This window comes from Stomoxys calcitrans, chromosome 4 (genome assembly GCF_963082655.1).
Source record: "Stomoxys calcitrans chromosome 4, idStoCalc2.1, whole genome shotgun sequence".
Classification (NCBI taxonomy): domain Eukaryota; kingdom Metazoa; phylum Arthropoda; class Insecta; order Diptera; family Muscidae; genus Stomoxys; species Stomoxys calcitrans.
In genome coordinates, this window is record NC_081555.1 from 53,979,066 (window position 1) to 54,110,957 (window position 131,892).

General features: G+C 38.5%; 2 protein-coding genes across 2 annotated transcripts; one reads left to right on the top strand and one right to left on the bottom strand.

The window, feature by feature from the left end:
- Positions 1 to 68,425: 68,425 nt before the first annotated feature.
- Positions 68,426 to 69,071, bottom strand: LOC106092833 (HIG1 domain family member 2A, mitochondrial). Its single transcript, XM_013259761.2, has 2 exons — positions 68,846 to 69,071; positions 68,426 to 68,764 (listed from the first exon to the last, which is right to left on the bottom strand). Exons 1-2 carry the CDS (start codon positions 68,991 to 68,993, stop codon positions 68,598 to 68,600), a joined length of 315 nt encoding a protein of 104 aa, XP_013115215.1. The 5' UTR covers positions 68,994 to 69,071; the 3' UTR covers positions 68,426 to 68,597.
- Positions 69,072 to 73,261: 4,190 nt separating this feature from the next.
- On the top strand, positions 73,262 to 106,404 carry LOC106092834 (mucin-2). The gene is made up of 6 exons (XM_013259762.2): positions 73,262 to 73,969; positions 95,698 to 97,783; positions 97,842 to 99,207; positions 99,277 to 99,764; positions 105,122 to 105,287; positions 105,795 to 106,404. Exons 2-6 carry the CDS (start codon positions 95,735 to 95,737, stop codon positions 106,040 to 106,042), a joined length of 4,317 nt encoding a protein of 1,438 aa, XP_013115216.2. The 5' UTR covers positions 73,262 to 73,969; positions 95,698 to 95,734; the 3' UTR covers positions 106,043 to 106,404.
- The last annotated feature ends 25,488 nt before the right edge of the window (positions 106,405 to 131,892 follow it).

The following is a 131,892-nucleotide window of genomic DNA, read 5'->3' on the forward strand; positions in this document are numbered from 1 at the left end:
GCTGCCATATAGACCGATATCTAGGTTTTAGGTTTTGGGGCCATAAAAGACGCAATTATTATCCGATGTCGCTGAAATTTGAGACAGTGAGTTTGGTTAGGTTCTTCGACGTCCTTCTTAAATTTTGCCCAGATCGGTCCAGATTTGAATATAGCTGCCATATAGACCGATCTCTGGATTTAATGTTTAGGGCAGTGCTTAGTGTTAGGCTCTTCGACATATTTATGCAACTTGGCCCAAATCGGTCCAGATTTGGATATAGCTGCCATGTAGACCGATATCTCGATTTAAAGTCTTGGCCCCATAAAAGGCGCATTTATAATCCGATTTCACTGAAATTTGACACAGTGACTTATGTTCGGCTTTTCGACATCCGTGTCGTATATAGTTCAGATCGGTATGAGGTATATGAGTATAAGGTATGAAATTTTCACCGAATTTTGATGAAAGGTGGTTTACATATATAACCGAGGTGGTGGGTATCCAAAGTTCGGCCCGGCCGAACTTAACGTCTTTTTACTTGTTGTTAGAAATTTTTGGCATTAGTGCAAGTTGAGAGATAATAAAAATCGTCGCCTCTCATTTGCCACCCTTTACCCACTAAGACATGACGAAGAATATTCAATTACTCATTTATTCCCTGAAGCAAAAAAAAATCATCCAGATAAAAAGACAAATACATCAACTTGTGATCCGGAAGTGTCACAAAATTCTAATCAGAAGTGCGACTGAAATTTTTCTAACAAGGATGCTACTCTAATAATCCCCCTGACACCAAGAGTGGTCCCATAGAATGTATTGCACATTTTAATTCAAGGTCATATGTATACAATAAGCGAAACCTTTATATATTTGTAATCTGCAATGCATAAAATGGATGTCTGAAAATTTTACGGACGCAATGAACCCATTTCGTTCTTATTTAGAGATCTATTATTATACAGGCGGACGATCCCGGCGTGAACATCAGAAAAATTTCCAGGTGTGGTTATCCCCTTACTAATGCTGGCTGCATGTGTGAGGTATCCTGCCATGTTAAAACTTCTCTACCAAGGGGAAGGCGGACCCTCCCCATACCCCAATCTTCAAAAACGCCAGATCTGGGAGATGGGTGCAACGATTTAAGCGAATTTTTGTATTCCATCTTAGGTTAGGTTAGGTTTAAGTGGCAGTCTGCCATCAGACTCACATAGACGTTTTCGTCCATTGTGAATCCGTAGGAACAGAAGAAGGAAAATGCCTTCTAGTTCCTACCGTTGAACCATCCAGATCGCTTTAAAAAGCCCAACAACTTGCGAATTTTCACATCCGCTAAATCAGACAGGTTCTCAAAGAAATGAGAATCTAAAGTGGAATTCCTTCTAACTGCTAGTTCGGGACACACACACAGAGAAGGTCCCTTCTTCTTCGATGTCCTCACAGCTTCTGCAAGTCGTTGCTGTCAACCTTCAGTCTGCCAGCATGTTTTCCGATTAGACAGTGACCTGTCATGACGAACGCAATGACTGCGACATCTGTTCTAGCCAATGACACCAAAGCGCCCACTTTGTGACCATCTATCATTCTTTGTCCTTCGGGCCTGATCCTGAATCTCGTTGAGAGATCTGAGACATTCGAGGGTGGTTTTTGTGTTCAGCAATACGTTGTCTAGGGTTTTAATGGCTGCCTGGCTATCTGAGAAGATATTTATGCCAATCGTTGTAATGACATTATATCTTAGCCATTTCACCACATCCATAACTGCAAGGATCTCCGCTTGATACACACTCCAGTGGTCAGGTAAGCTTTTCGATATGATCAGTTCTAGATCTTTAGAGTACACTCCAACTATGTAACTTCTGTTACCAGGGATATCGTAGTTCCAATTGGTTCTATCAGGAATAGTTGTATAGTAATTTTTATCAAAAAGCGGTTCAAGTAGCGTGTAATTCACACTGCCTGGAACATCGGATATTGTATCAAGGATAACACAGTGTCCATAGTCGCCACATGACCAATGAGAAAGCTTCCTTAACCTCACGGCAGTGGTAGCTGAAATTTGTCTAGCCAGAATGTCCAGAGGCATAAGATGTAGCATTAAATTCAGTACATCAGATGGTGTCATCCTCAGTGCGGATGTGCACACACCCACCTTACCAAACACGAAGTTGGTATAATATATTGGGGTCATATAACTTGGGAGAGCCCCATCCCAAAACCCACCTTAACGGATATGTTTACCGATTGGGACAACATGGGTATCAAATGAAAGGAATTTAAGATAAGAGTACGAACTTGGCATAAAAATATCAAGCTAAGTGTCGGTGATCCCCGACCCCGAAAAACACCACCCAACAGGACACTTTTACCGCTTTGGGCAATATGAGTATCAAATGAAAGTAGAGTACAACTCTGACATAAAAATTTATTCCTTGGCGTCTAAAGGGCCCCACCCCACAAAAACCCCGTCATGACATATTTACCGATAGGGACTCAAATCGAAATTATTTTGAAGTTAAATACGAATATGGTTTTAAAAATTAGGTCCAAGTATAGTACGAATATGGGAGTATAGTACGAATATGGTGCCAATAATTGGATTCAAATACCTAGGGCGTATTTCCAAAAATGTCGCCCAAAATAAAAAGTGAACCGATCGGGCCAATATAGAACTCCAATGAAGGGTATTCGGGAGTAGAGTATGAATATGATATTAAACATTGTATTCAAGTATCTAAGCAGCCGTCCCAAGCCCTAACCCGCCCAAAAGTACCGACCAAAATCAAAGGGGACAATATGGGACTCAAATGAAAGGTATTTTTGAGTATAAAATCAATATGATGTCAAAAATTTAATCCAAGTAGTTAGCCCAAAGCCAAAAACCGCACCAAAAATGACTCCCCAATACCAAAAATGGGTCAGGTCCTGCCATTCAGCAACACATGTAGATCGTTTCAATAAAGGGCTCAAATAAATTGTCCTTTGGGTCTTAGCGTCGGGGACACCGACTCTCTTCTAAAAAAAACGAAACCAAAGTGTTATGTAGGACAACCGAGAATATATTGTAGTCAAATGAAAGGAAGAGTCAGAGTGCAATCTATCGTAGCCAAAAGAAAAGGAATCAAAAATAATATATGAAGGCCGGTCAGGATAGAATAGGACAACAATAAAAGGTTTTTGGTAGTAGACTACACTTTTTACCCTCAAATTGGGATAGACACAGGAGGACCTGTGGATCTTTAAAAATGTTTTATCCCAAGTGGTAATCTAGAAAAATTAATTTGAATGCATAGCCAATACAAAACAAGTAATAAGGCACTAAGTTCGACCGGGCCGAACTTTGGATACCCAACAATCCGATGAAAATTGGATAACTTATGCACCCAAATTCGGCACGAACATTGAGTGGTCTACTAAATAAAGGGTGATTTTTTTGAGGTTAGGATTTTCATGCATTAGTATTTGACAGATCACGTGGGATTTCAGACATGGTGTCAAAGAGAAAGATGCTCAGTATGCTTTGACATTTCATCATGAATAGACTTACTAACGAGCAACGCTTGCAAATCATTGAATTTTATTACCAAAATCAGTGTTCGGTTCGAAATGTGTTCATTCACCGTAACGTTGCGTCCAACAGCATCTTTGAAAAAATACGGTCCAATGATTCCACCAGCGTACAAACCACACCAAACAGTGCATTTTTCGGGATGCATGGGCAGTTCTTGAACGGCTTCTGGTTGCTCTTCACTCCAAATGCGGCAATTTTGCTTATTTACGTAGCCATTCAACCAGAAATGAGCCTCATCGCTGAACAAAATTTGTCAAAATTTGAACACATTTCGAACCGAACACTGATTTTGGTAATAAAATTCAATGATTTGCAAGCGTTGCTCGTTAGTAAGTCTATCCATGATGAAATGTCAAAGCATACTGAGCATCTTTCTCTTTGACACCATGTCTGAAATCCCACGTGATCTGTCAAATACTAATGCATGAAAATCCTAACCTCAAAAAAATCACCCTTTATAAGTTACTGTTCAATTTTGTATTTCAAATATCAACAAAATCGGGTAATAAATAGAACTTGTATGAGCTTCAGACCCTTAAACGGCATATCGGTCTATATGAAAGCTATATCTAAATACAGTCCGATCTGAACCATATTTGTGACGGATGTCAGGAGACCTTTAAACTACCCGCTGTTTCAAATTTCAGCGAAATCGGGCAATAAATAAAGCTTTTATGGGTTTCAGACCCTTTATCGGCAGATCGGTCTATATGACAGCTATATCTAAATATAGTCCAATCTGATCCATATTTGAATCTGGCTAAAACTACTCACCGTTTGAAACTTAAGCGAAATCGGTTAAAAAATAAAGCTTTCGTGGGCTTCAGACCCTTTATCGGGAGATCAGTCTATATGGCTGCCATATCTAAATATAGTCCGATTTAATCCATATTGAAGTCAAATGTCGGGAGGCCTAAAACTACTCATTGTTTCAAATTTCAACGAAATCGGATAAAAAGCAAAGCTTTTATGGGCTTCAGACCCTTTATCGGCAGATCGGTCTATATGACGGCTATATCTAAATATAGTCCAATCTGAACCACATTTGGGTCCTATGTTGGGAGACCTAAAACTACTAACCGTTTCAAACTTAATCGAAATCGGGTAATAAATAAAGCTTTTATGGGCTTCAGACCCTTTATCGGCAGATCGGTCTATATGGCAGCTATATATGAATATAGTCCGATCTGAACCATATTTAGGTCAGATGTTAGGAGGCCTTAAACTACTCATTGTTTCAAATTTCAGCGATATCGGATAAAAAATAAAGCAATTATGGGCATTAGACCCTTTATCGGCAGATCGGTCTATATAGCAGATATATCCAAATATGGTCCAATTTGGCCCGTTTAAGGACTTAACCAGCGTGCATTAAAAACATGTATCTGTGCCAAACTTCACCCCAATATCTCAATTTTTGAAGGCTGTAGACTGATTACAGCAGACGGATGGATAGACACACGGTCATCGTTAAATCGTCTTCGAATTTTACGACGATCCGAAATATATATACTTTGTAGGGTGGGAAATTGATGTTTCGATATGTTGCAAACGGAATGACCAAATAAATATGCCCCCTATAAAAATTATATAAAAATTAGCTGGTGTGGATCTGAACGAGATGCGTAGCCCGGAATATCTTGATCGCCACCTTCAAAATGCTTGACATTATGGGGCTCAAACAAAATCGTGCTCCACCACGATGCTGATATTATTTAAGGGTCCGCCCCCTAATTATCTCCCCTCAAACCGGCCATGTTAGCCTACTATGGCAATAAGAGGCTGTATAAGAAAAACAAATTTGATATCCAATTTTGAGGCCAAGTTTTTGGGGTTGTCTCACCCCATAAACCCCCCTAAACCAATGGTAATTGGGGCTCAAATAAAAGGAATATGAGAGTAGAGCTGATATTTTTCCGGGCTAAATACGTGGGTAGTGCCCCACCCTACGTACCCCTCAAACTGCATATATTTGCGAACTATGGCAAAAAGGGGCTCTAATCCTGGTATCTGTTTTACGGCTAGCGTTTCAGGGACGCCTCACCTCACACTTATATACCGACTATAGCAATATGCAGCTTAAATGTGGATTTTGGAAGTAGACTATGAATTGGATATCCACTTTCGGGGCAAAGGTTTGGCTACTCCAATACACCACCAAAACCGAGAGAAAAACCCTCCCCTTACCATTTTTTCAAAAATGCCAGATCTCGGAGATAGGTGGGGCAATTTAAGCAAAATTTAGTTTGTTTATAATAACTCAAAAACAGTAACTGTCCTTATTTAGGGTGAGATATGTAGTAGAGCCGCGCCACCTCCAAAGCCCGCCAAATAGAGATATTAACCATATGGGGCTCAAATGAAAAGTATTTGAGACTAGAGCCGAATCTAATATATGACGGTCCACCTCACTCCCACAAATACCCCCATACAGGACATATTTACCGACCATAGCAATATAAGGTTCAAATGAAAGGTATTTGGAAGAGTGCCAATTTGATATCCACATTGGGGTGAAATATCTTAAAGGTCGTACCAGCACCCCTAAACAGGACTTGTTTCCTCACCGTGCAAGTATAGTGCTCAGGTCAAATAAGAGAGTGAAATAAGGCGCAGCGGAGCGGGCCCTGTCAATCTAGTCTATATATTTAAAAGAGTTGCGTGACTGACTGATTGCTGACTGACTGATCATCGCTCAGCCCAAACGACTAGAGCTATTGTAGAATCATGAAATTTTCACGAATGTTGGTCTTGAGTCATAGGCATCGGTTAAGGCTGGATTTGGTGATATTCGCACGTTTAGGAACTAAAAAGTACGAAATGGTATATATTTGCCCATCGCCAACGGAATAGGCTAGAATTATGTTCTTGGGCTCAAATTAAAAAGCTACTCGAAAAATTAAGGTTTGGAAAATCGTACCAGAAGAGGAAGATATAGTACGTTTAGTACCTCTTTTTGTACTATTAGGTACTTTCTATATAAATCGAACTATTTTTAATAAGTACATTTAGGTACTAAAAAAGTACCAAGAAGGTATGAAATGGATGCTTTTTGTACAGGGCGGATGGATAGAGCTAGAATTTTGAAGTTTGACTTAAAAGACATCTGGTGAAATCTGATGAAGGTGGAAAAAATGGAAAAAGTAGTACTGGTAACGGGGGAAACCTACGTTTAGTACCACAATTGGTACCATTTGGTACTTTCTTTACAGATGGAGCTACAGTTCTGAAATTTGATATGTAGCTACAACCAAGAATAAATGATGGATGAGTAAATGTTCTATACAAAACTCGTACATTTTGGTACCATTTGGTACTTTCTCTTCAGATGGAGCTATAGGTCTGAAATTTGGAACGTAGGTACAACTAAGAAATATATGATGGGTGGCTAAGTGATATTCATAATTGAAACATTTTCGTCCCCAATTTGCCGTAATTTGGTATTTTCTACAGATGGAGCTAGAGGTCTGAAATTGGCATTTCGATACAACTTGGAAATTTATGATGGGCGATTCAGTGATCTATTCAAATTTCGTTCATTTTGGTTCCAATACTGGTACCATTTGGTACTCTCTGGCAGATGGAGCCCATGTCCATGTTGGTACAAAGATAGGCACCATTTGGTACTTTCTTTATAGATGGGGCTACTGGTCTGAAATTTAACATGTATGTACAACTAGGAAAAATATGATGGGTGAATAAAATTTAAATATTTTGATACCAAAATTGGTACCATTTGGTTCCACCTTGACAATAAATATTGGGCTGTTAGAAGTTTTTTTTTTTTTAATTCATCCATATAGGTACTAAAACACACAAAGTTGTACTTTCTTTACAGAGTGATCTTAAGCTCTCAACATTGGGATACGGATACACTTTGACTATAAGTTTTGGGCGACCAGAAGATTTGTTTTCAAAATCGTACAAAATGGTACTTTCTTTGCGAATTGAGCTAAATCGCTCAAAAATTTTTTATTTCTTTTCCGATGTATTGTTATTCTTTGTACTATTTGGTATTTTTTTTACAGAAAGGAACATATTTCAGATTTTTTCGCGTAATTATTACAAAACTTAATAATATTATAAACTGAGTGACTACCTTGGTTTTTGGAATTCCTATACTAAAAAGGGGTATTAAAAACAGGGGTAGCGAAGCAGACTACCGGGATACTAGTAATTGTGTATCATACATGGAAATAAATCAAAATACGCTATGAAAGAGTTTGAATTACTAACTGAGATCTGCTTATATTCGGTAAAAAATTTGGTTTTGCAATATAAAATTAATTTAAAATTAACAAGTAAAAGCGTGCTAAGTTTGGCCGGCTCGAACTAGGAAATGTAACTTATATAGGCCTTAAAGCTTGAATCAAGAGATCGGTATATGTGCGTGTCAGCTTTATTCAAATATAGACCGATCTGAATCATATTGAACACGAAATCTTTTTCAGCGAAATCAAGTAAAAAACATGATTTTACTGTGCCAAGAACTCAAATTGGGAAATCGATATTATATGGCAGCTATATTCAAACACAGCTCGATCTTGACCATACTCAGTACGAATGTCGGATGTCGAGGGCCTAACACTACTCCCTATACCAAATTTCGGTGACATCGAACAATAAATGCGCCTTTTATGGGCTCAAGACCTCAAATCAAGAGATCGGTCTGTATGGCAGCAATATCAAAATCTTGACCCATTTAGGCCAAATTAAACAAGGATGACGAGAGGCCTAACATAACTCACTGTCCCCAGTTTCAGCGAAATTAAACAATAAATTCGCCTTTTATGGGCCTAAAACATTAAATCGAGAGATCGCTCTTTATGGCAGCTATATCCAAATCTTAACCGATCTGGGACAAATTATAAGGATTTCGAGGGGCCTAACATAGCTCATTGCCAAAAATTTCAACGAAAACGGACAAAAAATGCGTCTTTTATGGTCCCAAGACCTTAAATCCAGAGATCGGGCTATATGGTAGCTATATCTAAATCTCTTCCGATCTGAACCATATGGGACAAGGATGTGGAGAGGTCTCGCATAACTCACTGTCCCAAATTTTAAATATAATCCGATATATCAAGATATCCTCCGATATGTGTAACGTACAAAAGCAAACCTAGAAAAATATTCCTAAATAAAATTCCCACAAGGGTATCTGTTCAGCCAAATCCGAGACTGGAAACTTTCGTAACGCAGATTGTGTCCAAGGTGTAAAAACCAAACGAATACTAAAAAAGTACCAAGAAGGTATGAAATGGATGCTTTTTGTACAGGGCGGATGGATAGAGCTTGAATTTTGAAGTTTGACTTAAAAGACATCTGGTGAAATCTGATGAAGGTGGAAAAAATGGAAAAAGTAGTACTGGTAACGGGGGAAACCTACGTTTAGTACCACAATTGGTACCATTTGGTACTTTCTTTACAGATGGAGCTACAGTTCTGAAATTTGATATGTAGCTACAACCAAGAAATAAATGATGGATGAGTAAATGTTCTATACAAAACTCGTACATTTTGGTACCATTTGGTACTTTCTCTTCAGATGGAGCTATAGGTCTGAAATTTGGAACGTAGGTACAACTAAGAAATATATGATGGGTGGCTAAGTGATATTCATAATTGAAACATTTTCGTCCCCAATTTGCCGTAATTTGGTATTTTCTACAGATGGAGCTAGAGGTCTGAAATTGGCATTTCGATACAACTTGGAAACTTATGATGGGCGATTCAGTGATCTATTCAAATTTCGTTCATTTTGGTTCCAATACTGGTACCATTTGGTACTCTCTGGCAGATGGAGCCCATGTCCATGTTGGTACAAAGATAGGCACCATTTGGTACTTTCTTTATAGATGGGGCTACTGGTCTGAAATTTAACATGTATGTACAACTAGGAAAAATATGATGGGTGAATAAAATTTAAATATTTTGATACCAAAATTGGTACCATTTGGTTCCACCTTGACAATAAATATTGGGCTGTTAGAAGTTTTTTTTTTTTAATTCATCCATATAGGTACTAAAACACACAAAGTTGTACTTTCTTTACAGAGTGATCTTAAGCTCTCAACATTGGGATACGGATACACTTTGACTATAAGTTTTGGGCGACCAGAAGATTTGTTTTCAAAATCGTACAAAATGGTACTTTCTTTGCGAATTGAGCTAAATCGCTCAAAAATTTTTTATTTCTTTTCCGATGTATTGTTATTCTTTGTACTATTTGGTATTTTTTTTACAGAAAGGAACATATTTCAGATTTTTTCGCGTAATTATTACAAAACTTAATAATATTATAAACTGAGTGACTACCTTGGTTTTTGGAATTCCTATACTAAAAAGGGGTATTAAAAACAGGGGTAGCGAAGCAGACTACCGGGATACTAGTAATTGTGTATCATACATGGAAATAAATCAAAATACGCTATGAAAGAGTTTGAATTACTAACTGAGATCTGCTTATATTCGGTAAAAAATTTGGTTTTGCAATATAAAATTTAAACTAATTTAAAATTAACAAGTAAAAGCGTGCTAAGTTTGGCCGGCTCGAACTAGGAAATGTAACTTATATAGGCCTTAAAGCTTGAATCAAGAGATCGGTATATGTGCGTGTCAGCTTTATTCAAATATAGACCGATCTGAATCATATTGAACACGAAATCTTTTTCAGCGAAATCAAGTAAAAAACATGATTTTACTGTGCCAAGAACTCAAATTGGGAAATCGATATTATATGGCAGCTATATTCAAACACAGCTCGATCTTGACCATACTCAGTACGAATGTCGGATGTCGAGGGCCTAACACTACTCCCTATACCAAATTTCGGTGACATCGAACAATAAATGCGCCTTTTATGGGCTCAAGACCTCAAATCAAGAGATCGGTCTGTATGGCAGCAATATCAAAATCTTGACCCATTTAAGCCAAATTAAACAAGGATGACGAGAGGCCTAACATAACTCACTGTCCCCAGTTTCAGCGAAATTAAACAATAAATTCGCCTTTTATGGGCCTAAAACATTAAATCGAGAGATCGCTCTTTATGGCAGCTATATCCAAATCTTAACCGATCTGGGACAAATTATAAGGATTTCGAGGGGCCTAACATAGCTCATTGCCAAAAATTTCAACGAAAACGGACAAAAAATGCGTCTTTTATGGTCCCAAGACCTTAAATCCAGAGATCGGGCTATATGGTAGCTATATCTAAATCTCTTCCGATCTGAATCATATGGGACAAGGATGTGGAGAGGTCTCGCATAACTCACTGTCCCAAATTTTAAATATAATCCGATATATCAAGATATCCTCCGATATGTGTAACGTACAAAAGCAAACCTAGAAAAATATTCCTAAATAAAATTCCCACAAGGGTATCTGTTCAGCCAAATCCGAGACTGGAAACTTTCGTAACGCAGATTGTGTCCAAGGTGTAAAAACCAAACGAAATTGAATGCGACCTTCAAAGAGAAAAGGGAGCCTTTAATTTGCTAGCTCGTAGTCGGGCGGGGGGGTTCGGTTCTCCGAGATCACAAAAGGAACAATCATTAACATATATAAAAATTGTATAGACTCCCGAGTCACACGAAAAAATTAACCAACAAGGTAAACTACTACTCTGAAACTATCATTAAATGGACCATGTCTAACCATACTAAAAATCAACAATTGCCCAAAATGGTTAGAAACGATGAAAACTAACACGCAAAAGTATCGACCATGAAATAATCATCAGTCATGTAGGTTCTCCAGATGTTAGCGGAGCCTACTGCCTCTTTACCCTATCCCTACCATGATCTTATAGGCAAATGAAATTTTATAAGATCCCAAACACTGTGCCTCTACATTTCCCTACCCCACATACGAAAGAAATAACAAAAGACTTAAGCCATCATGCAATTACATTTCAAATCGCTCATTTATTTCATGGATACTTTAATCATGGAAATACTTAAGTATAGATACAATTGCTCATCTAAATGAACATGCTCGTTCCGACCTCATACCGGTCGTATAGTAACACTAAAGAAATACGAAACTGATTTCAATTGCTTCGAATATTCAAACAACAACAAAAAATAGGTTTGAGATAATCCCAGAAAAGGGTTTTAATCGAACATTGGTTTAATTTAAATTTTTATCGAAACAGAAACAAAATCATAGCATTGTTAAACCAAAAAAAAAGAGATGATTCTTTTTGAAATTGGGAATCTAAACCGAATGTACTTATACGTAGGAAATGCTAAGTAGAGTTGAATGTATAAATGCCTTAACGTGCTAGTAAATTCATTTTTCTTTTCTTATTTCTTAAAAATGATTTTATGCTACTTAATGATTAAACTTGGGGGTTGTTTTTCTTCGTTTAAGTTTTGTCTTTTAGCGTTTTACTATTAGCCTATGGTTTTAAATTGTTAATAAAAAATAAATAAAAAGCTACATTTGCAAAGATTTCAAGTTTTGTTCCCCATTGAATTCAATTGATATTTAAGCAAAATATTTTGTGTATATTTCATCGATAAAATTTGTTTAAAATAACATGGTTACCACTTACCGGACTCCAGAAGGCATATGTTGAACTCCGAGGCCTCGTTGTGCAGAATACTTTCTGTTGTCGATGGTTTTGTCAAAGTAGATTTTGTTTTATCGCTTTCTTGAGCGACAGATTGTTTTGCGTTGGGTGAATATCAGCTTTTGCTCTGTGAAAAATACCAAAAGACTTTGCTCGCTATGAGGTTAAGTTGAAAACTTTGCGATAATTCCTCCTAACGAGAAGAAAATTAATTAATTCCGAAAAATAATTAAATCTAAAGGTACTATTAATAAAATCTTTTGCTGATAGACTTGGGCCTCTTCCTATACCGCTCCCAGAACCGATTGATGTAGTCTCCTGTAGGTCTCTTAGAGCTCCGCAAAAAGTAAATGAGGTTAGATGGAAAGGTGACGTAACCAGGTTATGAACTGCATCCATATAACCTATCTCAGCGAAATTTCGAGGAAATATTGCAGAAAAAAAAAATTCCTCTAGCGTTATGGAGGTCCTGTCAACGTTCTGGTCGCGATGATGGTGAATCGTACTAGACACCCACGAAACTTGCTCCACAACGCTTTTTGCCGTCTCCGTAGGGAACGAAACCCTTCCCCTAAAAGGTAACAAGGCTTTGTTCTCTAGCAGGCCTCTCGTAAATGGAAGGAGTGTTAGCAGCTACTCCCTTTCTCCACAAATGTCAAAATATATCCTTTTAATAAAGGACTGGAAAAAAAATTGGGGAACCAGCCACAATGTGCCCTGCAAAATTTTGAAACTATTTTCACTTCGATCTCAGAAAAAAAAAACATTATCACAAAAAAAAAAACTTACAAGGTGGTTGATCAATATGATAAGAAAACAATTAATTCGATCCGAAAATCACTAGTTATTTGAAATAATATTTTACTTAGGCCTTTGGCTTAATTATTTCTTCTTCAAAGAAAAAACCACTAAACTTCATCTGGCACTGTTATCAAACGTCGGAAAATGATATGTTGTGTATTGGTTCAAAGATCAAAATCAAAAGAATAATCCTAAGCCATGCTGCCCTTGATGAAGCCTAAATGTGATGGAAGATGGACTTCCAATATTTACACACCACTAACGAAAATAATGCAAAAACGAGTTAACAAAAAAAAAATTCGTCTAATGATCATTAACTTCCATTAATTCAAGGCCACATAAAAATTAGATAATAAGAATATAAACAAGTAAAAGCGTGCTAAGTTCGGCCGGGCCGAATCTTATATACTCTCCACCATGGATCGCATTTGTCAAGTTCTTTTCCCGGCATCTCTTCTTAGGCAAAAAAGTATATAAGAAAAGAGTTACTCTGCTATTAAAACGATATCAAGATATGGTCCGGTTCGGACCACAATTAAATTATTATTGGAGGCCTGTGTAAAATTTCAGCCAATTCGTTTAAGAATTGCGCCCATTGGGGCTCACGAAGTAAAATAGAGAGAACGATTTATATGGGATCTGTATCGGGCTATAGACCGATTCAGACCATAATAAACACGTTTGTTGATGGTCATGAGAGGATCCATCGTACAAAATTTCAGGCATATCGGATAATAATTGCGACCTCTAGGGGTCAAGAAGTCAAGATCCCAGATCGGTTTATATGGCAGCTATATCAGGTTATGAACCGATTTGAACCTTATTTGACCCAGTTGTTGAAAGTAAAAATAAAATACGTCATGCAAAAATTCAGCCAAATCGGATAGGAATTGCGCCCTCTAGAAGCTCAAGAAATCAAATCCCCAGATCTGTTTACATGACAGCTATATCAGTTTATGAACCGATTTGAACCATACTTGGCACAGTTGTTGGATATCATAACGAAATACTTCGTGCAAAAATTCATTCAAATCGGATAAGAATTGTGCCCTCTAGAGGGTCAAGAAGTCAAGACCCAAGATCGGTTTATATGGCAGCTATATCAGGTTATGGACCGATTTGAACCATACTTGGCACAGTTGTTGGGTATCATAACAAAACACGTCGTGCGAAATTCCATTCCAATCGGCTAAGAATTGCGCACTCTAGAGGCTCAAGAAATAAAGACCCAAGATCGGTTTATATGGTAGCTATATCAGGTTATGGACCGATTTGAACCATACTTGGCACTGTTGTTGGATATAATAAGAAAACACGTGGTGCAAAATTTCATTCCAATCGGATAAGAATTGCGCACTCTAGAGGCTCAAGAAGTCAAGACCCAAGATCGGTTTATATGGCAGCTATATCAGGTTATGAACCGATTTCAACCATACTTGGCACAGTTGTTGGATATCATAACAAAACACGTTGTGCAAAATTTCATTCTGATCGGATAAGAATTGCGCACGCTAGAGGCTCAAGAAGTCAAGACCCAAGATCGGTTTATATGGCAGCTATATCAAAACATGGACCGATATGGCCCATTTACAATACCAACCGACCTACACTAATAGGAAGTATTTGTGCAAAATTTCAAGCGGCTAGCTTTACTCCTTCGGAAGTTAGCGTGCTTTCGACAGACAGACGGACGGACGGACGGACGGACGGACGGACGGACGGACGGACGGACGGACGGACGGACAGACGGACGGACATGGCTAGATCGACATAAAATTTCACGACGATCAAGAATATATATACTTTATGGGGTCTCAGACGAATATTTCGAGTAGTTACAAACAGAATGACGAAATTAGTATACCCCCCATCTTATGGTGGAGGGTATAAAAATGAATTTAAATGAAAGAAAAACAAAAAAAAAAACTTAAATATTAAAATAAACATTTCTCCCACGCCGGGGCTTGAACCATCATCCTCTGTCATACTAGTCTGACACACTCCCACTGAGCTATGCCACACTTGCTTAAACCTCAACGAAACGAATACTTATAACACATCCCTGTAATACCCTCCAACATGGGGAAATAAGCAAATAGATGCAATCGTTGTTTTAAGTCAAGTCTAGCTTGTCGCAATCCAGACTCAGATAAAATGTTCAAGAGATAGTAAGATAGTTCAGGAGTAAGAAAGATAAATTGTTTCAAAAGAGAAAAAAGAAAGAAAAAAAAAAATACAAAACCCTCTCAGACGCGTTGGACTGAGGGGAGTATAACGCGGTGTATGTATGTTTTACGCCCAATTTGGTCAGGAAAGCATTGAACTCGTTTGCTTTAAATTGCGACCCATTGTCGCTAACCAAATATTCCGGCACACCATACACATGAAAAATATGTCCCAACAGAAAGTCTTGGATAACATTTGATGTGAACTTCTTTAAAGGACACAACCAATGAAATTTGGTCAAATGGTCCAAGACGATGAAAAGGACGGACGATGTTACCCTTCTTAGACCGAGGGTATGGACCCAAAATGTCCACGTAAAGTCGCTGGAACGGTCTGACAGTAACCACCGCCTTACCCATTTCGGGTCTAAGGATCCTGTTGGGAGGTTTGGTAGTCTTACAGACACCGCACTCTCTGACAAAATCTCTAACATCCGTCAGTAACCCGGGCCAGAAAAAATGACGTCTAATCAAATCGACCGTTTTCGTCATCCCTCCATGGGCCGTCACGGGAGAACTATGGGCCCTTGTAATTAAAGATTGCCGAAGCCCCCTGGGTATCCATAGCTTCCACGCCTGTTGCTCCTGTGTAGAATTCCCAGTATAGTGGTCCGTGCGGATATATACATACCTGCCGACTATCCTCAGGTCAGGGTATTTGGACGAATTCTCTCGAATTCGTGTTTTCAAATCCAGGTAATCTGGAGCATCGAAAGACGGCGAATCCAAATCGACCTCTGGTCCATCAAGGTCTACTGCGTCGACCTCCTCACAAGGCACCCTAGACAAGGCATCCGGAACCACATGGTCCCTTCCCTTACGGTGGCTAATTGTGAACCGGTAGGGCTGAAGCTTAAAGACCCATCGGGCCAGCCTACCGGTTAAATCCGGCTGCTTCATTAGCCACTGTAGCGAGGAATGGTCCGTAATGACCTCGAAGTCCTGGAGTTCCAAATAGCATATAAATCGCTTGATGGCCTCAATCGCAGCTAAACATTCCCTCTCCGTCACGCTATAATTGCGTTGGGAAGTGTTTAGCTTTTCTGACATAAATGCTATTGGACGCTCTTGGCCTTCATCGTCAAACTGAGTCAATACCGCACTAATGCCATAGTCAGAGGCGTCGCAATGTAAATAAAATTTCTTGTCGAAGTCGGGGTTGGCAAGAATGGGATCAGTGGTAAGACGCCTCTTAACCTCCTCGAAGGCGGTATTAGCATCCTCAGTCCACTGAAACTTTCTCTTGCTTGACAAGGTTTCAGTGATGGGGAAAGTAAGAGAGGAAAACCCGTCAACAAAGCGCCTGTACCAGCCAGCCAACCCTAGGAATCCTCTCACTTGCCTGATGGTCTTCGGCACAGGCCACTTCAAAATAGCATCAACCTTCTCCGGGTCAGTCTGGATACCTCCATGTCCTATAATGTAGCCAAGGTATCTAACCTGCGTAACACAAAACTGACTTTTATCCACGTTGAGGGTGAGGTTGGCCCTCCGAAACTCCTCAGCTATCCGGACCAAGATTGAAAGATGAGTCGAGAAATCCTCCGAAATAATCACCAGGTCGTCGAGGTACCCGAACACGCAATACTTAAGGTCTGGCGGTATAAGCTGATCCATGAGGCGGCACATAGTCTGTGGTGCATTGCACAGACCAAAAGGCATTACGACGAACTGGTACAACGGTCGGCCTGGTACAGTAAAAGCGGTAAGCGCCTTCGATTTCTCGCTGAGGCTGACCTGCCAATAGGCATCTTTCAAATCAAGTTTCGTGATCAGGTTGGCCTTAGGTAACCGTGCGAATATGCCCTCGATGCTCGGAAGAGGGTACGCATCTTTTTTAGTCACTTGGTTAACTCTCCTAGCGTCAAGGCAAAGCCGAACTTTGTTTGGCTTTACGACCAGCCGCATAGGGGAGCTCCAAGGTGACGATGAGGGCTCAATAACGCCTAAGGTCAACATGCGATCAATCTCGCCGTACATCAATTTCTCGACAGCTGGGGAGACCGGATAATATCTTTGTTTTATAGGTACGGAGTCCCCAACATCGATTTCGTGTTGGATAAGCCTAGTTCGACCTAAACCCTGTCTAGAGAAATTCGGAAAAAGCCCCTTGATCGCCTCTAACTGGACCCGCTGACTGGCTGTCAAGGGATATTGAAAACTATCCCCGTCGAAAACGTTCGAAGCCTCCCTCGAAGACGGAGAAGTATCAATCATAGACACCTCCAAACTGGAAAGGTCCACCGGGATATCGGAAGGGTCCTTTACAAGGGCCGACTGAAAAATATCCATTGCCAGACCAAATGCCTTCCAAAAGTCCAGACCAAGAATAAGCCTCTGCGTAATTGATGGTACGATCAGAATTCTAAGAGGCCTCACCTCATTGCGAAAGGAAACATCCACATTCAGAAAACCTAAGGTCTTCAACGTTGTGCCATCGGCAGTCCTGACGCAGGATTTATGGGGTAAAAATTGAGAATATTTCGAAAATTCCGTGTTAGCGAAGCTAGATCCAATACAGGATATATTCGCGCCAGTATCTAGTAGACCGAACTCCTGAAAATCCAAAAACTTCACAATGGCATAAAATCTCCTGTCACTATTGTTCTGTACAATAGCTGATATGACATACCTCGCCGTCAGTCTACGCCGTCTATAAAATAATCTGAGTCGCATAGTCGACCGTTTTGGACGCTTCGAGGGGCAAAACCGCACCGAATCGACCGAAAAAATTTGGTTACGTCTGGTAATATAGTCCAGATATCTCTCATGATATGGACGGATCGGGTATAATACCCTTGGAACTTCATTGTCGTCTACTACTCGTCTTAAAATTGTGATTGGTGAAGACTTAGGAGTCGTCATGCCATGGCAGAGATCGTGACTCATTGCGTTGAATCCCGTGGGGGATTCTGTCCTATCAAGTTTTTTGAAACATTCCCTTTCTTCGAGAGACAGCGACTGCATTGGGGCTTGTAAACATTCTTCATCCCGCAGCCATAACAGAAAATGGTTCGGGCTTGGACACAGTCGTCCCAATAGTGACGAATCTGGTCACAATTCCAGCACTTCACCATTGTGGAATTCTGACGGACTGCAGCAATGCAATCATCGGAGACGGAAGCCGTCTCAATCTCCTCAGAAGTCCCAATTTCCGCTATGTTGCGACGAGTACCAACATTAGGAACGCTCGAAGACTTAAGACCAGCATTTCTGCGATAACATTCATCTGGGAAAAGTTTCTCTCGTTTCTGTACAAGGTTGCGTAAATGAGCCACTGTAAATACAGGCACGTACAGCAACTCATGCCGAATTTCGGGTCTGAGATTTCTGACCAAAATCTCTACTAACTCCTCCTCTGTCATAGGCTGTTCGAGCCTATCCAATAAAGAGCAAACCGAATCATAGAAAACCTCAAACGTCTCACCAGCCTTCATCTTCCTGTTTCTAACCTCTTCCTTTATATCAAAACTCGAACGCATGTCCCGATATTGACATTTGAGTGCCGCACAAAAGGAATTCCATTCAATGGAATCAACCTGCTTATGGAATCTCCAGTACCACTCTCGAGCTTTTCCCGAGAGAAGGACAGGCAGATTTTTGCATATAATATGGAAGTCATTGTTGAAGTGCTCCTCCGTAAGAGACCTAATACGATATAAAAATTCGTCAACGGACAGCCCGGAACTGGACCCATCAAATTTGACGTTCCAATTCTGAATCACAGCAGTCAACCGTTCAGGTCTAATCGATCCGAATGGATCGGAGTGGCTGTTATCGTGGACGCCACCTCGGCCGCTATTGCTCTCAGATGGACCCTGATTGGAAGGGAAACGCCGAGAGTCAGAATGACGCTCAGAATGCAATGTCCCTATCACGGAATCCCTGGTCGGTGTAGTATTCTGATTCAGGTTCATATTTCGCAGAATTCTAGCTATACTTCTCTCAATCATGCTATCTATCCTCTCATAGTCAATCGCAGCAGTAACCGGAGGGTTGTTCCTTGGAAAAGATATTTCGTCCGCAGTCGGAGCTCGACCCGGTGGACTGTTAAGGTCACCCATCGGTGAATTAGGTCCGTCAACATCCAAAAGATCACCGTCGATAGATCGCTGAGCAGCCCCACTCTCATTCTGCCCATCCTCCGGAAATAACCTTTTACCGAAACTCCTGGTCACCGGCCGATGTGCCAAAGCTCCTCTACCCCTACCACGTTGGTTCTGACGAGATCTTTTACTCCCTTGCGTCTGAGTAGATATCTCCTTAGACGCACTAATCAGCGCAGAATATTTCCTCAGGTCCGATAGACCGCAAGGTAACCTACAATGTGGGCATTCCGCTGTCGTGGACAGCGCGGTCTCTATACAAGACCTATGAAAGACATGACCGCAGGTCAAAATTATATAGCACTCCTGATTCACAAAACTCAAGGACGAATCGCATACCGTACATTTATCAATGTCCGAGTTAGCAGGTAAAGACTGAGCCCCCGGCTGTGGTGGAGGCGTGCGATGAGTCATACTGTATCGTACCGATATCACAAAAAAAAAAATAAAACAAATAATTAGTAGTGTATAAATGTCTTTCCAGACGTGAAAATGGAAAGCTATTACTATTCGAATCTATAAAAATAAAAATATATGTATTTCTCTTCTCAATGTGGGTCTAACAGGGAAATGTAGAAAAACTGATTATATTCCATGGTCAATATGGGAAACAAATGTGGCTATGGATACGATTTCAACTACGGATGATACATTTGGGATGCCCACTAGCATTCTTCCTCCATCAAATACCGAATTTCAAGGATTTTAATATGCACACCTTGCCAAATTAAAATAATTCCGTTGACATCCAGGATGCTTATTCCTAAGCAAGACCAAACTATCACACCGTCGTAAAAAAAAAAGTATTTAATGAAATTTCGAAAATTCTTGTGGCATTAGCCTACCACCCAGAAAAGGTTATAAACTCAACTTTCGGTCGTGTTCTCGAAACAATCAAAAATCCGATAATCCAGAAAGTGTTCACAACTATTCTTAAGCATGTACTCCACTACTACAAGATTTTCTCAATTCCACAGAAATGAACTCTATAACTAATAAAAAAAAATCAAGTCAAAAAGATCTGAGGCGAAAAATTCTCAAAAATGAGCCTTTCCCATTATTTATGTAACGTACAAAAGCAAACCTAGAAAAATATTCCTAAATAAAATTCCCACAAGGGTATCTGTTCAGCCAAATCCGAGACTGGAAACTTTCGTAACGCAGATTGTGTCCAAGGTGTAAAAACCAAACGAAATTGAATGCGACCTTCATAGAGAAAAGGGAGCCTTTAATTTGCTAGCTCGTAGTCGGGCGGGGGGGTTCGGTTCTCCGAGATCACAAAAGGAACAATCATTAACATATATAAAAATTGTATAGACTCCCGAGTCACACGAAAAAATTAACCAACAAGGTAAACTACTACTCTGAAACTATCATTAAATGGACCATGTCTAACCATACTAAAAATCAACAATTGCCCAAAATGGTTAGAAACGATGAAAACTAACACGCAAAAGTATCGACCATGAAATAATCATCAGTCATGTAGGTTCTCCAGATGTTAGCGGAGCCTACTGCCTCTTTACCCTATCCCTACCATGATCTTATAGGCAAATGAAATTTTATAAGATCCCAAACACTGTGCCTCTACATTTCCCTACCCCACATACGAAAGAAATAACAAAAGACTTAAGCCATCATGCAATTACATTTCAAATCGCTCATTTATTTCATGGATACTTTAATCATGGAAATACTTAAGTATAGATACAATTGCTCATCTAAATGAAAATGCTCGTTCCGACCTCATACCGGTCGTATAGTAACACTAAAGAAATACGAAACTGATTTCAATTGCTTCGAATATTCAAACAACAACAAAAAATAGGTTTGAGATAATCCCAGAAAAGGGTTTTAATCGAACATTGGTTTAATTTAAATTTTTATCGAAACAGAAACAAAATCATAGCATTGTTAAACCAAAAAAAAAAAGAGATGATTCTTTTTGAAATTGGGAATCTAAACCGAATGTACTTATACGTAGGAAATGCTAAGTAGAGTTGAATGTATAAATGCCTTAACGTGCTAGTAAATTCATTTTTCTTTTCTTATTTCTTAAAAATGATTTTATGCTATTTAATGATTAAACTTGGGGGTTGTTTTTCTTCGTTTAAGTTTTGTCTTTTAGCGTTTTACTATTAGCCTATGGTTTTAAATTGTTAATAAAAAATAAATAAAAAGCTACATTTGCAAAGATTTCAAGTTTTGTTCCCCATTGAATTCAATTGATATTTAAGCAAAATATTTTGTGTATATTTCATAGATAAAATTTGTTTAAAATAACATGGACTCCGAGGCCTCGTTGTGCAGAATACTTTCTGTTGTCGATGGTTTTGTCAAAGTAGATTTTGTTTTATCGCTTTCTTGAGCGACAGATTGTTTTGCGTTGGGTGAATATCAGCTTTTGCTCTGTGAAAAATACCAAAAGACTTTGCTCGCTATGAGGTTAAGTTGAAAACTTTGCGATAATTCCTCCTAACGAGAAGAAAATTAATTAATTCCGAAAAATAATTAAATCTAAAGGTACTATTAATAAAATCTTTTGCTGATAGACTTGGGCCTCTTCCTATACCGCTCCCAGAACCGATTGATGTAGTCTCCTGTAGGTCTCTTAGAGCTCCGCAAAAAGTAAATGAGGTTAGATGGAAAGGTGACGTAACCAGGTTATGAACTGCATCCATATAACCTATCTCAGCGAAATTTCGAGGAAATATTGCAGAAAAAAAAAAAATTCCTCTAGCGTTATGGAGGTCCTGTCAACGTTCTGGTCGCGATGATGGTGAATCGTACTAGACACCCACGAAACTTGCTCCACAACGCTTTTTGCCGTCTCCGTAGGGAACGAAACCCTTCCCCTAAAAGGTAACAAGGCTTTGTTCTCTAGCAGGCCTCTCGTAAATGGAAGGAGTGTTAGCAGCTACTCCCTTTCTCCACAAATGTCAAAATATATCCTTTTAATAAAGGACTGGAAAAAAAATTGGGGAACCAGCCACAATGTGCCCTGCAAAATTTTGAAACTATTTTCACTTCGATCTCAGAAAAAAAAAAAACATTATCACAAAAAAAAAACTTACAAGGTGGTTGATCAATATGATAAGAAAACAATTAATTCGATCCGAAAATCACTAGTTATTTGAAATAATATTTTACTTAGGCCTTTGGCTTTATTATTTCTTCTTCAAAGAAAAAACCCCTAAACTTCATCTGGCACTGTTATCAAACGTCGGAAAATGATATGTTGTGTATTGGTTCAAAGATCAAAATCAAAAGAATAATCCTAAGCCATGCTGCCCTTGATGAAGCCTAAATGTGATGGAAGATGGACTTCCAATATTTACACACCACTAACGAAAATAATGCAAAAACGAGTTAACAAAAAAAAAATTCGTCTAATGATCATTAACTTCCATTAATTCAAGGCCACATAAAAATTAGATAATAAGAATATAAAAAATGAATTTAAATGAAAGAATAACAAAAAAAAAACTTAAATATTAAAATAAACATTTCTCCCACGCCGGGGCTTGAACCATCATCCTCTGTCATACTAGTCTGACACACTCCCACTGAGCTATGCCACACTTGCATAGAAAAAAAAAATACAAAATCAAACCTGCGTCCCAGCAAACATCGTATATATCAGCGACAGGGAAAAGCAATCATGTCCCTGGAGATGGCCCTCACATATGTCAAGATATAGTCTGATATAGCCCATCTTCGAAATTAACCTACCTATAGACAACAAAAAGAATCTGTGCAAAGCTTCAGCTCAATATCTCTACTTTTAATGACTGTGGCGTTATTTTAACAGACAGACGGACGGACATGGCCAGATCGTCTTAGATTACTTTCCACTATTCCGATACAAACTAATCATCAACGGTAAGAAAACAGAAAGTATTTAAGTATTTTGGTCGGAATCGGTTGAGATTTAGATATTGTTTCCATATATATGTATATATATATATATATATATATATAATGAATTCGATCCGATATATATATATATATATATATATATATATATATATATATATATATATATATATATATATATATATATATATATATATATATATATATATATATATATATATATATATATATATATATATATATATATATATATATATATATATGTATATATATATATATATATATATATATAGATATATATATATATATATATATATATATATATATATATATATATATATATATATATATTGGGTTGCCCAAAAAGTTATTGCAGATTTTTCGGTCGGCCATATGAAGTTGATGATGACCAAATCAAAGCATTAATCGAATTGGATCGTCATGTAACTGAGCGTGAGATAGGAGAGAAGTTAAATATACCAAAATCAACCGTTCATTATCACATAAAAAGTCTTGGACTGGTGAAAAAGCTTAATATTTGGGTACCACATGAAAGAAATTCATTTAACAAACCGAATCAACGCTTGTGATATGCACCTTAAACGCAATGAATTCGATCCGTTTTTGAAACGAATCATAACTGGAGATGAAAAATGGATTGTTTACAACAACGTTAGTCGAAAACGATCATGGTCCAAGCATGGTGAACCAGCTCAAACCACTTCAAAGGCTGATATCCACCAAAAGAAGGTTATGCTGTCTGTTTGGTGGGATTGGAAGGGTGTGGTATATTTTGAGATGCTTCCAAGGAACCCAACGATTAATTCGGATGTTTACTGTCAACAATTGGAGAAATTGAATACAGCCATTAAGGAGAAGCGACCAGAATTGGTCAATCATAAAGGTGTCATATTCCACCAGGACAACGCTAGACCGAACACATCTTTGGTCACTCGCCAAAAACTGAGTGAGTTGGCTGGGAACTTTTGATGCATCATCCACCATATAGCACTGACCTTGCACCATCAGGCCACCATTTATTTCGATCTTTGCAGAACTCCTTAAATGGTAACACTTTCGGCAATGATGAGGCTATAAAATCGCACTTGGTTCAGTTTTTTGCAGATAAAGGCCAGAAGTTCCATGAGCGTGTAATACTAAATTTGCCAGGAAGATAGAACAAAATGGCAATTATATATTTGATTAAAGTTCATTCTAAATTTTATTAAAAATGCATTTACTTTCTTTTAAAAGATCCGCAATTACTTTTTGAGCAACCCAATATATATACATGTTCGTTCAATTTGAAGTAACATTGCAATAATGTGATCATTTGTTTGCCGGATCGAAATTTGGCAGCAACGTTTTTCATGACTCTCGACATTACTGGTGAGTTTAATAGAAATCGGTTCAGATTTAGGTTTACTTTCCATACATATTTTGACTGTTTTTCTCTTCTTGGGCCACTGCAAGCACATTTATTCACCAATCTTCCCACAATTTTGCAAAAGACTTTTCTCGACGACTACCACAATATCTTGAGTTTGGTCGAAATAGGTTAAGATTTAGATATAGCTCCCATATAAAGGGTGATTTTTTTGAGGTTAGGATTTTCATGCATTAGTATTTGACAGATCACGTGGGATTTCAGACATGGTGTCAAAGAGAAAGATGCTCAGTATGCTTTGACGTTTCATTATTACCAAAATCAGTGTTCGGTTCGAAATGTGTTCAAATTTTGACAAATTTTGTTCAGCGATGAGGCTCATTTCTGGTTGAATGGCTACGTAAATAAGCAAAATTGCCGCATTTGGAGTGAAGAGCAACCAGAAGCCGTTCAAGAACTGCCTATGCATCCCGAAAAATGCACTGTTTGGTGTGGTTTGTACGCTGGTGGAATCATTGGACCGTATTTTTTCAAAGATGCTGTTGGACGCAACTTTACGGTGAATGAACACATTTCGAACCGAACACTGATTTTGGTAATAAAATTCAATGATTTGCAAGCGTTGCTCGTTAGTAAGTCTATTCATGATGAAATGTCAAAGCATACTGAGCATCTTTCTCTTTGACACCATGTCTGAAATCCCACGTGATCTGTCAAATACTAATGCATGAAAATCTTAACCTCAAAAAAATCACCCTTTACATGTTTATCCGACTTTGAATTATTTCCAACAATGTGGTCATTTGCCAACCGATTGCCACGAAACAGCGTTTTAAATAGCCGTAAAGTGGAAGTTATTGGTGAGTATAAAACGAATATGGTATTACATTTTGTGTCAAGGTGTTTGGGCCGTCATTTCCCAAAAACCCATTCTAAACAGGCATACAGACCTATCATTACAATATGGGATTCAAATGAAAGGTATTTGATAGTAGAGCACGAAACTGATATTTTTTTCAGAAGGCCGCCCCACGGTAAGTATGTCCGGTTTGGGGGACAGACCCTATCCTTTGCCCCATAAGCCCCCCTTCACCCCAAAGGGAAAGGTATTTGAAAGTAAAACACGAATTTTGTATCCGCTTCTGGGGCCTAATGCCTGGGTGTTCGCCCCCTTCCGATATCAACAAATTACACAGCCTATTGCTTCTTTCAGGCCAACCTACACAATCTGTGGAAATTTCAGATTTTGTAGGTTTGTATATTAGGTTCGCACTCTACTTAAAATATATAACATTTTATCCCCACATTGTCACGATTGATCAGTTAACATATTTGGGGTGGTTATAGGGGTTAGAGCGCCACCCAGATACTTGGACACAAATATTAGTTTCATATTCCTTATCTACTCTTAAATGCCGTTCATTTGAACCCCATATAGTCCTGGTCGGCTAATATTACGATTTCAGGACTGGTTTAGGGGGTTGGGGTGGCCCCCATTTCTTGGACGTTATCTACTCCCGACTACCTTTCATTTGAGTCCCACATTGGCATTATCGGTAATAAGTCTATTTGGGACTGTTTTAGGTTTGGATGATTTTTCGAAAGAGGTCGGCCCCCTAACTTGGGGTCGGCCAACCTAACGGTCTACGCAACCAATTGACCAGTTCCGAACGTGAAATAAAATGTTCATCGAACTCGCCTCTAAATAAGTCCACTGTTACGCGAGCTGTGTGTCACCGTCTTGTTTAAACCCATGTCATGCAAGTCAAACTCTTGCATTTTGGAAAAAAAAGTTGGATATCATTCCGGGGTAGCGCTCACCATTAACAGTTACGTTACGATTCGCATAATCTTTGAAGAAGTACTGACCAATGATGCCAGCAGCCCATTAACCGCAACAAACTGTGACTTTTTCTGGATGCATTGGAAGCTCTTGCAATGCTTCTGGACAATTCTTCTTTATTACATACCCATTGAGTAGCTGAACACAATTTGAACATCGTACATTTTTTCCAAGTATTTTTATGCCCACCACCGAAGGATGGGGGTATATTAATTTCGTCATTCTGTTTGTAACACCTCGAAATATGCAAGGTCTTGACTTCTTGAGCCTCTAGAGGGCGCAATTCTCGTACGATTTGACTGAAATTTTGCACGTGGTGTATGGTATAACTTCCAATAACTGTGCTAAGTATGATTCAAATCGGTTCATAATCTGGTATAGCTATCATATAAGCCGATCTTGGATCTTGACTTCTTGAGTCTCTAGAAGGCGCAATTCTCATCCAATTTGGCTGAAATTTTACGCGAGGAGTTTTGTTATGACTTCCAATAACTGTGCTAAGGATGGCGCAAATCGGTGCATAACCTGATATAGCTGCCATATAAACCGATCTGGGATCTTGATTTCTTCAGCCTCTAGAGTGTGCAATTCTCATCCGATTTGGCAGAAATTTTGTACAACGGCTTCTCTTATAACCTTCATCATAAGTGATCAATATAGTCCGAATCGATCAATAGCTTGATAAAGCTTCCATATAAACCTATCTCCGATTTTGCTCCTTGAGCCCCTACAAGGCGCAATTCTTATCCGAATGAACTGAAATATTACCCTTTGACTTCTAATATGGTCTTCAATATTCAATTTACTTATGGTCCGAATCGGACTAAAATTTGATATATGTCCAAAAGCATAACAATTATTTTCCATTATTCTTTGTTTGCCTAAAGAGAGATACCGCGCATAGAACTCGACAAATGCGATCCATATTAGAGGGTAATATGGATTCGGCCCGGCCGAACTTATCACGCTATTACTTGTTTTTTTTTTTACTCACATTTCGATAAAGCCGCCTATAGATAAATTTCTTTATTAGTTTTTTTGGGCTCACGATGGGTTTATTTCCAGAGGGTTTATCCATTATATTTCCAGAGATCCAAACCAACCCCCTAGTTTAGTGTCAATATATGGCGAGACCATCAGAAACAAGTAAAAGCGTGCTAAGTTCGTCCGGGCCGAATCTTATATACCCTCCACCATGGAGCGCATTTGTCAGTTCTTTTCCCGGCATCTCTTCTTAGGCAAAAAATGATATAAGAAAAGATTTGCTCTGCTATTAGAGCGATATCAAGATATGATCCGGTTTAGACCACAATAAAATTATATGTTGGGGCCTCAAAAAGTAAAATATATGGGAGCTGTATCAGGCTATAGACCGATTCTGACCCTAATAAACACGTATGTTGATGGTCATGAGAGGATCCGTCGTACAAAATTTCAAGCAAATCGGATAAGAATTGCCCTCTCTAGAGGCCCAAGAAGTCAAGACCCAAGATCGGTTTTTATGGCAGCTACATCAGGTTATGGACCGATGTGAATTATACTTGGCACAGTTATTGGATATCATAGCAAAACACGTCGTGCAAAATTTCATCCCAATCGGATAAGAAATGCGCACTCTAGAGGCTCAAGAAGTCAAGACCCAAGATCGGTTTATATGGCAGCTATATCAGGTTATGGACCGATGTGAACCATACTTGGCACAGTTATTGGATATCATAACAAAACACGTCGTGCAAAATTTCAGTCCAATCGGATAAAAATTGCGCACTCTAGAGGCTCAAGAAGTCAAGACTCAAGATCGGTTTATATGGCAGCTATATCAGGTTATGAACCGATATGAACCGTACTTAGCGCAGTTGTTGGTAGTGATACTAAAACACTATGTGCAAAATTTCAGTAAAATCGGATAAGAATTGCGCACTCTAGAGGCTCAAGAAGTCAAGACCCAAGATCGGTTTATATAGCAGCTATATCAGGTTATGGACCGATGTGAACCATACTTGGCACTGTTATTGGATATCATAGCAAAACACGTCGTGCAAAATTTCATCCCAATCAGATGAGAATTGCGCACTCTAGAGGCTCAAGAAGTCAAGACCCAAGATCGGTTTATATGGCAGCTATATCAAAATATGGACCAATATGGCCCATTTACAATACCAACCGACCTACACTAATAAGAAGTATTTGTGCAAAATTTCAAGCGGCTAGCTTTACTCCTTCGGAAGTTAGCGTGCTTTCGACAGACAGACGGACGGACGGACGGACAGACGGACGGACATGGCTAGATCGACATAAAATGTCGCGACGATCAAGAATATATATACTTTATGGTCTCAGACGAATATTTCGAGTAGTTACAAACAGAATGACGAAACTAGTATACCCCCCATCCTATGGTGGAGGGTATACAAATTTTCAGCGGTGGTTTTCCCCTACTAATGCTGGCAACATTTGTGAGGTACTATGCCATGTAAAACTTCTCTCCAAAGAGGTGTCGCACTGCGGCACGCCGTTCGGACTCGGCTATTAAAAGGAGGTCCCTTATCATTGAGCATAAAACTTAAATCGGACTGCATTCATTGATATGTGAGAAGTTTGCCCCTGTTCCTTAGTGGAATGTTCATGGGCAAAATTTGCAATTTGCAATATGGTTCTTAAGTCTTCGGAACATATAATAAAAAATGGTTATTCTCAGAAAAGTACCAAATGACTCGCAGGGATACCTTGGTACTTTTAATAATTAAAAAGTATCAAAAAAACACCAAAGTAGAAAAATGATCATCCGTGGTACGTCCTTAGTCTACGCCCGAATTATTTGGGAACCAACGGCTCCAAAACAGCTTTCAAAATTTCATTTTGGGAGTTAACGAATTGCTCATTTGAAAAATGTTTCTTGTCAAAAAACCGATGTCGCAAATTCTCCATGTTAGTGAAAAAACAAAAAATCCCTTGCACTTTCAAATCTTATTTTTTTTTTGGTTTGATGGAAGATCGTTAGCCTTTTGAAGGTTGTAAGGCGTTACCTTGAACTCATTTTAGAATATAAGTTGCATCCATTCATGGAGTATTTTCAAATCCTTAGCAATTTGATTGCCACTAAGTCGAGGATTTTATTGAGTTCGAGCCTTCGCTCTCCGAACCATTTCAGGTGTTTTGGCAATTTCTTAACTATCACCAGGCGTTTGGGTACGCTGTCACTATCATTTTATTGATTTATCAGTCAAATATAACGCTATTGCGCTTGAACTCCATCATGAATAACTTTCTTTTTGAATAAACTCAGAAGCAAATGCTTTCAGTGGCTTGTAAACAATATAATGAGATGACAAGTTTTGCCCATAAACATTCCACTAAGGAACAGGGGCAAACTTCTCATATATCAATGATTGCATTCCGATTCAAGTTTAAGCTCAATGATAAGGGGCCTCCTTTTTATACCCTCCACCATAAGATGGGGGGTATACTAATTTCGTCATTCTGTTTGTAACTACTCGAAATATTCGTCTGAGACCCCATAAAGTATATATATTCTTGATCGTCGCGACATTTTATGTCGATCTAGCCATGTCCGTCCGTCTGTCCGTCCGTCTGTCTGTCGAAAGCACGCTAACTTCCGAAGGAGTAAAGCTAGCCGCTTGAAATTTTGCACCAATACTTCTTATTAGTGTAGGTCGGTTGGTATTGTAAATGCCATATCGGTCCATGCTTTGATATAGCTGCCATATAAACCGATCTTGGGTCTTGACTTCTTGAGCCTCTAGAGTGCGCAATTCTTATCCAATTGGAATGAAATTTTGCACAACGTGTTTTCTTATGATATCCAACAACTGTGCCAAGTATGGTTCAAATCGGTCCATAACCTGATATAGCTGCCATATAAACCGATCTTGGGTCTTGACTTCTTGAGCCTCTAGCGTGCGCAATTCTTATCAGATCAGAATGAAATTTTGCATGACGTGTTTTGTTATGGTATCCAACAATTGTGGCAAGTATGGTTCAAATCGGTTCATAACCTGATATAGCTGCCATATAAACCGATCTTGGGTCTTCACTTCTTGAGCCTCTAGAGGGCGCAATTCTTATCCGATTGGAATGGAATTTCGCACGACGTGTTTTGTTATGATACCCAACAATTGTGCTTCTAGAGGGCGCAATTCCTATCCGATTTGGCTGAATTTTTGCATGACGTGTTTTATTTTTACTTTCAACAACTGTGTCAAATAAGGTTCAAATCGGTTCATAACCTGAAATAGCTGCCATATAAACCGATCTGGGATATTGACTTCTTGACCCCTAGAGGTCGCAATTATTATCCGATATGCCAGAAATTTTGTACGATGGATCCTCTCATGACCATCAACAAACGTGTTTATTATGTCTGAATCGGTCTATAGCCCGAGCCCGATATACAGATCCCATATTAATCGTTCTCTCTATTTTACTTCGTGAGCCCCAATGGGCGCAATTCTTATACGAATTGACTGAAATTTTACACAGGTCTCCAACATATAATTTAATTGTGGTCCGAACCGGACCATATCTTGATATCGTTTTAATAGCAGAGCAACTCTTTTTCTTATATCCTTTTTTGCCTAAGAAGAGATACCGGGAAAAGAACTCGACAAATGCGATCCATGGTGGAGGGTATATAAGATTTGGCCCGGCCGAACTTAGCACGCTTTTACTTGTTATAACTGAGTCCGAACGACGTGCCGCAATGCGACACCTCTTTGGAGAGAAGTTTTATATGGCATAGTACATCACAAATGTTGCCAGCATTAGGAGGGGAAAACTACCACTGAAAATATCTACGAACCCAGGCGTTCAGCGTTATAGGCGGACATGCTAACCTCTGCGCTACGGTGTTGGACAGATACGGTAGTGTGAATTCGGTAACACTTAGTGTCAGCTTGCATGCACTCCGCCAAAGGGTAAAATTTTTGGCTAAGACTCCTTTAAGAGTATGTCTATATTATTAAGAACCCGGTTTGGCAAAGATAGTACATGACGATTTCTGTTATGGCTCCTTAAATATACGTAGAAGAGAATGATTCAAATCGTCGGTTGTAATCGCTCTAAACCATTGTATAAACCGATCCCACGATTTGACATCTTGGTCACATTATGGCCGCAATTCAACTGTTATTTGGCTAAAATCTCTGCATATAAATAAATCGACGTGGAAATAACTTAGACAGGCGAACCATGGTTGGGGTATACACGTTTCGGACCAGTCCAATTTAACGCGCTTATAATCGTTTTCATTTTTTGCGCAACAATTTATTCGGTCTTGAAATAATTCATACAATAGGATGTTTGTCCGACTGCCAACTGTTATCATCTTCTTCTAATTTAGCTTCCCAATACCAAAATGTGCGTCTAGTTGTTGTTTCGATTTTCAAAAAAAAAAAACCCTTCAAATATGCGTCCCTACTTCCATTCACTCCTTCATTTTCCCCGAGACATTTCCCATCACTTGAGCGTGTTAGCGGCCGAAAGAACGAAACACAAAGTTAATAGCATACATGTAAATATTTCAATATTTAAATGCGTTAATATCCCTTTTGTGTATTGTTCGAGCTGTTTTATTTGCACACTTTGTTCGTTTGTTTAGATTTTTGCTAACACATCTCTCACTCAGCAAACTTTAAAACTCTTGCGGCTGTATAAATGATAGGGAAACACCCGGTTTTTTGGACAAACAAAAACATTGACGTTAACCACGTTGACCTTCGTTTTCACACAATATTGGATTAGCAACTTTTCAACTTTGCCCGTGTTCTCGGGCCATTCTGGAGAGTAGCAACAGAAAAAAAGGGAGTCATAACACTTACATACTGGACAAATGCCAACAAAAAAAAACTTCTGAATCAATTATCGAAAAAAGCCCCCCATGGATGTGGCATTAGGCAATAGTCAACACTATCTCGATATCAGACTAAAAATGCAAAATCCATAATAAAATAAATTGTGTTTACCCTTTAAAATGGACGGAAATTTACTCCTGCCTAATCTGATTTATTGCCATTGAATGGTGTGCTATATGTCCTTTGCCAGTGTAAGTTGGTTAATTTTCTAAAATGGAATGAAAATAAATACGAATATAAATTCATTTCTGCCAAATATTCCAACCCATTCGATTTATTGGATATGTAATACAATTTTAGAATCTCTAAGTTAGTGCAATTAGGTGGGTTTCACTTTACACAGCCATTAATAATCGCATTTTCTGTCAACTTTGTATTTTGTGAATCAATAAAATGCATTGCTAGGGAAACGTCATAGAAATCAATTCGCCCAAAAAAAAACAAATTCAATTATATGTTCGATTCATGGCTGGGTTCGATTCATGGATGGATTCGAAGAAAACCATGAAATGGCCTGAAAGCGATGGCAAAATGGGGCATATCAATTTATTTAGAATATATCTTTCATACACCCGGGGAAATTTATTAGTAAGAACAGCAAAAATCGTTGTTCTTACAGAAAGTTTGCTGAAAATAGTACAGCAGTTATTTTTTGCAAAAAGAGCAAACATTATGTTGTTTTTTAAATGGTGAAAAGTAAAAAATTTCAAAGAAATGTATATTCCATCCTTTCTTTAAATTAAGCTAGCATATACCGTAAAATTTTTTGCAAATTTCTACAATTTGCTAATTAATAAAGAAATTTAAATATCATCCGACCACATGGCTACTGCTATTACATTTATGCTTTTAAACAAAAAACAAGTAAAAAGGCGTTAAGTTCTTTGGATACCCACCACCTCGGGTATATATGTAAACCACCTTTCGTCAAAATCCGGTGAAAATTGCATACCTTATGTCCCATAGTAGTTATATCGCAATATGTTCCCATTTGGACCAAATACTAATAAGTACAAATCTTTGTTTAATTGTATATAACAAAATATTGGTCTTTTTAGTAGCTATATCTAAAAATAAACCGATCTGAACCATATACAGCATGGATGTCGAAAGCCTAACCTAAGTCACTGTGTCAAATTTCAGTTAAATCGGATTATAAATACGCCTTTTTCGGGGCCAAGACTTCAAATCGAGATATCGGTCTATATGGCAGCTATATGAAAATCTTGATCTATCTAGACCAAATTGCAGAAATATGTGGAGGGGCTTAACTTAACTCTCTGTCCCAACATCGGACAATAAATGCGCCTTCTATGGGCCCAATACGTTAAATTAAGAGATCGGTTTATATGGCAGCTATATCCAAATCTGGTCCGATCTGAGTAAAATTGAAGAAGGAAGAAAGAAGAAGAAGGGCCTAACACAACTCACTGTCCCAAATTTCGGCGACATCGGACAATAAATGGGCTTTTTTCGACCCCAAAACCTAAAACCGAGAGATCGGTCTATATGGCAGCTATATCCAAATCTGGAACGATCTGTGCCATATTGCAGAAGTATGTCAAGGGGCTTAACTTAACTCACTGTCCCAAATTTCGGCGACATCGGACAATAAATGCGCCTTTTATGGGCCCAAAACCTTAAATGGAGGGATCGGTCTATATGGCAGCTTTATCCAAATCTGATCCGATCAGAGCCAAATTGGCGAAGGATGTCAAAGAACCTAACACAACTCACTGCCCCAAATTTCAGCAAAATCGGATAATAAATGTGGCTTTTATGGGCCTAAGACCCTAAATCGGGGGATCGGTCTATGTGGCAGCTAGAACCAAAACTGGACCGATCTGGGCCAAATTTACGAAGAATATCGAAGGGCCTAACACAACTCAATTTCCCAAATTTCAGCAAAATCGGATAATAAATGTGGCTTTTATAGGCCTAAGACCCTAAATCGGCGGATCGGTCTATATGGGGGCTATATAAAATATATCCCGATATAGCCCATCTTCGAACTTAACTTGCTTATGGACAAAAAAAGAATCTGTGCAAAGTTTCAGCTCAATATCTCTATTTTTAAAGACTGTAGCGTGATTTCAACAGACAGACGGACAGACGGACGGACATGTCTAGATCGTCTTAAATTTTTACGCTGATCAAGAATATAAATACTTTATAGGGTCGGAAATGGATATTTCGATGTGTTGCAAACTGTAAATGAATATACCCCTATCCTTCGGTGGTGTTGTTTATAAATTCAAAAAAATTCGTGTGAATTTATTCAAATGTTTAAAATTTAACAAGTAAAAGCGTGCGTTCGGCCGGGCCGAATCTTATATACCCTCCACCATGGATCGCATTTGTCGAGTTCTTTTCCCAGCATCTCTTCTTAGGCAAAAAAAGGATATAAGAAAAGATTTGCTATTAGAGCGGTATCAAGATATGGTTTGGACCACAATTAAATTATATGCTGGAGACCTGTGTAAAATGTCAGCCAATTCGAATAAGAATTGCACCCTTTGGGGGCTCAAGAAGTAAAATAGAGAAATCAATTTATATGGGAGCTGTATCGGGCTATAGACCGATTCAGACCATAATAAACTCGTATGTTGATGGTCATGAGAGAATCCGTCGTACAAAATTTAAGGCAAATCGGATAATAAGTGCGACCTCTAGAGGCTCAAGAAGTCAAAATCCCAGATCGGTTTATATGGCAGCTATATCAGGTTATGAACTGATTTGACCCTTATTTGACACAGTTGTTGAAAATAAGAATAAAATACGTCATGCAAAATTCCAGCCAAAATGGATAGGAATTGCGCCCTCTAGAAGTTCAAGAAGTCAAGTCTCTAGATCTGTTTATATGACAGCTATATCAGGTTATGAACTGATTTAAACCATACTTGGCAAAGTTGTTGGGTATCATAACCAAATACTACGTGCAAAAATTCATTCAAATCGAATAAGAATTGCGCCCTCTAGAGGCTCAAGAAGTCAAGACCCAAGATCGGTTTATATGGCAGCTATATTAAAATATGGACCGAGTTAAACCATAACTTAGCGCAGTTGTTGGAAGTGATAGCAAAACACTACATGCAAATTTCCAATAAAATCGGATAAGAATTGCGCACTCTAGAGGATCAAGAAGTCAAGACCCAAGATCGGTTTATATGGCAGCTATATCAGGTTATGAACCGATTTAAACCATACTTGGCACAGTTGTTGGATATCATAACAAAACACGTCGTGCAAAACTTCATTCCAATCGGATAAGAATTGCGCACTCTAGAGGCTCAAGAAGTCAAGATCCCTGATCATAAGAAAAAACGTTGTGCCAAATTTCATTCCAATCGGATAAGAATTGCGCACTCTAGAGGCTCAAGAAGTCAAGACCCAAGATCGGTTTATATGGCAGCTGTATCAAAACAAGGGCGATTTGGCCCATTTACAATACCAACTGACCTACACTAATAAGAAGTATTTGTGCAAAATTTCAAGCGGCTAGCTTTACTCCTTCGGAAGTTAGCGTGCTTTCGACAGACAGACGGACCGGCGGACAGACGGACGGACATGGCTAGATAGAAATAAAATGTCGCGACGATCATGAATATATATAATTTATGGGGTCTCAGACGAATATTTCGAGTAGTTACAAACAGAATGCCGAAATTAGTATACCCCCCATCCTATGGTGGAGGGCATAAAAAAGAATCAGATTCGAAACCTTCTCAATTTTCTTATCATTTGAGACTCATATTATCTCTTGATCGTCGTGACATTTTATATCGATCTAGCCATTTCCGTCCGTCTGTCCGTCCGTCCGTTTGTCTGTCGAAAGCACGCTAACTTCCGAAGGAGTAAAGCTAGCCGCTTGAAATTTTACACCAATACTTCTTATTAGTGTAGGTAGGTTGGTATTGTAAATGGGCCATATCGGTCCATGTTTCGATATAGCTGCCATATAAACCGATCTTGGGTCTTGACATCTTGAGCCTCTAGAGTGCGCAATTCTTATCCGATTGGAATGAAATATTGCACGACGTGTTTTGTTATGAGATCCAACAACTGTGCCAAGTGTGGTTCGAATCGGTCCATAACCTGATATAGCTGTCATATAAACCGATCTTGGGTCTTGACTTCTTGAGCCTCTATAGGGCGCAATTCTTATCCGATTTGAATGAATTTTGGCATGACGTGTTTTGTTATTATATTCAACAACTGTGCCAAGTATGGTTCAAATCGGTTCATAACCTTCTATAGCTGCCATATAAACCGATCTTGGGTCTTGACTTCTTGAGCCTCTAGAGTGCGCAATTCTTATCCGTTTTGTTATAATATTCAGCAACTGTGCCAATTATGGATCAAATCGGTTCATTACCTGATATAGCTGCCATATAAACCGATCTTGGGTCTTTACTTCTGGAGCCTCTAGAGTGCGCAATTCTTATCCGATTGGAATGAAATTTCGCACGATGTGTTTTTTTTTTATCCTATCCGATTTGGCTGAAATTTTGCATGACGTATTTTATTCTTACTTTCAACAACTGTGCCAAATAAGGTTCAAATCGGTTTATAACCTGATATAGCTGTCAATAAACCGATCTGGGATCTTGACTTCTTGAGCCTCTAGAGGTCGCAATTGTTATCCGATTTGCCTGAAATTTTGTACGACGGATTCTCTCATGACCATCAACATACGAGTTTATTATGGTCTGAATCGGTCTATAGCTCAAATATAAATCGATCTCTCTATTTTACATCTTGAGCTCCCAAAGGGCGCAATTCTTATTCGAATTGGCTGAAGTTTTACACAGGTCTCCAACATATAATTTAATTGTGGTCCAAACCGGACCATATCTTGATATCGGTCTAATAGCAGAGCAAATCTTTTCTTATATCCCGTTTTGCCTAAGAAGAGATGCCGGGAAAAGAACTCGACAAATGCGATTTATGGTGGAGGGTATATAAGATTCGGCCCGGCCGAACTTAGCACCCTTTTACTTGTTTATTCTACATACCAAACTTCTGTCAAACCAGCAAAAATTAAAGCTTCTAGGAAGCAAGCAAGGATGATCGAATAACTTTACGTGGGAGCTATACCAGGTTATAGACTGATCTGGGCCGTATTTGGCACAGTTGTTGGAACAGTAATCGGGAGATTGGTTTATATGGAAGCTATATCAGGTTATAAACCGCTTTGAACCGTACTTAACACAGCTGTTGGAATTCATAACAGAACACTACGTGCAAAATTTCAGCCAAATCGGACGAAAATTGCGGCTTGTAAGAGCTCAAGAAGCCAAATCCAGAGATCGGTTAATATAGGAGCAATATCAGGATCTTGACCAAGAGAACATCAGAAAGCATTATCAGCTGTGGTTATCCCCACCTAGTGTTGGCGACACAGTGGCGTCAGTCTGCGGCAAACCGTTTTGATGAAGTATTACAATTTAAAACCAGTAAGAAAAGGCCAAAGTTGGGCGGAGCCTACTATATTATACCCTACACGTACCCTACAATTATAAATTCGGGCAATATGTATGTATATGAGAGCTATATCTAAATCTGAACCGACTTTCAAACAGATCGTTTGAAAATTATTGCTATATCTAAATCTGAGTCGATTTTTACCAAAATCAATAGCGTTCGTCCTTGAGCCAAAAAAGTGATATGTGCAAAATTTCGTGATGATTGGACAACATATACGACCTGCACCTTGATTACAAAAATACATGGACTCACAGACGGACATGGCTAAATCGAAGCAGAAAGTGATTCTGAGCCGATCGGTATACTTATCAATGGGTCTAGCTCTTCTCCTTCTTAGCGTTGCAAACAAATGCACAAATCTATAATACCCTGTACCACTGTGGTGGTGTAGGGTATAAAAAATATCTTAAAAATTCACTCATAATAAAATAAAATAATTTTTTTTCCACCCAATCATATTGAACATGAATTGCAAACCTAATTATCCCTTTTCAACTGAACTCAACTGTCAATTACGATAAATCACAGTCAAATTATATAGATTATTGTTTAGCAGTACGATTTAAAATCAATTGTTCAAGAGTGTCTTGTTAAAATACCCTCCCCACCCAAAGCATTACTTTGTGTTCATGTCTGGTAAAAGGGAGGGACAGCGTTAGGCGTTTAGAAAATATTTCCAGGGATTTTATAAAAGCTGCCAACATTACATCCCTAATGACAGAATTAATGGCACTTTCCATTTTTATTGAGGTCGAGCACAAAGTGTGAAGTCCTGTGGTCAGCCAGCCCAAGTTGTGACCTCGACCTACACCACATGTCATTAATTAAATTAACTGTGAAAACATCTTCCCGAGAGTAGAGATCACTAAAGCCATCACTACAATGGTGAGTACAAACAAAGTCCTTTGTCAGCCTTTCCTCTTTCTCCGACACACAAGCATGTTTTCACCTTAATAAATAAGCTTGAAAAAACCACCCCCTACCCTTGGAGAAACTGTCCTTTTTTAGGTAAATTGAAATAAAAAGGAGATTATCGCCAACTCTCAGATCGAAAAAGGTTCTATGGTCATTTGAAGATATTTTCTTTTTTAACATAAATTGTCCTAAAGTCTTTTAATTTACAAGGACCTTTCAATTCAACAAGGATTTTGTCGACATTAGTACCACAAGTAATGAAAATGAGATTCAACTCAGTAGCAGTACCAACGTGATAAAAGCTGGTGTAGCTGGAAATGACAATGTTTACAACTGAACTTATCAAATGTCTATAACCTCCTACTTGGATTTGAGCAGATCACCTCAGCAGTAATTGACCTGGGCTATGAAAGCAAAACACCTACCTGTTAGTAGGCTCGTCCCACCCTCAAAACACGAAAATTCGCAAAACTGGCATAAAGACCTATCGGTACAACATAACCCAGTGTCGAAAAGAGGCGAAATAAAGGGTGATTTTTTAGATATTATCTTTTTGGCAATACTAGTTTAAACAGCTCACGCACGTTTCGTATTTTGTTTCACTCAAACACCTTCAGTTTGGTCTATAATTTAGCCATGAATCGTCTCACAAACGAACAACGCTTGCAAATAATAGGATTTTTTATCAAGAAATGCGTGCTCTGTTAAGAAAGTTCATCGCACGCTTCTTGTGTTCAACCACAAAGCTAGCATTTGGCTCAATGGGTACGTAAATAAGCAGAATTGTTTTGAAGATCAGCCAGAAGCATTGCAAGTGCTACTAATGCATCCAGAACAAGTCACAGTTTGGTGCGGTTTATGGGCTGGTGGCATCATTGGACTGTACTTCTTCAAAGATGATGCGAATCGTAACGCAACTATGAATAGTGAGCGCCACCGTGATATGATATTCAACTTTTTTTGCCTAAAATGCAATAGCTTGACTTGCTTGACATGTGGTTTCAAGTAGACGGTGCCCCATGCCACACTGCACGCGTAACATTGGACTTATTGAGAGGCGAGTTCTGTGAACATTTTATTTCACGTTCGGGACCGGTCAGTTGACCGCCTAGATCGTGCGATTTAACGCCTTCAGACTATTTTTTGTGGCACTATTGTAAAGTTCATGTGTAAACAGACAAGACCGTTTCAATGACGCATTGAAAGACAATATTGGAGCATTTATTTGCGGGATACCGGCCGAATAAGTCTAATAAGTAAAAGTCATTGTTCAATTTTGTAAAACAAAACATTGGTCTTTTTGGTAGCTGTATCGAAATACAGGACGATCTGAACCATAAACGACACAGATGTCGAAAAGCCTAACATAAGTCACTGTGTCAAATTTCAGCGAAATCGGATTATAAACACGCCTTTTATGGGCCCAAAACCTTAAATAGAGAGATCGGTCTATATGGCAGCTATATCCAAATCTGAACCGATCTGGGCCAAATTGAAGAAGGATATCGAGTGCTCTAACACAACTCACTGTCACAAATTTCAGCAAAATCGGATTATAAATGCGTCTTTTACGAACCCTTTACGAGACTTTAAATCGAGAGATCGGACTATATGGCAGCTATAGCCAAATCTAGAGCGATCTGGTCCAAATTACAGAAAGATATCGAAGGGCCTAACACTACTCACTGTCAAAAATTTCGGCAAAATCGGACAATAAAGGCGCCTTTGATGTGCCCAAGACCTTATATCAAGGGAACAGTCTATATGGCAGCTATATCACCATCTAAACCGATCGGGGCCAAACTGAAGAAGGATGTCGAATAGCCTAACACTACTCACTGTCCTAAATTTCTGCAAAATCGGATAATAAATGTGGCTTTTATGGGCCTAAGACCCTAAATTGGCCAATCGGTCTATATGGGGGCCCGTCTTCGAACTTGACCTGCTTATGGACAAAAAAAAGGAATCTGTGCACAGTTTCAGCTCAAAAATTCCATCAAATTATTAAAGCTGATTAGTCGAAACTTTCACTATAAAACTAAGAAATACGCAAAGAATGCTTTGAAAGATTAGGAGCGGCCTATTCCTAAATGGTGTGTTGGCAAGCAGTATAAAATTCTGGTCTGACTTTAACCAAATGTCACCGCTGAATGGGCCAGATCCTGCACAAAATAGAATTCTGGCGACGTCCCTGATGGGAGCAGAAATGTTAAGATCGATAACGCAACAATCCGTGCAAAATTTTGTGCAGATCGGTTGAAAATAGTAGTTACTACGGCAATTTAAGTGTAAATCGGGCGATATATATATATGGGAGCTAAATCTAAATCTGTACCGATCTGTACAGATATATTAACAGTCCGCGTCAAATTTTGCACAGATGGGTTGACAATTGTAGTAATATCGGGGGATACATATATATGGGGACTATATCTAAATCTGAACCGATTTTGATTATATATATATATATATATATATATATATATATATATATAGAGGGATGCACAATTCTTCCCAAGCTTTAAATAAAGGTGGTGTTTCTGACTCGGATTCAGACAGCGACTGTGTCAATGAAACAGTCATCGCAGCCAGCAAGATTTGGAAGAAATCCTCATATTGAGACATCAACCCTTGCAGTGGCAGGGGACTCAATACCGCCCAACGAAAAGGAGGCTGACGACTAGACAATCACCGACGCTCTCAATATTGGAAAGACTAGGATAAGCAATGATCCTAATACTGAAATATCAGACAGCGCAGTGGCGAGAGATCCAACACAGCCTAACAAACAGGAACCCGACGATGGACCGACTTCAAGATTTGAAAAACTAGGATAGGTAAAGATCCTAATATTTAAACTTTAGGCTGCGCAGCGACAGAAGGCTCAATGCAGCCTTACGAATGAGGAGCCGACGATTGTACCATCACCTACTCCCAAGAACCCCATTTAAGATTTGTAGGACTACGATAGCCAAAGATCCAAGTATTGAAACATCAGGCAGTACAGGGAATGGAAACTCAATACAGCCTAACGAACATGGACCCGACGTTGGAACCATTACCAACTTTATACAGATTCGGAGATTCGGAAAGATTCGGAGATTCGGACTGAACCATATAAACTACCAATTATATATATATATATATATATATATATATATATATATATATATATATATATATATATATATATATATATATATATATATATATATATATATATATATATATATATATAACACTGGTACTCGGCCGAGGACCTGCGTTATTTGTCATAAAAATTTTAATTATATACTTTCCCCAGAGTTGTCAACGTCGGATGCAACAGTGGTGAAACAGGGAGACGGTGGAGCAAACCTGGCATCATTTTATCTGCCTTTCGACACTGCCACCCACGTCGGAGCTGCAACGGCTGGTGAGAAAAGCAAAACAGACCGGAAATGAGGTACTAATAGGTTGCGACGGAAACTCTCGCCACATTTCGTGGGAAAGTACCAACACTAATAAGCTGGGCCAAGCCCCTGCAGATTTCTTGAATACTATCCCCCTAATAACACTTAATATTGGTTACTACGTTACCTTTGTAAATAGGATTAGGGAGGAGGTATTAGATGTGACGATATGTTCGGAAAATCTAATCGATGAGGTTAAGGAACACTGTTTCTCTGACCATCGTTACATTAGGTTTAGAATAGCACGGCCAGCGCCGAATCCGATAAGCTTCCCATCCTGGGTGACTGAATCCGATAAGCTTCCTACCCTGGATGACTGGGAAGATTCGCAATATTGGTGTATTACACACTGATCGAAGTATATATTAGGTTGCCCAAAAAGTAATTGCGGATTTTTCATATAGTCGGCGTTGACAAATTTTTTCACAGCTTGTGACTCTGTAATTGCATTCTTTCTTCTGTCAGTTATCAGCTGTTACTTTTAGCTAGCTTTAGAAAAAAAGTGTAAAAAAAAGTATATTTGATTAAAGTTCATTCTAAGTTTTATTAAAAATGCATTTACTTTCTTTTAAAAAATCCGCAATTACTTTTTGGGCAACCCAATATTAAGATTACCAAAACGGCAAAACGTGCCTTCTGGAAGCTTTTCTGCGAACAGGTTGAAAGCGTTAATGACGATGCCAAGATGAACAAGTAAAAGTGTGCTAAGTTCCCGGCATCTCTTCTTAGGCAAAAAAGGATAAAACAAAGATTTGCTCTGGTATTAGAGCGATATCAAGATAGGGTCCGGTTTGGACCACAATTAAATTATATGTTGGAGACCTGTGTAGAATGTCAGCCAATTCGAATAAGAATTGCGCCCTTTGGGGACTCAAGATGTAAAATAGAGAGATCGATTTGTATGGGAAGCTATATCAGACTATGGACCGATTTGAACCATACTTGGCACAGTTGTTGAAAGTCGTAGCTAAACACGTCGTGCAAAATTTCATTCCATTCGGATAAGGATTGCGCACTCTAGAGGCGCAAGAAGTCAAGACCCAAGATCGGTTTATATGGCAGCTATATCAGGTTATGAACCGATTTGAACCGCCCTTGGCCTAGTTATTGGATATCATAACCAAACACGTCGTGCAAAATTTCATTCCAATCGGATAAGGATTGCGTACTCTAGAGGCTCAAGAAGTCAAGACCCAAGATCGGTCTATATGACAGCTATATCAGGTTATGGACCGATTTGAACCATACTTAGCACAGTTGTTGGATATCATAAGAAAACACGTTGTGCCAAATTTCATTCCAATCGGATAAGAATTGCGCACTCTAGAGGCTCAAGAAGTCAAGACCCAAGATCGGTTTATATGGCAGCTTTATCAAAACAAGGGCGATTTGGCCCATTTACAATACCAACTGACCTACACTAATAAGAAGTATTTGTGCAAAATTTCAAGCGGCTAGCTTTACTCCTTCAGAAGTTAGCGTGCTTTCGACAGACAGACGGACGGACTGTCGGACGGACAGACGAACGGACATGGCTAGATCGACATAAAATGTCGCTACGATCAAGAATATATATACTTTATGGAGTCTCAGACGAATATTTCGAGTAGTTACAAACAGACTGACGAAATTAGTATACCCCCATCTTATGGTGGAGGGTATAAAAAGTTTCTCTCAAAAACCCATGTCCAAACTGAAACTTAAGTAGACGACATTGAAGTGAGAGCAGAGACAACGGAGGACATGTTGAGGATTTTGATGAAAACCAATTTTTCACAGGATACGACGGTACTCACGGAGACACCAAAATCTTGGAATAATGATGATGATAGATGGTTTATAATTACGAAACTTATGGTGAAGGAATCCTTGAGCAGAATCCTTGAATCCATTTAAGTAACCTGGCCCTGATGGAATATTTCCGGCGTTACTACAGAAAGAGGCACACTGTCTGGCGCCCCATCTAGTAATATTTTCACAGCGTGTCTAGGATTGGCATATACTCCGAAACGAGTTAACAACACCAAAGGCCTATAGACCTATAAGCCGTACGTGCTTTTTGCTCAAAACCATGGAACGTATTGTGGACACCATGATAAAGAGTAGGACATCCAGCGAACTGCTCAAATACAAACATAGGCATGCTATGTCAAGTGAAGGTCAGTGGAGACTGCCTTGCACGAGGTTGTGCATAAAATAGATTCCAAAACATACACCCTGGCGGTATTCATTGACATCGTGGCGGCTTTTAACAATGCGCGGACCAACACATTGATCCAATCCTTAGACCAGTACCGGGTGGACCCGGTCCTTAGAGACTGGTGAACCATATGCTAAGGTACAGGTGGATAAATTGTGTGTCCCATGACATTAATATAAGGGAGAAAGTGGTACAAGGCATGCCACAGGCCACCATAAATGACCTATTACGGATGTTGACTGAGGAGGGATTTAAGCCCTTCTGCTATACAAACGATGTAATAATACTTCTAAGGGCAAAGTATGCGAACCTTCTACGCAGAAGGGGCAAAAGGGTCTTGCAAATGACATATGACTGGGCTAGACCCAGGGGTCTCAATGTTAACCCAGAGAAGACTGAACTATGGCTGTTCACGAGGAGGACGAAGGTGGGCCAATTTAGCGTACCACGTTTCCTCAATAAGACGATATCGAAATCTGATAAGGTCATATACTTAGGAGTGATCTTGGATAGGAAACTTAATTGGAAGTGTCACATTCAGGAGCGTACTGAGAAGTCTCACAAATGTTGGGATGTGTGAAGACAGGCCGAAGTGGGAGAGTCTACTGGCTCTACAGAAGCGTGATTAGACCGCGCAATGCATCAAGTAATGTGGTGTTCACGCGAGGACGTCGAGTGTAACCAGTAAACTGACCATCAGGCAATAACAACAAGGGCGGTAAGGTGACGAACAGTCTTGCAGTGTAAGAAAAAGATTAACGTCTTCTCTGAGATTGGCAAAATCCGTATCGTTTGGGTGCCGTTTTATAGGGGATTAAGGAGGTATTAAAAATCAGATGATTTAGTAGTGAAGGCCAAAGGACTTGTTTAACCCAAAACCTCTTGGGTAGACGCAGTCCGAGTTAAGGGCGTGGGCTACGAATGTACATGTAACACTGTGGAATAGTGAAACGGTCGGTAGGACGACGAAAATCCTATTGGGAAGTCTATAATGTGAGAGACGAGGATATTGCTGAAAGGAAGTAACAGGAGGTGAGTATAGCTTTCGGTATTATAACAGGACACACAGGACTACCAGCTCACTTATACAAAATCGGTGTGACAAGTGATATCATGTGTAGTGCATATGGAAAAAACTATGAGACGTTGAAGCATTTCCTTTTCCATTGCCCGGCTTTCGCTTCTAACAGATACCGGCACTTAAGTAGGGACACGATACCAAATATGAACCAACTGATGGGAGTGGTATGGAAGACACTCCCCTAAACACTCGGATCATTACTGTGGAGCCTTAAAAGGCCATATCGGATGAAAGATATATACTTACTTTACTTTAATTGGCTATGACAGAATATTTCTTCTACTAGCCGAACGTAGAATAGCGTTCCAAGCGCCTCGATCTTCTGCGCTCATTCTAACATCTCTGAAACCAAGTTTCGAGGTGTCTCCCACAACTTGATCTTTCCATCGGGCTTTTGGTCTTCCCGGTTTGCGTGTACCACCGTGTTGCCTTCAAAAGACTTCTTTGCTGGAGCTTCTTTATCCATTCTGACAACATGACCTAGCCAACGAAGCCGTTGTATTTTGATGCGTGTAACTATGCTATCGTCGTCATACAGCTCATACAGCTCGTGGTTCATACGTCGACTATATTCTCCGTTAACGCAAACTGGTACATATATTTTACGAAGAATCTTTCTCTCAAATACTCCAAGCACTGCCTCATCTGCTTTCCTATGTACCAATGTTTCAGAACCATAAAACAGCACTGGTAGTGTCAGTGTCTTTTATAGTGCAATCTTCGTCTGTCAAGTGATGGCTTTGTGCCTTGTGCCTGCTTACTTAGTCCAAAGTGGCATCTGTTTGCCAATATTATTCTTCGCTTAATCTCAAAACTGGTGTCATTCGTTTCGGTTACGGCGGTGCCGAGGTAGATAAAGTTACTGACTATCTCAAAGTTGTGATTCCCAACTTTCTCCATGTTCTTTATCTGCTCGGTTGTACAAGGCTTTTTGGGAGTGGAGACCATCCATTTCGTCTTATCTCCATTTACTGCCAGACCCATTTTCACTGACTCTCTTTCGATTCTTTCAAAGGCTGCAGTTACTACTTCCGGTGACCGACCTATGATATCGATATCGTCGGCATAGGCAAGTAGCATGTAAACCTCGTTTGGTATTAAATGGTTCGGAGAGATTCTTTCCTATTCTTACTTAGGCACGCGTATCAGCAAGTGTCACCCTGCAGAGTCTTATTAATTTTGCAGGGATACCAAACTCAGACATGGCTTGAAATACCTTTGAACGTAAAGGAGTATCGAAGGCGGCTTTGTAGTCAACAAAGAGGTGGTAGGTGTTGATTTGTCCTTCTCGGGTCTTTTCCAGGATTTGGCGCAGTGTGAATATCTGGTCTAGGGTGGATTTACCAGGTCTAAAGCCTCATTGATAGGGTCCATTTATCTCATTGTCTTTAGGTTTTAATCTTTCACACAGTACGCTCGAGAGTATCTTGTATGCAATGGGAAGGAGACTTATTCCTCTGTAGTTGGCACATTCCGTCTTGTCTCCTTTCTTGTGTACGGGACATAGTATGCTGAGGTTCCAATCATCGGGTATGCGTTCTTCTAGCCAGATTGCGCAGATAAGCTGATGCATACGCCTTATCACCGTGTCGCCTCCGGTCTTAAATAGTTCAGCGGGTAACCCGTCGGCTCCTGCTGCCTTGTTGTTCTTTAGTCGGGTTACTGCTACTTGGACCTCATTCTGACTAGGAGGTAAACTTTCTATACCATCATCAGGCATTGGTTCTGCGGTATAATTTTCGCCGCCAACATCGGACACTAGCAGTTGGGTAAAATGTTCTTTCCATATCCTCAGCATGTTATCTGTGTCAGTTACCAGATTTCCTTCTTTGTCTCTGCAGGAGGATGCGCCTGCACCAAAGCCATCGGTTTGGTGTTTAATTCTTTGGTAGAATTTCCGGACTTCATTATGACTCCTGTACATCTCAATTCGCTCACACTTTTTTTTTTTTTTTTTTTTTTTTCTTTATTATTCTTAAGTCTATAGATTATAATCCTTACAGACTAAATTATATGCTAAATATTTACGAATATATACATATTTTAGATTCAAAATAAATAAAACTATGTGTTTAAGTGAAGTATTAATTTTCTTTTAACAGAATCACGTTTTTCAGAGAGATCGATGAGGCTATAAAATTTATTAAATTCAACAAAGAGGCGGCGTAAAGGGTCGTTGTTTGCATAGTTTGATGTGAAATAATTTATTTGAAATAGCTGATAGTTTCGGGATGGCCTTAAGGGAACATTTATGTAAATTCTATTCAAAATAAAATCGGAGATTATTTTGCCTTGCATTATATTGATAAGGAAAGTAACATTCAGCATTATTCGTCGGCTTTTTAATGTTGGTAATTTTATTAAGTTTAATCTGTATTCGTACGATGGTAGAGCCCGAGGGTCCCAGCCACGCCCCTTAAGGCAAAATAAAAGAAATTGTTTCTGAACTGACTCAATCGCATTCGAATGAATGGAATAGGCTGGATCCCATATAATGGACCCATATTCCAAAGTAGAACGTACAAAAGAAATATATAATTGTTTCGTTACTAAGGGATCTGAAAATTCTTTACTCCAACGTTTGATAAATCCCAAACTTCTATAAGCTTTGTTCGTAATTAAGGAAATATGTTTTCTAAAATCCAACCTGTGGTCCAACAGAATCCCCAAATCATGAATAGAGTCCACATACTCCACCATACAATCATTCAAATAGTAACTCGTATCAATTCTTCTCAGCCGAAAGAAAGACATATGTTTACATTTTAAAGTGTTTAGTTCTAGCAAGTTAGCATTGCACCATTTATAAAACTCATTAAGATCGGATTGCAGTATACACTGGTTTGCTTCCTCATTAAAAGAGTAGAAAATTTTAACATCATCTGCATACATTAGAACCTTTGATCGATGTATCACGCTGGGCAGGTCATTTATAAACAATGTAAATAAGACCGGTCCAAGATGACTTCCTTGAGGAACACCGGATGTCACAATTATCTTGTCAGAAATAGCATTTCCTACTTTCACCATCTGAGCTCTGCCCATTAGATATGATCTTATCCACTTCAATAACGCATTGGAGAAACCCATAAGATGCAACTTCAACAACAGTAATTCGTGATTGACCTTATCAAAAGCCTTACTAAAGTCTGTATAAATACAGTCAGTTTGATATCGTCTTCTAAATCCTTCATTTACAATCGTAGTTAACTCTAAAAGATTCGTCACTGTAGACCGATGCTTCCGGAAGCCATGTTGAAATTTACAAAAAACAGATGAGACCTGAAAGGATAATATCTCAGTCACAATTTTTTCAAATAATTTAGGAATTGTATTCAGTTTAGCGATTCCTCTTTCTATTTCCTTTTTCTTTCTGCGGAATAGACGTTTCTCCTCTCTCCTTTTCTCCCGATACCTCTCCTTCATCTGGCGCGTTGCTACTGATTGCAGGGTTGCTCTATATGCCGCATTCTTGGCTTCAGTAGCATCTCGACACTCTTGGTCGTACCATGGGTTTTTTGGAGGAGGCTTTCGGTACCCAAGTACGGATTTCGCGGCATTTTCCATGGAGTGGCAATAGTTTGCCACTGCGCCATTATATCATCGGAACAAGGAGTGCTTTCATCAAGCAGTTGGGTCAGTCGAGTGGAGTATGCCGCTGCCATTTGTTGTGTCTGCAGCTTTTCAATGTCCAGCTTCCGTGCAGTGTCAGATCGTACTTTCCTCGCCATGTTCAAACGGGTGCGAACCTTTGCTGCAACAAGGTAATGATCCGAATCTATATTCGCTCCACGGATCGATCGTACATCTAACACGCTGGATGAATGCCTTCCATCTATCACAACTGTAGGGTGACTTGTCGCTGGTTTTCTGCTTTATATTTTTTTGCTACAATTTAGCTACAAATTTTGTTCTATTTTTTCTTATTTTCTATTTTTTTTATTTTTTTTTTCACACGTTTGAATAACATCAGGCGTTAGAACAATAAAATTTATTTCGACCGGTCCGAGATTCGAACCTGGGCTTCCGGATTGCAAGGCGACGTCACTAACCGCTAGGCTATTCCTATAGTGTGGGTGGGTCTGTCGGAGTTGTGGTTTTTCTCCAAGTGCTTGTATAGGACCTCCGTGGGGCTTGATCTGGGCCTTGAGATCCATATTAGCATTGGCTTGATTGTGTTGAGGAAGGTTTTATTTTTGTATTGGTTTTTAGTACGTATACGTATACGCAGTTCCCGCAACAATTTAACGAAAATTAGCTGAATTAGCGTATTATTTCCAAGGCTTTTTATTTTATAAATAGAAGTTAGGTTCAGTGAAATTGTCTATTTCAATAAATTTTCTGGAGCCATTTAAGGGGTGAGACTATTGAATCCCGTCGCTAATGATTTTTTTTAGATTCTATTTTTTTGTTGTTTTTTTTTTGCTTTTTTTTCTTTTTGATTTTTTTTTTGCTTCAGCAATATATTTTTTTTCTGCTGCACTTATTGGAGCCTTTTACTATTGCATCTTGACTGCTCCTGCTGCAATTTTTTTTTTGGAACTTTTAACCTTTTTTTGGTTGATCCCCATTCGCCTGGCTGGACTAGCTTTGTTTGAGATTGATGTTAGCTGTTTGGACCATCAAAGGCCGATTCTTTTTTTTGGGAACGGGAAACCCTCATCGACAAACCCGCATATCCTTTCGATGATGAATTTGGGAGAAATTCGCCGACGGCTTTTGGGCATTTCATCGAGTAATTTGTGAAGATTGTGAAAACTTGGCCCTGCGTCTGGTTACCAGACCAAGAAGTGTTTTAAAAAGTGTAAAATTTTGTTGACTAAGTCTCTCAAACGTCCAGAACTAAAATTTTTTTAAAGAGAATATATCAAAATTGGTTAAAAACCTGTAAAAAAAAAAAAAAAAAAAAAAAGTATTATTTAAAGTAAAAATAGCTATAAATATTGATAGAAAAAAATTAGAACTCAAACTTTTGTAAGTGTTGTGCAATTTCAATGGTAAAAAGAAAAAGTCTAGAGACAAATAAAATAAAGAAAATTAGCTAAAACTGTTGTGCTAAAAATTAAATTTTTTTTTTTAAAAAGAAAGTAAAAGACAGTGGTTAAAGACAAAAAAAAAGGAAAAAAACATAGACATTGAATGCGTGAGTGTGTAAGTGCTTTGTTGCTGATTTCACCAATTTCCTGTCCATATCTGCTTTTAAATACCTCCTTGGAATCGCTGTGTTGGAAAATATCCCGGAACCGGAACACTTGAAAGATCTTTCAACGGGGGACATTTTTCAAAGTGAGTAATTAAACACCCTTTTTGATTAGATTTTAATACCCACCGAAGTTCAATGTGGTATTCACCTTGTTTTTTTGGTGTAACTAAGCAAATATCATTCAAAGTGATCAAATGGCCGCTTAGCCATCATCCCATTAAGTGGTTGGTTGGCTCAGTGGTGGGGGTCGCTGACTCTGAAGTGAGAGGTCGTGGGATCGAGCCCGGGTTCGGTCATTTAATTTTTCTTTTCAAAATGTATTTTTTTTTTTGTCTAATTAATTAATTAGATCAATAATTTTTGTTTTTTTAAATAATTCCATTTTGGTTTGGATGATATTTGTTTGGTAACTCTCGTGGGTAAGGCAGTATATGGGAGGAAGAGGAAGCACTTGGTGCACTTTAATGTACCATACAGAGAAATAATTCTGATTAAAGCTACATACATACATCCAATGCATTTCGAATGTAATCCACCACGGCACAGTGGGTCGCAGGTTCATATCCCCGAACCAGAATGAAATTTTAAATGGATTTTCATTCTTAATTAAAGTTTTTGCCATTAACTTTTCTTTTACATTTTCTTTTATATTTAAATTTTGCATGCACATTTGATTTAAATTAACCCCATGATATCCGAATGGGATATATTTCTTTCAGTTTTTTTTTTCTTTGAAATTGCACATACACCGGTTAGGTTTATTTGTCATTTAGCTAGGCTGTTAGCCTTTTAGTTTTGTTTCCTGTTTTTAAAATAAAGGGATAGTTGTTTTTAGAATCATTGTTGCCTAAATTATTATTGGACTAGTTGCTATCTAAATAATTATTGTTACTTGAATTAGATTTGGTCTAGGCCACAATGAACGTTAATTATCTGGAAATTGTTTTAATGAATTTATTAATGCTGTTTAGGATTAAGGTTATGTGAAAGTTCAAGTTAGCTTTTTCTAGAATTTTAATGGATTATTTTGGATTTTGTTTAATAAACAACATAATGAATATTTCTCTCTCCCTCTCTTCTATCTTTCGCACGCACACTTTTAAAATAATATAGTGTAGACATCCCATAGTTTGAGTTTTCAGCCTTAAAGAACCTCCCCATTGCCGACGAGACAGAAGCCGGAAGCTAGCTGCGTGCTGCTGATTTCAGCTCAAACATTTCAGACCATCTTGGGGTTTACTAGACCTAGCGTTGTATGCTACATTATATTTTGGCGCCCAACGTGGGGCCCGACACACAAATTATTCATTATTTTTTTTCCATCTTTGGGTTTTATTCCAAATAGGCAGTGTGGGTCCTTAACTATATTTCATTTTCCCTCTAGAGATCTTTTTTTTTCAGTTTATATCTATCGGTTGGTTGTTGTATAGGTTTGGAAGCTGTCTATGGATTTGAAAGCTATTGTCAGGCCGACCTATTCGCAACTCATCCCCCAATCTATCCCTTTGTATTTTCAACATTGACTTCTCTTTAATCTGGAAATGCTGTCATTGGACTTTTTTTTTGCTAGTGCCAGACCGGTTAGGGGCTGTTAATGATGTTGATACCCTAAATATTCTTTTAGTTTAGTCCGGAATAGACTATTTGTCTTAAGTTCAAATTAGTACCGTCTAAACTCAACTCTTGCTTCTTCTTTTCTATTTCTTCTGAATTTTAAGAGATTGGTGATTTTTCTACTTTTTTTTATACCCTTCAACATTTTTTGATTTCCCCGGGATCAGGAAAGAGCTATTTCTTGGTGGTTTTACTGTATATTTTTTATTTATATTTGAACGAAGTCGAATTATTGTGGCAGTTACTTAGAATTTGTAGTCGGATTCGAATAGTGAAGGTCGATCAATACTATAACTTTTTTTTTGCGTACATTTTGGTTTTTATAATGCCTTTACGTCATAGTTCGGAAGATTTGTCGAACACTGGTCGTCATCCAGAGTGCGGCATATGTTGTACATCGGTGGCTAAGGCGGCCTATTCTTACACTACAGCTTGTGGACACGTATTTCATAAGTCATGTCTCACAAATCACACTAAGACGTGCCCCAATTGCCCTGTTTGTGACACCGTTTTGACTTCACTTAGTATGTCCACAGCGGCACATGCAGGAATTGCTCCATCACCCATGGGTACCAGGTCACAGACACAAAGAGCTAGGGAATTTGATTCTTCTCGAGCTGGGATTCAAAATACGACTTCTCCTTCTGGTATTCAAAATACGACTTCTCCTCACAGTAATGAGGAAGCAGATGTAGCTGCGACTGTAATGAATCAGGGTGATAACCCGTCTACTTCCCAGAATTTTGATGCCGGTCAGACTGATCCAATTAGGAGCATGGTTGAAGAGGCAGTGAGGGCACAGCATGATGAGCTGTTGGCGACTGTTAGTCAAAGATTGTCGAGTCTCATCGAGACTAATTTGGCTGCAGGCTTTAGTAGGTTGAATACTGTTCCCCAGGACAATATTTCGTCCCGACATGTTTTTCCTCCACCCTCAACCCCTGTTGAAGTTCGAACCATTGAAAGGTTATTAGGTTTGCCAGAGAATAACAATGACGATAATAGGGGTAATCCTTTGAATCATTCCCAGGATAGGAGGCATGGTCCTACGTCTGATCGACAACCATCATCCCATTCGTATGTTTCTTTACGTCCAGATAAGGCTGGACATATTATTCTTAATTGGCGAATTAAATTTACAGGTGATTCTAATGGCATGTCCATCGACAATTTCTTATATAGAGTTGAGGCATTGACAAATCAAACCCTGAATGGTGATTTTGACTTACTTTGTGGCCATATTTCTACCCTTTTTGATGCTAAGGCTAGTGATTTTTACTGGCGGTACCACAGGTCGGTTTCTAGGATTCGTTGGCCGGATTTATGCAGGGCTTTACGGAAACAGTATCGTGACACTCGCACCGATGTCGACTTCCGTGAGATGATTAGGGACCGGAAGCAGCGGTCTGGTGAGTCCTTTGACACCTTTTATGAGGCCATTGTTAGCATTGCCGATAAATTATCTGAACCTTTATCTGAGAATGTTTTAGTCGAAATTTTAAGAAGGAATCTTCTGCCGGAGATTCAACATGAAATTCTCAATTTACACATTTCTTCTGTTTCTCATTTACGTGAAATTTGTCGCCGTAGGGAGTTTTTCATGCAAGATGTTGCCAGGAAACAGACTTTTTCTAAACCAGTTGGCCATCGCGGCAAAATTAACGAGATTTTGGATGCCCCTTTGGAATCTTCTGAGGAAAATGAGGAGCAGGTTTCTGCTATTTCTCTGGTTTGTTGGAATTGCCAGAAAACTGGGCACCGCTACCACGATTGTATGGAAGATCGCAGGGTGTTTTGCTACGGATGCGGTGCTTCAAATGTTTATAGACCAAAGTGTTCTGTTTGTAGTTCAAAAAACTCTTCAGCGAATGCACCGAAAGGTGCGTGCAAACCCCTAAAGAATCCTTGTGCGAGCACAGATTAAGCCCTGTTAATACTGTCGACAATCAACCTGATCTTAAACCCAATTCTACACCTTCTATTTTGACAACTCTGAATGATAGTCCAATTAGTCCGACTGGAAAATGCGATTTAGTCCCGAACAACAATGTTAAAGTTTTACGTTCTGTTTCTGATTCCAAACTCAGTTCGCCACCTAAATCTTCTCCACATCCCCCAACATATTTTAAACCATTTCATGTCCGCTTAGCGGAATATAATGCGAAAAGAGCCGAAATTTTTGGTAAGGCAGTTAGCTCTGTTAGAAGAGTGAGGTCCACCGGACGTATGAGGATTTTTTGGCGACAAATTAATCATACGCGGCATTTGCTGCTAAGTTCCATATATGACAAACCTAATGATATAAGACCTTACGCGCAAGTTGAACTGCTTGGTAAGATGATTAACGGCCTTTTAGACACAGGAGCTTCTGTTAGTTGCTTAGGTTCAAATGCTGCATTATACGCTTTACAGTCAAGTAAGGATATTAAGAAATTTAGCTCTTTTGTAAAGACAGCTGATGGCAAATGTCAGCCTGTTTCTGGTGTCATCAGTACCCCCATTTCTTTTAGAGGCCTTTCCAAGCCAATTAAACTATATATTGTTCCCGGTCTGTCGCAAGATTTGTACTTAGGCATCGATTTTTGGCGCGCTTTTGATTTATTACCTATGGGTCTCGTATCGGAAATTAATACCCGATTGTTTTCACCGGTTCTTTCGGAGATTTCTACCTTAGGAACTTTGACAGATATTGAACGTGGTCGTTTGCAATCTACCATTAATAGCTTTCCATCGTTTTCGAAGCAAGGTTTGGGCCGAACAAATGTCATATCGCATGTTATAGACGTTGGAGACGTAGCTCCGATTAAACAACGACACTTTCCGGTTTCACCAGCCATAGAAAAACTTATTTATGCCGAAATCGATAGGATGTTAGAGATGGACGTTATCGAAGAATCGGAAAGTGCCTGGTCTTCGCCAATGGTGCTAGTTCGCAAGCCTGGGAAAGTTCGTTTGTGCTTGGATAGCAGGAAGGTAAACTCAGTGACGGTCAAGGATGCTTATCCTTTGCCCCACATAGACGGCATCCTGAGTAGACTTCCTCGCGCCGAGTACATAACGAGCTTGGACCTCAAAGATGCGTTCTGGCAAATTCCCCTCGATAAGTCGTCGAAAGATAAAACAGCATTTACCGTTCCTGGCCGTCCCTTGTACCACTTCAAGGTCATGCCCTTTGGCCTTTGTAACGCGCCACAGACCATGTCAAGGTTGATGGACAAGGTGATACCGGCGCATTTGAGAACGGAAGTGTTTGTTTATCTGGATGACTTATTGATAATCTCTGACTCCTTCGATCGGCATATGGAAGTTTTAAAGGAAGTGGCGGATAGAATTCGGTCGGCGGGCTTGACTATTAATATTGAAAAGTCGAAATTTTGCGTTCCCGAAGTCAAATACCTTGGCCACGTCGTAGGAAACGGGGTAATACGAACAGATCCTGACAAGATATCTGCCATTGTTGAATTTCCACCGCCGCGTTCGGTCCGACAAATAAGACGGTTTCTGGGTATGTCCGGTTGGTACCGGAAGTTCATTAGGAACTACGCTTCTATTACCTCTCCTTTAACTGATTTGCTCAAAACTAATCGTAGATTTGTATGGTGCGATAATGCGCAATTAGCTTTCGATGAATTAAAGTCCATTTTGTCCACTGCCCCAGTGCTGCATAGTCCTGACTTCTCACAGCCGTTTTACATACACTGTGATGCTAGCAGTACTGGTATAGGAGGCGTGCTGGTGCAAAAAACTGCGGAGGGCGACGAGTTTCCCATCGCCTTCATGTCGAAGAAGCTCAATCAAGCCCAACGCAAATACTCTGTCACCGAACAGGAATGTTTAGCCGCCGTGCTAAGCATTAAAAAGTTTAGAGCGTATGTGGAAGGACATGAGTTCACAGTGATCACTGACCATGCGTCATTGAAGTGGCTCATGTCCCAAACTGACCTCAATTCTCGGTTGGCAAGATGGGCTTTGAGACTTCAGGGCTTTAGATTCAATATAGAGCATCGTAAAGGTAGCAGAAATGTAGTTCCAGATGCACTATCCCGTGCCAACACGGAGGATCTGTCCGGAATTGAGACTACGGCTTTAGATGGGTCCGGATTATTTGTCGATCTAGAATCGCCTCACTTCAAGAGCGAACATTACCTCGGGTTGTTGGAAACGGTCAATAAGACGATTGTAAAGACACCGGATCTGAGAGTTATTGACGGTTACCTTTATAGACGCGCGGAGCATTGCACCGGAGAGCAGTTACAGGATAACTTCGCCTGGAAATTATGGATACCCAAGGAAATGGTTAACGACTTGTTAATTAAAGCGCATAACGACCCCATATCGTCTCATTGCGGCATAAACAAAATGTTGGAAAGAATTCGAAGATTTTATTTTTGGCCGAATCTAGTAAATGACGTTCGGAACTTCGTTAATAAGTGTGAAATTTGCAAGGGAACTAAACACCCGAACATCGTTATGCGTCCACCGATGGGAAAGACACCGGAAACGGAAAGATGTTTTCAAAAGCTGTTTATAGACTTTTTAGGTCCTTACCCTAGATCGAAGTCTGGAAATGTTGGTATTTTTATTACCGTCGATCATTTGTCCAAATTTTGTTTTTTAGAACCCGTTAAGAAGTTCACCACTGATGTGGTTACCAAGTATCTGGAGCAGAAGATTTTTCATGTATTTGGAACGCCTGAAACAATTGTTTCAGATAATGGGTCCCAATTTAAGTCGAGTAATTTTTCCAAATTTCTTTCAAGTTTCGGAATCCGTCATGTTTTTACGGCTGTTCATTCGCCCCAATCGAATGCCTCTGAGCGGGTCAACCGTTCAGTTCTGTCCGCAATAAGGGCTTACTTGAAACACGATCAAAGTAATTGGGATGAGTACCTCAGCAGCATCGCTTGCTCTTTACGTTCTTCGATACACACTTCGATAGGCACTACACCTTACTTTATGGCTTTCGGTCAACACATGGTAACTCATGGGCGTACCTATTCTTTGCTCAGAAAACTGGAGATGCTAGAAGACAGGGCTATTAAATTTGATCGTGGAGATAACTTCGATATAATCAGAGATAGAGCTTCTAAAAATATGGAGAAACGGCGGCAGCAGAATGAACGTAATTACAATTTGCGATCTAGGCTTGTTAACTTCATTGTAGGTCAAGAGGTCTACAGGAGAAATTTTTCTCAAAGCTGTTTTGAAAAGGGGTATAACTCCAAATTGGCACCACCATTTTTAAAAGCTAGAGTCCGGAAGAAGATAGGAACGTGCTACTACGAAATAGAGGACTTAAGTGGGAAGAAAATTGGTATTTATCATGCAAAGGACCTTCGTATGTAAGAGAAATTTCAATCAGCTCCAGGCATTGTCAGCTTTGTGGTCTTCTATGAAACCCCCAAACCTGATTTTGGTGGGGGGGATTGTAGGGTGACTTGTCGCTGGTTTTCTGCTTTATATTTTTTTGCTACAATTTAGCTACAAATTTTGTTCTATTTTTTCTTATTTTCTATTTTTTTTATTTTTTTTTTCACACGTTTGAATAACATCAGGCGTTAGAACAATAAAATTTATTTCGACCGGTCCGAGATTCGAACCTGGGCTTCCGGATTGCAAGGCGACGTCACTAACCGCTAGGCTATTCCTATAGTGTGGGTGGGTCTGTCGGAGTTGTGGTTTTTCTCCAAGTGCTTGTATAGGACCTCCGTGGGGCTTGATCTGGGCCTTGAGATCCATATTAGCATTGGCTTGATTGTGTTGAGGAAGGTTTTATTTTTGTATTGGTTTTTAGTACGTATACGTATACGCAGTTCCCGCAACAATTTAACGAAAATTAGCTGAATTAGCGTATTATTTCCAAGGCTTTTTATTTTATAAATAGAAGTTAGGCTCAGTGAAATTGTCTATTTCAATAAATTTTCTGGAGCCATTTAAGGGGTGAGACTATTGAATCCCGTCGCTAATGATTTTTTTTAGATTCTATTTTTTTGTTGTTTTTTTTTTGCTTTTTTTTCTTTTTGATTTTTTTTTGCTTCAGCAATATATTTTTTTTCTGCTGCACTTATTGGAGCCTTTTACTATTGCATCTTGACTGCTCCTGCTGCAATTTTTTTTTTGGAACTTTTAACCTTTTTTTGGTTGATCCCCATTCGCCTGGCTGGACTAGCTTTGTTTGAGATTGATGTTAGCTGTTTGGACCATCAAAGGCCGATTCTTTTTTTTGGGAACGGGAAACCCTCATCGACAAACCCGCATATCCTTTCGATGATGAATTTGGGAGAAATTCGCCGACGGCTTTTGGGCATTTCATCGAGTAATTTGTGAAGATTGTGAAAACTTGGCCCTGCGTCTGGTTACCAGACCAAGAAGTGTTTTAAAAAGTGTAAAATTTTGTTGACTAAGTCTCTCAAACGTCCAGAACTAAAATTTTTTTAAAGAGAATATATCAAAATTGGTTAAAAACCTGTAAAAAAAAAAAAAAAAAAAAAAAAAGTATTATTTAAAGTAAAAATAGCTATAAATATTGATAGAAAAAAATTAGAACTCAAACTTTTGTAAGTGTTGTGCAATTTCAATGGTAAAAAGAAAAAGTCTAGAGACAAATAAAATAAAGAAAATTAGCTAAAACTGTTGTGCTAAAAATTAAATTTTTTTTTTAAAAAGAAAGTAAAAGACAGTGGTTAAAGACAAAAAAAAAGGAAAAAAACATAGACATTGAATGCGTGAGTGTGTAAGTGCTTTGTTGCTGATTTCACCAATTTCCTGTCCATATCCGCTTTTAAATACCTCCTTGGAATCGCTGTGTTGGAAAATATCCCGGAACCGGAACACTTGAAAGATCTTTCAACGGGGGACATTTTTCAAAGTGAGTAATTAAACACCCTTTTTGATTAGATTTTAATACCCACCGAAGTTCAACGTGGTATTCACCTTGTTTTTTTTGGTGTAACTAAGCAAATATCATTCAAAGTGATCAAATGGCCGCTTAGCCATCATCCCATTAAGTGGTTGGTTGGCTCAGTGGTGGGGGTCGCTGACTCTGAAGTGAGAGGTCGTGGGATCGAGCCCGGGTTCGGTCATTTAATTTTTCTTTTCAAAATGTATTTTTTTTTTGTCTAATTAATTAGATCAATAATTTTTGTTTTTTTAAATAATTCCATTTTGGTTTGGATGATATTTGTTTGGTAACTCTCGTGGGTAAGGCAGTATATGGGAGGAAGAGGAAGCACTTGGTGCACTTTAATGTACCATACAGAGAAATAATTCTGATTAAAGCTACATACATACATCCAATGCATTTCGAATGTAATCCACCACGGCACAGTGGGTCGCAGGTTCATATCCCCGAACCAGAATGAAATTTTAAATGGATTTTCATTCTTAATTAAAGTTTTTGCCATTAACTTTTCTTTTACATTTTCTTTTATATTTAAATTTTGCATGCACATTTGATTTAAATTAACCCCATGATATCCGAATGGGATATATTTCTTTCAGTTTTTTTTTTCTTTGAAATTGCACATACACCGGTTAGGTTTATTTGTCATTTAGCTAGGCTGTTAGCCTTTTAGTTTTGTTTCCTGTTTTTAAAATAAAGGGATAGTTGTTTTTAGAATCATTGTTGCCTAAATTATTATTGGACTAGTTGCTATCTAAATAATTATTGTTACTTGAATTAGATTTGGTCTAGGCCACCATGAACGTTAATTATCTGGAAATTGTTTTAATGAATTTATTAATGCTGTTTAGGATTAAGGTTATGTGAAAGTTCAAGTTAGCTTTTTCTAGAATTTTAATGGATTATTTTGGATTTTGTTTAATAAACAACATAATGAATATTAGCTAAATTTCCGTTTTGTGATTCCGGGGCTACAAACATTTGAAGGGTAGGTACAGTGGGACCAATGGATAAATATGATATATATTGGGTTTTAGTCCTGGTCATGGATGGGCGGGCGTATTACGATGTGAACATCTCTGCATCGGTGGTAGACAAAACCCTCTCTTGAAAATTCCCCCTTTTTTTTTACTTTCCTCTCTCTATTTCTCTCTCCCTCTCTTCTATCTTTCGCACGCACACTTTTAAAATAATATAGTGTAGACATCCCATAGTTTGAGTTTTCAGCCTTAAAGAACCTCCCCATTGCCGACGAGACAGAAGCCGGAAGCTAGCTGCGTGCTGCTGATTTCAGCTCAAACATTTCAGACCATCTTGGGGTTTACTAGACCTAGCGTTGTATGCTACACAACGTGATCAATTTGGTTTCTCGTGTTTTGATCGGGTGACAGCCATGTGGCTTTGTGGATATTTTTATGTTGAAATCTGGTGCTACTAACTACCATGTTTTTTGCCGCGGCGAAATCTATCAGCCTCAACCCATTACTGGACGCTATCTCGTGGAGGCTAAACTTTCCGACTGTTGGACCAAAAATTTCTTCCTTCCCTATTTTCGCATTAAAATCTCCCAGAACGATTTTAATATCATGGGCGGGGCAGCGGTCATATTATCTCTCTAGGCGCTCGTAGAAAATATCCTTGATCTGCTCATCTTTGTCTTCCTTCGGGGCATGGGCACAAATAAGGCTGATGTTGAAGAATTTGGCTTATATGCGGATTGTGGCTAGCCTCTCATCCACTAGAGTATAGCTGGAGACAAGGTGTTTCAATCTCCGATTAACCACAAAGCCGCAGCCAAATTCATGCCTCGTGTTATTGCAGCTATAGTATAGTTCGTCACCGTTTGGTGTTGTAGTGACGCCATTCCCAGTCCATCGCACTTCCTGTAAGGCGGTTATGTCTGCCTTGTACTTCTCTAATACATCCGCCAGCGCGTATACTGCACCTTCTCTATAAAGAGTGCGGACATTCCAGGTGCAGATCCGCAAATCATGGTTCTTTTTTCGTTTGCATGGGTCGTCAACGTTAGGGGGGTCCGTTTTTACTATTCCTTTGTTTTTCATAGTAGTTCTATGTTTTCCGGGGGCGTGTTACTGGCCCAGCGCCCCAACCGCATGGGTTTGTGGGATTGCATGTATCCCTCGTTGTGGCGAGCCGCTTGCTCCAAAATCCGACGCTCGCCGCCAGCCGCCCCTAACCTGGGAACAGACGCTGATGGCCATTGGTTATTTGAAGGCGCCAATAACTCGCCTTGTCATCTCGAGTATCATTGGCACTCAGTATTTAGTTAAGAGCCAGTGCCACCTGACTCCTCACTGAGACTCTCCTCTCGAAAATCGAATCGAAAGATATATAGGAGAGCTATATATAAATCTGAACCGATTTTTTGCACATGTACTGGAACGTCAAAAAAACCAAGCAAAATTTGGTAAAGATCGGACGAAAATTGTGGTAAAGTCAATATAGGATAAAAGATACATATGCGGGCTATATCTTAATCTTAACCGATTTTTATGAAATTTGGAACACGTATTAAGACGTAAACCTGCCACTCAAAAGGCTATATCGGATGAAAGAAAAAAGATATAAGCGGCTAATCTTATCGCCGCTTACTATATTTGCACCAAGTGGTGTCATTATTCAGTTTGAATGGCAAAACTAAAAGAGGAAGAAAGTAATATATTTATTCCATGATTAAACGTTCTGGAATAGCAAAGTTGCTTAGGATTTGAAGAAAATCCCAATAGTGAACTCCGAGAAACATTTAATTAAAATAAAAACCAGTAAGGAAAAGCAAAAGTCGGGCAGTGCCGACTTTATAATACGCCACACTTACCCTATAAATACAAAGTGGGGTCTATATCAAATTCTGAACCAATTTTTATGGACCTCGGCGGATGTTTTCAGATGGGTTTTTAAATCCCCGTATCCAATTTCGAGCAAAGCAAATATGTTCAAAATGTAAGAACTACGGTTGATTTGTATAATGACTTATTTTGCTTGTTTTGTTGATATTTGATTATTAATTGATGTGTGTCAGTGCTGCCAACGTTAAAGTAAAAGCATTAAGAGGAGGAGCGTTTTATTATACCCACCACCGAAGGATTGGGGTGTATACATTTTGTCATTCCGTTTGCAACACATCGAAATATCCATTTCCGACCCTATAAAGTAAAGGGTGATTTTTTTGAGGTTAGGATTTTCATGCATTAGTATTTGACAGATCACGTGGGATTTCAGACATGGTGTCAAAGAGAAAGATGCTCAGTATGCTTTGACATTTCATCATGAATAGACTTACTAACGAGCAACGCTTGCAAATCATTGAATTTTATTACCAAAATCAGTGTTCGGTTCGAAATGTGTTCAAATTTTGACAAATTTTGTTCAGCGATGAGGCTCATTTCTGGTTGAATGGCTACGTAAATAAGCAAAATTGCCGCATTTGGAGTGAAGAGCAACCAGAAGCCGTATATGGTTCAGATCGGTCCGTATTAGTATATGGCTACAAAAACGACCAATATTATGATCTTCAAAATTAAACAATGACTTGTACTTATAAGGCCACTCAATATTCGTGTCGAATTTGGTCAAAATCAGACCATTTTGGATATAGCTATGGGGCTATAAATTATGCATTTTTCACCGGATTATGACGAAAGGTGGTTCACATATATGCCCGAGGTGGTGGGTATCCAAAGTTCGGCCAGGCCGAACTTAACACTTTTTTACTTGTTTTTGTATCTCTCCGTTAATTATATTATTTTTAAATAAGTCTTTGAAAATTTGAATGGTTAGAGCAGATGTGTTATCGAGATGAAGTGAAGAACATAGGCCCTAGGTGGTTCGAGAGTCCTTGACAGAGCCTTAATGTAAGTCCCCTTGGCATTTCAAAATTATTTGGGGTGCCAAATCTTCATTGTTGTCCGACATCTAAACGGTTTTTTTTTGCTGTATAGTGCTCAAAAATCCCTACAAAAAAGTCCGATGGAGCTCTACAATATCTCTCATGATTGCGGGAATATCCGACTTTCAATTTTTTTGTAATTTTTGTCGAGTCATATAACGAGTTTCTTGCAAAAAGTGACACATTTGATTATTAAAAGTTAAAAGTTCACAGTTTGAAAGTCAAAAAATGTAAGTTGGTCAAAAACAGTATTTGCACCGATTAGTCTTTATCGAAAAAACTGGGTTATACCTTAATTTTTATACCCTCCACCATAGGATGGGGGGTATACTAATTTCGTCATGCTGTTTGTAACTACTCGAAATATTCGTCTGAGACCCCATAAAGTATATATATTCTTGATCGTCGTGACATTTTATGTCGATCTAGCCATGTTCGTCCGTCTGTCTGTCGAAAGCACGCTAACTTCTGAAGGAGTAGAGCTAGCCGCTTGAAATTTTGCAAAAATACTTCTTATTAGTGTAGGTCGATTGGTATTGTAAATGGGCCATATCGGTCCATGTTTTGATATAGCTGCCATATAAACCGATCTTGGGTCTTGACTTCTTGAACCTCTAGAGGCGCAAATCTCATCCGATTGAAATGAAATTTTGCACGACGTATTTTTTTATAATATCCAACAATTGTGCCAAGTATGATTTAAATCGGCCCATAACCTGATATAGCTGCCATATAAACCGATCTTGGGTCTTGACTTCTTGAACCTCTAGAAGGGGCAAATGTCATCCGATTGGAATGAAATTTTACACGACGTATTTTGTTATAATATCCAACAATTGTGCCAAGTATGATTTAAATCGGTCCATAACCTGATATAGCTGCCATATAAACCGATCTTGGGTCTTGACTTCTTGAGCCTCTAGAGTGCGCAATTCTTATCCGATTTGAATGAAATTCTGCACGACGTGTTTTGCTATGATATCCCACAACTGTGCCAAGTATGGTACAAATCGGTTCATAATCTAGTATAGCTGTCATATAAACCGATCTTGGATCTTGACTTCTTGAGCCCCTAGAGGGCGCAAATCTTATCCGATTTTATTAAAATTTTGCACGTAGTGTTTTGGTATCACTTCCAACAACTGTGCTAAGTATGATTCAAATCGGTTCATAATCTGGTATAGCTGTCATATAAACCGATCTTGGATCTTGACTTCTTGAGCCAATTGAGCGCGCAATTTTCATCCGATTCGGCTGAAATTTTGCATGAGGTGTTTTGTTATGACTTCCAATAACTGTGCTAAGTATGGCGTAAATCGATATAGAACCTGATATAGCTGCCATATAAACCGATCTGGGATCTTGACTTCTTGAACCTCTAGAGGGCGCAATTCTCATTCGATTTGGCTTAAATTTTGTACAAGGGCTTCTCTCATGACCTTTAACATACGTGTCTAGTATGGTCTGAATCGATCAATAGCTTGATACAGCTCCCATATAAACCTATCTCCCGATTTTGCTTCTTGAGCCCCTACAATGCGCAATTCTTATCCGAATGAACTGAAATATTACACAATGACTTCTACAATGTCAATCAGCATTCATTTATGGTCCGAATCGGACTATAACTTGATATAGCTCCAAAAGCATAACAGTTCTTATTCAATATTCTATGTTTGTCTAAAAAGAGATACCGCGCATAGAACTCGACAAATGCGATCAATAGTGGAGGGTATATAAGATTCGGCCCGGCCGAACTTAGCACGCTCTTACTTGTTTCTTTTCCCAATTTGTAAAGAGGACAAATTGTGTATGCGTTTTAAATGAAATTTGAACCACATACGTTAACTTAAACGGATGCTATATGTACTATAAATACGGCAACATTTCAACAAACAAGTAAAAGCGTGCTAAATTCGGCCGGGCCGAATCTTATATACCCTCCACCATGGATCGCATTTGTCGAGTTCTATTCTTGACTTCTTGAGCCTCTAGATTGCGCAATTCTTATCCGATTGGAATGAAATTTTGCAGGACGTGTTTTGTTATGATATCCAACAAGTGTGCTAAGTATAGTTCAAATCGGTCCATAACCTGATATAGCTGCCATATAAACCGATCTTGGGTCTTGACTTCTTGAGCCTCTAAAGTGCGCAATTCTTATCCAATTGGAATGAAATTTTGCAAGGCGTGCTTTGTTATGATATCCAACAAATCGGTTCATAACCTGATATAGCTGCTATAAAAACCTATCTGGGATTTTGACTTCTTGAGCCCCTAGAGGTCGCAATTATTATCCGATATGCCTGAAATTTGTACGACGGGTCCTCTCATGACCATCAACATGCGAGTTTATTATGGTCTGAATTGGTCTTTAGCCTGATACAGTTCCCATATAAATCGATCTCTCTATTTTACTTCTTGAGCCCGCAAAAGGACGCAATTCTGATTCGAACTGGCTGACATTTTACACAGGTCTCCAACATATAATTTAATTGTGGTCCAAACCGGACCATATCTTGATATCGGTCTAATAGCAGAGCAAATCTTTTCTTATATCCCGTTTTGCCTAAGAAGAGATGCCGGGAAAAGAACTCGACAAATGCGACCCATGGTGGAGGGTATATAAGATTCGGCCCGCCCGAACTTAGCACGCTTTTACTTGTTTTACTTCATATGTCCTCTAATCCCATTCAAACAGTTGTTTACACCTTCATTCCACAGCCAATTTTCTTAAAATGCTGATTTGGAAGCCATCTTTGCCCGAAATGGGTATTTTTGTGAAAAAAGTCGGGCAGTATTTATTTGTCGTTTTTAAAAGACACTTTATTTACAAAACAAGGCCACCTCTCAACAGACGAAGATTATGTGGACCAGTTTGCATTAGCGGAGAATATAGGCGACGTATGAACCACGAGCTGTATGACGACGACAGAATAGTTACACGCACCAAACTACAACGGCTGCGTTGGCTAGGTCATGTTGTCAGAATGGATGAAGAAGCTCCAGCAAAGAAGTCTTTTGAAGGCAAACACGGTGGTACACGCAAACCGGGAAGACCAAAAGCCCGATGAAAAGATCAAGTTGTGGGAGACACCTCGAAACTTGGTGTCATAGGTTTTAGAATGAGCGCAGAAGATCGAGGCGCTTGGAACACTATTCTACGTTCGGCTAGTGGAACAAATATTCTGTCATAGCCAATTAAAGTAAGCAAGTAATTTAAATCAATCAGTTCTAAAATTACTTTTTGCAGCGCACTGGTTGACATCATTTCGAATTGAAATGTCGGAGGGAAATCGGATATTTTTGCTGATACTTCGGACAGAATTCTGAGTATAAACCATGGGAAATTCGATTGAGGCGGCTGCATCCGCCGGAACGTAATTGAGCCAGAACTACTCTGGTTTGCCGGGGAGGTCAATTTCTTCAGGTGCAATTGGAGGCGGTCGGTCTCCAAGGACTACATTCACCCGGTAGCCATTTACCGCATCTGCTACCGTGTCTGCATGAATGTTGTCTAGGCCTGCTTGATCAAGAGGTTCTCCCTTGTAGCGCTGAACCTCACGCTCTAGATCATGTAGTTCTACCACAAGATGATTATTTGGATGGTCTCTGCGATAACAGCCCAAAAGGTATTGCTTAGACAGCATATAGTAATGTCTTCGCACTGGTAGGATCTTTGTCTCCTGATGGAGGTAGTCCACATGAGAACTGTGGAGACATCCCGTCGTAGTTCGGAGGGCGGCATTCTCACAGATCTGAATATTATTCCACAAAGCTGACGGACCACACTGGCGCTACATAACTTACCACGGACCGGCCAATTGTTTTGTACAACAAGGTTTCTTTGTCTGCACCCCAAGTGCTGCCGGCAAGTGACTTGAGGACCACGTTTCTAATTTTGATTTTATCGCAAATTGCTGTGGCATGTGGGGAGAGTGTGTAGGAGTTGTCAAATGTGACGCCAAGCATATTGGGACACTTGATGGTCGGAATCATTTCTCCATCGACCAACACAGTCAGCTCGGTATTCACCTAACGCGTATTTGTAGTGAAAAATGTGGCTGAAGATTTGGTGGCAGATATCTTCAGATTTCTTGCAGCGAAATATGAGGTAAGTTCTTTGGGATAGACGATCAACCTATCGCAGATGTCAACAATGGGTGGGGGCCTGATGCCATGATCGTACAATCGTCTGCATATGATAATACCTCTATGCCGTCTGGAGGGGGTGGAATGGAGGATGGGTAGAGGTTAAACATCACCCCACCTTGGGGAACTCCCTGTTTTACTGGGGAGAGAAGGGAGATCGGTCTGTACAACACCCCCCCCCCCCCCACTCAGTCCCCCAGTCGATTATGGCCAGACAATAGGCCTATAAACTTGGCCATGTACTGGGTCATAACTGCCGTATATACACGTTGTATAGCTCTATCTCGGCTTTACCGGACCTGACTGCTATCCTCATACATTCCATGAAGGGATCACTAGCACCAGGCGCATGTGAGATGAGTCTATACTACACGTAATGGTCTACCACGAAGGCCAATCCACCACCTCCAATCCGTATGCGAACCTTATGTAGCAGGTGTTGGTCAGAATTGTTTCCTGTATCGCAGCAACCATTATGTTATTCCAATATTACCCGCCCCTATATTGCATTGGCATAGCAATATAGGGGCGGGTGTGTTGCTGTTGCATATATTGCCGCAAGACGAAAGTGGGAGGCTCAAATAGTCCGACGACGATTGTGAACTCAATCCCAAACCAGCCGGTTGTAGGTACCGGATTGACCCGATGAAATCCTTCATCGGCAAGGGCTGCCGCCTCAGTGTACAACACACTGCTACGTACAACACCTTGCGACATATTCAGTGCGACTATACTCTCGTATTGAAGCAAGGACTGAGCAAAAAAGTCCCACACACGCCATGGAATTGAAAAACATTTTTATATGTGTTAGGTAATCTAAATCCAAACCTTTTTCTTCCATTTTGATTAGGCGCCAAAAAGTCTGTGAAAAATTTCAAGACGATCGCATTAAAAATTGTGATCTCTGCTTTTGTTACAAATTAACATGGACAGATGGACATGAGTACAAATAAGATAGAATCGGAAAGTAATTCCGAGTCGTCCGTATATTTATAAACAAATGCGCTAAGTTATAAGAACCTCTTGCACAGTGGTAGTGTATGTTATAAATTAGACGATTTCGATCCCTAGCGTAAAGGAGTATAAGGTAAAGCGGCCAAAGAAGGAATCTGAGAAATGGTAATGGGTATTTTAATTGATCTAAGCAAATGCAAAAGAGAGCGCTGATGTCATCCCTAAATAACTTAACAATTATCTACATATTTAACGGAATAAATGCGTTTTTCTTTTCGCTATAAAGGTATTTAGACTACATTATGCCTTCATTGAAAAACTACTTGCGGTTACATTCCTTATTTATTTGTTGTAATTGTAACAAAAGTTTATAGAAAACCTACTATTCGCTCTCTACTTAAAAATATGTACATCAATTCAACATCAAACACAAATGATTGCAAGTGTTTAAAAACTGCGACATTTTATACAGAATGATGTCATAAAGGATTTTCTTCACTTATCGTTCTTCCCATAGGTCATAACGACCCCTCCAATCAAGGCTAACACGGTGAATCCTTGGGCTGCAATACGAGCCCTCATCATCATCTGTGACATTCTACGATTGCCGGTACGGAAGTTGTACAGCCCGTAACATAATGCACATCCTGTTGCTACGCATCCTGCAATGTAACCGGTCATGAATTAAATGTATGAACATGTTTTGTATTAATGTTTCTTATATAAGTTGATTTGCGCCTTACCAATTGGCACTAGGGGGTTTTCCTTTATTTTACGCATCATTTTTTCTTTCGTGGTTTCTGGAAATACTGGGCCTGTTTCCATCCGCATTTGGATCCAATCCAAATCCTCATCGGGCAATTGTATTTTTTGTGGTGCTTGAGAACTCATTTTTAAAATTATCTTTCCTTAAAAACTGCAACTGGCTTTACGAAATATAAAACAAAATCAGTTTGTTTACGAAAAGGGAAATAACATATGTCAAGAGCAATGCAAATCGTCCAGAGATGGGTATTGATATCTGTACGAGATTTGTTGAACGATAAATAATGTAAATTAAGTAAAATAGGGCTGGTATTAAGATACAAGATTTGTGTTCGCGTACTCAAAAATTTGTAAAGAGAGCGGGAGAGTGCATGAGAGCGAGCACAATTTTGAGTGTTTGGTATTTGAGGGTTTGCAAATTTCTACTGGAGATTTTTTCCCAGCAGAAATTTGCAGCATCGAACAGCTGTTTTATGAAATTCAGGTTATTTGGCTAACACAATGTTCGATCAGGATTCACTGAATCCTTAATGATGTTTATGGGGCCTATCCACTTTGTGTTTTTGCATGTGACCTAACCTTCTATTAGTGAATCCTGATGTTCGATTTTCACAGTTGAAACACACATGTTTTTCACGATTACTTTTTTGAAACACTACAAATATCTCAATGACGTAATGTAATACTTTTAATTAAATTACAGGATTCACTATATGGCGAAACAATTAAAGGTGGCCTCATTTGTACAATAGCCACAAAGTATATGTCCAACATAAAATTTTTCAATTTTTTGACAGCACTTGGCATTGAGGATATCAACTTGTTCTCTTTGTACATTCATTCTTTGTTTACGTTTTCTCCTATTAATGACATTTTCAATCGGCAGATTTTAATGTTAGTGAATCCTGAATGAAACAAATGTCAGTAAAAATGTTTTTCTCTTACAAAATTCAGCATATTGCACATCCAAGCTTATTTTTCCAAATACGGTTTAAAATGTTGCAATTTTGTGTATATTATTAATTCAATTTGAAATTGAATATGAACAAACGTACATTGCATGCAAGTAAGAAAAACGTAACTAAGGACAAATTTGACAAGCAGGATTCACTGAATAAGGTTAAGCCAAGCGATCAGCCGATATACTTTTTTTTTAATATTTGGCAGTACTTGGCATTGAGGATGTCAACTTGTTCTCTTTTTACATTCATTCTTTGTTTAGGTTTTCTCCTATATGATGACATTTTCAATCGTCAGATTTGACATCCTTAATGATGTTTATGGGGCCTATCCACTTTATGTTTTTGCATGTGACCTAACCTTCTATTAGTGAATCCTGTTTGACAAGCTTAATAAAAAAAATTCAGCTGATCACTTGGCTAAAGCTTGTTGAGTGAATCCTGCTTTCATAGCAAGCTATTGCAATGAATCTGTACGAAGTAATAACGATTGTGAAAACTAGTGTTTTGCTTTCGGTCATGCAATTACAACAACATTATTTTGAAACAAGTGGAAAATGCTGGCAAAGGCTTTTGGAAACTTGTGCCTATTTGCCTTATAAAAATGAAAATACTACAAAATTTAATTAAAGCTGCACTCAGTTTTGTGTATTTATACATTTCGAAGGTGTGGGTTTTGGTTGAAATTACAACCACATGTATGAATTTGAGAACGGGCCACACATTCACATTTGTGTGTACACACTCACGTATGCAGCTGATAAATTAATTGGTGCCATATTAATTTTTATATGTAAATGGCAACATTTTGGCCAAAGAAACCAAAAAAAAAAAAATAAAATGTGGTAGCCTTGTCAAACCACTAAAAGAACGATTTCGGGAAATTTTTGCCAAAAAAAAAAACGTAGTACCAGCCTTTGTGGTAACAAAAATTTTGCTACTGGTACATACTGATCTTAAGGCCCAATATGCACATCAAGAGAAATTTTCAGCAGCAAACACATTGTAATAAAAATTATGTATTCTTTTGGCCAATCTGCTATCCTTTTTTGGTGATAAAGTACTCATTTATACAAATTAAGCATTATTTTGTATAAATAAATCTATTACGTGACGCAAAATATTATCAAAGCAATAATTTTCTTGCAATGAAGCCAGAAAAAATCCAATGATTTCAATGTCACGCTGTAATATCATGTTTATACTACGACCCAAAAGTAGCGACAATACGATATGTCAGTAGAAATTTCGCATCAATTAAATGCTAATGTAAATAAATACTCACGAAATAGCCAAAATGAACTTTGTTTCAATGCTGTTGTCTTTGTTATGTATTGTTGTTTCACTTTTGTTTGTGTTCTAGCAAAAAAAAAGTCCGTCGAATTTCGCAATAGTTTAATAGGCATTTTCGCTGCGAATAAACTCAGTACTATGCTTAAGCCGTCATCCAGGATTCACTGAATAAGGTTAAGCCAAGCGATCAGCCGATATACTTTTTTTTAATATTTGGCAGTACTTGGCATTGAGGATGTCAACTTGTTCTCTTTTTACATTCATTCTTTGTTTACGTTTTCTCCTATATGATGATATTTTCAATCGTCAGATTTGACATCCTTAATGATGTTTATGGGGCCTATCCACTTTGTGTTTTTGCATGTGACCTAACCTTCTATTAGTGAATCCTGCCAAATAGATTAATCTTCGAACTAAAACTCGCTCGATATCGGATGCGTGGAGTTGCTTGTGGCCCACTTCGTCAGCAATTAATTACATTTGCACATGGTGGAACAATTTAAGGTGGTCTCATTTGTACAACAACCACAAATCATATGGAGTAATCCGTCATCAAGCTGATCGACGTTTTGCCAACACATACAAAGATTGTGTGCGTACGTGTGCGTACATGAGCGGAGAATATGAGAGAAAGGAGATAACAACAAATCGAATGAAAATAAAAATCGGACATCTTAATACGTTAAGCTGTTAAAAGCTGGTCGCGTGAGACCGCCTTGTTAAACCCGCCTTGACATTTGCAGTTAATTAAAGCGAAATTTGTTTTAGTGTAGCGACATGTCGCTAAACCCATGTTTCCACTTGGAGCAGATTTAGATTTGGGCCGAGATTTCGGAAATCTCATATTTTGCAACGAGGTTTCCCATACATTTTCAATGTGAACAAATCTACTTATTTGAGGAGATTTGCAGCCAATCTTCTTTCAAATTAAAATGCAACACTGCGTTTGCATTGAATACCGGTTATTATTGGGATTTTTGAGCAGCACTTTTTCTTTACATCTGACAATTTCCTATTGAGATTACAGGATGCACTTGTAAGGTGAGGTCATGTGAACAGCTGAGTAAAATTTTTTTATTTTTATTTTGCAGTAAATTTAAATCTCGAAGGATCGATAACACAGCTGTGATTTTTTTTAAATCTATAAAACGTGTTCTATTTGATCGTGTATTCATAAGCAACAAAGCAGTGTTGTAATGATGAAAATTCAAAAATTAAACCCATTTGAAGATAAGTTGTAAAACAAACCACTTCAACTGTTCAATATATGGTATTTTCCACTCAAGGTGGTTGCGTTGGGGCAGATTTTTTTTGTTGCGCTTATGAAGCTACTTTCTAATTGTATCATGTTGAGATTTTAAAATGCAGCAGTAATTTAATAAAATTGTTTCACAAACTTATTTGCTGACTACAATGTATTTATATACTGTACACAATAAAAATGCTAATCACAATAAAAACGCTATCAAAAACGTCACTGTTGACAAATAAAAACCGCATAAATCTTAATGGAAACGCGTTTTGGAGATTATCTCAAATCAAGTGGATTTGGGCTCTAGTGGAAACATGGTTTAACATTTTCCTCATAACCCTAGTACTGACTTCATTCGCAGCGAAAATGCTTACTAAATTATTGCGAAATCTGACGGACTGTATTCTTTGCCAGAACACAATCAAAAGTCAAACAACCACACATAACAAAGACAACAGCATTGAAGCAGAGTTGATTTGTGGCCATTTCGTAATCATTTAATTACATTGGCAATAAATTGAAGCGAAATTTGTATTGGCACAGCGACATGACGCTATTTAGAAAATAAGTTCTAAAACATAGTTTATTTCTAAAGCCACTTTAAGTTATGGATTAGCCAATCAATGTATTGATTTCGTTGGGGTAATCTTTTTGGTGTTGTGCCAATGACACTGCCTCTTAATTTTACCATGGGTTCTAGTCCTAAAAACATGCAAATTGTTTATTATTATTGTGTCGCCCTGTGTTTTATGACCAGTTTACTTCGACGCCGTTATTGACACTGCCCGGCTTCTCAGTCCATTCGTAAAATCTCGTTTTCGTGTGCTTTCGTTTCGTGAAAAAATTCGTTTTCGTCTCGCTTATGAGGAAAATTATTAAATTTTATTACATTACATATCAATGTAAAAGTATAAAAACTACACAAGGATGTAAAATCGTGACTTGGTTACAATCATAGCATAAAATAATAAAAGAAAGTACAGTGTTACACAGTGATTGTGCTTGTGAAGAATTCAAGGAAAAACATTTTTCTTCGTACGTTCGTTCACATTGATGCCGCAGCAGTAGTTATGTACATATATTCATATGCGTGTGTGTGTGTGTTAAGAAAGGAATGGAGGAGAAACCAATAATGAAGAAGAACGTAATAATCAAACGTTATTAACTAGACAGCAAGGAAGAAGAAGAAGATAAGCAGCAGAAGGAAAAGTAACAGAAAAGGAGGAATAGAAGTAATGCGGTGTGCTATTGTGTGTTGTTGCACTTATTCGAACATTTCCAATATATTGATGCCGCCGTGTCTCCAGAATAAATAAAAGTAATAAACTCTAAACGAATCTAAATAATTATTCGCGTCGTCAGTTGTTGCAAAACCAGAATAGGAATAACAACAATAAACCACAAGAGAGCAAGACAAGAAACCGGTAATAAGTGAGAGCGTCGTCGGCAAAGTGAAGCAACAAAAAGAACGAAAGAACAGTGATCCACTTAAGAAGTCGATTGGAAAACATAGTCACAAAAAGTGTGACCTTTGTGTTTTTGTACTGTCCCAACGCAACCATTTAAAGGCCTATTAGAAAAGCAGAATAAGAAGAAATGTAAGTGTTTGCCGCTTTTTGTTTTTATTAAATTTTTTCTTAAAAGTGATTACACTCATCGGTCAAAAAATGCGCGCGACCACTTTTGCCACATTGACGCAGGCCGAAATGGGACGCGTTGCTTGTTTGTGCTTCTTCTCCAACCTCCACATTTGTTCGTCTCGCTTCAATTTTTCAGTATTTGGTTGTGTAAGTTTTTCTGTTCGTAGGGTTGTGTGTGTGTGTGTGATCCACATTGACGCGTTTTTTGGGGTTTTGGCTCGTTTCCGCGTATTGGTGTTTCCTTGTATTTGTGTTGTATTTTTGCAATGGAGAGTTTGCTTTCGTATGTGCATGTGCTTCTTTGACCACTGGTGAGATTCGTGAAATGAATGGCCTTCTAGCAGGCCTTGTCATAGGAGAAAGTGCGCTAAATGATGGTGTCCTATTACCCCAAATAAAGCCCAACCGTGCACCTTTGTTCATGTGTACGTTCCATATCCGCAATTCCGATAAAGATATATCCGGAGCCGATATAGATTTATCGACTAATCTGTGAAAATAACTTCCGGATTTATCTAGCCATTTCCGTCCGCCTGTCCCTGGGACGTTGACTTATGAGGTCTATTGACGCATCTCATTTAAATTGGAAGAGATTGGTTCTGGTTTATTTATATTAAAGGGTGATTTTTTAAGAGTTATAGAAAAATTAAAAAAAAAAACACAAAATTCAGAAATATGTATGAAATCTTTATTTAAATCGATTGTACGGTCCAAATAATTTAATGTTTGAAGATTATTTTGACCATGACTGCGCCTCAAATGGTCCATCCACTTAGTCCAATTTTAGCATACTCCTTCCAACATTTCGGCCGGTGTTTCGCAAATAGATGCTTCAATGTTGCCTTCCAATGCGTCAATTGAAGCGGGCTTGTCTGTATAGACATGAGCTTTAACATAGCGCCACAAAAAATAGTCTAAAGGCGTTTAATCGCACCATCTAGGCGGCCAATTGGCCGGTCCCGAACGTGAAATAAAATGTTCACTGCACTCGCCTCTCAATAAGTCCATTGTTACGCGTGTTGTGTGGCATGTGGCACCGTCTAATTGAAACCGCATGAAAAGCTCTTGCATTTTGGGCAAAAAAAGTTTGAAATCATCTCATCTCATAGCGCCACCATTCACAGTAACGTTACGATTGGTATCATCTTTGAAGAAGTACGGTCCAATGGTGCCACCAGTCCATAAACCGCACCAAATTGTGACGGTTTAAATCGTCTGTTCCATCACAATACGCATTTATTTCGAAATTGCAACGTCGAATTTCAATGAAAGTTTGGCCAAATGAATGTGTGGACTTTTGTCCCCATGTGTTGGCTACCGAAAATTTGCAAGAGATATCGAGCTTTACTGCCGCAATTGCAATCAATGGAGATTTATTATTTTATTAATTGTACTTTATTGTTGAAAAAAACATTTCTTTCGTTTTTAAACAGGAAATAGATTTATTTGCTCATAAAAACTATATCTTCATGAGTACCTACATATTAACTCTATTTGAAAGTATTTGTGACAAATGGGGCAAATAAATTTAACGAAGATTTTATTTTAGCTACACTTTGGTACAATTGGTAGTGAATGAGTAATAAAAATGGACTTTGGCGGAACTAAGAAATTGTAGAATAAATAAAATGGATTTTGCGAAACTTTATTGTTGAAGATGTTGGCTATATACATACAGTGTAGGGCAAAATAAAAGCAATCCTTTTAATATCTGAAATGAAATTATTATTGTTGACTGTGTACTTAACACAGATCAATGAAAATTACTAGTGGACTTCTACGCCAATGGAAGTTTGCATCTCTATAAAAATTTTCCCGCTTTGTAAATAGCTATGTTGTTCAATTGATGCATTGGAATACAACATTAAAGCATTTATTCGTGAAACACCGACTTAAATGTTGGAAAGAGTATGCCAAAATTGAACTAAGTGGATGGGCCATTTGAGGCGCAGCCACGGTCAAGATTTGCATGAAATAATATTCAAACATTAACTTATATGGACCGTACTGTCAATACAAATAAAGATTTCCGGCATTTTCTGAATTTAAAGTTTTTTTGCACAACTTTCCTATAGCTCTTAAAAAATCACCCTTTAGTACGTCAAGTGAAATGGTTTTAAAACTTTGTATGTACATAATGCATAAATCATATTTTAGGACTATTTTCATCAATATGAAAAAGCGTTGCTTTTGTTTTGCACGACACTGTATGTATGTAGGTATATTGTCTTGGTCCTTTTCGATGCATGGTTTCATTTCAAATTTTATTTTAAATAGACGAATATGAATCCCAACGGCATTTGAGACAAAAAAAATTTGTCGCACCGTAAAATAAAAAAAAGTTTATATTTAAAAATTTCTTTGTTAAGGGTTATGGTTTTTTTGTCTAAAACTTTATGTTTTCAAAATTGTAGTATTAGGTTGATGAGTAGCCAAAATCAGAAATGCCATTGCACCCCCAAAAAGTCATTGTTTGGTGTTGATTATGTGCCGGTGGTTTCATTGGACCGTGGAGAATGTCAAAAATTGTCGCAACGTAAGACATATTCTTAAAACAAAAAAATGTTCCTACTAACTTCGCCTCAGTAGTAGTCAGAGTAAAAAATGTTACAAAATTAGTTAATGTTACAAAATTAGTTGAGTGTGTAAAAACGTTCGAAAATTCTTCTCTTCTGGCGCAGAGGTTTTCATATCCGCCTATGACGCCGAATGCCTGGGTTCAAATACCGGTGTGGACCTCAGAAAAAAGGGTTATCACCTTACTAATGTTGGCTTCATCTGTTAGGCATCCTGCCATGTTAAAACTTTTCTACCAATTGGTGTCGCTATTCGGTACGTCGTTCGGACTCGGCATAAAAAAGGAATCCCCTCTCCTTAATGGAATGTTAATGGGAAAATACAATGAAAAATTGACTATTAATGAATTCATGGGTCATGGCATCTTTATCGATATATTGTCCTCACTAGACCTATCAGAAATTACTGAATTACAAATTTCAGCGATATCGTGCAAAATTAGTATATATATTTGTTCAGGAGGTAAATCAATGGTTTGGTCTTTATGGCAACTATATCCAAATACTGTACGACCTACACCATGTTCAGGATTTGAAGGATTTGTTATAGTAGAAAACAACTCACTGTACCATATTTCGGCTAGATTAGGTTAGGTTAGACCGAAAAATTACATAGGAAATGCTCCAACGTCGAATAATATTCCCCACATGCCCTATACATGCTAATAATTGCCGCACCAATCTTGCATAAGTGAACTCCTATGTGTCCTGTTATGATACCTAAAGCTGTACTCATCTGCTTCTACATTGTTAAAAGAGCGTTCGTAGCCCACACCCTTAACTCGGGCTGTGTTGACCCAAAACGCTTCGGGTTAATCAAGTTTATTGACAGCAGTCCTTTACCGACAATTTGTCTAGCAAAAGAACCAAGAATACAATGTGCTGGACCGATCGTAAAAAAAACTGAAGGCCAGTCTTTGGGGCTTTTTAAAGACTACAGCTTGATTTCAAAAGACAGACGGACCGATAGATGGACGTGACTAGATCGTCGTAGATTTTTATGACTAAGAATTTATACATACTCCCGTCCTACGGTGGTGACTATTAAAACTATATTTTCGAAAGGCCTTCGCTCTAAAGGCATTCTGAAAAGGGCTATCAATTACGCCCCTCCAGATAATCCATGCTCCATCATTTCCTTTCAATGTTGCGCCACATCATATCCCATCTAGAGTGTTTATACATTCGCATCAGTATTTGTGTTGGTGCTTTTGTTTTTCTACCTAAAATCTAAACTCACTCACAAATGATTTATTGTTTGACGCTGTGTTGTGCCTTTTGTTATATTATTGTGAACGAACAGATTTTGAAAATATTCCCGTTTTTCTAAACGTGATTGACTTCATTTATTTTGCGTGTGTGTGTGTCGTAGTGATCAGAAATTGTTTGGCCATTGACAAATAAAAGAAATAATTCCTCTTTTAAATGCACTATTCCATTTTTTTTTTTTTTTGGGATCACATTCATTTTAAATTCGGCAACTACAAAACATGCAATAGATAAGGAAAAACTTTATTTCTTTGAAACCCAGAAGTGGTATGCATAATGGTGATGATTGCGTGGGTTTGAACCTCGCGGTTCAACCACTAAAGCTAGCGACATTTATGAGGTATTCACTCATGTATCACCGAATTATACGCCGTCCTGTGAGGAATTCCACCTCAAGTATCGTTTGGATGTGTGCCAATTGATATCAATTCACTATGGCGACGACGTTCAATCAAACAACGTTAGGAAATATCTTTAATAAACAAATCAGCAGAGAAAGATATTCTAATTTCTTTCAGAAGAGAAGGATTTATCATCAAGGTTTAAATAGCAGTGTCATTGTTAGTAAAAGTTTCAACATTACTATCATTACATTATAAATAAATAAATATGTGTAAGCGGCCTGTCAGGATTCACTGAATAAGGTTAAGCCAAGCGATCAGCCGATATACTTTTTTTTTTAATATTTGGCAGTACTTGGCATTGAGGATGTCAACTTGTTCTCTTTTTACATTCATTCTTTGTTTACGTTTTCTCCTATATGATGACATTTTCAATCGTCAGATTTGACATCCTTAATGATGTTTATGGGGCCTATCCACTTTGTGTTTTTGCATGTGACCTAACCTTCTATTAGTGAATCCTGGCGGCCTGTAATCGCAGCAGGCATATTGAATTAGGCATGTGTTTTCACAAATAGAAACATGCAACTTTGATCTATAAACGGCAAAATTTACGTCTCTCTGTCAAAACTTTTGTCAGTCCCTGGGCCAGGTTATTTTATTCACCACACCCAAACGTCAAATATTTACTAGCCCTTCAACTTTGTTATCAACTGCCACATAACCTTTAAATAAAAAACTAAAATGTTTCCCTCAATTCCAAAATTCTATATCTAAATTCTCATTTTTTTTCTCAAAAAGTAAAAGCTTGTAAAGTTCGGCCGGGCCGAATCTTGGGAACCCACCATCATAGATTCTGCTAAAAATATATGCAAAATAAATTTAGTTGTAGGGCATAATTTGTTCCTACATACCAAACTTCTGTCAAACCTGCAACAATTAAAGCTTCTAAGAAACGAACAAGGATGATCGACAGACCGGTTTACATGGGAGCTATATCAGGTTATAAACTGATTTTAGTCGTATTTGGCACAGTTGTTGGAAGTCGTAACAGAACACTACATGCAAAATTTCAGCCAAATCGGACAGAAATAGCGGCTTGCAACGACTCAAGAAGTTAAATCGGGAGATCGATTCATATGGGAGCTATATCAGGTTATAAAGCGATTGGGCCGTACTTGGCACAGTTGTTGGAAGTCATATCAAAGCACTATCTGCAAAATGTGAGGCAAATCGGACAAAAATTGCGGCATCCAGGGGCTCAAGAGTTCAAATCGGGAGATCGGTTTATATGGGAGCTATATCAGATTATAGACCGATTTGGATCGGAGCTAGATCTTACATAATTACTGAGTGCCTATGATGCTATATGTGACATGTTCCCCGGCAGGTTTTCATAAGTTTTTCAGTTTTATTAACAATAAAAGACAATGAGTGCAGTCCGATTCATGTTAAAGCTCAGTTATAAGGGTCCTTCTTTTATAGCCGAGACCGAACGGCGTGCTACAGTGCGGCACCTCTTCGGAGAGAAGTTTTTACATAGCATAGTAACTCACAATTGCTACCAGCATTAGGAGGGAATAACCACAGCTGAAAATTTTTTTTCTGATGGTCCCAACAGGAGTTAGCATCATAGGCGGATATGCTAACCTCTGCGCTACAGTGGCCTCCATAAGAATATACATAGGTATACACTGAGTCTGAGAATATTAAAATATGCACCGCATGTATGAATATACATAGGCATAATAATATGTGGTTCATATTTTAATATTCTTAGACCCATATGCATAAAGAGATGTCCCTAAGTGGCACAACGTTCGGAGCCGTATGGGGGCTGTGAGCATTCCAAACTATGTGGCCTAATGTAAACTTGAAGAGCTTTCTGTCGCTGGCTAGAACAGACGTCTCAGTCATTGTGTCAATCGTGAAAAGTCGCTGTCTAATCTGAAAACATGCTGACAGACTGAAGGTTGCCAGTAACGAATTTTGCAGAAGCTGTGAGAACATCAAAGAAGAAGAGACTAAATAACACCCTCTGTGTGTGGCCCGCACTAGCAGTCAGAAGGAGTTCCACTTCAGATTCTCATTTCTTTGAGAACCTGTCTAATTTAGCGGATATGAACATTCGCAAATTGTTGGGCTTTTAAAATCGGTCTGGATGGTTCAACGGTAGGAACTAGAAGGCATATTCCTTCTCCTGTTCCTGTGATATCGCAGTGGACGGAAACGTCTATGTGAGTCAGATGACAGACTGCCACTTAAAAAAACAGTTGTTTTCGAAAATTCTAAATTCCCCCTCCCTAAGTTTTCCTCTTCTTATTCAATCAGAATAGGAGGATTTCTTGAACCATGTATTTTTAAAATTTTTTCTTTTAAATGAAAATGGGGCGAGTACTGCCAGCTAAACATTTTTGAATCACGTTAAGGGACTCAAAGAGCGTATTTTGATATATGGCGGGGGTAAAAGGGGCAAATTTTTTTATTTTCCATCAAAGCTGAAATACCTGGAGAAATTCAAAGGTGTTATTATTATTTTTTCAATAGAAAATTTAGTTTTATACTTGAAATCAAACTAAATTACTTAAAAACTATGTTTTTCTGAAAATAGGTAAATTTTGAACGATTTTATCTTTTAAACTAAAAATCTGACATTTTCAATGAAATCGTTGGACAGTTTTACATTTAATAGGTTCTTTTAAAATTACGTAGGCCGACGGTTTTTATATGGAGTTTGCTTGATTATTGATACACTTAAAGTTTCTTTCTGTATCTGAAAGGAATGTTTGTAGGAATATTGCCAATTTTTTCTTTATCGAATTATACCCTACACCACTACTGTGGTACAGGGTATTATAACTTAGTGAATTAGTTTGTAACACCCAAAAGGAAGAGAGCTACATCCATTGATAAGTATACCGATCGACTCAGAATCACTTTCTGATTCGATTTAGCTATGTCCGTCTGTCTGTCTGTCCATGTTAATTTGTGTACAAACTACAGGTCGCAATTTTCATCCGATCGTCTTCAAATTTGGTTTGGGCATGTTTTTCGGTCTAGAGACAAAGTCTATTGAAATTGGAAAAAATCGTTTCAGATTTCGATATAGCCCCATATATATGTTCGTCCGATTTGCAGTAATACTGCAATAAAATGTCATTTGTTAACCGATTCTCTCGAAATTTGGCAGGAAAGATTTTCTTATGACTCTCTACATTATTGGTGAATTTCGTAATAATCGCTTCAGATATAGATATAGCTGTCATGTATGTATATCGCCGATTTTCACTTCTACAGCCACTGCAAGCGCATTTTTTGATCAATTTTGCTAAAATTTTGCACAACGCTACCTATAGGGTAGGTGTAGGGTATTGTAAAGTCGGCGCCGCCCGACTTTTGCCTTTCCTTACTGGTTATTCATAGAATTGTTTATTGAATTAAAAACTTACAAATAAACAGTTTTACACCTGGTGTTTGCCGTACGATTTTATTACAAGGCTTTTCTAAAAGTTCCATGCATTGCAAACGGTGAAAACGAAATGTGTCTGCATCCATGTGTGATCCACTTTGGACAACTTCTTCATGCCTACAACCTAGACAATGTTTTGCACACACAAAATCCCGCCAAATAAAAATAATGACCCATAAAAATGTGGGATAAAATAACTTGCTTAGGAATACATACGAGTTCATACTTATGTAGACTCTCTCTTTCTCGCATATGCACTCATTTACATAGATATATGTATATGTTTTTACTTAAGGACTTTGCACTGCCAAATGTGTACAATTTAAGAATTGATTTTTCCTTCCTCTACTCTGTGTCACTAAAGCATGTCTCTGAAATCTGTTCTTAATAGTATTTTTTCATTCTTTCAGCATTCAGCTGATTGTTCTTTTATCTTATACTCCATTATAGTACCGACGCAGCGTTTTATCTTAAAATGTGTTTCAACGGGTTTTATTTTAAACAGTCTTGTGTTGTAGGTAAAAGGTAATCAAAACCACCCTGCCACCACCACCTTGCAACAACAGTCTCATTACTTTTAAGCCAATGGACACCACATCGTGGCTAAAGCAGTGCCATTTAGCGTTTTATCGTTTTTGATTTCAACACTAGCAGAGTGGCAAAATGGTTCGTTGAGAGAATTTATTAAAATGACATGACAAACATAAATCATAAATGTTTGTATTTATGTTTGCTATGTAAGGGAGAGAAAGTGTTAGCATTTGACTAGTTTATCTGTTTTCAGATAGCTTGTAGCCAGATTAGGAATATATTTCATGTGCGTTTTTTTATTTATTTTTTTTAATGGCATTAGAACTCAAAAATTGTATTTTGTTTATTTTGTATTTTTTTTATACTTTTTAAGTATCGAAACGATATAATACACTCGAGAGTCATTTGGTTCTTTATTGAGAATAACAATAGCCTGCAATCCCGTGACAGCTGGTTGTACGCACCGGATTGACCCTTTATCGTCAGGGGCTGCCGCCTCAGTGTAAAACTCGGGATAACTATGAGCACCACATAGACTGGACCTTTTAGCTCCGATCTGTGTGGTGTTCATTGTTCCGGTCCTTTGGACCGGAACGAGCTTGCTCACCTATAAGAGCTAGACGAGGATCCCCACCTCCACATATAGACATCTGACTACAACAACAACAACCTACTTAAGCTTTAGGGAAATTTTCGATTGCAGCCAATACCACTACCAATGCAGTCGCCACTGAAAAATATTTGTGTAGAATAGAAAATGGCAACGAACATCGATCTATAATTTTGGCCGAATTTTAATCATTTTTGGCTGCCAAAAAATCACATAGGGTTAGTGCTTTTAAGTTCGGCATGTACCGGTAGTGGGCTTTTTTGTTTGTTAAACTCAAATTATTATGAACATTTAAAAATTTATATTAAATAAATGCCCAATAAACGTTAATAATATGCTCGGCATGTCCGCCTATGACGCTGAACGCCTGGGTTCGAATGCTGTGAGACCATTAAAAAAAAAAAATTCAGCGGTGGTTTTCCCCTCCTAATGCTGGCAACATTTGTGAGGTGCTATTCTCTTTGGAGAGAAGTTTTACATGGCACGCCGTTCGGACTAGGCTATAAAAAGGAGTCCCCTTATCATTGAGCTTAAACTTGAATCGGACTGCACTCATTGATATGGGAGAAGTTTGCCCCTGTTCCTTAGTGGAATGCTCAAGGGCGAAATTTGCAATTTGCAATATGCTCGGCTTGAAAGCAAAAATATTTGAGCTGAGCTTATAGATTACATCAGATTTAGTTAGAGGGTGCGAAAGTGCCTTAAGAAAAAATTTAGTGGAGGTATCCACTTTTTAAATTAAGAAAGCGTAGAAATATTTAAAATTTTGAATCAAAAATAATTTCAAATGTTAAAGGACAATGAAAAGAACATTTAAGTCATAAAAATTATTAAAAATATATATTTTTTTACCATATACCATAAATGGATTTTCCAGTAGTCGGTTTTTTTTATTCTTTTGCGCTCTTCAGAAATCGAATTGGGAGATCGGTTTATAAGGACGATGTATCAAAATATTTTCCGGGATATCCTATTTTAAAAATTAACTTACCTATGGACAACAAAAGTCTGTACAATGTTGGCGCAGAAGTTAATTCGTCCTTCTAAGACTCTCAACGCCATGATTCTAAGGCTTAAAAATTAAGAAAGTGAGACTTTTAAAATTATATATATGGATATAGATTACTTTCCCGATTTAAAACTCACTATGAATTAGTGAGTTTTAGTTCGATAGAAGAGGCCCATTTTCGCCCATCTATATATATGTTAACATCAAAGATGTTTGCTGGGATGTCAGCCAAACAAAAAATTCTTTATATTGGATTTCGATACCAAAAAATTGCTGATTCTATTGATTAATTCATTGACCGCTGTCAGTCAACATTGTCCGCCTGCAACAACAAACAGTGAACCATCATGATTTGTAAGCAACAATATGAAATGGTAATGGTAATGAAATGTAAGCATTTCTACAGCTAACGCAAGGGTCAACAATCCGTATCCACCAGTACCGCAGATCAACAGCAAACACAGCAAAGCGGGTAACCTGACACCTCATGACGACAACAATAACAAAATCGTCAATCAGCAAGAAACCAATAGCAGCACCAGCAACAGCACCAACCAACAGCAGCAGCGCCAACAGCAGCACCAACCAACTTCAACCTAAGTTTAAGATTTTTGATTTAGTTCTGTAAAAGCACTCAAATTAATAAAAACAGAAATGTAGTAACTGTTAACTGGCGCCCAACAATCCATCAACGCACCCGGAGGCTGTGACCAAGGACTAATAAAAACAGAAATGTAGTAACAGTTAACTGGCGCCCAACAATCCATCAACGCACCCGGAGGCTGTGACCAAGGACCAAAAAAACACCCTAGAAGACCACAGAGGCTGTAGCTACAACTACCGGCTCAACACACGTCAACAAGTAAGCGGACGATTCTCCAAGTAGATTTAACGAAAGGACAACGAAATCGCCTCCATGGACGTATGGAAAATCTTTATAGGGATACATTTGTAAGTAGGCAGTGAACACAAAAAAAAATTTGTGAATCGTAGATTTAATAATTAAGAAGAATTTAAGTACAAAAGTGAAAAAAATGTGAAAACTCTGGTAGAGAAAAAAATTTTGGTGAATAATTAAAGAATTTAAAAATTGTAACTTCAGGAAATAGAAAAATCAATAGAATTAAGAAAAGTTGGAAAAAGTTAGATTTAATAATTAAGAAGAATTTAAGTACGAAAGTGAAAAAAATGTGAAAACTCTGGTAGAGAAAAAAATTTTGGTGAATAATTAAAGAATTTAAAAATTGTAACTTCAGGAAATAGAAAAATCAATAGAATTAAGAAAAGTTGGAAAAAGTTAGATTTAATAATTAAGAAGAATTTAAGTACGAAAGTGAAAAAAATGTGAAAACTCTGGTAGAGAAAAAAATTTTGGTGAATAATTAAAGAATTTAAAAATTGTAACTTCAGGAAATAGAAAAATCAATAGAATTAAGAAAAGTTGGAAAAAGTTAGATTTAATAATTAAGAAGAATTTAAGTACGAAAGTGAAAAAAAATGTGAAAACTCTGGTAGAGAAAAAAATTTTGGTGAATAATTAAAGAATTTAAAAATTGTAACTTCAGGAAATAGAAAAATCAATAGAATTAAGAAAAGTTGGAAATGGATCGCCGGAAATCCAGATCACGACGATTTCGAGATAATAGAGCAAAAAATTAACAATGTTTTGTCAAGCAATAATAGGCAGGTTGTAATAAATAATCTGTCTCTAAAAAAAATAGATGAACTCACAGAAAATACCAACAAAATTATAAAAATTGTAAAAACCAATGAAAATTTTATAACCATGCTCAAAATGAAAATTGACCTTTTAAAGGAAGAAATTGTTAATGTAAATTATGCCATTCACTGGGCAAAGTCCGGCATAATAAATTCATTTGTATTGTCGAACACTGAAGTGAATATTGCAAAAGAGCTTTTCGAGAAAGATTCAATTCCCTTTGTAAACATAGAAGAAATATTCGAATTCTCTGAAGTAAAAATTGCATCAAATGAAAAATCACTTATTTATATCGTCAATGTACCGACTACGAATTTAGATTCCTGCAGTAAACTCTTGATTAAACCCACTAAGAGTGGGGATCTTATTAATAAAATTGATTATAATGAAATACTAGTTTGTAAAAATGAATCCTATGGGATCCTTAAACCATGTAAATCTTTCAATAATCTGACTGTTTGTAATTTAAATAATGTCAAAAGAATAGAAAAAGAAAATTGTTTGTTAAATCTTTTAAAAAGCGTAGAAGCAAACTGTACTTTATTGAGACATAGCACCACCCCTACAGTAGAGGAAGTCTTGCCTGGGATGATTCTACTAAATCAATTCGATGGTACCATTCTCATCAACGACGAGCAGTACAATCTTACGGGAACCTTCATAATCAAGTTTCAAAACGCTTCCATAACAATTGACAACGAGACATACAACTATTTCCAAACAACGTATGCCGAACCATTACCTGCAATCCTACAACCTAGATCTCCTGGATCAAAAATAGAAGAAGTAACCACTTTGGAATTTGTAAAAAGGATCCATCTAAACAATACAAAAGCGATAGAACTGTTGAACATTAAAAACAAATGGAGTGCGGCCGTGCATTTACTCACAATAGCTGCAGCTCTCATTCTGGTATTGTTCTTGATAAGAAGAAAGCAGCGCCCATTGATTGAAACCGTTAATCTAGCACCTCCCAATCAACTATCAGTTCCGACATCGAATTCAACAAACTTTCCAAGAGACGTACCAAGATTATCTCAGATACCTTACTTCTAACGGTATTACGATCGAGGACGCTCGTAACTAAGAGGGGAGGTGTTAACATCAAAGATGTTTGCTGGGATGTCAGCCAAACAAAAAATTCTTTATATTGGATTTCGATACCAAAAAATTGCTGATTCTATTGATTAATTCATTGACCGCTGTCAGTCAACATTGTCCGCCTGCAACAACAAACAGTGAACCATCATGATTTGTAAGCAACAATATGAAATGGTAATGGTAATGAAATGTAAGCATTTCTACAGCTAACGCAAGGGTCAACAATCCGTATCCACCAGTACCGCAGATCAACAGCAAACACAGCAAAGCGGGTAACCTGACACCTCATGACGACAACAATAACAAAATCGTCAATCAGCAAGAAACCAATAGCAGCACCAGCAACAGCACCAACCAACAGCAGCAGCGCCAACAGCAGCACCAACCAACTTCAACCTAAGTTTAAGATTTTTGATTTAGTTCTGTAAAAGCACTCAAATTAATAAAAACAGAAATGTAGTAACTGTTAACTTATATCCTCTGTATAACCGATCACCCGATTTACCGTGTTCAGCTCAATCCCATGAAAGCCGGTTTTACGTACCAGATTTACCCGATGTACAACCACCGTTTTCAGCTTTTAAGACGAATATTTGTACCCAATTCGTTTGAAATTTGCAACAATGTCTTATATTAAAACTCTCTTTATTCGAAAAGGGTCCAGGTCGGATCGCATTGTGTTAAAGCTGCTATATATACATACCAATCTCCCGATTTAAGGTTTTGAGCTTATGAAAGGCTAATTTTTACCAGATTTCGCTGATATTTATTCAATGCGTTGTAGAGCGAGAGCGGGAGGGAATGACAATCTCTACATTCGCATCGAATATGATCCAGAACGGATCATATTTAGATATACCTTCTTTATAGATAGATCTCACGATTGAATTTGAACCACCTAAATGACGTATTTTTCAACCCATTTCCTTGAAATTCGGAAAATTTGATAGTATTGACCTTTCTACATTCTTTCCCAAGAGGTCTATATCGGATTACATTCGTATATAGTTGTTTTATAGAACGATCTTCGAGTAAGAAATATACCTATGGTTGTGGGTATTAAATCTTGGTCCCGCGACTTTTTGGTGAATTCTTTTTCGTTTTTCTTGTTAAATATGCAAGTTAATAATGTAAAACTTGTGTTTTAAAATAAGTACTTCAAGCATTTTTTTTATTAATAATTGTTATTTTCTTTGCAAAAATACTATATACCGACTATAGGAACATGTCATTGGGAAATGGTGCCGACCACTGTTAAAAAAACACTTTTTCCATAAAATTTAACATTTTAAGAATTTAATAAAAGTAATTTATTTTTTTTAGAATTACATCTAAATTAAAACAAAATTTCGAATGTTAAATACCAAACATCAGTTGAATTGAACATTTGTACCCGGAAGGAGGATGGCTTGAAAAATGCAAAATCACTAAATTGCCGACTATGTACTAAAATTAATCGTTTTTATTTGCAAATAACATAATTTCATGTTACATGGACCTACCAAAACTTTCATTTTCATTCGTAATTGCATAAAAACATTCTCCAATGCCTATTATGTCACCCTGTTGCGCAAAGAAAATTTCATTTGAGGTGCATACCTGCATTTCTTATGGTAACGAAAATTTCGCCAGAGTTGCATACTGCCCTTTAAGAAGAATCAAGAAATGAAAAACGATTAGTTTCTATTATTGTCCCTTATATTAAATTCTCTTCTCTATAATTTTCTCGTTTGGCCTAAAATTGGCAAAAATCGGTTCAAATTTAGATATACATGTGTACCTCTATGCTCGGTAAATTTTTTTTCAATGTTATTTATGTATATATCGCCCAATTTACACTTAAGCAACCATTGCAAGCGCATTTATCAATCCATGTTTCCCAGAATATGGGCTATGATGTTCCTAGAACCATCACTAGTCAATTGATTTTGATGAAAATTTGATTCAGATTTAGATATCGCTTCAATTAACATATCAAAAATGTATTTTCACGTTCCAACATTTGCACAAATGTTACTAACTTGTCCTTAACAGAAAGCTTTAATACCAAATTACAATTAATCAAATGTCGAAGCTCGGCAGTTACACTTGCCGCAATAACGAACCAAATCCGTCTTTAACCTAATACAACTCTCATAAAAACTACTGCCTCCAATTGAGATCCGAAGTAGTGGAGATTTGACGTGCTGTTTTTAACATCTAAGCTCTCATATAGACCGATCTTATGATTTAACAACGAATTCAACAAACTTTTATTCATTTTCACATATTTATTTACAATGATTATTATTTTCTTTTTGCATTCCCATGTTTAGACCATTTTTATTTATTAAAATTTGAAGATAACTTTTTATTTTCAATTTGTTTATTATCCTTTTTAATAGATGTTTCTTTGTCATTGGTTAAAACAAAGCGTTTATGTCTGGCATATCAACAAACATTCATTATGTGGAAGATAGGTACATGCACTCGAATTGAGATCTGGCTGACATGTGGTCAACATCCACCAACATAGATGTAGGAAAGGCGCAAAGTTGAAGCAGCACCACATGGTTATTGTGTCTTCTTTTTTTTTTTTGATTTGACCAACGGCGATGAGACTTAAATGACGCGATAAATGAGTGAGACGCTAATATAAATTGTGCTGTTATTACAATAGAAATAGTACAACGTTGACGTCGACGCGACGGTAATGGCTACTGCGACAGGCACTGAAAATATAAACAAAAGTTCGTTGAACGTGGAAAATACATTTTCACTTTGGTTTTAGATACATTGTGTGTGTGTGTGGCTGTGTTTCTGTTCGTTTGGGAAAGTCAGTGTGCTGAGGTGGGCATTTGTCTTTTGAGAGAGATTTTTATGCACACGCCAATACAGCTATGTATTCTTGTGTGAACGCGCCTATTTAGAGTGAAAGCAGGGTTGCCAGATATTCCAATTTTTAGCTTTAAAAATAGCAAAGTGCCAATTATCCTATATTTACTCAATAATCGCGTTTTTTAATTATTATTATTTTTTGTTTGGGTATTGTTGACCTGTTTTAAAAGGTTTCGGAGTCTACCGAAATATTGGAATGAAATAAAAGAAAAAACATTAAATATTTGTGTTTTCATCGACCTATAGCCGATACAATACAACCAAATTGAAGAAATTTTTATTTTTTCTAATTTTTATACCCACGACTGATGAATGGAAGTTTTTTTTATTTTGTTGTTCCGCTTTCAGTGAGTACATGGAAGCTACTATTTACGACATTAAAAATGTAACTAAAATGGATTTGGCTAAAAATGGATATAGAGAGTTTATATATTGTAATTGCCATAAATATAGGTGTATAATCCCCATATACTCCAAATCGGAAGTAATTTAGAGATATGTAGCTGCCATTAAGATCCATCGTTAAGACTTGTTATTACGTATTTTGCCTTAGTTTGCGATAATTTGGTTGTTGTAGCCAACAACCTCCATATGTGGAGGTAGCGATCCTTGTCAAGCTCTTCTGGGAGAGGGAGCACGCTCCGGCTTACTCCGCTCCATATCGCTGATTGTCCCCGACTGCAGTTGGACTATCCACAACCTGTGGACGCGCCCGGTAGCTCGCAGCTAAACTTCTCGTGGCAATGATGAACACCACACAGATCGAAGTTCAAAGTACCAGACTGGTATCTGCGCCAATTCCTGTCTAAATCGGACCATATTTCGATAATCTAACATTAAGATACAGTTCCTGTTTGGCATAGTGAATGACGCAGTTTTATCTGATTTCAACAAAAAAATATTTGGAAGATTGGGCACAGTTGGAGATCACATAAGATATATTTTTTACCCTGGTTAATATATATCCATCCATTATGGTGGGTTCATCCCAAACACATAAATAAACATTCCGAGTTTTTGTTGATTTTCTAAAATTGAAGTGCGTAAATGCTGATTTTTCTCTTGAAAAGTACTGATTTTCTACCAAATTTATGTGGCAACCCTGATTGAGAGCAACTTTGAAAGAGAGAAACTTCAAAGTTTGGCAATAAAGCCAATTTACAAAAGTCAGTTGCTGCTGCTGCTAGCCACCGAAATATATGTATATGTACGTTCGGTTGATGTGAACATTACTTTATAGCCATGGCATTAATGTGGACTCATCGCTGTTGTTATTGGCACTAATCGCTTCTAAGTAAAGCTCTGGAAGCACACACGCACACGTGTACCATGAAATTCTTAACATTTCTAAATAAGATTGAAAACAAACAATTTACGTACGATGCCATACCGATGAAACTAATGTACGTCATCATTTAGATTTTTTTTACATTCATGGCGAGGCTGCATTTTTCCCTCCCTTCAGTTGAGTTCTCGCTCAAAGCCATTCGATATTTGGAGGGAATGTAGGAAAAGGACAATGAATCTATTTGATAAAAGTTATGTAAAGCAGTCATTAATTGCTATATTTGGAAATTTGTTAAAGAAATTTTCGTTTCCGGTGGAACTTTGAGTTCACTCAAGAAGGCCAGTCCCATTGGACAGCAATTTTCCCACATTGCCTCTAATAATAGTGAAACAAATAGTCAAATGTACACCATATCAATTGTGGGTCAAGGGGAGGGTTATTCATTACGTAATTATCAGCTACTTTTGTAGTTTTGGATAGGGTGTCCGCCAAATGATTGAAGGATCTAGACCTTTTGTATCCAAGAACGCGTCTCAATTGGATGGGGCAACACATAGACTTCTGTAGAATCTTTTTGATGGGAGACTTCGATGTCCGGAACATACGGAATTTCCCTGTTCGAGTTTATTTTTAAGGTGGACGCTTTCTACGATGACTGTGCGCCTGTGTCGCAGGTTGGGGAAAGCGAAACCGAAACCGAACGTCAGTTATCCCGGGGTTGAGGAAGCATGGCCTTGGACTCCTGCAATTAATATTGCTTGGTTATTGCATGGTCAGGCCTTTGATATCGTCGAGAACACATGTAGAGACAGACCTATCGAAGGCATTCGACACAATACTGTTTGTGGACATCGCCAACACGTCCCTCCAGCCAGGCCTGAAACGCTGGGTCGCGAATCATCTGTGTGGTCGCCAGTTATTTGTAGAATTTAGGGATGAGAAGTCAAAGTCGATTCACCGTAAAGTGAATCAAGGAGTTCCCCAAGGCGGGGTAACATCTCCGCCACTGTTTAACCTTTACCTATCCTCAATACCACCCCCTCAGACGGCAAAGAGGTCGTATTATATGCGGATGATTGTACGATCTTACCATCAGGCCCCCACCCATTGATGACATCTGCGATAGGTTTAACGTTTGCGTCAACAAACTTGCCTGTTATTTTGCTCCAAGAAATCTGAAATGATTTCAACCATCAAGTGTCCCAAAATACTTGGTGTCACATTTGACAGCTCTTACACATTCTCCCTACATGCTTTAACAATTGGCGATAAAGTCAAAAGTAGAAACAATATCACCAAGAAATGATTTCAACCATCAAGTGTCCCAAAATAATTGGTGTCAAATTGGACAGCTCTTACACATTCTCCCAACAGTTTGCGTAAGTCAAAAGTAGAAACATGATCTTCAAGTCACTTGCCGGCAGCATTTGGGGTGCTGCTGACAAAGAAACCTAGTTAACCCCGAACGTACAAAGCAATTGGCCGGTCTGTGGTAAGTTGTGCAGCGCCAGTATTGTTTCGTCAGCTCTGTGACATGCAGTGAAATAATATTCAGATCTTTCAGAATGCCGCTCTTCGCACTGCGACGGGCTGTCTCCTCAGTACTCATGTGGACCACCTCCATCAGGAGACAAAGATCCTAAGCAATACCTTCTGCGCTGTTATCGCAGAGACCATCCAAATCATCAATTTGTGGACAGGTATCCACGACCCAGAAGCCTTAAGGTAGTTCTGCATGACCTAGAGCGTGAGATTCATCGCTACAAGAGAGAACCTCTAGATCAAGCTGATCTAGACAACATTCATGTAGACACGGTAGCAGGTGGTGTGAATAGCTACCGGGTAAATATGGTCCTTGGAGAACGACCGCCTCCCATTGCACCTGAAGAAATTGACCTCCCCTGGCAAACTAATTACAATGCGGCAGATGCAGCCGCCTCGATTCCTGCAGAGCAAGAATTGATGCCGTCGTACAGGATGTATGTCACGATTGTAACCAGGGACCATACGACACACGCCACCTATTTAACTGCCCATCCAGACACCCACTCGACTCAATCCATACAGATCCCTCTGGATGCACCCCATTTTAGTCACAGAAATGCTTAACAGAATCAAGCAGACGAAAGGTAGAACGTAACACACTGCTACAACAACAACAGAATAAAGGGTGAACACCATTTCCGTTCCTGTATTCCATCCAGGCATTTAGTCCTCTTTTCATTCTAGAGTTATGTGCAAGCCTGAATTGGCTGGCTGGGTCATACTCCCATCGGTGACAGCTTCTCACCCATCCGCCTGATTACCCCTTTTATACCCTTCACCATACAACACATGTGGTATCTTGTTATGATATATTTGCCATATAAACCGATCTTCAGATCTGATTTCTTGAGCCTTTAAAAGTCGTTACCGCCCGATTTGAAATTTTCCACGTAGTGTTTAGTTACCACTTCCAAGACACATGCTTAGTGTGATCCATAATCAGATCGCTCGATTTAACTTCTTGAGGCTCTAGAGGGCGCAATAATTATCCGATTTGACTGAAAATTTGCAATCCCATGGAAGACGGTTGTACGTACCGGATTGACACGATGGAGTCTTTCATCGGCAAGGGCTGCCGCCTCAGTGTGCAACAGACTGCTACAATAACAAACTTTATGATCAAAAGTGGTAGTATGCATAGATCCATGAAGGATACGTTTTTTGTCAACTCATCAAACTAATTAGCTACAAAATGAATTCCGGTGACTTTAGGTAACCTTATGTTATAGTGGCCTTTCTTCTGGGGTTTCGTAGTTAATATTAAATAGTTGGTTGTTGTTGTAGCAGTGTAATGCGTTCTACCTTTCGTCTATTTTATTCTGCTGAATATCCAGATCCAGGAACTCTGCGATAAGGTGGGGTGCTTCAAGAGGGTCTGTCCTGAGACGATTAGGTCTGGTTGGGTAATCCCTGGTCACAATAGGGAACCTACACAGGCGTCTGTATCTGCCGAAACGTTATTGAGCCAGAAACACTCTGGTTTGCCGGGCGATGTTGTTGTAGTAGTGTATTGTACACTCGGCCCTATCCGCTATGTACAACTGGCTGTCATGGGATTCCCGGGAAGGTCAATTTCACTAGGTGCAATTGGAGGCGGTTGTTCTCCAAGGCCCATATTCATACGGTCACTATTCACCGCATCTGCTGCCGTGTCTGCATGAATGTTGTCTAGATTCGCTTGTCATGCCGCTTGATCTAGAGGGTATCTCTTGTAGGGCTGCACCTCTCACTCTAGATCATGTAGATCCATCTTAAGGCTTCTGGGAGGTGGGTGTATCTACAAAATGATGATTTGGATGGTCCTTGCGATAACAGCCCAGAAGGTATTATTTAGACAGTATGTAGTTATGTCTTCGCATGGATAGGATCTTTGTCTACTGATGAAGGTGGTCCACGTGAGAACAGAGGGTACAGCCCATTGCAGTTCGAAGAGCAGCATTCGGAAAGATCTGAATATTTTTCAACTACGTGTCACATAGTTGATGAGGCCACACTGAAGCTGCATAACTTTTCACAGACCAGTCAATTGCTTTGTACATAGTCAATAAAGTTTCTTTGTCAGCACCCCAAATGATGCCCGCAAGTGACTTGAGGATTTTGTTTCTACTTATGTCCTTATTACAAATGGGGGCTTGTGCGGAGGACGTGAAAGTGTTGTTAAATGTGACTCCAAGCATTTTGGGGCACTCGATGATCGGAACCGTTATGCCAACAACTTTCACAATCGGATCATCATTCACACGACGCGTATTTGTAGTAAACCATGTGGCTGAAGATTTGGTGGCAGATTTCAAGAGAATAGGTAGATGTTAAGCAGTGCCGGAGATTTCGCCCGCCTTGGAGAACTCCTGTTTCACGTTACGGTGTTTCGACCTCTTATTTCTAAATTCCACAAATGACAGGCGATCGCACAGATAATTCGTGACCCTGCCTTTCAGTTCTTGTGCTGTGCAGTCTTCGAAATCCACGCAGATGCTCAACGAATGGAAATTCTCTAACCAGGTCGGAGGTAGTAGTCCTACAAGCGTCTAGTAGCTAAGACGCTTGTAGGTTACATGCTGGGTGTAATAATGCAGTCTTTGGACAAATCAAACAAGATATGCACATTATCTGCCTTTTTTTCTGAATTTTTCAACTTGGATCGTAGTTCATTAAAATACATACAAAACAAGTATTGAACCAACAAGTACTGTAAGATGGTATGCTAGGCTACCTGAGATATGATACCCAGAACAGGTGACTTTTGAATTGTTCAGCCTTTTCTTTGAAAAATCTGCGACAGCCGAGTGCAAAAAAAATATAATATGCTCTTTAGAGATTTAATGGCTGTATGGCTATCTGAGAAGATATTTATACCAATTGCTGTTAAGACATTACAGACACAGTGCAGAGGTTAGCATGTCCGCCTACGATGCTGAATGCCTGGGTTCGAGCCCTAGCGATATCATCAGCTTCTCTCCAAAGAGCTGTCGCACTGCGGCACGCCGTTCGGACTCGGCTATAAAAAGCAGGACCCTTATCCTTGGTCTTAAACTTGAATCGGAGAGCACTCATTGATATATGACAAATTTGCCCATGTTACTCAAATGATTCCAATGGGCAAATTATATTGGTTCGTACGATTTGGAAAAACATTGCAATAATACCAACATTTATCCATCGATCTGCACAAATTGTGACACATAGTATTCTCTTGTGACTTTTTGAATCGGTGATGAATTGCCTAAAACTATGTTCAGATTTTGACACAGCCTTAATGTCGGCTTTGGCCGATTAAGTTGTCTTTGAACTGTAATTGTTTTTATACAGCCATGAAGTTATCATTTCTTTTTTCTTCTCTTATTTTTCAGTGGTTAAGAAAATAAATTCTATTTAATTAATGTCAAGATGAGTTACAACCAGAAACCGCCCGGTTCTGGTGGCAGTGGCATGGGTGGAGCAGGCGCAGGTGGTGGCGGTCCGCCGAATGGACCAAACAATATGCCCCAAGTGGCCAAGACATTTGCTGGCATTCAACAACAGATGCAAAATCTGGTTCATGGTCAGAATCCTTTGCCGCAATCATCACAGGCTGAGTTGAATGCATTTCTTCAACAGCAACGCATACAGAATATGCTGAAGCAGCAGCAACAATTTCTACATTTTCAGCAACAAATGCAACAGCAGCAGCATCAACAACAGCAACAACAACAGCAACACCACAATATGGGTGGAGGTGGTGTTGGTGGTGGCATGCCCATTGGAGGAGTACCTGGTGGTGGTGGACCGAATGCTGGGGGTGGGGGCGAGCCGTTAGCTTTGACTCGAACACCTGGTGCCACAGAACTGTTGAACAAGACCTACCAACAGCAAGCGAATGGCAATCCGGCAGCTAATCCCACTTTTAATCAGTTGCAGCAGACATTACAAGCGTTGCCATCTAACTTTGTGCAACAATTACAGGCCTTCCAATATCAAATGCAAGCCAAACAAATGCACCAACAACAGCATGGAGCGGGCAACTCCCAGGTAGGTGGTCACCTCGGACAACAACAAGGAGGGCTATCGCAAGGGGTACCGCCTCCCGCCACAACGACAGCTATGTCGCATCAACAACAACAACAGCAGCAAAAACATCATCAACAACAACAAAATGCTGCTGCGACAGTGGCTGCAGTACAACAGTTTCAGCAGCGCTATTTGACAGCTGCTGCCCAAGCAGCTGTTAGTGGCAATAAACACACCTCTGCTGCCCCTCCTCCGCCGCCTTTAACCAATCAAATGAAAACACCAAATTTGCCACCCAACACCCAAATCACACCTGTTACAGCAGCAAACATTGGTGGAAATGTAATTCCACCATCCGGCTCCTTGCCTCATCAAAAGGGTAGTGCAGGACCATCTTCCGGCGGCCCTTCGAATAAACATCAAACCTCCCAACCACCACCATCCATATCACTTACACCGACAAAACCAACCACAACGGCACCCAGTGCTGCTCATCAGCAGAATAAGTTTACACCACCAAACAATGCTGGCAATAAAAATGCATCGGTCCCACCGCCAGCAGGTCATAGCCAAAATGTGCAAAAAACATATGCTGGAGGAGCAGGAAACAATGCCTACAGCAATACCACAAGTCCAGCTAAAGTGGGAAGTGGTGGCAATGTGGATGCTGCTACAGGAGCCGCTCTAAAATCGCCACAGTCAACTCCAGTACAGTTGACCAAACAAATGCCCCCGGCAGCTAATTCCGCGATAGTTGGTAGTAAAATAGGGGCTCCTCCACCCCCAACGGCAACAGCAACCACAGCTACGGCAACTCCAACACAGAAGGCAACAACACAATCGACACCCACTTCTACCAACACCTCGACGACTACCACGCCTGCTGCCCCGCCGTCTCCACAGCAGCCTGTGGTTAATCCTACTACTAGTGCTTTAAAAACGTCACCACCACCACCACCAACAATAACCACAACTCCAACAGCACCCACTGTGTTAGAACCAAAACCCTCAACATCCGATCCGCCGACGTCGCCTCCAAAAGCTTCCGGCAAAGATCCAGTAAAATCTTCTGCGGACCAAAACAACAAAAATACCACAGAATCGAATGCACCTATTTCGGCAACTGTTACAGCTCCACCTGTCGCTGTTTCTGCTGCCTCAGACACAACCCAAAAAAAGGATGTGGTCAAACCAGCTGAAGATAAGAAGGTTGAGGCTGCGGCAGCGGCAACGGCGGTGACTCCAAAGCCACCGGTCGCCGCTGAGCCAACAAAAACCAAAACTAGTGCATCAATTGCCTCTGAATCCTCAAAATCGTATGAAGAACAAAAATCGCAACCAGAAGCTGCAAAATCAGTAAAACCGGAAAACAGCGCAGATGAAGTGGCTAAGGATGGAGGCAATAAAAGCTCTTCAAGTGACCTACAGAAGCAAGTGATTGAAAAGAAGGTAATTAATGAATAATTTCCTTTATTCAAAAATTAAAAAAAATCTTTTTTTTTTCCAGGAAACTATTCTCGAGGTTGAAGTGAAACCTCCAACAACAACACCACCAGAAACCTCTACAAAAACTACTCCCACAACAAGTGTGGATAAGTCAGAAAAATCATTGAAACCCGAAGTTGTGTCTGAAGAAAAGAAATCCGATAGTCAAAAGGAATTTGAAAAGGTCAATAATGATAAAATCACGGAGGCCAAGCCGAAAGCTAAAGAAGAGAAGAGCAAGGAAGTAGATGGCGACAAAACGATAAGCACGAATGTTGAGATCGCAGCGACCAATGTTGATAAAATCGCAGAAGACATAAAACCCAAGGCTAGTACAGAAGCAGTTGAGGCAACTTCGACAATGGAAAAGCACTCTGAAAAGTCTGAAGAACCAGCCTTGCAGGAAGCAAAGAGCAAATCGCCAGTTAAGGAGGCGACGAAGCTTGTGGAGAAACCAGTAGAACACAGACTCACTTTGTCATCATTTAGCACGGAGGGATGTGAGGCTTATTCTAAAACTATTCCAAAGGAAAAGGAACAAGCGAAGGCACCCACAAAGTCCACTGCGAAGGCAGAGAGTTCAAGCTCCACGAAACCCGTCTCTGCTATCTCTGCTGTCCCTGTCAAACCAAATTCTAGTGATGTGGTCAAAGGAATACCCGAGACTTCTGCTACAGCCACTTCATCATCAGCGGCTGTTTCCTCTACACCAGTTAAAAAGCAAGCGCGTGCCATTAAGTTGGCTAAAGTTAAGCCTGTTACCAGTAATAAAACGACTTCAAGCGAAAGCAAAACGCCCGAAAAAAAGGTTGAAGAAAAGACGACACCTGCTATCGTACGGACAAAGCGTAAATCCAAATCTGAACCACAAGCTATCGATTCTGCCCCATCGACACCAAAAGATGATGATTCTGACCGCAAATCGAAACGCCACCGCCTCAAGACGATTCTTTACCAAAGTCCTCTGCCCGAGTTGGCCTTCATCACCAAACTATCGGCTAGTGAGGCTTCCAACTCGCCTAAGCCCATGTCGAATGAAGATCGCTTGATCGTTTTCTACAAAAACGAATACATGGCAGTACGCAATGCCGAAGGTACATTCTATTTGTGCCAGACCATGCAAAATGTTTATCGTACCTCGCCGCGTATCAGTATCCGTTGGCTTTCAGAGGACGCCAAGGATTGCAATGTGTACATACCCGATTTCTATGACCACACTGATATCGAATGTGTTCTAACAACGGTGGAGCTAAAGCGAATTGATAAGGGCCACATGCGTTTGCCAAAATCGGAGCGAACGCGCATTGAAAGTATACTCAAAAAAGCTATTGATGTGGAAAAAGGATTGGTACCAAGACCAGAATTAACGGAGGAAAATCCAGATGGACGTAAGTGCAAACTTGATTTTAAACACATAAAGAGAGTTCTTGTAATTTTTGTTTCTTTCTACACCATAGTTGATATTTCGCTATTCAAAGATGAATCTCAGATCGAAAAGAAATCTTCAAACAACGCTGATGGAGAGGTTGGAACTCCAACTGGGGCCTCGTCCGGTAGAAAAACGCGGAAACCATACTCTTCATCGCTAGCGAAACCTGCAGCACAAACGCCATCATCATCATCCAAATCAGCACAAAAGCGCAAGCGCAGTACTGGTTCAGCGACCGGAAATACTTCAGGCACTCGTAAATCTCCCGCTAAAAAACGAAAAGCGTTGGTTAAGCGCAAGAAGAAGAAGTCGAGCGATAGCGAGGACGACGATGACGAGGAGTCTTCGGATGAATTCGAGTCAGACACGGAATATAAGCCAACACAAAAGCGAACATCAGTCACCGCTAGTTCGTCGAAAACAACGCCTCGTGCACAAAGATCACCTCTGGCCAAAGCCAGAGCTGCATCACCCATAACTCCCACAACATCCAGAACTAAAAATGTACCTCAAAAGGTAATTTCATTTTAAACAGTACTTTTGAGAAACATAGGACCAATGAGATTGTACTTCGTTGTAAAAATCTGCTTGTTATAGGGTGTACAAAATAATAATGTCGATTTATTATAATAGCTAAATGAATTCATAGATTATTCAAAGTACTGTCCATTGCCTGCCAGCCCCTATTTTGCCCTGCCAAAAGAACTGAGGTGAAAAGGGATCAAACCGATTTCATACGCCCTATTCTGAAGTGAAGCTTTTTCCAGTAAGGGCATTCTGCATCGACTAAAACAAATGGTAGTCAAGAGGGACAAAGTCAGAGTCATAAGTAAGGTATGCCAGAGCTACCCCTCCATTTTTCCTCACATTGTTCTTGAACGGGCTTGCAACATGTGACCGAGCATTGTCGCGATGGAAGACAGTGCCCGCGTATCTTGCCGAATATTCGAAAATTTTCTCGTTGCTCGTTCTCTTCAAAAAAATTAATATATTGCATGTGACCATCTGATCCGATGCATAGAGTCTCAATAAGATCTTGGCATCTATTTAAAAGGATGATGTTGGGATAGCTCCAAACAAATTTTGTCCATAGCTCTTCCGCATTTGGAATTCGGTTCTCTGTAACATAATTTCAATGTCGTCCCATAAATGTTCAATGGGATTGACGACAGGAGACTGAGCAGGTCACAGCTTAACCTGAATCCCATTACCCTGAAACAACCCCTTGCCAATAGACTAGTATGTTTGCGGTCATTATCTATTTAGAATACCAATTTCAGAAGCATATTCCAGTCTACATAATGTAACATTACTTGCTTCAAAGTTATAAAAATCTCCAACGAATCCCATCATGGTTTGTCTTTTTTGTTAATTGTGATTTATATTGTGTTTGGCAGGCCAGCAGACGTCTGTCTAAGCCCTCTTCCACCATATAATACAATCGTCGGTCCACAGTATGTTCCTCCACTTATGAATCGGCAAATCGATATGTCCTTTAGCGAACTTAAAGCGTGCAACTATATACTTCTTGGTCAGCAATGGTACCATTCTTGGATTTTTTGCGAATAAGTTATTTTCCAACAAACATTTGCAAATAGTGGAGGCAATTTCAGTCAGATTAAGTCCCTCTCGAAAATATTTTTTGGTATATCATAAAATCGACGGCCATCAATAGTTGAGGCTTTTCGTATGAGCCAAAGTGTTTCGGCCATTTTTTATATAATCATTTGATTGAAGCGTCCTACTATTTCTTAAATTATCCATATAGTTTTCATAGCATTTTGATTACTTTTCGTAGTTTAAGACTAATTCTCGCCTTTATGACTGGTACTATGTTCGTTTTTCGCAACATAGTACCCATTATTTGGTACAGTGCTTTCTACGTCCCAATATTACAGAAATTATTATTTAAAATTTGTTCAAAACTATTGCAACAGCATTGTTGTCGCTTTTGTATATTCAGTTTTCACTTCCTTAACCTAATTTTATTAAAAATCATTCATACTCCCATTTTTTTGAACACAGCTGTATATACGCCCTTTATTTACGATTGGAGTATATTAAATATATTACATTAAAATATGACCACTGCTCCATACGGAGTAGCTACAACTGCATTCGCAGATTATCAGCGGTATCGAGTAGAGAATCTCATTGAAACGCTTGGTGGCACCGGCTCTTGCTTAACTACTGATAGGCACTTCAATAAGAAGTCGTTTTAATTAATTTTAAGCGGATTGCTTTTACGTTCGGTGGACTGGTCCGCTATTGTTGGGTTATTGCCCCAGCAACAACAAAAATTGTTGAGTAAAAAGAGGTATGTCAAGAATTTGGGCGTTGCGTGATGTCCAAACATGTCGGTGCTATAAACAAAATCACATTTTGCCTGATGAATTGAATGTTACACCGCTATGAGACTAAGGGGATCGTTTTCTTTGGTCATGCGGCGGCTAAGAACACTGTTGTTTACTTGATGTAATGCCCGATGTTCCAGGCAGTGTGAATTGCAAGAGATGTACATAGATTTCTATTCGGATAGTTCCAGACTAGAAGATATGAATCCCATGGCAGCCGGTTGTACACTCTGGATGGACTCGATGGAGTTCTTCATCGGCTAGGACAGACGCCTCAGTGTACGTTTTCGTCCTTTTTTCGCCATGAGAGAGGCACATTCCGGATTGTCTTCTCCGCACGATTGTGGTCTATGGCTGGATTAAAAAGAATCCCGGACCCTGTTTCTGTTCGGTTTGCCAGATCCGCCTTCATCATCGGTCAGTGTCGGTGAGGTGTAACCGGTACATGAAGTGGGTGCATTTCCGATCTTGATCTGACCTTACGTCACTTAGGAGTATATTCCTACTGAATATGTTGTAAGGTAGCGTGCGAACATAGATAGCAGTAGATTACAAACGTTGTCGGTTTCTGCGTCCTCGTCGTACTTGATACATCAACCTTGTAGTATAGACCCATTTCGCCTGCGCCTGGCACTAGAGACCCCAACATGGAATGTATGGGAATAGAAGTCAGATCCGGTAATGTTAGAGCTATACAAAGTGTACTCCACGTTTGCACAGTGAATGAGGATGCTCGCATTAGGATTACGGGGATGTGCAGCAACTCGCCAGATATATTGGTTTCATGCCCAGATCTGCTGAGCGACCTTTTCTGGCAAGCCGTCATTTCTTTTGGTCCAGATCACCTCCCCATATTTCTCACCATCGACCGACTCTGAGCGCCGGACGTTTATCAATCAGAAGAAGGTCGATTGGGTCGGCTTCAGAGAATACACCAATCGCCGCTTTAGTGAACTGACACCTCCCTTAAATGTGCTAGTTGCCGAGAGGAAATTGCGAGACATCATTAATGCACAGTCGCTCGCTTCATACCAGCAGGTCGAATACCCCAAGTGCGGCCCAATATCCCGGCGCAGGCTGTGGTACTCGGGATTCGTTGAAAGGACCGCACTAACCCCAGAATCAGCAGAATCTGGAAATAAACAGTATAGTAGCTGTATGTGCGTGAGGCGAATAATTAGCTGAATGTGACAGTCGATGGAGAAACGGTTCCGACCATCAAGTGTCCCAAAATACTTGATGTCATAATTGACACCTCTTACAATTCTCCTCACATGCCACAGCAATTTGCGATAAAGTTAAAAGTAGAAACAACGTCCTTAAGTCACTTGCCAGCAGCACTTGAGCTGCTGACAAAAAAACCGGTCTCTGGTAAGTTATACAGCGCCAGTGTGATCTAGTCAGCTATGTGACACGCAGTGGCATAATTTTCAGATCTGTCAGAATGTCGTTCTTCCAACTGCGACGGACTCTCAGTTCTCCCGTGGACCACCTCTATCTGTAGACAAAGATCCTATGTCTTACCAATCGCGATCTTGTGAATAGTTATCCACCGCCCAGAAGCCTTAAAGTGAATCTATATGATGTAGAGAGTGAGGTTCAGCGCTACAAGAAAGAACCTCTTGATCAAGAGGCATGTCAAGCGGGTCTGGACAACATTCAGTAAAACGCGGTGATAGATGGGGTGAATAGTTATAGGGTGAATGTGGTAAAGCTTTTCAAAAGTTTTTTTTACGAATAGACAATTTGGCGTACTCTTCAAAAATCAGTTGTCGGAATTTTCAAATGTTAATTGTGGTGTCCCGCAGGGATCGGTTTTAGCTCCACATTTATATAACATTTTTATAAGTGATTTTCCCCACAACTCCGAACATTCCTCGGGTATTTTGTATGCGGATGATTCCCTTTTATACTCTCACAACGAATCGCCAGCATGTGCTTTGGTCCAAGTCTCGCAATACCTCCATGAGGTTAAAAATTTTTATGATAAATGGGGTATAAAGATAAATACTTCAAAATGCGAAGCCATTTGCATAAGAAATGCATCGGGAAAATGCAAGCGCTTTGTTGTACCCGAAAGTAAATCCTTGAAGCTATTTTTAAATGGCATTGAAATTCCATTTAAAGAGAAAGTTAAATATTTGGGTGTCCGTAATAAGGCCCAGGGAATATTTGCATCGTTTCAAAAAATTCTTGGATACAAATCTTTGCCTGTAAATACGAAACTATTATTGTACAAGACTTGTATTAGGCCTGTTATCTTATATGGTTTTCCAATTTGGTTCAATATATCCCCCATTGTTATGAAAGAACTTGAGATTTTTGAGCGGAAAATTTTGAGACTTTGCATTGGGAAGAATTTTAAGCGCATTAACAGAAGATATTCAAATAATTTTATTTATTTGAATTCCAAGTTGAAGCGTCTTTCTTCCTATGTTTGTGATCTTTTGGAGAAATTCAATTTAAGATTAGGGCTTCAAGAGAATTCTCATATGATTGACGCTATGAATAATCAGGCGAACGTTGGTTGGAATAATGCTCAGTATTTATCTCCCTTGGGATATATTAATGAACCTGAATCGGGTATTATCGCTTTTTACGCGAAGGCCCTAGCCGGCACTCACCGTGGGTAGCTACATCTTAACCTACTTTTACGTTGTTTTTTTTATCAGTTATAATTATTATTATTTTTTGTTTGTTTTATCATTTGTAGCTTTAAGTTCAAACCCTAGATTAAGATTTTTCTATTTAATGTAGTAGTCTCGGGAGCAAGGACGTCAATAATTCTAATTTCATGTATCCATATTACATTTTACCTTTTATGCTAAAGCCAGGTGCTGAAACTACTTAATATGTTATTGCGATAATACGTTATAGACATAAGTTTTCTTTATTATTATGTTTCTAATTCTACTTCAATGTTTAAAAAAAATACTCAATAAATATGAACTTGACTTAACTGCTAAAACAAACAGAACAAGGACTAGTCATATCAAGAGGTTACCTGACCACGTAGTTGCGTAATACCTTAAGATTAGTACGCCGCCATCTCTAGCAAGAGGATTTTGTTATAGACCCATATATATGTCGGTGTAATTTTCCCTATTCTACTCCTGTCGCGGGATAGCCTTTGGTTGCCTTGTGTTAATCATTGTAAGGTTTAATCGAAAGATCGATAAAATATCAACTTCCTCACAGCTAAAATCCCAGGTGCAGTGCATCGCACCACGACCCTCATTTATTTGCTGCCATGCTTTTGAACCACATTTCAAATTTATAGTTCTCCCCGTTCATCCCAACAGTTGCTTAATGACTAAAAGTAGTATTTTCAAAAAACATCATCATCAGAACCAACATCAGTCAGAACTAACTAACTCTATTAAACATACATTGATATTGAAGACTTGTGAAACCTACGAGAATAAATATATTTTTTTGAAGCAATGAGTAACAATGTATTAATTTTTTTGTAATATTTTTTTTATTACTTTTAATCTAAACATTTATTATCGTTTTTAGAACACACCCACGCCCACACCCACACCTTCACCGTCTACATCAAAGGCTACACGCGGCGAGAGAGCTGCTAAAAGGAAATCTCTAGCAGATGCCGGATCGTCAGAAGAATCAACACCAGCCAAAAGACCAGCAACAACCTCAACAAAATCAGCCACTAAATCTAAGAGTAAGTCGAAAAAGTAAAAGCAAACGGGGAAAGTGTTAATAGAAGAAAAGAGAGTGAGTTATACAAAAAGAGCTTGCAACCATTTTAAAGGATTTTCTCTAATTATCGTCTGTAGGGTCATACCTTAAATCAGTTATCGTCAGAACAATCTTTTCTCATATGTTTATTTCATATGTTGACCATAAAAGAAAAATAGAATAGGAAAAAGATGGTAAAGAAAATATCGGCCGCTTGCTAATATCAGTCTAATACATTGGAGTTGCCATACCAACATACTATCCGCACACACACACACACACGCGTGAATGAGAAAAACAACGTTATAGGTTGTAATAATTGTTGTTGTGTTTCTTTCAAAGGCATCGTCCATTCTATCAATTCGCCACAATCATAACTTCATACCTCCATAATGACATAGATACCGCCACATCACACCATACCAAACAATCCATTTCTATTTTGATTCAATAATTTTCCTATTTGAATGTTGTGTGTGAATATTTTCAGCAAATGAAAATGTTGCACTGGAGCAAACTATTACTGTAAACAAACCCAACAGCGATAGTGAAACTTCAGAATCAGCCCAAACAACTACATCATCAACAACAACAGCAATACCGAACACCTCAATACCTGCCTCCACATCAATAACTGCTGCTAGTAGCAATGGCAGTGGAGGTGCTGCTCCTTCCGCGGCTGCCTCCATGGTGGTCGATGATGGTGGTGTTAATCGACTTTCACGATGTCGAAAATAGATTTAAATGCAGAGGCATGGCATGCATTCATCAACACACAATAAACAACGTTTTCTTTTTTATCTACAATGTACGACTTACTACTTAACTGAAGAGAATAGAAAAACAAAAACAAAAAACGTGTAAGGTTAACTCTCTTAGGTTTAGTTGATATTCTTAAGTTTCTGCCGATGTATATTTACTAAGACCTAATCCTTTTCTTGCTCCCACTATAACTATAACAATAACAACAACAACCACAACCACAAATAGAAACGAAACCCCAAACACAGAATTGACCTTATGACTTATTTCTCCATTTCCTCCTTTTTTACGAAGTACTTTATAATTATTGCAAAAACAAAAACAAAACAAAAAATAAAGTGTAATATTTCTTATATAAATAGCTTTTAAGAAAAGAAACATATATAGAGTAGTATACACAATGTACGACGTTAAAGTGCGTATGTTTTTCTTTTTTTTTTTAGTGTATAATTATTACTCTTCCACAATTTGGTTTTCTTCCTTTTATATATACATTTTTTTAATTATTGATGTAAATGTAAGCTTTTAATTTTTATGTTAGACATTTTTTTTTCGTTGTGCATTTAATGCACATATATATATTTTTTTGTGTATGTATCAAAACTAAATATTCAATGTTTAAGAATCAAATCACTCGCCAATATGTGTTATTCGATTGTCTCAAAACATTTTATCCGCTATGATTTGTTTGTGAACATTAACATTTTACCATCCAACTGCAGCTTTCATTTGTTGCTGATGTTTTGTCGCTAAGTTAAACTATTTGCCTGGCAAATTTCTGCTTTAAATTTTCGCACAAGTGTTAGAGTCATCGTGGCCAGAGATGGTCTGTCGGAGATTCCGACGTAAATGGCATACATTTCCAAAACGTCATAAGCCTAACCAAAAAATTTTGGTTATGACAAAAATGAAAAATAATTAGAACTTTGTTGAATTAGTTTCAACTTTTGTGAATTTATGAATATGGCAACACTGGTGCATAGGTTAGCACGTGCTACTGTAACAGAAAACGTCCTTCCCGACTTCCAATCCTGGCGAGAACATCAACAACCCTTTTTACTGTTATTCACCCACACTTATACATACTGGCGCCATTTGTGAATAACTTAAAGTGGTCAGTCATACAGCTTCGAAAGGCAGAGCGCTGATTATAGATTTAAAATAAAAACTTTTTTTTACCAATTTTAAAATTTTGAAAATTGTATATAGGCGCTATAGCAACGACAGCAAACCTAAACAATGATATGTTGCCGAAACTTAAAAAGAAGCGAAACAATTTCGAGGTTTAGGACGTTTACTACTTTTTATAGGTTATGCAAGTGTATGACGTTTACAACTTGTTGACAGTAGAAAACCAAAAAAACCGACACACAGACCATCTTTGATAGTGGCGTGTAGGTCCGCATAAACGCCTGGGTTTAAGTTCATGCAGACGACCCTCACGGAATTCATTTCTTGAGCGAGCGTCGGTTACGATTGAATTCATACATAGATACCACTAAATACTTAATTTCCCATGAACATTCCTTTAAGGAACAGGCGATACTTCTCTCATATCAATAAGTGCAGTCCGGTTAAAGTTTAGGCTCAATGATAAGGGCCTCCTTTTTAATGCCGAGTCCGATCGGCGTGCCGCATAGCTACACCACTTGGTAGAGAAGTTTTAACATGGCAGGAAACCTTACAAACTTAGCTTGTATTAGTAAGGGAATAACCACCGCTGAAAATTTTGTTGATGTTCACGCCCAGGCGTTCGGCGTCATAGGCGGACATGCTAACCTCTGCGCCACTGTAGCCTCCAATACATAGATTTTAGTTCATCAATGTACTCTTGTCGTGAGAATCCACATCGAAAGTTGTGATAAATGATAGCACGAAAGTCAATATAAACAACACAAATGATGGACATACGTCAAAACGTTCTGAGTACGATTAGGTTAGAAAATGTCAAAACTTTTTAATGGAAATGTGAGATTGCACCTGACAACACTTAGTGTGGCCTAGGCCAGAAATATGTATAAAGCATTCATTTAACGATTTCCACAAACTTAACACTCGAATCATTTTTTGTGTAGCCAAAAATAAAAGAAGCCCGTAATCTGCTTCCCATTATCTGCTACTTTAACGGCCTGAGATGACTGGCTCAGGCAAGTCCTAACTGATATTCCCAATTGCTGTTCAGGATCCACAATGAATTCTGTTCAAATAAATTTATAATCGGTTACTTTGAATGCTGATATTCCATATTTGTTTTGTGCCAATTAATTTTCTTTTCACATACGTGATAAAGTACCTCGGTTGCTGTGATTATAAAGAGTTTGGTTTACAGTGCGAGGTGGAACTTTACCAGGCTCCCGTTGGCAAGCAAAATATAATGTACGCTCACGGCACGGGATGACCCCCACGGGTTGTTTTTGGGTGGTGTTCGCCGTCATCATGAGAAGCTCAGCTGGAAGCTACCGGTCGTTTCCACAGGTTGCATATAGTGGAATGTTTCATATACTGGGTAGTAGGAGGTAGGAGGAGGCCGGGTGGCACCGGCTCTTGCTTTAAGACCTATTGGCGCCTTAAATTAACAATTACCACAATTTCCACAGCGATCGGTCCTATGGACCGGAACGAGCTTTGCTAACCTATGGAGCAACCAACATATAGCCGCCCATTGTGGGCAACGAGGCTTTGGTATGTCACCGACTGTGGTGTTACAATTAACTAAACATTTTACAAGCCAGTCTCACTACAGGCAGTTACTAGTGGAAATAGCCTTACACTGGTAATATTTGTTTTGCATAATTACTTTTGCCATTTTGACGCTAAACGCCTGGGTTCGAATCCTGGCAGGACCATCAGAAAAAATTTTCAGGGGTGATTTTCCCCTCCTAATGCTGGCATCATTTGTGAGATACTATGCCATGTAAAACTTCTCTCCAAAGAGGTGTCGCACTGCGGCACGCCGTTCGGACTCGGCTATATAAAGGAGGCCCCTTATCATTGAGCTTAAATATGAATCCGACTGTCCTCAATGATATGTGCCCCTGTACCTTAGTGGAATGTTCATGGGCAAAATTTACAATTTTAAAAATCATGATGATGCTGATCAGCATGAAAACATTAAATGATTTTCAGGATACTAAGTTTTTCACTTATACAGGTTTTGAGAAATGACCTAAGCCAGCAAATGTAATAGAAATGTTTGAAGCAGATTTTGTTAGTCTTAAACATATGTATATGAGTCTATGAGTATATATGGGTAATTGAAAACACAAAGTTAAATTTTTGCAGATTCGAAATGTGGTTAAAATGTTAAATAAATGTTTGTCTTCTAATAATTTTTTAATTTCTACGATGATTGCACGTAAAAATCTTAATTTTCGACATTTTATCTGTATGCGATTTTTACATTTAAGTTACCTACATATTTTTTTTTTGCAGCTTATTATCTTTTGTGTATATAGTTTTAAGAGTAAACTCAGTGGCATTCGTTAGGTTTTTGAATTTTGTTAAATTTATTTTGAGAACGATTTTCTTACTCATTTTCTGGGTAAAATGTTTTAGAATTTTTAAAACAAAACTTAATTTTGTTGGTTGTGTGCATGAAATATTTTTGTAATTATTTATTTGTCCATTGGCGAGTGATTGTCTGTCCAAACACAAAAATCTATACAAAGTTATACATTTCTCGCCTACCATTTTTTGTTTTTAGCTACTTTAACTTTAATTAGTTTTAAGCTTCGAGAAAATTACAAAAATTACAATTAAAAGCAAAATAAATAAATCTTAGTTTGCATATAACAACCACCTTCCTCCCATCCCGCCAATGGCAATCTGCATTATAAGTAAGGTATAAACAAATGTTAATATCTTTTGGGGAGAGTATCGTTTGAATGTGAATGCGAAACCATAAATCCCGTTTTTATCAACTTATTTCAAATGAGAACTTTCGCAAAATGTTTCACTCTTGGTATTACAAACAGCAACAAAACAAACATGACATTAAACAATTATGATAGAGATTTAATTTTTAACAAGAATCACAATACTAATACAAAAAACGAAAACAGCAGCCCCCTTTATAAAAAGAAATCTAAGAGTAATGAAAACATTAAAACCAATAAGATTTTTATTATTAATTAAAAAATAACAATATATGCATATATATAAATTACAATTTAAATACACATCTAAATAAAAATAAAGCAGAAACGATACAATGTGTTTCCCTAAATAACCACCACCCACACCACTCACAGTTAGGATTTAATTAAACAAAAAGAAAAACATTATAATGAAAATGTAAGTAAATTTAGTCAATTGAGCTGTTGTTCTCAACATCGGCGATTACGTTACCAAATAACAAAAATTCAGACAAATTACTCTTCTCTGCAATATTGTATGTGTTTGGTAGAAAGGGCATGAAATCATTATATCGCGCCCTTGGCGAGAAATAGCAAAAGGCGATAAAAATGAAATTGCACACGATGTCACTAAAATTATATTTGCTGTAGTTTTAGAGCAGTTCATTATTGTACATCTCCAACATTTGGCGAGATAATGCAAAAAATAATCATTTCTAAGGAAAGGTTTAATGGTAACACCAGTGTTTTCTATTTTACACGCTTACCAATAATGTCATTACTAAACGGCATATAAAACAAGCGAGATATGCAAAATTGACATAATCGAATAGAACCTAACTTTACACGAATTAAATGAGCATTTAATTTCAATAAACACTGTCTATACTACCGTTAATCACTCTTATTCCGGTTGTCGAAGGCGAAAATCGACAGCAGTCGTAGTCGAAGCGAATTTCATATTTCGTGGTATTTTGCAATGTTATTGCCTCTGTAATGTTATTGGAGATATTAGTAAAGGGTGATTTTTTTGAGGTTAGGATTTTCATGCATTAGTATTTGACAGATCACGTGGGATTTCAGACATGGTGTCAAAGAGAAAGATGCTCAGTATGCTTTGACATTTCATCATGAATAGACTTACTAACGAGCAACGCTTGCAAATCATTGAATTTTATTACCAAAATCAGTGTTCGGTTCGAAATGTGTTCATTCACCGTAACGTTGCGTCCAACAGCATCTTTGAAAAAATACGGTCCAATGATTCCACCAGCGTACAAACCACACCAAACAGTGCATTTTTCGGGATGCATGGGCAGTTCTTGAACGGCTTCTGGTTGCTCTTCACTCCAAATGCGGCAATTTTGCTTATTTACGTAGCCATTCAACCAGAAATGAGCCTCATCGCTGAACAAAATTTGTCAAAATTTGAACACATTTCGAACCGACCACTGATTTTGGTAATAAAATTCAATGATTTGCAAGCGTCGCTCGTTAGTAAGTCTATTCATGATGAAATGTCAAAGCATACTGAGCATCTTTCTCTTTGACACCATGTCTGAAATCCCACGTGATCTGTCAAATACTAATGCATGAAAATCCTAACCTCAAAAAAATCACCCTTTAGTAGAACCATAATAAGCAAATATGTAAAAGAATGACCAGTAGATGTGTTCGTCTTGTTTTCTAGTAAAAATGTGCAGAGGAGTAACAACCTTTACTCTCGTCGGTTATTTCTTTTGATAAAAACTGCTGTTTATACCCTACACCACTACTTAGTGAATTACTTAGTGAATTAGTTTGTAACACCCAAAAGGAAGAGAGATAGACCCATTTATAAGTATAGCGATCGACTCAGAATCACGAATCGGAATTCGATTTATCTATGTCCGTCTGTCTGTCTGTCTGCCCATGTTAATTTCTGTACAAACAACAGGTCGCAATTTTCATCCGAGCGTCTTCAAATTTGGTATGGGCATGCTTTTCGGTCTAGAGACGAAGCCTATTGAAATTGGAAAAAATCAATTCAGATTTGGATATAGCTTCCATATATATGTTCGTTCAATTTGTTAACCGATTCTCTCGAAATTTGGCAGGAAGGATTTTCTTATGACACCCGACCATACAGATGAATTTCATGCACATCGGTTCAGATTTAGATATAGCCCTCATATATATATATATATATCGCCCGATCTTTACTCCTAGAGCCACTACAAGCGCATTTATTGACCAATCTTCCCAAAATTTGGTACAATGATTTCCTCGATGACTTCCACAATGTCTATAAAGTTTGCTCGAAATCAGTTCATATTTAGACATAGCTCCCATATATATGTTTGTTCGATTTGCAGTAATATTGTGATCAAATGGTCATTTGTTAATCGATTCTCTCGAAATATGGCAGGAAGGATTTTCTCTTGACTCTCGACATTATAGATGAATTTCAAAGAAATCGGTTCAGATTTAGACATACCTGTTATATATATATATATATATATATATATATATATATCGCCCGTTATATTTACATCTAGAGTTATTGCAAGTGCATTTTTTGACCAATCTTGTCAAAATTTTGCACAACGCTTTTCTCGACGAGTATCACATTATCTGGGAAGTTTGCTCAAAATCGGTTTACAATTAGATATAGCTTCGTTAAATTTTGGGTAATTTACAATAATGTTGTTATTCGTGAACCGTAGTTATTACAGTTTGAACATATTTGCTCAGAAAGTGATACTGATTGTTTAACAACCCATCTGAAAACATCCGGCGAGGTCCATCAAAATTGTATCAGATTTTGACATAGCTCCCACTATGTACCTATGGGATAGGTGTAGGGTATTATAAAGTCGGCACCGCCCGACTTTTGCCTTTCCTTACTGGTTTTAATAAAAATAAGTTCGATGATTCAAATTGCTGCCAGGAAAAACACTCCTGGAGAAATTTGAAACTGCTTAATAACAAAACACATACGCTCTTTCTCTGTCTCTGTTGTTGGCAAATAATGTACGTGAAACACATATTATTTAGTTTGTTTCAGATTGTTACATTCTTATAGTGATACGAACAAATAAATAATGCAAAATTTGCAAAGAAATTATCAAATGTAGTGCCAAATATGACAATGTTGGCTTTGGCTTACGGATTCTATGGATTACGGATGAAGGCATTTACCAAAAAGACGCTGGAAACGACTTAATTTAGTAAACAGGCAAAGTATACACCGTCGGCCCTATATACAATACAATAGTACAACTATTCTTGATAGTCTTTAAAAATCAAAGACGATTTAGCATGTCCGCAATCCTGTCGTTTGTAATCATTCTACAATCTTTAAATAAGCAACTATCGGATTGAAACTTGGTTTAGATCATGTTTTGCCCATAGACAGTTTCAGTTCGAGGTAGGTTAGGTTAAGTTGAAAAAAAGGTGCAGATATAATTCCGCTCCATGCCACTATGGACATACACCTAATCGGCTTGTTGTGCGCTCTAATAACTATAAAGTAACCTCTTAAAAGAAAATTTTAAGTTAGGAATTCCGTGCTACTTACAAAATCCTTAATTGCTTTCAATACCACTCCCCTAAGTTGGGTTATGTTTGGTATTGCGCCTCCACCTAGGTGCCGGTACTTGTTAGACGTGAAAGCCGGGCAATGACAAAGGAAATGCTCCAACGTCTCATCATCTTCCCCGCATGCCCTACACATGCTATCACTTGCCGCAACGATTTTACATAAGTGAGCTCGTAGTCCTATGTGTCCCGTTATTATACCAATTGCTATACTGACCTACTTCTTCTCACGATCTGAATCCCACCATAGGATTTTTTCCGTCCTACCGACCGTTTCGCTGTTCCACAATGTTGTATGCGCATTCGTCGCCCACTTCCTTAACTCGAATTGCGTCGACGCGAAAGGCTTCGGGTTAACCAAGTTTATACTATACGTATCTCTTCATATCTATATGTAAGGAATATACATTGATAAAGTCTCATATAAAGCGATCTCCCAATGTATAGTCATAAAAGAAACATTTTTCATCCGATGTTGCTGAAATTTGGAATAATAGCTTGTACTGGAACTTTCGACACCAATACTAAATACGGTCCAAATGGGATAATAGTTGAATATAGTTGCCATATAGACTGATCTTCCGAATGAATTTTTTGACCTTATAAAATACGTAGTTTTTACCCGAGTTCGTTGATATTTGGATATACAGTCGAACTTCTCTATAACGTATCAGCTGGGAACCGACGAAATACTACGTTATAGAGAAATTGACCAAAATTAGATTTAATTTGACTAAGTTCAAAAATAAACACACACACAGTGGAAAAGAAGGGAAAAAATTTTAAAAATTTTCAATTTTCTGAGAATGAAAATTTGGAATTTTGCTGATAACACCGTCCTTAACAAATAAACAATAAAAATTACCCAATTTGTTTACTAAAGTACTCAAATACAAACGGAGGCCACCGTAGCGCAGAGGTTAGCATGTCCGCCTATGACGCAGAACGATTGGGTTCGAATCCTGGCGAGAACTTCATAAACATTTTCAGTGGTGGTTTTACCCACCTAATGCTGGCAACATTTGGGAGGTACTGTTCCATTTGGTGTGGCAGCCATGTAGAAACTTCTCCACACGACGTACGGACTCGGCTATAAAAAGGAGGCCTCTTCTCATTGAGCTTAAACTTGAATCGGACAGCACCCATTGATATGTGAGAAGCTTTCTCCTGTTCCTAAATTGAATGTTCATAGGCAAATTTGCATTTTTACCCAAATACTCATTTCGGACAAAGATGGTTTCAAAATCGTAATTTTGTAGTAAATTGACTGTGGAGAAGGCTACAAATATAGTTTGGTGCAAAAATTTTTTTTAGGGAATCCTGTCTGCAAAACAAAAACTTACTTGTGTTTTCGATTCTTAGCCACTGTAAAGCATCTGAATACTTAGGCATCTTAACGATCTGAAATTTCGGATGGCGTTTTTTTTTGTTTTTTAATATTTGAGAAAATTCTAGCCTATATTCATTCTTTTTTAAGAGCCTTCATCATCTGTGAATATAATATGGTAATTTTCTTCAATATTTGAACCTTTACGTTTTGCAATTTTTTGTGTGTCTTCCGATCATTAACCGACCTATTTTAAACTGATATTTTACCCTTTTTTTTGTTCGTAATTTTCTAATCAGTCGACAGGCTATTTCAGAAATATAATATTTTATCGAAGACGAAAATTCGTTTGCTCTTTTGGTATAACATAAGTCGAATTCGACTGTCAAATTTGACGAAAACGATCAATGTATTGTATAAGATAATTGCATTTTAAACTACATCGCGATTGTTTGTCGAAAGAGCATGGAGTAAGGGTGAATATTCTAAACTTACGTAGCGCAGAGGTTAGCATGTCCGCCTATGACGCTGAACGCCTGGGTCGAACCCTGGCGAGACCATCAGAAAAAATTTTCAGTGGTGGTTTTCTCCTCCTAATGCTGTTAACATTTGTGAGGTACTATGCCATGCAAAACTTCTCTCCAAAGAGGAGACGTTTGTTATAGGGAGTTTAAAATAGGTGAAAAGACTTAGAAAAAGTTGTGTTTCCAAATTTTATTCGTTATAGGGAAGTTCGTTTTAGTGAAGTTCGACTGTAACTGCTTTCTGCTGTTGTTGTTGTAGCCACATTGCATGTGGAGGTGGCGACTCTCATCAATCTCCTATAGGTGAGCAAGCTCATTCCGGACTATACGACCGATCGCCGCGGGAACATGATTGCCACTGGTTAGTTAAATATCAATATAAATGCCAATATCTCTCCTTATCGATCATCATAGAAACTCAGTATTTAAGCAAGAACCGGTGCCATTCGGCCTCTCACTGAGATTCTCCACTCGCTACGCCTGATTGTCCGCAACTGCAGTTGCAGATACTTTGTATGGAGCATTTTACTATCCGCAACCTATGGACACGCCCCTTAACTGCTAAGCTTCTTTTGATAACGATAACGATAACACCACACAAATTGGATCTCAAAGTTCCAGCTTGTGTGATGCTTATAATCATCCCATGCAGGGACTGCTTTCTGTGTACAGAATTTGTGAAACTCAAATAAATATTTTTGTAAAATTCAAATAAATACGTCTTTTTTTTCTTCATTTCATGGAAACAAGGAAATTGGTACCATCTCATGTTTATTTCTTACACTATTGCATGATTTGAAAGTATCGAAATTCCACTACGCCTTCGACAACCGGAATAAGGGTGAATATACAATGATATCCAAATGTAAAGATAGAGTATTCCAATTGCCATTTTGGATGCAAGATGGCCTTAGTAAAAAATTGCCCTATCTTTCAGATATAGTTTAGTTGCAAGGGGTCGTTGGTCAAAATGGACCTAATCTTTTTCAACGATTACCCTAAAATTGAATATTCAAAGTGTAATTTACCATCAGTTATAACTTAAATAAATATATTTATCGATTAAATTAATCCGCACATACACTGGGCTAGTAGTATATATGTAATTTTTATAGAATATATGATAGTGGTTCCATCCCAGTGAACACAATGCCATCAATGCGTTCAAAATTATCCTTAATCTAGGTTTCTAAGTCTTTGGAATATATATGAAAATATTAGGCAACCCGTAAATAACTTGGTCGTGTTTCCTTCTTCATCCGCTATTTTTATACCCTCCACCATAGGATGGGTGTATTATTAATTTCGTCATTCTGTTTGTAACACCTCGAAATATGCGTCTGAGACCCCATAAAGTATATATATTCTTGATCGTCATGTCATTTTAAGTCGATCTAGCCATGTCCGTCCATCCTTCCGTCTGTCTGTCGAAAGCACGCTAACTTTCGGCAGAGTAAAGCTAGCCGCTTGAAATTTTACACAAATACTTTTTATTAGTGTAGGTCGGTTAGGATTGTAAATGGGTCTAATCGGTCCATGTTTTGATATAGCTGCCATACAAACCGATCTTGGGTCTTGACTTCTTGAGCCTCTAGTGGGTGCAATTCTCGTCCGATTTGACTGAAATGTGGCATGATGTGTTTTGTTATGACTTCCAATAATTGTGCTAAGTAGGGCGCAAATAGGTACATAACCTGATATAGCTGCCATATAAACCGATCTGGGATCTTGACTTCTTGAGCCTCTATAGGGCGCAATTCTCGTCCGATTTGGAAGAAATTTTGTACAACACACTTATTTATAAATTTAATTAAAAACACTGCAAGAAGAAAATTTTTTTTGGACTTTGAATCAATAAGGCAGTGTAAAATGCTCTTATGCCAGCCAGGGTATTTATGGCAGCTATATCCAAATCTAGACTGATCCCGTATTGAACAGGGATGTCGAAGGGCTTAACATAACTCACAGTTCTAAATTTCAGCGAAATCGGACTATAAATGCGCCTATTATGAACCCAATATCTTAAACCGAGAGATGAGTCTATATGGCAGATATGTCCAACTCTGGACCGATCAGAGCGGTATTGAAGAAGTTGTCAACTCCCTGTACAAAATTTCAGCGAAATCGGATAATAAATGTGGCTTTAATGCGCCTTAGACTTTAAATCGAGAGGTCGGTATATATGACAGTTATACCCAAATCAGAACTGTTTTGAACATTGATGTCAAGTAGCCTAACACAATTTACTGTCTCAAATTTCAGCGAAATCGGATGATAAATGTGGCTTTAATTGGCACAAGACCTTAAATCGGTAGATCGGTCCAAGATATAATCCGACATAGGCCATCTTCGCACTTATCCTGTCAAAAGAAAAAAAAAAGAATCTGTGCAAAGTTTCAGCTCAATATTTCTACTTTTAAAGAATGTGGCGTGATTTCAACAGCCATACGGACAGACGGACGGACGGACATGGCTAGATCGTCTTAGATTTTTACGACGATCAAGAATATATATATATATATATATATAGGGTCGTAAATGGATATTTCGATGTGTTGGAAACGGAATGACAAAATGAATATACCCCCATGCGTCGGTAGTGGGTATAAAAATATCTGTACATATATACAGTGGCAAACACGATAACTAGTTTTTAAATCTATATCTTCGTAAAGGCACACAAAAAACATTTATTGATAGAACTATGATCCAAATACAGTCCAATCTTCTACCTACTATTGCAAAAGCTCATTGTTTGCAACCACGTACATATTATTTGAACATTAAATTTTTTAGAAGCTCACCTTATAGCCATAATTATTCCAACTTTCCAACAAAATAAAAGGTTCCAGCACACGACATTATTTCGGTTTTCGTTGTGACAACAGAACGTCACGTTTTCAAACAACCACAGGTTTGTATACCCTCCACCATAGGATGGGTGCAACACCTCGAAGTATTTGTCTAAGACCCCATAATGGAAAAATATATATATATTCTTGAACGTCATGACATTTTAAGTCGATCTTGCCATGTCCGTCCGTCTGTGAGTGCATCCGTTCGTCCATCATACTATGAGCGAAATGACTGATTTAGTGCGGCAAAACTTTTCAACTTGTTTAAATTAGGCAAAACTGTACACCAATGGATCACAAACATTCCACTGATCTTTGAAATCGATTCTACATTGATTGATTCGGGTTTGATTTACAGCTGTCAAACCCGACATGTTTCAGCGGGTACGTACTTAGCATTATCACGTGTTTTTTGCATTATGAAACAGGTTATTAATTTGCGTTTGTGTCAACTAACGAGAGGTATATATTAACTAAAGGTATATAAAGGGTGATTTTTTTGAGGTTAGGATTTTCATGCATTAGTATTTGACAGATCACGTGGGATTTCAGGCATGGTGTCAAAGAGAAAGATGCTCAGTATGCTTTGACATTTCATCATGAATAGACTTACTAACGAGCAACGCTTGCAAATCATTGAATTTTATTACCAAAATCAGTGTTCGGTTCGAAATGTGTTCATTCACCGTAACGTTGCGTCCAACAGCATCTTTGAAAAAATACGGTCCAATGATTCCACCAGCGTACAAACCACACCAAACAGTGCATTTTTCGGGATGCATGGGCAGTTCTTGAACGGCTTCTGGTTGCTCTTCACTCCAAATGCGGCAATTTTGCTTATTTACGTAGCCATTCAACCAGAAATGAGCCTCATCGCTGAACAAAATTTGTCAAAATTTGAACACATTTCGAACCGACCACTGATTTTGGTAATAAAATTCAATGATTTGCAAGCGTTGCTCGTTAGTAAGTCTATTCATGATGAAATGTCAAAGCATACTGAGCATCTTTCTCTTTGACACCATGTCTGAAATCCCACGTGATCTGTCAAATACTAATGCATGAAAATCCTAACCTCAAAAAAATCACCCTTTATTAACTAAAAAACATATACTTGTGACCTGTGCTTATAAAAATATGTTAAAGTAGTTTATGTCAAAACTGCAATGAAACAAATTATGAATTCTATCGACTGAAACTTGCGGAATTCACGGGGATTCAATCTAGTTTCTTTTTCATAAATTACTATGATGTTTTGTGATTATTTGCGGTATGAAACATCTGCCTCTACCTGCAACTTTACAAGATATTGTATTTTTCGGGAACAAAGTCGGTGCTCAGAAGAGAAGTTTATATAATAAGCCAAATTTAGATATGGGTTTATATGGGAGCTATATCAGGTTATGGTCCGATTAACACTATACTTGACACAGATGTTAGAGGTCGTACGAGAAGTGCTTGTACAATCGGATTAGAATTGCACCCTCTACGAACTCAATAAGTATAATCGGGAGAATGGTTTACATGGAAGCAATATCAGGTTATGGACCGATTCACAACACAATTGGCGAAGATACTTAACGTCATACGAGAAGTCGTTGTGCAAAAGTCAGCCTATTTTTACTCGATATGTCTGAAATTTCGGATGCGGTATTTTTCTATGACTTCTAACAGCCATGTCAAGTACGGCCCATATTGGCCAACAACTTGATAAGAGTCATTCAAGGACTTGTCACATGCCATGGGGGAGGGTATATAAGATTCGGTCCGGCCAAATTTAGCTTTTACTTGTTTTATAATTCAAATGACGAAAATGTATGGAAGAAACCAAACTTCAAAATCCATTCACTTTTGTTCGATACGACAACCTTTTGCCTTGCCTATTGCTCTGAGTCGGTCCGGAAAAAGAGTTGCATGCTGCAGTAATATAATCTGTCGAAATTTTGGCCCATTCCCGTTCAATGTCTTTTCTTCAGCGCATCTTCACCTTGTTGTCTATAATGGCTCAAAAAGCGAAGTCTATCGGATTGAAATCTATCGAATTGGACAGTCACTGTGTGGACGAAATGAAGTGCGGAACACGATTTTTAGTCATTCTTGGTTTACATGTGCTTTATGTCGAGTTTTGTTGTTACGTCTATGGTCCACGGCCGAAATGTTTGCGTGCCCACGGCTCTAAAGGAGCTTCCTAACTATTTTGCCTAAAACAAGTCGCATTTTCTTTTGTGTCACAGTTAGTCAGATATCAGCTTGCTAACATTGAGACCCCCATATCTAACTCATTCGTATGCCATCAGCATGGCCTTTTCAGCACTTCTACATAGCTGGTTCGTATCCTTATTCCATAAAAGTATTAACATCCGTAGCAGACGGATTAAAAGCCTAAGGATTGGATTTAAGGGTTGCAACGGTGTGTCGGTCCGCACATTGTTAAAAGCCCCCCTCGATGTCAACGCAAACAGTCAATGTGTACGTCTTAGCATTTAAGGATTCTTCTATTTTATGCACAGCCTCGTGCAGGGCAGTCACCTCCGACCTTTCTGGCATAGGCATGCTTTTTGTATTTGAGCAGTTCGCTGTATGTCTTACTCTTCATCATGGTATCGACAATGGTTCCAAGGTTTTGAGTAGAAAGGAGGTAAGACTTATAGGTTTGCATGTTGCATTCCTTAAGACCTGTGTAATACCCATCTCAATAAACATCTGTTTTTTTACGACGCACTCTGTTATAAAATTTGTGGACCCTGGATGACCGGGGTTTTTCTTGGACTGATTTCCTTTCCCAAAAGTACCACTATCTTCGAAAGACCCCACTAGTGCAGTCGTGATCCTGTTGACATTATCGTCAAATTGTCCTGACCTAAGCCTTCTTCCGAATGTTGTCCAGTTGGTTTTCAACTTATTATGCAAGCTTATCGGATTCGGCGCTGGCTGTGCTATTTTAAACCTAATGCAGCGATGGTCTGGGAAGGAATGCTCCATGGAGACTCTCCAATCCTGAACCTCATCGAATAGAATTTTCGAATATATTGTCACATCTAAAAGCTCCTCCCAAATTCTATTAACAAAGGTAGCGGTGTTATCAATATTGAGTGTTATTAGGCCGGTAGTATTCAAGAATACTGCCAAGGCTTGGCCCCGCTTATAATGTCAGTACTACCCCACGAAATATGGTGAGAGTTCGCATCGCACCCTATTAGTACCGCATTTCCTGTCTGTTTTGGCTTGCTAACAAGCTGTTGCAGCTCCGACGTGGGTGGTAGTATCAGAGAGTAGAAAGGCAGATAAAGTGATGTCAGGTAAGCCCCACCGTCTCCCTGTACCATCTCCCATGACAACTCTGGGAAAATATATAATTTAAATTTTTATGACAAACAACGCAGGTCCTCGGCCAAGTACCAGTGTTAGCATAGAATAATTGGTAGTTGCTATGTTTTAGTCTAGGAACTTGGTTTCGGGTCGTCTATCTGGTCGTTTATCTGGACGACTTCAATCATTGGTCCTCCAGTAAAGGGGCTTCTTGGGAGTGGGTGATGGACTCATCGTCGGTTCCCTGTTCGTTAAGCTGCATTGACTCCCGTCGATAAACTGTCGATAATGTTGCAATATTAGGATCTTTGCCTATCTTGGTCTTCCAAATCTTAAGTAAATGGGCTTTTTGGGAGAAGGTGATGATCTCATCGTCGTCTCCCTCTTCGTTAGGTTGCATTGAGATTCCTGTCACTGCACTGTCTGAAGTTTCAATATTAGGATCTTTGCATATCCTAATTCCACCATCCCATTGGGTCCCTGTTTGTTAGGCTGTGTTGAGTCTCTCGCCCCTGTACTGCCTGATGTTTTAACATTAGCATCTTCGCTTGTCCCAGTCTTCCCATAGTTGGGACTGTCGTCGATGATCTCGTCGACAGCCCCCTGTTTGATGATGTCTCAATATGAGGATGATGATAATGTCTCAATCTAGAAAAAGACAGCCTTGGATCGTAGTGCGATATGCCTTTAGTCAAGCCAAACTTGTCACTGAGACTTGGTCAATGCCCACCACCTTCTCCTCCATGTAGAAGACCTCCCATTTCTCTGCGACCAAACCTTGGTTTTGCTTGCCTAAGAATCCCAACATACGTTTTGTAGCGAATTTGCTGCCTGATCCCTTGGTGAAGACCGTTGCCTTTGTGAGCTGGGGTACATCAATGACCCTCTTAAGAGTTCCACACATGCTCGGAAATCCGCTCGTTAACTAGATCCTTCACTTGAGCCCGATGATCTAGTGGAATCTTACCGTATTTACTGCTGACATTGATGACTGCATAATTTAACTCGTCGCTTATGTGCTTCCTTGCCACTCTGGCATAAGATGGCGGCTCCTTACATTTTTCAGCGACCATCTTCCCATTCCGTTATAGCTGTGTCGTCCTTTTGGAAGTCACAATCCTCCATGAAGACTCAGGGGCCTTTCGTACCTCATTCGTTTTAGTTCCGTCTTTGTCTCCCTCCGGCTCTCCTGGAGTCTCCATTGCGGGAGGGCTGGCTTGGTCTTCTCGGAATAATTGAAAGCGCGGAGCTCTTTTTCAGCATTTTAGCAAAATCGATAGCTTTAAATTCTTTTGGTAGGCTGAACTCAATTTTGAGTAGGTTTTTCCAACATATAAATTCTGAAAAAATCGACGGGGGTAAATCAAAATTAATTAACCTTTTGTCGTTTCTGTGCATTCGTTAAAAGTGCAGAATAAGACTATAGATGTCGACGGGCCAAATTCTGTTACAAGGGGCCTCACTGTTTCAAATTTCAGGAAAAGGTCGCAAAAACGAGCGTTAAGGGATCTCTTCCAAATTTCGCAAATTCTGGGTACGAAATACGGTTTTTGTGCGTTCAATGCATTCAATTGGAAAACAGGGCTATGTGGCAGATGCATGCAAATATGGTCAAATCTGGTCCATATTCAGATGATGAGGGATCCATGCAACTCACTGTAACGGCGAATATTGGTAGCAAAAGCGTTTTTCTCGCCTAAAACACTTAAATCGGGAGATCGCTTTATTCAAACTAGACATAATTGTCATTGAAATCGGGACAAAAATACAACTTTATGAACTCAAGATTTCTTATCGAGAAATCGGTATAAAGGGTGCTATATCAAGATATAGGCCATCTTTGAACTTTAGGCAGTAGTGTGATTTCAACAAAAAAATGACGGATATTTCTAGATCGTCTATTAATATAAAACGACAATCTACTAGTCTGTAGCCTTAAAAATGTATAATCGGTGGGGGGTCTAAAAACATATGGAGCATTTTTGGCTTGTAGACCATTTGGTAGGTTTTGGTCGGATTTTTCTTATACTTGGGTAGGAAATATTTTTCTTGAGTGGCAACACTGCTTTCGACTATAGGCGCCTAGGCACCAACACCTATAGGAGGGGCGGACAAGATGCTACGGTTTGATGCCAGATGCTGGTCTTTGGAGTGGATTTTGAGCTTACTCCTGAAAGGCACCTATTCCGAGATACGGATATTTTTCTTTGAGGTGCGAAATGAAAACACTCAACGGTTATTTTATATGTTGTAAGTTTAAGAAATTTTTAAGATTCTATTCGATTGAGCAACGTGATTTTCCATATTTAAAAGTAGTATCCCGGATGATGTCCTTCAACGAAAGGACTAAATTTTGGATATATATAAATTAAAAAAAAAACTATTTTGTGAAAAAAATCAACTTTACTTGGTCTTAAGCTTGAGTCTTAATCAACACAGGAATAATCGTTTAAAAACTAAAAAATTTGAAATGGTTTACTTCAACATTTAAAACATTTTTATTTAAATTCAACAGACAGTGTTTGCTGACATCATCAAAATTATTTTTTTCGGTAGCCTGTTCTAAAGTATGATGTACAAATTAAATACTTCCACGTACATTAGAGTGTCTCAAAAAGCAAAATGCGAAATATAATGGCGATCGGTTAACTATAACCCGTGGCGCCACGACATCCAAAGTTGGATGTAGAGCTTTCTGAGGAATCCAGTTGAGTATGTTAGGTCCGAGCATGAAATTGGTGAAATAGGTACATATACATTTATATGGAATTTATTACAAAACCACAAACTGTACCCTGCACCACTACCGTGGCTGCGATAGAGTGTAGAGTGTGTAATTTTACTCCAAATTCTTGCTGGTTTTGTTTAGCCTTATTCGTCTGTCCGCGTATCCTTTCTGTGCTGATGGTCCGTCTGTCTTTTTTTGTACCTAAGGTGGAGATCGCATTTGTTCATCACAAAACCTTCAATATACCACTTTATTAGTCCAAAGACAAACAAAGCTATAAATTTTGGCTAAAAGCGGTTCAGATTTAGACATAACTTCCAATGGTATCACAATGGCAGCCTGCCACTTAAACCTAATCTAACCTAGATATAACTCCCATGAAATTTGGTATGGAGTGTTGTATGACTCATCTGAAAGCCTCTACAAAATTTCATCAAAATCGGTTCAAATTTGGACATGGCTAGATCGAACTAGGAAGTAGTTTTGAGTCGATCGATACACTATTAACTGCTAAAGTAGTGTTTCTAGGTATATCTTGTGGTTAGTTAACAATAAGTGCCATATAAACGTTTACTTTGTGCTTAAATTAAATTCTAATAGCTGGTACTATGTTCGTTTTTCACCGTTGATTTTTTTCAACACTACACAAATAGCAATGATAAAATAACAATTTTATTAAAATTTTACCGTAAGTATTGCGAAAATGCCCTCCTAAATGAAATCAGCAAGTTTTTTTGCTTTACATAAAGTATTCAGCGAAAAATATCACGAAAATCGAATATAGTACCAGCCTAAAGACGTAAAATTCTCGAATGTTATCGTTAACCTATCCTCATGATATTTCGTATTTCGTTTATTAAGACCGAAGGGGAAAAGTCGGAGGGTATGCGTTTCTCTATTTGCAAAGAAATTTTCCCCCTTATGTATAAAAATTCCTTACAAAGCATTCGCTATAGCAATAGTGGAACTATGTTTTCTAAAGTCGAATTGGTAGTCTAAAGGGATCCCCAAATTGTGAATCCCTTTGGTGTCTATCATTTTAAGCCTAAAAAACGATATAGATATGCTTACATTTCATTCAAAACAGTTCAGGCCACGACAGAATGAATAATTTGTGCTCGTTGCTTTTTGGGATTTATTTGCACAGTTGCATTTTCAACGCAACGCTCAAAAGCAATGCTTAACGCGATCATTCTGTTTTAGCCTTGAGCGCGTTGACTTGCTTTTGAGCGTTGCGTTAAAAAACGCAACTCTGCAAACAAATGTCAAAAAGTAACATAAAAGAAAAACAAAAGCAAAATATAGATAAAAGCAAACGATAAACAATTTTTAACTTTGACGCCTAAAAACACTACTCAGGTAGTACAACAACATCGCATGACGCTCGATTTCAGTCGTCAAAGTTGAAAATTCTGTAACTTTTTCGAGATGCTTTTGTGTGATTTGTTTGCAGAGCTGCATTTATCAACGCAGCGCTCGAAGATAAAGCTCGACGCGCTCGTTCTGTTTTGGTCTTTTGCATTGTATTGCACCATTGGTAAAAATCGTTAAGTTATGGTTAATTTGATAAACACATTGATCAATGATTTCTGCAACTAATAGAATACCTATAAATATAAATATAACATGAAAATGGGTTTTAATTTAATTGTCTAAAGAAAAAAAAAAATATGCTAAAATAACATTAAGCCATCTTTATCGAGAAAAAGGAAGACACAAAACAAAAACGAAATGAAGCTAACAATGATATTTTATTCTGCAAAACTATACAAATGGTCACACATTTAAAAGTAGAGAGTATGAATATATATATATATATATAATAAAAAAGAAGAAATATTAAATAAAATTAAACAACCATAAATATAGTTTGAAATGATATATAAAAATATACATATATATTGAACCCGAATAGAGAATAATACAAAAATAGATTCCCAAAAAATACAAGTATATATAATAAAGAAAATATGCTAGAAAGAAAGAAAAAAATGCAAATAAAAACAACGTCATTGAAGTTGTGGCCACAAGAAATAAATTTTTAACAAGAATCAAAAATATGTAGGCATTTCATTGGAACTATCTATTCAAAAAGTAAAAATAAATGGCAGCTACATTGAAATAAATAGGACATCATCAAAATAAATAAGTATAATATAATAAAAATTAAATGTTTATTAAAGCTAATTTATCTAAAATTGTTTCAATACAAAATGATGTTATATCTTGAACATAATTGATTGGCTTTATAATGGACTCACTTTGTCCGTATGTGTAAATTGTTCTCGAGTTCTTTGCCATCTGATTTAAAAGCCCACAAAAATGGTTTAAAAGGTTACTTTTGTTGTTTTAAAATATTAACACAAACAAATCTTTGGAAAGCGAGCCATTTTTTTAAAGAATTTATTGTAATTGATGGAAATAAATAATCAGCAGATAGGCTATTGGATTTATTGGCAATATATAAAAGAAAACGTATTTGATTAATATATAAAGATACAGGCCCTCTTATATTAATCCTTAGTTGTCCTTACCACCATTCACCCCATACAGCAAAATTCCCATGTATGGGTATTAATAAACTAAAAAAAAGGAATCATAAGAAAAAAGGAAAAACAAAAACCGATTACAATCGCAAAAACAAAAAATAAAAAATATGATAAAAAACAAATAAAATTAAAACAAAAAATCTGTATGTAAGAATTTAAGTTAAATTAATAAGTGAACAAAATATATAAGAAAGAATAAAATTCACATTTTGAAATTCAAAAGTAACAATATTCTTTTGTTTTAATCGAAACATATATAATTAATGCGACAAGTACATGTGCGAGAAAGAAGTGAAACTTTTTCCATGAGGGATGTCTCCTAATGTCTGCACTAAATTGGGGGGAAATGGAAATGTTTACGAAAGATTTCCATTAAGTGGCCATGTTCGCTCAACATCTTGGGAAGGCATTTTGGAGCAACTTGTAATTGTTGTAATTTGAAATCTTCAAAATATTTGCATTATCTCTTGTATGGGCGTTTAAGATGCTTTGTTTTGGTTGGCTATTACCACAGTCATAATTACCACACCAATGGTTGCCCAATTTATTTTTTTATATATCTTCTCTATATATTAAACTAGCTGACCCGGGCCCGCTCCGCTGCGCCTTCTTTTACTTTATATGGAACAAAAGTTTCCTTGGAATATTTATTTTCGACAATTAAAGAGCTTTTAGTGAAATACCATGCTACGAATATAGTAGATCGTTTTACTAATTGTTTAACAATATAAGTGCCTTTTGTCCGAATGCCATATGATCTTTATTAGTATACGCATTTTAGTTTGGATGTAAGGTGTACTCCATTCTTAAAATACTTATAGCCCGCTACTCTCATGATATCTGATTAGAGGTTTTTCCGGGGGTGAGGTGGTCCCCCAGGCACTTGGCCCTGAAAAAATATCAGCATCGTGCTCTTCTTTCAAAAACCTTTATTTAAACAGCATATTGCCATTGGTTTAGGGGAGTTTACACGATGAGGCGTCCCCCAAACACATGGCCCAAAATAGGTTATCAAATTAGTTTTCTAATCTAAAATACCAAATATTGGCATGGTCGAAAATTTTTTTTACTCTTTGCGGGGTGTTTTGGGGAAGCGGTGATTCCCAAAATACATGGTCCTAAATTTGGATATCAAATTCGTATTCTACTCCCAAATACCTTTATTTGAGCCCCATTTTGCGATGGTCACTAAAAAATTGCTGCTTGTGGGGTATTTTTGGAAAGGGGTTGACCCCCAGAATATTGGTCCCCAATATCTTTCATTTAATCTCCACATTGACATGGTTGGTAAATATGGCCGATTTAGGGGTGTTTGGGGATTGAGGTAGTCCCCCAAACACTAAGCGCGGAAAATATATCAGCAACGTGCTCTATTCTCATATATCTATATATCACCCCATATTGCCATTGGCCTCAAAATTGGGTATCAAGTTCGTTTTCAAATCTCATTTAAACTCCTTATTGCAAAAGTCAGCAAATATGTCCGGTTTGGGGTATTGTCCCTAAAAACTATAAATATTTAGTCCCACTCTCTTTACGACCCATATTGTGTTGGTGAGCAAATATGTCCTATTTGAGGGTTGTTATGGTGATGGGACGTCCGCTAGACAGTTGGCCGCTAATGTTGATATCGCATACGTGATCTACTCCCAAATACCTTTAATTTGAGCCCCATATTTCCATAGTAGGCAAACATGACCGGCTTGGGGGTGTTTTAGGGGATGGGCGGCCACTCAGTGAGTTGGCCTTGCAAATATATATCGGATTCGTGTTGCACTTTAAAAACCCTCTTATTTGAGCCTTATATTGCAATAGCCAGAAAATGCTTACTATTTGGGTGGTGTTGTGGGGGTGGGGTGGCACTTTTCCCGAATATTGATATCAAATTCGTGCTTTACTCCCAAAGACCTTTCATTTGAGCCTCATATTGCTATGGTCGTAAATTTGTCCCCTTTGGGGGATGATTTTGGTGAGAGGCGGCCGCCCAAACACTTGGTCCCATATTTGGATATAAGATTCGTATTCTGCATTCAAATACCTTTTATTTAACCCCACATTCCCATGGTCAGTAAATAAGTCCTGTTTGAGGGGTGTTTTGGAAAGGGGTGGACCCCCGAAGACGTGGTCCCACATTTGGATATCAGATTCGTATTCTACTCGCAAATACCTTTCATTTGAGTCCCATACTGCCATGGTCGGTAAATATGTCCGATTTAGGGTTGTTTTGGGGCTTGGGGTGACCCCCCTAGTACTTGGTCCGACAATTGGATATCAGATACGTTTTCTTATCCTAAATACCTTTTATTTGAGTCCTATATTGTCGTGATTTGTCTAAATATACGTTTGGTATGTTTAAGGGTGGGGCAGCCCCCTAGGTACCCCATCCGAAATTTGGATACCAGATTTTTATTTTTAGGGTACTATATGAGAGCGCACAAAATTTCGCTTAAATCGCACCACCCATCTCCGAGATCTGGCGTTTCTGAATAAAGGATATCAGAAAATGTGTATACTATTTTCACCACGGGGTCATTATGCACCATCTGTGAAAATTTCTAGAAAATCGGTTCAGCCGTTTCTGTGTCTATAAGGAACACACAAACATACAAACAAATAAACAAACACAAATTGGTTTTTATATATTAGATAGTCGCGTGATTGACTGATAACTGTCCAGCTCAACCGGCTAAAGATAGAATCATGAAATGATGCATGAGTGTTGGTCTTGGGTCATAGGCGCGAGGTCAGGATTTGCTTATGTTCGTTCGTATAAGTACTACAAAGTAAAGGGTGATTTTTTAGCTATTATCTTTCTGGCAACACTACGCATGCACGTTTCGTGTTTTGTTTCACTGTCAAGCATCTTCAGTTTGGTCGTGCTTGCAATTATTGAATTTTATAATCAAAATGCTTGCGACGAAGAAAGTTTATCGCGGGGTTCTTACCTTTTTTTAACCTCATTTTGACTTAATGGGTACTTAAATAAGCAGAATTGTCGATGTTGGAGTGAAGATCAGCCAGAAACATTGCAAGAGCTACCAATGCATCCAGACAAGTAAAAAGGCGTCAAGCTCGGCCGGGCCGAACTTTTGATACTCACCACCTCGGGTATATATGAAAACCACCTTTTGTCATTATCCGGTGAAAAATGTATAATTTATGCCCTCATAGCAGCTTTATCGAAATATGGTCCGATTTGGAGCAAATTCTGCACGGATATTGAGAGGCCTAATAAGTATAAGTCACTGTTCAATTTTTTTAGAACAAAATATTGGTATTTTTGGTAGCCATATCAAAATATAGACCGATCTGAAGCATATACGACCAAATGTCGAAAAGCCTAACATAAGTCACTGTGTCAAATTTCAGTGAAATCGGATTATAAATGTGCCTTTTATGGGGCCAAGATTTTAAATCGAGAGATCGGTCTATATGCATCTATATCCAAATCGGAACCGATCTGGTCCAAATTAAAGAGGGATGTCGAAGGACCTAACACAACTAACTGTCCCAAATTTCGGCGAAAGCGGACAATAGATGCGCCTTTTATGTGCCAAAAACATTGTATTGAGAGATGGGTCTATACGGCAGCTATATCCAAATCTGGACCGATCTGAGCCAAATTAAAGAGGAATGTTGAAGGGCCCAACAAAACTCACTGTCTCAAATTTCGGCGAAATCGGACAACAAATGCGCCTTTTATGGGACCAAGACCTTAAATCGAGTGATCGGTCTATATGGCAGCTATATCCCAATCTAGACCGATTTGTGCCATAGTCCAGGAAGATGCCAAGGGACCTATCTTAATACACTGCCCCAAATTTCGGCGACATCGGACAATAAATGAGCCTTTTATGGGCCCAAAACTTTAGATCGAGAGATCGGTCTATATGGCAGCTATATCCAAATCTGAACCGATCTAAGCCAAATTGAATAAGGATGTCGACTGACCTAACACAGCTCACTGTTCCAAATTTCAGCAAAATCGTATAATAAATGTGACCCTAAATCGGCGAATCGGTCTATGTGACAGCTTTATCCAAATCTGGACCGATCTGGGGCAAATTGAAGAAGGATGTGGAAGAGCCTAACACAACTCACTCTCCCAAATTTCAGCAAAATTTAATAATAAATGTGGCTTTTATGGGCCTAAGACCCTAAATCGGCGGATCGGTCTATATGGGGGCTATATCAAGACATAGTCCATTTCCGAACTTAACCTGCTTATGGACAAAAAAAGAATCTGTACAAAATTTCAGCTCAATATCTCTATTTTTAAAGACTGTAGCGCGAATTCAACAGACAGATGGACATGGCTAGATCGTCTTAGATTTTTACGCTGATCAGGAATATATACTTTATAGGGTCGGAAATGGATATCTCGATGTGTTGCAAACGGAATGACAAAATTAATATACCCCCATCCTTCAGTGGTGGGTATAAAAAGTCACAGTTGGTGCGGTTTATGGGCTGGTGGCATCATTGGACCGTACTTCTTCAAAGATGATGCGAATCGTAACGTAACTGTGAATGGTGAGCGCTACCGTGAGATGATATCCAACTTTTTTTGCCCAAAATGCAAGAGCTTGACTTCCATGACACGTGGCTTCAACAAAACGGTGCCACATGCCATACAGCACGAGCAACAATGGACTTATTGAGAGGCGAGTTTGCTGAACATATTATTTCACGTTCGGGACCGTTCAATTGGCCGCCTAGATCGTGCGATTTAACGCCTTTAGACTATTTTTTGTGGAGCTATGTTAAAGTTCATGTCTGTACAGACAAGCCCGCTTGTCCCGCTTATAAGGAGTATGCCAAAATTGGACTAAGCGGATGGAACATTTTAGGCGCAGTCACGGTCAACATTTGCATGAAATAATCTTCAAACATTAAATTATATGAACCGTACTATCGATTCCAATAAAGATGTCAAGAATTTTTCTGAATTTTGTGTATTTTGGTTTTTGAAAAACTTTCCTATAGCTCTTAAAAAATCACCCTTAATATTCAGACGTTAAAGGGCATATAATATAATATATTTTTTGAATAGCTATATCTAAATTTGATCCGATGTTGTTTTGTACATATACTCGTATTA

Coding starts and splice junctions, on each gene's coding strand:
- LOC106092833 (XM_013259761.2), bottom strand. CDS start 68,993: ATGAGTTCTCAAGCACCACAAAAAATACAATTGCCCGATGAGGATTTG. Junction 68,765..68,845: donor AAACCCCCTAGTGCCAATTG/GTAAGGCGCAAA, acceptor GTTACATTGCAG/GATGCGTAGCAACAGGATGT.
- LOC106092834 (XM_013259762.2), top strand. CDS start 95,735: ATGAGTTACAACCAGAAACCGCCCGGTTCTGGTGGCAGTGGCATGGGT. Junction 97,784..97,841: donor AGCAAGTGATTGAAAAGAAG/GTAATTAATGAA, acceptor TTTTTTTTCCAG/GAAACTATTCTCGAGGTTGA. Junction 99,208..99,276: donor GGAGGAAAATCCAGATGGAC/GTAAGTGCAAAC, acceptor TCTACACCATAG/TTGATATTTCGCTATTCAAA.